The sequence below is a fragment of the Hermetia illucens genome, chromosome 3, assembly GCF_905115235.1.
Source record: "Hermetia illucens chromosome 3, iHerIll2.2.curated.20191125, whole genome shotgun sequence".
Taxonomy (NCBI): domain Eukaryota; kingdom Metazoa; phylum Arthropoda; class Insecta; order Diptera; family Stratiomyidae; genus Hermetia; species Hermetia illucens.
Genome location: NC_051851.1, coordinates 101,103,453 through 101,223,434, shown reverse-complemented (window position 1 = coordinate 101,223,434; position 119,982 = coordinate 101,103,453). Strand labels below are relative to the sequence as shown.

Here is a 119,982-nt window from a genome sequence, read left to right as displayed (position 1 = left end):
ACTGTTGTAGGTTCTTCACATTTGCTAATAATATTAAACTCTCGAGTGTGAAGCCTATGAGGTTGACTATTATCAATACAGTGCTTTACATCAAATTATTAAATTTAAATGGGTTTCTAAAAAATAGAGGTCAATGGAATTTTTAACTATGTATACGTGGAACTGTCATGCACTCATCGCTCTTCACATAGGGAAACACAAAACCTTTTATACCTGAAGCGTCAAGCTTCTGTCTTCCCGACTTGTCTGCTATAAGTGAAGAATTGTAACCTCCTCGAGAAGTTTTGAAGGAAGACGAAACTTGTTGCCAGAAAGGGTAACAATGGCGCATCTGCGTGGTTGTGAACTTTTGCCCCACGTATTGATTCACTAGAATTATATTGATTTCCATAAAATTTGCTAAAGCCAAGGAAATGAAGAGTGAATCCAGTCCAGTCATTTCTTCACAAAACTACCCGAAGAAAGTAGAGAGGGTGATCAATACAGCAAGAGCCGGAATGACAACGAGTGCGCTTTTTGCACATCGTTAGACATAAGCTCATTGGGCTTCTAAGAAAATTCTGATGCATCGAACAAAAGCTCATGCAGCATCTCATCATATGTGTTTCGCAAAATTGTTTCGAGGCAAACGCTGTCAGCACTGATTCTAATTACTTAGGCATATGGTGACTAACAAGAGGGTCGTTTCAAGTAAAATCTCTTCTTCTCAAAATTACCAATTTTATCTCCATGAAAAGTTCCAAAGTTTTCCCCTTTTCGCCTTTGTCGTCATAAGTTAGTAGCTATAACGTATTGAGAACAGTTTACCATCCTTCTGATTGAACGAGATCCGCAAAGATGCAACCACTTGCTCCAACTTTCCAAATCTGTGAAAACGGCTTGATATCGAAGTTGAAGTATAAATTAATTTTTGTTAGCCAATGTTTCCCGTCTTGGTAAAATCTCAAAGGAATTTGAAGTTCAAAGTGGAATCAACAGGGTCTCATTTTGTCATCGATACTTTTTCTTCTCGTAATGGGTGACGCCCTCCATGCTGTCTTGGCGGAAGGACGTGGAGGCGTTCAATAGACGATTTCATTTTTTCTCAAACACCTCGACTTCATGACATTTGCTTGCCCTCTCAGTGATTGACGTATTAACGCTAATAACAATATCTAGCTGAAACGGTTCCGTACTAATGTCCTCCGTGTATTGGATGATGCTAGTTGCACATACAGAATGATCGCCACTGGTACAAGGAAATTCCAAACTCGTAACCACTCATGTCCGCGTTGTGGTGTCTGTCATGAGGGGCGTACAGAGCAGCTACCATGGGCGTGTTGATGGCGTAAGTAGCAGTAAATAGGTCACACATTCACAAAAAAAGCACAACTCCATTGCAAGTTATGCCATGAAGTGGAATCCACCATCCCAAGATGGTCGGCAATTGGATCACTTTAGAACCACAACACGTCTAATAATCTAATCTAATATCAGACAGGAATGCAAGCTTCTGAGTTTTTCGAGGTGACTTTTCATGTGGTGGGTTGGAGCACATTGTTAGAAACGGACAACGATGGCACGTCATAATTTAGTTAGAGCATCTCGTTTCTGCGCCGTAACGATACGTTATGATATTCAGGTACTCATTAACCGCTGAGTCAACTGACGTTCGACATGCAGCTTCGAATCTGAACTCCCTTGCCTCTAGCAAGATTGGCACCGTGTCCTTCCGTCGCGACAGATTAATGCTCTGACCTCTAGCCCATATGGTGTGTAAATTTTTCTGAATTTTTGTATGCATAAGCTCTAATAAGGAGATCTAAGTACATTACGGTGCAATTTTCAATTTTCTTTCCCATTTCTCTACCTCTCCCTCAATATCAAAAGTAATGCTGGTTCCAACAGTTTTACTTGAGGCTCTTTATTTGATATATCATCGGGTGGATGACAAGAAGATTTCTAGAAGCTTAAGCCCGGCATTCAAGTACAGTGGGCCTGTCGATTCCACCGAAAGGGTCCGAGATGCACCCACCCACCAGTTGAACTCATATATCGTAAACGCCTCGCGCAAGTACAGAGACGGGGAGCTTTACGGGTGGCGTCTGCGTACCGCACTGTCTCTGAACCGGCCGTGATGGTGATCGCGGGAGTTATCCCCGTTGCCCTTCTTGCTAGGGAGCGTCAGGCAATATACAAGCGCAAGGGAGGTGATTGCTCGCGAAGAACGGCAACACACTCTGGACGAGTGGTAGCTCTCTTGGCAAAATGAAACTAGAGGCAGATGGACTGCGCGGCTCATCGGCAACTTAGGTGCGTGGCTGAATCGGAAGCATGGTGAGACTGACTATTTCCTTACCCAATTTTTAAGTGGGCATGGAAGTTTTCAGTCTTATCTGCACAAGATTGGAAAGGCGCGTTCTCCGGATTGTGTGTTTTGCATTGGAGTTGTGGACGACGCCCACCACACTTTTTTTTCTTGTGGAAGGTGGGATGGGGTTCGTCAGTAGCTCTATTTAAACACAGGGGATCTCTCTCCAGACAACATTGTCGAAAAGATGCTGAGGACTGCTGACAGGTGGAACCGTGGTGCCCATTACGTTCGGGCCCTTCTCGTTGCTAAGAAGATAGAACTCGACCGGTGGAGGAGCCGGATGGCAGGGGATTCCTTGAACTGACAGTTCCCTTCCTCCTCTGCCTTCCCGTTGGTGAAAGGAATTCCCTGATTTGAAGGCTGCGCAAGGCGGGAGAGTTCGGGGACTAGCCCGAAGTAATGTGACAAACGGTTCCAGGCTAGCTCTCTGACGATGGGGAGGTGTTTAGTTGGTAGTCCGACGACGTACCGAATTGGGAGTTCAACACTATATGCGTAAATGGCATTCACCTACCCTACCCCAAAAAAAAAAAACCAGTTGAACTCAATACACCATCCACGTGTCGGCAAACCGCAATATCATTAGTTCAATTCCAGACGATGAAATTGTTGGGATGCAAATTAAAGATAATTTTGTGCGTGAGCATTTATCGACAAGTCGGGAAACCGGAAGGTGAACGCTTCTGGTTTGTAAGGTTTTGTGTATTGTTTATATAAGCATATTTGAATTGTCATTTGTTCCATTTCTACTTAGCTCGTAAAGTTGGTAATTGTGCGATTTCTACGAAACTCATGATTCTAGGGTAAACTTAAGGGGCATTACCAGGTAATTTCTAAAAAATAGACTTGTAATAAATATGGTCGTATACCATTATTAACTTCATTTAAACAAGTATGGTATTTTCAACCCTAGATACCATGTACATGGGCCACCATATTTTTCCTTCTTTTTCTTCAGCCTTTGTCCCGTTCACAAGCGGGGTCGGCTCGTCGTGATCGGTTTCGCCATTTTGTTTTGCCAAAAGCCAGATCTGGATGCAATCGCGAGGCTTTCAAATCCCCATCTAGCGCATCAAGCCACCGTTGCATCGACCGGCCTTTCGATCGCTTACCATCGACTTCGATGTTCACACTAATCTTGGCGAATGAATTCTTGTTAACGCAAATTACGTGACCATAGCATCGAAGATGCCTCTCCAGAAATTTTTCCACGATCAGTGCAACTCCATATCGATGTGATCAAAGCGTGTCACGGCACTAGTCCAACGTAACATCTTTGCCTCCATTACCGCATGACGCCGTTCATTGTCTTTTATAATCGGCCAACACTCTGAACCATAGAGGGCGACAGGGCAGATGACACTGCGGTAAATTTTAGATTTGAGACGTTCGCAATTCTCCATTGGCTGATAGCATTGATCCAAGATAATTAAATTGCTCAGTTCTGGATAGGTCACTGCTATTGACAGCGGTTGTGCCTGTTTCATGGCGACCGGTCGTCAAAAATTCAGTTTTATTTAGATTCAATCTGAGACCATGTTTCATGAGACGATCATTCCATTTTTGGACAAGTTGCTCCAGATCATTTTTGCTGTGCGACGCCAGAAAAACATCATGTACATAAAGCAGTCTATAGGGCACTGGACGTTGGATGTTTCATGTGACAGTGTCCATAACAAGAACAAAGAGGAGAGGTGAGAGGGCGCTTCCTTGATGAACCTGTTGGTGTTCACGAGGCGATTATGATACACCCGCCACACTTCGAAATTTACTTTTTCGGATCGTAGTAGAGCAGTTGGACCAAGCATAAAAGTTCGTCTGGCGCTAAGGGTTGTGTTGTCGTAGACCATACCAGATGAGCTGATGTGGCACACGGTCAAACACTTTCTCTAGATTTATTTATATATTTGTTAGATGTCTTCCTTCTAATTACTACCTAGAGTTGTGAGTCGTAGAAATGCAATGTAAAGAGGGCGATTCTTCTCACTGTGTTTGTCCATGAGTAACCGCGCAGCGTGTATTTCTTCAGTAGTTCCGCAATTCTTGACAAATATGGCTTCATTAACGGTTATTTCAACGATTTCGCGAATACGGTTGTCAAGAATGCGTTCTCAAATCTTCATAGTATGGGAAAGGATGGGAATTTGAACATTCTGCCGGATTACCTTTTTTTCAATGTGGTACTTTCTTGCCAGTTAGATGGTCTACCTTTTTAAGTAACCTGATTAAAGAATTCACTGAGCCACACTGTTGGGTCCAAGCTTTTCGCTTTCCAGGGCTCGGATGCGATATCGTTAGGTTCTGTTAATTTGGTCAATTTCATTCGTTCTATTGCTTCCTCGACTTCAGTTGTGCTGACAGGTGGAATTGCGATAGAGCGCTTTCTTTGCTTCCCGGTTGGCATTCTTATAAATTAGCTTATTGATCAATGCGTTCCTCGCGCTGTTTCATCGGTGGCTTGATTCGCAAGACGGCAATCAACGGTCGATGTTGAGGTGCAATGGTCTCATAGGGAACGGCTTTGCAATCAGTGACGATGGCAAAATGTCGGGGTCTTAAGAGAATATAGTCGATTTGCGTTTTACTATTCCCACTATAAAATAGAGGAAGATGAGACAATCGTTTAATGAACCACATGGTCATGGGTTACGCGCTCCGAATCCTTTTCCCCATGGCACCTGTTACCGTCTGCCTTTTCACTCACATGACCATTAAGATCGCCGGCAATGATGATATAGCCATCAATAGGCACGTTGCCGGTCTTTGCATCGAGAAGTTTCCACCGTATTGAATTTGTGGGCTATCAAAATAGAGAAGTTTGCTGCGTTCGCATTCTATGTTGCAACTTTTGGCACCAGACCATCGAGTTTCTTTTATAGCGCAGACATCAATGCGACTTTTTCGAAAAGCTCTTGCGAGCTACAAGTATTGTTTTGCTTGGACTAACTTACTTACGTCTTGGCGCCGTCCATGCTCAAGTACACTTACCCTTTTCTCGACAGGACTGGTGCTTGTTCTCTCGCGTCGGCTGAGGTGAACCCCCTAGCACAAATACTAAGTTTAAATTGAACACGGTAATTTTGCTTTTAAAGACATTGGATGTATTTTTTTGGTCGGCCTGTCGTCAGACCTGCCTCCAAAAGAGATCAGGTAGCATTTAGCATAGTGCAATAACTCCAACTATACTTTATTAATCTTTTTCCTGATCTCAGCATTTATTTTTGTTTTACTGAGGATAGTAAGAGGGTACATTGCCTCAAACCCTCCTACATTTTGAGATCCGTTCTTTGATGTAAACGACCCCTTTCCTACCACCGCAATCCTCTCATTTGCAACTACTGTCAAAAACTTATACCGGCTTCGGAAAAGTACTAATCGAAATCTTTGATTTGAAATATATTCGGCGAAAAAGTTTACTCTCTCAGCCTTTTGCCCAATTTCGTATAAATAGAGTTACCGTTTTTCAGATATCAGGTGTTAGATAAACAGACAGACAGTAAACCTATTTTAATAGGGTTTTGTTTTACACAGAACCTTAGTTCATTAGCGATAAAGATGCCCATAAAATCCTGGCTCGTGGCCTATAACAAACATGAAATCGCCGCTCACATCTTAAACAAAACCTGGCCTGGCCTGGCCTGGCCTGGCCTGGCCGGTTGGCTGAATCAGTTTTTCATTCGATCACCGGCCGATGAACAGTCAAAACGGACAGACAAAATACATCCCAACCACGTTGCGCACGATTCAAGCGTAACTGACAGGTAGAACTGTGTGTTGACAGGTGGGCTTTACTCAAAGACAAAGTATTATAGAAGGCAGACGATGGCCTGAAACGCCTCGAAGCAGTTAGAAGCACTCGATTGATGACACAAACCATATCCTGTGAAGTTTTCGAAAAAAAAATGGCGCAATCGTCAAGATGAACCGAGACCGCTACAAACCGGGACAAATGCTAAAAGGAGGAAATGCAGCAAACAAACCTTAAGAGAATCTGTGTGGATATTATGATGGCTTATTTTCTTCTTTAAAAAACCGTAAAAACCTAATCGTTACCAACTCGAATTTATATTTACGACTTGATGCTAGGGTGATTAAAGCATAATGACGGGTCCATAAATACATAAAATTTATTAAACCGTCCAAGGTCTACGTCCGATAAGGCATTTTTCGGCAATTACTTTATTAATTTATTGAGGCTTGTTCATAAAATATGAAATCACGATACTATGAGATTGACGGAAAATTATCACAAACTTTGGTTTATGGCGTGGTCGTGAATCATTGGTTCTGCTAAAATATAGGTCGGACCAGGAAGGATTTCCGCTCAACGATAATTCGATTAACTATTTGAAGAGCACGCTTGACTGCCAATTCTCTCAGGAATATTTGTTGAGATAACAAAGAGCTTCAGTGAAAACTAAAAGTCTCAAAAATACTCGATTTTCGTGAATTTTCGTATTTTTAGTTTTCAGCTCAATAGGTTTTTTGACACTAGATATTCTCTTTCCTGTTTAGTATTTGGGCGACTGCATTACAAATACAGTAAATTTGACGTTAACGTAAAAATTCGCTGTTTGTATATACTAGTTCAACATCTGTTCTGTAGTATCACACTAACGTTTATAGTGATTATAATAATAAACAATTCAATTTGGACCTTGGTTTTGGAGCGTTTTAGAATATTTAGTCCAATATTATTGCAAATTGCTAGGAGACAAGGTGGTCGGCATTGCACTCGTCCACAATTATTACTCTGATTTGACTCAGTCACTAATTTAAATCTTAGACGACTGACATCCGACATGTAGTCACCATATAAACTCCTCTTCAAGCAGGCGGATTTGGATCGCGACGTTCCGTTAGCTTAGTACTAAGCAAAACCTTAAAAATAGCAACTTCAATAAATGATAATAAAAATAAAAGATAACAAATTAATTAAAATATTATACATCCACATTATTATAAATAGTGATACAGTGACTAGTTTACTATTTGCCTAACCTCAAGGGATACAATATACTATAACGAAACCTATCAGGTTATTTTTTATAACCATTCGATAACGGTGAGGGTATATAATCAAATTGGACGAAGAAAATCCCGAAGTTAGCGATGATTTGAAATAACCACCTCATTTCTTGAAAGCAGATGAAAGGAGATCATGTCATTGCTATCTTTCCGAATCCGAATCCGAAGAATAAGAGCAATAGCGGCAGGATTTCATCCAAACTCAGTAAATCCGCGAACTTGTAGGACATTGTCTAAATTAATATTTTTAAAATCGGTTTACTGTCTGTCCGTCACACGCATTTTTCTCGGAGACGGTTACAGCGATTGTCACCAAATTTGGTAGAAAATTGAGAACTGTGAACGCTCATGCATACAGTGAGTAACATCCTTTTGCGACGAATTTAAGGGGGTGTACATTTTTTTTCATCAAATATAGTCATGTGGGGTATCAAATTAAAGGCCTCGATTAGAACTTTTCGAAGCCGGTTTTTTTTCCTCAAAAAAAAGTGAACTCTGGAAAGAAGAAAATTCTGACTCGTGCGACCAATATTTCCCGTTTTTGTCGATCGATCTTTTTTATCTGCCACGAACTGATTCAACTGACCCGAAAAGTTTTGGAATTTTCAACAAGCAGTAAACGCAAATGGAAGTATCGAGTAACATGGGAAAATATAATATCGTTGAAATTGTATCTGCACATAAACAATAGAGACAAAAAGCACTCTATAAAGTTCCTCTTCTAGATTAATGCGTAATTTGAACTCATTTTCGTAAAGCCTCTTCCAATTCGGTTTTCGTTGGTAGTTGGTCCAGTTTGGTCTGAAATTAATTCCTGAGAACGCTCCGCAGATTCGGTCAACTAATGTCCGCGTTGGACTGCAATTACTCATAATACAGTCAGCCACAACACCGTATGAGTTATCGATTTGGAACTGAAACGAACCTTCTGACCTCTTGTATTTCACGTTGAAATATTGTACATTGTCTATGCGGCTTAGTTTTTAGGGCGCTAGGTTTTCGCAAATAAAGGTTGTGCTTCAAATCTCACTGGGGGCTCTTTGCCCTTGTCGTGGGTAATAGCAAATCCGGATGATCATTCTGGTTGTACCTAACCTCAGCGTAGATTACCATATAATACACATAATATTGCGATGAGTACTTCTCAACACATCATGCCACCATGTATTGATCCATTCAAAAATAAAAACTGCCTAAAGCTTCTTCTCGGTCGAAAAAACTTGTGTCATAATCCGTCAGTTGATCAACCAATTGCCCGAGATAAAGAATCCGCCACCCGAAATAAAGCTACCTGTTCCTATCCTCGAACATTGATCGAAAATTCCAACTCTTGAACGCTGCAAGAACAATCCCAAGCTGTATTTGCAGGCAGTTCACAATAATACATACCTTAAGGTTTCCCCGTTGCCTCCCCTGATTTGTTAGGCAGAAATGCATCTAATTGCGTGCTTTCATACAAAGGCGCATAGTATTGTAAAGTTACTTAAAAGAAAAAAGTCGATGTTTTCAAAAGTATATTGTACAATTATTAAATAGAATTTATCTTCGCAGGAAATTTTAAAGTTGATAGGAGCTCGTTTAGATCACACTAACCTAGAATCACATAAAATTCAGCAAGTTTGTACTGCGAAAAATTGAATAAAAATTCAATATACTTGGTTTTAAACTTTCTTTAAAAGATTTGTATAATCAGGTGGTTAAAAATTTCATTTTAGGTGAGGAAAATAATTAAACAAATAAAACAAAAAACAAAAACTGACCTTTTTTACTAAAACTTTCCTCGTTTCTTTAATTTTTATAATAGGAAGAAAATTATATTGATTTAGAAAGCACAGATAATAAGCTGTTAATGATTAATTCATTAGAATTATAATATTTTGAAAAAGTATATTTATTTGTATGTGTTATTATGGGTGGACGGAAAAATGATATTTTCTAAAAAAAAGGCGAATATATTTGGTTTTTTTTTAATATAAAATTAACTGAAATTACAATAGAAATAAAATGCAGAAAGAGAAAATGTTTCTGTTAATAAGAAAACATCATGGTCCTCGAAGGCTACGGTGAACACATAAAAAGGCGCGGTGTTTTGCACATCGCCCGCTGGCTGCCAGGCCGATTGTTTTTTTTATTTGCTCCCTTTCGGGCATAACTGGCACCGCGGAGCCTTCCGAAACTTGGGACGCTATTCCAATGGTATAGGCCTATCCCGAAGTCCTAGAGTATCGCTCATGTAAGCAAGTACGTGACCCTTTCATCGAGCAATCGGATATAATTTTTACAATTTTATAAAATTCGTGCGTTCACTGCAGCCTGATCTAATATCCGGATAGGCCATCTATTTGTCCTGCGATCTACTGTGAGTGCACAGTAAAATAAATGACCTATGCATGGGAGGGCACATCCAAACAATCTGCTCCTCCTGTAGGTTTGTTGTAGTGCTCAACTATGTTTGGTTTTCCATCTATTGAAAAAAAAACACTTCAAAAATACCACACTGGGTGAAATTTACTCAGAAAATGTTAGCTATACATTTCAACGGCTACTGGCAGGCATCTAAAAGACTAATCGATATAATACAATACTTACCTGCCTCGATAGTTGTAGGTACAAACTACTAACGGATGGTAGGGCTACTCCTATTTTCTTTGAATTGTTAATGTGGAATCCGAATGTGAATCAGGAAATTGGAGATGGGAATTGGGAGATGATAAAAAATGCTATGTAGTAGGAAGAAGGGAAATGCTGTGTATAGTCTAATGAATCTCCCTACCAACCCGGCATAAGGAGAAGTTCTACACTGTCTAGTTTTTGGAAGTTGATTGCAAAGAATCTAATAAAGATATGGACACAAATTCTTTTTTTATTGAAAAGCACATCCTTCTACTTTATATATAGTTTATCTGATATAAAAAAAGGATATATTTTTAATAAATGGCGGTCCTGACCATAATCAGCCTAAGGGAATTTTTTTGCAGTTTTTTTACCTTTTGGGACTGTAAAAATTAAAAAAAAAAACAATTTGAAAATGGTGCTCGCCGATCAGGGAAAAATGTTTACTGAGCAACTCGATAAATATTGCTAGTGAAATGCATACAAGCAAGTCCAAAAAAGATAACTTGGGAAATCGGGTTCAACAATAAAAAATAAAGGGTACAAAACTTGATTGGAGAACTTACACATTCATCTGCAATGCCAAGGCCAGGGTAGCTCACCCTCCTCGTCCCGAATTTGCTCCAGGTTGGCCACATTCCCCTTCCTCTGCTCAATCCGGGTCATTTTTACCGCGTCATTGACTCTGCTCTCGGAGCGGTTTTTGTCGAGTCGACCGGCGTACGTTTCAACGTGAGATCCCCATGATTTCCGTGGTTTGTAGAATCAATGAAAATCCTGTAACTCCCAACAATCGTAGCGACGCCAAGCAACGATGTGAAACCTCGTTTTTTTCCAAGAGCCATTGCCGAAACTGTAAAGTCCTCGGCCCGTGAGATGAGTTGAGCTCTTTCTCCTTATTTACAGCTATCCGTAACAGAACGTTGTAAAGGGCACGTGCAGCTGTCCCGACATTTTCAAGGCACGCGTAATAAGTACTAATCGCAATTCGCCCACAAATGTCCATAAACTCCAAACATTTATTTAAATCCTCTTATCAAAGCATTTTTGAGTGTAGAATTATACCATTTGTACATAGCCCGTATGTATATGCATTTAGCATGTCTGATTGCCCACTTTAGTGTGATATTAATATATAGTTGAAGTAAATAAATAAAAAATAATAAATTAATTAAATTTGAGCTACTGTAACTTTGTTACTAATAGTATGATGTTGATCAAACTCGGGGATAATATGCTTCATATACTTTATAATACTACCAATATTAGGGGGTGGGGATAAACCCAAGGGGGGTTTTACTCAATTTCCCCAAAAATATGGAAATATACTATTATTAACTTAATTTGAACAGATATCGATCTGGAGAATATTTTGAGGCCTGGCACCATATAGAGGCAGCTTCATGCTTTTTTTCAGATTTTTCGGTTCGGTAGTTTCTGAGAGTGGGTCCGTTAAGAGACTTTTCATTTGATACCCCACATGACTATATTCGGTGAAAAAAAATTTTACACAATCTCAGCGCTGAAGGATATCACTCACTGCATGTCTGGGCGTTCACAGTTCCCACCTTCCCATCAAATTTTGTGTGAATCGGTATAGCCATTTCTGAGAAAATTGTGTGTGACAGACGGACTGACAGACAGACATTGAACCGATTTTGCAAACAAAACCTTAAAAAGCAGCAGAAATAGTAGTTCTCAACCACCGCCTGTATTTCAACTTTCGTGCCGACGCGTTTGTATACTCCGTACTAATCTCAGCCAAAAAGGGGTTTTATTTGCTCTCTTTTTCGTACGTTCAGGCACGCGACACGAAACTCGTTTCGCCACTGAACTTCCTATTACACAATAGAAAAGCACACACACAGTACAAAAATGTTATAATGTTAAAAGAATCTATATCCGGAGCAGGGACAGCGCGACCGCGTTGCATTTAGCCGCATGAAAAGGCCGAAGATGGGTACTTTCGAGGCCCCAGAAACCTGGGAAGGAATATGTCAAAATCGCCAAATCGTTTTAGTGGCACGGTCGTAGATATATACAAATCATAATGGTGAATCTTATGAAATCTAAGCCTTCAGTTACATCCCATTTCAATATGTAATCAAAGAAAGTTAGGAATAGTTCATAAAGGCGTTTTAGGAATTGACAATGTAGTACAGAAAAGCCATTCTTTATACCACGAAAATAGTAAAAGAGGGCTGTCTATCCAGAGTTTTTTAACATGGTGCCAATGTGTCCATGATATTTGAACCTTCGCATATTTGAAATTAGTAAAGTATGTTTTATCATACTCAGTAGGCATTATGGATATCATTGCTGTCTTTCTAGCCACTTCGTTAATGGAAAACAATTTAGCTCTATAGTTAAGACTGATGGGGCACTGACCTTATTCAGAATGTATTTGTATACGAGTATGTCAGTTGCGCATGATGTAAGGCAAGAAAGCCAAGACTTCTTGTGCGGATCAAAACATCATCATAAAAATGTGATAAGAGTGACTCTTATCAGCAACAAAATATAACTTGTTGCATCACATTACAATGTGTGATTAACTGGGATAAAATATTTTCAAAAATGAGGTCTATCTGCACAAATTGTTCTCCATTCATTGTATTATAGTAGACATTTTCTTGAACAAGAGTAAACAAATAATAATAACCAATTAGTTGAATAACTTACCACTAAGTGTAATATTAAGATGGAACACAATTCGTTACTGGGAAATTTTTAATTATTTTTAATAACTAGGCGAGAAAGTTCGGTCACTCTACACACACTTCAATAATCCTGATGATGTCTGAATGTCAATTGAGGATTTATATAACAAAAGATCAAAGTCCAGCCGGACCTCACGCGTTGCAGGCATGTAATCTCCAAACCCTCCCACTCAAATCTAATGTATTTAAACGTTATTAGCTTGACTTAAAAGGAAGTGTAGAAAGTTATAATTCGGCTCGGTAATACTCTTATCATTAATGCGCTTCGCATACTGATTACTCAATAAATTTATTATTATTAAGTTTACGACCCATTTTAAATGCTGCAACTTAGCAGAACTTTGCTAATATCTTCTGGATTGTGAAATTTCAAATGCGAAAATATTCATTGAAACCGCTGACGAATGGTTTGCGCTTATATTCCAAGGTCAATTGGTGAAAATTGGTTTATCAAAATTAACCATGGAAAAGTTATCGATAAATGACCGCAAGTGGTTCAACTCTGAGCAATCCTTCAACAGTTAATTCACTTATCACACGAATTAATTTTAATCAACTGGTGGGTGGGAAGTTATCGACAAGAACTTTTCTTTGAAAACTTTCCACAAATTTCGACATATTTACATTTCAGGAAAAAGGACTTGAATCACCACAGTTGGAAGCAGTAGGAAGGAGGAACATCACATTGAGAGTGCTTAGTGAACGATGTTGTTACTTTTTGGTAACCCAAGAGAATGTTTCATTAATAGTGGGAAGAAGGATAGAGTCGCTGGCAATGTCTCTTGTTCAAGATATGCAAGGTCCGGTCAAAAATTAACCGAATTTGTCAAGTAGAAGGTCGTTCCTCGGACACCATTTGTTGTGGTGGAATATCCTGTAGTAGTTCACTAGTACAAAAAGAGTGTTTAACACATAAATACAGGCGTGGCCAAGACACGAATTTTGGGGCCGTTATCAGATTCATGTTCCCTGGCGGAGCTCAGGCTAAACTTTACCTGTCTAAATCTTTCCTTCTACCGGGAAAATCGGAAGGATGTACGAAACTGGTATCCATGCGAACTGGACACCGTAAAGTTGGGAAAGCTCTCAGCAGATTCTTCGATCAACGGCAATTTCTCACCATATGATGATGATCAAATTAACTTGCAGTACTCCAAAGCTTGGTCCTTTCTACTGGCAACAAGACTGACATGGGATTCGTTTAACGCTAACTGTGGTGTAGGACCAGTAAACGGGCTTAGGTTCTTCTACCATGAAAGAGCCAGAAGGCAGAGTGTCTGTGCCCTGATATCTGCAGGAGGAAAGTAATGCTTTATGCAAGCTCTTCAAACCGAACAGAGACAGTTGAGCACTGCAAGAGTGATTATTACCAGTGAAAAAGTGAAGCCTGCTATACTATCTTTCAAAGTACGTGGCATGGGTGGCAATTATCCCACGATGCTAAACTAGCATATAGTGAACCAAGACCATTCTGAACGAAATATCTTTCTGGCGAGTCCTGATTTTAGCGCTACGCGCTTACCGCTTGGTGAGGGATAGGGTAGTCTAATTAGTAAAGCCAGACAAATAAGCTTAACATCATTCTCGCTAAAATGAGTGGTGAGCCTTGTTGCGTTATACGCTAATATCGTACCCGCTAAATGAAATCCAACATATCGGCATGGAAAGTCCTATGAATGCTTATTTCCCACAAAAGAGGACACAACTCTGTAATGTGAGTATCGGCGGATGTGTTCATGTACATCCAAAGGCTTTTGTGTCTTTCATAAAAATTTATAATGATGCTGCAGAACGCGGTGTCGATGATACTTTAGTTAAGTGGATCCATGCTGTGTGCTGGAGCAGGTGTGGATTCTAACTGACAACAGGAGCAACGAAAGGTGTCCCCAAAGAAAAGTTCTGTCACCACTTCTATGGAATATGCTGATAGAGATGCTATGTGATCTGCAAGAACTATCAGTATGCACTAAAGTATATGCAGATGATGTAGCTGTTTATCATGACTTTGTATCCGTGAGTAGGAACATACAGCGTTCCGTTAATTTGATTGGCAGTTGGTACCTCTGTCATATGCTTTTCAGTAAGTTCAAATAGAACCACACTTGTATTATTTTAAAAATTAGGAAACTTTGTGAGGCTTGGCTTCCAAAGATAAGAAGAAGTGGAATCCCCGTAATACTGCCTAGGGGAATTCCAGACATCAGGCAACGGATTTTTGGTAGTGATGTATGTATTTCATTTACAGCAAGCTACTCGTACATCCTATAACGAAAAGCAGCTGGCCAATAAACGAATTCGGGGTATTAGATTGGACTCACATCCGAAAAAGAGCTCTCCATTGTCGCGCAAATATTCTTTAGATTTCATCTAATTCTTTGCCATGAATTTCTTTCTCAAGGGGAAACAATCACCCGCCGCTACTACAAAGGTCATTTCCTAAGAGTTTGCGAAAAAATCGTAAGAAGGGGTGAGTAATGTGACGAGACAATTCTTGATTCCTGCATCATGACAAAGCACCCATTAACTAACTATTTATTCCAAATCCTATTGGGGAACCTGAAATCAATGTTCTCTCCCAACTTCATAACTCACCTGGCCTTGCACCTTGTGATTTTTTCCTGTTTTCCAAATTGGACTCTGTCTTCAAAGGATCAAATTTTGATAAAATTCAAGTAAATCCCCGAAGAAGTCTTCCTTCGTGTTACAAAATGAAAATATAGTTGGGATAAGTGTATTTATAGAGGAGGAGATAAAGGCCAATAATTTCTGTTACTTTTTTATAAAGTGTGGCTTCTTCTTGAACAGATCTCGTATATTTCGAAAGTTTTTGGGAAACTAATCCGTAGTGATCATTACGAGCAGAAAACTGCTGTTTTACTGCGTGCAGAAAGAGACATCCCAGTGATTATCCTGTACAGACTGCTATCTGATTTTATGAATTTTTTCGACGTCTCAAATTTTTTTTGTTTTTTTTTGCTTTTAGTTATTTTATTTCAGTTGTGTCATCCTTCTCAAATACCAAAGCACCTATTGCAAAGACGTACATTTTTTATGAGAACTTGAAGCAAGAACAGTCAAATCGATGCAGTTTATCTTATTTTCGCGCTGGGGGAATTTTTGATCAGTGAAAGCTATAGAATTCAGCTTAATTAAGGAATCTTTGAATAGCACTGGCATTATCCTTTTCAACTTTTTCTCGTAATGTGTAAATTGCTGGCTAATTTAATTTCAGTGGTTTAGCAATAACATGGCTGTGCAGCCGTAGAAGTTGTTCGATAAATATTACGCATACAGCCCATGTAAACACGTATAAGCGTTAGACGGAATGTCGCACTTAAGTTTCACTTCAGATATTTTAAAAAAGGTCTTCGCCCCTAAACCGGAAAACCATGCGCCAAATAGGTTCATGTTTATTGTTTTCATTCGATGCGGCCTTGCACTGAATTATCATAGTTCTTTGCTGAGCGCTACTCATAATATTTTCTCTTTATACACTCTTTTCAATAGTACTAATATCTTACTTTCTTTCTTTATAACTAGATATAGGTAGCATTCTAATGATAATTTTACCATTACAACTTGCTGCATGTTGTGTTTGACCCTGGCGGTTCTTAGATGTGAGCGCGTGATTGTAAGTTCCAATTTAAGCATAAGAAAGTCTCCAATTTAGTAATATGGAAAAACTCGAAACTTTACCAATAAGGAAGCACGTTGAATAAAAAACTAAATCCACAATACTGATGCAACGATTTTTCAACACCTTCAAAAACAGAGATCAACGGAGTCTATTGACTAAGGTCTACCGTAGTAAGAAAATATATATGTAAGGATGTGAAAATTATTTAAGATTTGATTTGTTTTTTGAGAAGAAAACAGATTAAATTTGTTTAGAGCGTAGAGCGTTATAGTAATTCTGAATTTCATTATTTAATGAGCATACCCTTATTCTCGATCAATGCTGCAACCCACCTAGGCATCTATTAACTTTTTGCATACATTTTCAATGTCTGTTTTGTGTTTTGTAGCATAACAAAATCTTCTTAAGGTCGGCTTACTGTCTGTCTGCCCGTCTGTCACTCGCACTTTTCTCCAAAACGCTTACATCGATTGAAAGCAAATTTGGTGGACAAATGGGGGCTATGAACTCCCACGCATTCATTGAGTGACATGGATAAGGGGCTTCTTATACATGCGAAGGAGAGATGTTACGTTTGTATCAAATGGAAGATCTCAATTAGTACTTTCTTACGTAGATTTCACTTTCGATGTTCATTGTAAAATTGAGAAGTAAAGAGTCAAAATGTGCATACTTAAAGTGAGATAGCAGTAATTTTCGGAAACTATCCAAACAACAATGATGTCCTCCTCTAGAATCAAGTTTCAAAATACATCACAATCCGATATCGACTCAAATAAAGTTAATAATAGTATATTGTCAATATTCACGAGTATTAAATTTTGCAGCAGCATGTCGGATCAAATCCGGTGAAATTCCTCCTCTTGTGGATGAAATCCTTAGTCACCGTAATATGCGGATACGGACTGTTCCTCCAAACAGAAGCGATATAATTTCGGCCATCAATGCTATCGAACGGATTAAAGCCGGTGGACTGGACGGCTTGCCCACAAAGCTATTTATAGTTGCACCTGTAGTTACTGCAAATCTGCTACTTCCACTCGTACGGAAATCTTGGGAATTCAAGTCCTTTCCCAGAGTGTGGAAGAGGAAAGCAATGATTGTTAAGATCAAAGATCAAAGAAAAGCACCAGTTTTGAGTGTCACAATTGGAGGGGTATCTGCGTTCTTCCTGCTGCCACAAAGATAATCCTGAAACACATTAAGAAATACTTAGAAAACTTGATCGACAGAGAACAGGCTGGGTTTCACTTTGGATCCTCCTGCGTTGACCACATCAACACCCTATAGATCATTTTGAAACAGTGCATGAGGTTTATATCTTCGCTTCACTTGCTCCTCATCGGTTTCGAGAAGGCTTTAAACAGCGTGGACAGGGAGTGTATCTGGCGTGCTTTACGCCCGAAGGGCATTCAGGAGAATCTAATAGCTATTATCATAGCGACGTAAAATCTCAGAGGATTTTGAGGTCCAAAGTGAAGCTTACAAAAATTGTTCCGCTCGAAACGTCTCACCATAGGGTCAAAGCTCTTACTGTTCAAGACAACAATCTTGCCAGTCCTCGATACCATGACCGTCAGGTTGTGGATAAAATCTGGCTCAATAGGTTACGGTGGGCGGGGTACTTAATCCTTATGGATGAGGATGATCCAGCCCGGAAAGTCTATAAGGGCAATATCTATGGTAGAAAAAGAAGACAAGGCACACCCTGCCTGAGATGGACCGATGACGTAGATCAGGACCCCAGACAACTGTTAGGGATATCGAATTGGTGGACATCGGCGCAAAACCGGGATGTCTGAAGTTCCTTATTAAGGCAGGCCTAGACCGGATATCGGTTGTTGCGCCGTTGATGAGGGTGCGTAGTAATTTTTCCAGTCAGTTCGTTCGTTCGTTATTAAAATACAGAGCAATTTATACACCCAACTCCAAAAAAAGGTGTTTTTCTGCTGCCACGCCAGAGGGGACTCCGATCATCTTAAAGAAAAAAAGTAAGCGGCATTTTAACGTGTAATTACAGTCCATAGACTAGGATTATTAAAAAATATTAAAAGCTGGCGCCGTGTTAAACTTTGAATTTTGGTGTTTTTTAAGGCTTCCTTAATGAATAATAAAAAACTACTGAATGAATCGCAATTATACTAGTTTTGCGGACCGTGGAATTATGTTCTGAATAAGTCGTGAAAATTTCGAAGAATTTCGTTGGATAGATTTTGGGCTATGGTCCAGTTTCAAGAAAAACGCATTTAAAAAGTAGAATGCGATTTTTAGCCATTAAACCTTAACTGACCATTAATCTGCTCCACCTAGTCCATAAACCTTAGGTTTTTTCAAGGAACACATGTACAGCCTTGACTTCAATTCTAATTCTTTTAGCGAAGTCATTCGAATGCCATTCGGACCGATAAATGCGCGCTTTTTCCCTGAATTTCCGAACGACTCCGAATATCAAACAAGTCGGAATACCGGAAGCTCGTGCTTCGGGTATAAAGGTTTTGTGTTCATCTTATGTAAGAAATTTCAACCCACATTTTTCTATCCGTGTATAACTACAAATTCAACATAATCTTTCATATTTTTCCAAACTACGAGGCATACGTACATATTACAGCCATAGATATTCCGCTCACCCTAAACAAACAAACTGTCTATTTCCGAATGCTGTACACATATATGCACGTATATAAATGGATTGTACCCATATTTCCGATTTACTTCTTATATCTATTTGAATTAGGCACTACCCCCAAAGTTCATTAGCACGCGTATATTATATACCTACATACACACATGTGTGGTTGACAGATAACTAAAAAACTAAAACAAAATAATTCTCTGCAACCCAATTCATAAGAACTCATTTCGTTGTGGTATTGACGAATTGATATGTGATGACGACGTCATGCAGGTTGTAGAGTGCACGAAATTCACCCCCTATAACTTTGTTAATAATAGTTGGATTTTCTTCAAACTTGACCAAACTGTGCATTATGTTCTTCGTTACACGCACGCCAAATTTTGTACTTCTGGGATGAACATAAGGGGGGTACCGGGTAAATTTCTAAAATTTGGAAATATACTATTATTAACTTGATTTGTGCAGATATCGGAACCGGATATATTTTGAGGCCTAGATTTCGTAGAGATGCACCACTGTGATTTTTTTCAGATTTTTCGGTTGGATATGTTCGGAGAACGAGACCTGTTACACTTTTTGTGGGTCATATTTTGAGCCCTCACTCCCCTATATTTCACCCAATATCAAATATTAAACCAGTTTCGAAAAGTACTAATTAAGACCTTTCATTTGATACCCCACATGGCTACATTCTGTGAAAAAAAAATTTGCACCCTCCATTTACATGTATGGGGAGCCCCCCCTTAAACTTAGCACAAGATGGCGCCACTTACTGCATGTAAAGGGAACACCAGATTACATATTCTCATCAATTTTCGTGACAATCGGTCCAGCCGTTTCTGAATAAATTTTGTGTGATAGACAGACAGACACCGTCTCGATTCTATTATAATAAGGTTTTGTTTCACACAAAACCTTAAAAATCACTTTGCCCATATATTCTACACTATGTCTAGATACAATTGATGCCAAAAAAAATCGTGCTATGCCCATCTTAAAGAAAAAAAGAAACAGCACTTTAACGTGTGAAGTATACCTCGTGTCGCGAACTAGGATTATTAAATAATACGGAAAGGTAAATTGCTGGTCCTTTGTTAAACTTGTTTTGTAAATGTTGGTGTTTTTTCACGGTTTCTTTAATGTATAAAAACCGTCCAGCCAATCGCAATTCTACTAATCGTGAAAATTTCAAAGAATTTCGTTGGATAGATTTTGAGCTATGGTGGCAGCCAATTTTCAACATTCAACAACAAATCTTAATTGACCATTAATCTGATATACTTGGTCCATAAACTTTCGGTTTCTTTAAAAACACATGTAAGGGTTTGGCTTCCATTCTCCCTTTTTTAGCGAAGTCATTCGAGTGTCGTTCAGACCAGCAAATTTGCGATTTATTAAGGCGATCGCTATAAATCTGACAAACGACATACGAAACCGCTTTGTTCAGCTATTCTACACTATATTCAGGTACAAATGATGCAAAAAAAATTAATTCCTCGGATGCAAGACACGGGGTGACCCCCTTAATGAAAGCAAGTATGGTTGCTAAGAAATTTTCCTTTCAAGATCCCACCCCTACTTCCTTACAAAATGTCCAATTTTCGCTTGCTACCCTTAAGTCGATGTGTTACGCAAGAGATGCATTTGTTGTATGGAATCAGCAAACAAACATCTCCTATGTGTAATAGCACTGAGTTCTGTAATCGCTTCTGTAATTGTTTCTCGCTGTTGAATATTTGGATGTAGGTCTTCCAGCTTTTCCGCTGAAAATTCTCATAGAAAAATGGTACACGCGGGAAGACGACTGTGATCTGCTGGTGTGTGAACTCTTTCGACTGTTTCATTCATTTTTTGACCACATTATAATCCAGCATTCTGCTGTTATCATTATTCTGTGGCGGTGATGCCCTGATGATGCCGAGGAATCATTCAATCAAATTGTAGAATTCACGAACTAGTTTCCGGTCCTCCAACCCTCGGATCAATTGGCAAGTCAGTTCTTTTCTTTGAAGTGTCATTCCAACCAGATGGCTACTCCATATGACCTCTCATAGAAAGTTCTATTATTACTTGGATGAAATGATAAACTTTTTAATGGGAGCTCAATTGTTTCAACAAGGGATGATTTGCTCGTCCCACAGTACTTCAGTCCACCGCGAACTACCTAGCATAGCAACATTTGACCCCCTCATAATGGCATACATAATGCTGGAGCCATGCAGCATTGAAGTTGGTCGTACAAAGGTGACGGGAAACTTATGTGTAAGAAAGCATTCCGTTTTCTAATTTCCTTATTTTGTTCGCTATTTATACTCTCACTCCTCAGCTGAAAACTGTTTTCTGTCCAAATCGACTAAATTAAATGTTTGTTGCTGTTCTGTGTTCGGAGAATGATTGCTTGTATAAATTTCAATTAATTCTCAGATGGTTGACGTAGGTATATCTCTAGTTCGCTGGAGCACACAATAAATACTAAATAAAAAACTCGGACAGCAGTATTTTATTGAAGGTCAACTTTGAACAAAAAATGGCGAAGTTACGTACGTCATAGGTAGTATGCATAATTAATTCCATCGTCTTTTTCCAATGGGTTGTGAGATCGTTTTCGATAAGAGGCGATATAGCAAAGATAAACAGCTGAATACATTATATCACCGGAGTTTGAGTTTGACGAATGACACCACACCGCTCCACACTCGCCATTTCAATAAGGAAAAGTGGTCATTGATCTACATACAAATGTATCTACGTAATAGCTGGAGAATGCTGATTGAAGCAAGGTGTTCTGAATGAAGATTAATGCCTGTAAAAATTGCGGAAGTGTGAGCTGATGTTCATATATATTCGCGTCTTCGCAATAAACGATTAGGTGTGCTTGACTTAGCTTTGATTGCTAGGTGATTGTTGGACTGGGTTTAATTTTAGGATCTCAGTATTTATTGGCTGGTTCCGAACGAGGGCAGCCAACGTCTTAATAAATGTCAGGTTTATTTATATCTACAAACCGATAAAATTGTTAATTATTTTCTTAACGTCATTCGGACCGATTAAAATATAACTAAGCAACGTTAACCTTTTCAAAGGAAAACAGCAACAGTGATAAATGGGTTCTTTCTTTCTTTACACAAACTTTAAAAACGCGATCTTCATAAAAAGTCAAATGGCTTCCGTTAATACTTATATTGTTGTCGAAATTTATATAAATATAGGACCTAGGAGCACTATCATGTAAATGCATGATTCGTTTTTCTAGTGTCCTGGGGAATGAGGGATGAATGAATTCCGCTCAAAGTCAGCAACGAAATCTTTGCCTTTTCACAGTGTTTAATCGTTGATCAAATGTGCCTACAAAAATCTGACGTGCAACCAAAGTATTATTTGCTTAAAATTTGTAAACCAGAAACCAAGCTGCAAGTCGGAAGCTCGAGGCCCCAGGTATAAAAGGTTTTGTGTATTTAATATGTGAAAATATGTATCTAACTAGCAGATCATAGTGTACACGAATTTATGTCAGACTATTCACTTGAATGTCAAACTGACATTATATGCTGCTTTAGAATACAGTAAATTGTCACGAAATTGTCAACTTTGGCATACTAAGCCTTAGGAAGTAATAATACGATTCCCTTCGAACTTTCGAGTAGTATATTCCATAATGGGGTTTACATTTGTGGCTTCCATATATGCAAAGGAGGCATGTAATATTTTTTTTCATCGAATATAGTTATCTGGGATATCAAATGAAATGCCTCAGTTAATGATTTCCAAACATACGGGAGTAGGGAACCAAATTGTGCATACTTACAAGTGACATACCATTCATTTTCGGAAACTACCCAACCCAAAAATCTGAAAAAATCAGGTTGATACACTTGTATGAAATCTATACCTAAAAATTTGTTCCATTGCGATATTTGCTCAACTAAACTTACTAATAGTATATTACCAACTTTTTGAGACTCCCTTAAGTTAAATCTAGGAGTACTAAATGTTGAAGCAGCAAAGAAAACAGTATGGCGCATAATGCTGCCATATTTCGTGGAAGTCTGGCTATTAGTATCAAAGCTACAGCAGTTCAAACCTATAAATTTTGAGGGAATTTACAGCATCTTAAGCCATGTAAAATAAGATGCTGACGCCCTAATTAAAAAGAATAATTGACAATCGGGTAAAATATTAAAATTCTATTTAAGAAGAATCTACGTCTCCACAGCCTTTTTGAGCTTTTGCTTCACATAAATCGCACTAGAATCGATTCAATGTCTGTTTACTTGAAGACGGCTAAACCAATTGTCATAAATTTCGTAAATTCGGTAAGAACTTGTGGTATGTGAATCCCTTTACATACAAAATGTGTGTCCTTAAAAAGTGTAACAGGTTTGCTTTCCAGAACCTATCCAACTGAAAAATCTGAAAAAAATCACCATAACAGTGCATCCATGGGTAATCTAGGTCGCAAAATACATTCCATTTCGGTGTCTGCTATAAATTTAATAACAGCCCACTACCATATTTTCGAAATTTACACGAAAAGCCCTCTTAAGTTTATCAATTGTAATTAATGATATAATATAATACATAATTTTGGAACATTTTTAAAAGAATCAACTATTATTGTTATGGAAGATCAAAACTACATTTCACATAAATTTATCGCAAAACGTGTATGACGTCATCATCATATAAAGTGAACTCATATGAAATGCGGAGTTGGAATTTGAAGATACATATATGAAGGGATATTTTGAAATTTTAAGTATGTACGAATAGGAAAATGTGCATAGGATTTCTCACACAAAATGAACTCTAAACCTTTACACCCAAAGCGTCTAGCTTCCGCTTTTCCGACTTGTTTAAATGGCCCGTTAAAAAATAGAGCGCAACTGAATTTTTAGCTATGTACACACGGAATTTTCATGCACTCATAATTCTTCAAATAGGGAAACACAAAACCTCTTAAACCTGAAGGGTTTAGTTTTCGGTTTCCCGACTTCTTTTAATATGTTGTGTTTCTTTAGCCAAAGTTCATGCCTTTTCACGTTTGTGAACAAAATATTGGTAAGGCAGACTATTCAAACCATCACTACGATCTCATTGTCATTACTAGGAATCTTCTACTAGACTGTATGGAGCTGCTGGTGGAAACTAACTATCTGCATATATTGGAAATATGCGGTGACCAGCAAATAGAACTTGAAAGGCAGATCGTCCGACACGAGAACATTAAGAAAATTGTCAATGTTAACCCATATCTTCCAGTGAACTTGGTGTGACGTTTGACAGCAAACTCCAATTTATTCTTCATCATGTTGACGTACTCAGTTGAGTCTTCAGAATGTCCAGCTTTATTTTTCCCTCATCCTTGTATTGTGTATCGTATTGTGATGCTCTTATAATGTTGGTTGCTATGCTATCCCAAGACCTTAAAATGAAATTTCCTTATTTCGGTTATCGTGATCATCTGGTTTTCTTTATCTTGCCTTTTGCACAACATCGAAGATCCTTGGTTGTATATATAATAGTTGGAGTATCATCCGTTTATTGCAGAAGGGCAACGAGAAAATAAATAAATGAATAACTTGTTGAAGCTATCAGGTGACATTTGTGGGTCACTTTCGATGCGCGGCTGTCATATACATATGTAGTAATACAGAGAGAACATTAGTACAGAATAGCCTCAAGTTAGGTTGGTCTTTTAAATTCAAAAAGAAGAAATTGTAGTTTCCAATCTTCAATCAACCAAATGACATTTTCACCAATAAGAAATAAACTAATTTAATTCGGCTCTGTATGAATCTTGTTTTCTGGAAGGAATAAGCAAAAGCAGTTTTGACAACATCTCGATTGTTGAAGGTTTTCTATCGCAATAAATTATCAACTTGTTTGAAAAGGTAATAATCTGTGGGAGAAAGATATTATAGATTCTTTTGCAGAGACATGAAACATTAATCCTATTCCGTTGGACAATATCGGGCATATCCACTGCACTTTTTGATATATAATAGGTGTGTCTGTAGTGATAACCTCGCCTAGATATTTCGTTGTTTTTTTCAGGTCAAATACCAATCCATTGGTTTGTAAGATCCACTTTGCTCGTATATCACAATACGACGGAGAAACTAATCGGGCGAGTAAAATCAGGGTAGGTGCCACTTTAAAACAGCCGGACCCATACAGCTTTCCACATTCTATATCTTGGATCCATTCACTGCCACTTTGGAATTTCTGAACTCAATTTCCAGCTGTAAAAATTTCTCTTAACAACAGTTACCAAACAAGTTGAAAACCAGAAGCTCCATGTTTGAAGTAGGAAAAGTTCGGCGTAATTCATATATGGAAACATTTCGTTACAGTACGATTCCATTTATATGTAGCTAGCAGGTCATAGTATATACGCATTTTAAGTAAGACTATCCACTATATTGTGAAACTAGCCTCTGTGCCGTCTTAAGGTATAGTAAATTCACAGAAAAACCGACAATTTTGATCTACAATAAGTTTGTTAATGTTAGTGGTATCCTTTTTAAAATTTCCAATATTATGCCCTATATTGTGATTTGCGTGTCTGCATAATACTACGATGAATTTAGGAGGGCGCTCGAAAATATATTTGCATACTATTAACAACTCTATTTGACTAGAAATCGGTATTTTGAGGCCAAGATTTTTTATAGAGGCGAGTTTTTTTATTTAGTAATTTGTAAAAACGAATCCTGTCTCACTTCAAACTTGTACTTTGATCCCTCGATCTTCTACTTTGTCATCGATATCGGGTGTATCTGTTTCTACCATCCATTTGACGGCGGAAGTATTCAGAGGAAAACAATCTTACACCCATAAAGTTTGATCTCAATGAGTGTAACTGTTACGGAGAAATCTGTGTGAAATCTCACAAGTCCGATCAATTATGAAACTTCATCGGATTTTTTTTTATATTTTAAAATTAAATACTTTGGGAAGTATACAAACAAAAAACAAAGTTCAGTTTCATCAAAGTTTTTAAACAAACATATAAAAAAATAATATCTAAAAAGTGGTATTCGGTCAGCGTTGTGGAATTTGCCTTAAATTTAGTGTAATAATGCATTAATATTTTGTATGTTCACCTTTTGGTTTTAAAATTGCTTCAATTCGGCATGCTGTGAACTATGTTCTTGTAATCATTTGGATCAATTCTAACCCACTCTATAACAGCACGAGCATAAATTCCATGCGAGGTCAGGATAAAGCACTATTTTGCGTTTTAGTTGTTACTAAAGATGCTCGATCGGATATAAACCCGGCGATCGAGGTGGCCAGCTGAACCATTCAAAGAAATGACTTTGTTACTTGAAACATTTTTTCCCCATTTTCGAAAACCTCCATTCAAACTATTATTTAAAACAGCAAAGCAGCACTGCGCAGTCATCCTTCGTCATACCATCTTACGTTTGATCAACACCAGTTTTTTAACCTTTGCTGGGCTCCGTGAACCATTCTTCACTTAAACTCAACGCACTGTTTCTACATTAATATTAATATAATCGATACTCTCCTCTATACAAGTGATCACAAATTAAGTTCCTGTTGCAGAATCTGGTACATTGTAAAGGTATTATTTCCTTCTCCAGTCCTAATTAATCGCACAATTTCGTGTTGCGTCACTTCAGATAATTTGGGTGACGGCCAATTTCGTGTTTGCGGTATTGCATCCAAGCCTTCTTTTATGATGGTTGCCCGATCTTTACTGCCTTTGCTAATTGGTACACCTAACTGTGCAGAAATTTAATGGTGAGAAAGTTCGTCCTCCAACTTTTTCTTAATTTTCGCGACCAAATCTGAATTTATCGGCTTTATCGTAAATGAAAATGTAGCAACCGCAACAACAACTCTTGTTGAGTCAATGTCAAATGCTTGGCAAATATACAAAGAAAGTTTTGAACCGAAAACGGAAAGAAACTTGCAAAATAAACTCGAAATTTTGACTAATTGACTATTACACATTTGAAACTCACACAACCAATCTAATGTACGGTTTTTATTTTGTCCAGAACTTGTCACTATTTTTATAAACACGATCTATTTCAAATCTACCTCACAAATGGTAATAGCCTAAGCTGAACACCTGCTCGGCGTTAGTTTGGTTTGTTAACCAAACCATTTAAAGAACTTTCTCTGTTAATCTTGGTCCCACTTAAATGTAAATCCTATGGAAAGTTCATGTCCTTTGTCGCGCTGACCTTTACCTCGAATCGAAAACTTTGACCCGCCATTCCAGAGAACTTCTTTCTATATTCGAAATGTCTATTTTTTGTTTGCTTAGCCATTTCGACCAGTACTGAGTATTCTGTACATTCTGGCTAATTTGGCCTATTATAACTTTGTTAATAATGGTTGCTTTATATTATGGCCTACACTATTGGTTTTAGAATGAACTAAAGGTGTACACACCTCCTCCTCAAAATTCGCAAAATACAGTAAAAACAATTACTAACTTTATTGGAACAGATATCGGGATGGATGGTATTGTAAGGCTAGTATGTCATATACAGGCACCAACATGATTTGCGGATTTTCCGGCTGTGGCCACTTACTACCCCGCATTTTCCCGCTTTAAACCTTATGTCAAAACACTTCTCACTAAATGAGATTTTTCATTTTATACTCTACACGACTATATTCGGTAAAAAAATCTTATAAGCCACTCGTCCGTGTTTGGGACCCAGTACCCCTTAAACGCAAAGTGGAACATTACTATCAACTGCACGCGTGGAGGTGTATAGTCCTAATCTTTCCACTGCATTTCCTGTTAATGAGTATAGTCGTTTTTGGTAAAAGCACGTGCGGCAGACATACAAACAGGTTTTCCAAAAAAATTCAAAATGAGTTTGCCCATGAGGTAGTAGTTTTCAGGCGCTTAAAAAAAGATAATAGTTATTAAGTTATCTGAAATTCCCCTTTAACGAAGAACATTCCTGAAACCGTTCCACAAAATAGCGGGAAAGAGACATAAACGCGTCCTAACCTAAGTCTACGAGATTGCCAGACATCTACGGAAGGTTGAACCCGCTCCCCCCAAACACAACGTAAAAATTTTAGCAACGACGGACGCACGGCTTTGATACGGTTGTGATACGATGAATAAACGACGTGGCGTTAGGAAGGTTTTATACCTCCCACCAGAAATCGGGCGCCGTGAACGCGCGAAGCAAGTAAAACCCAAATTTGGCCCAGCCTTGGGTCTCCAGATAAGTGACCAGTCATCAGTCTAGATTTAATTATTACATCTGGAGAGCATTTATACCTAAAGTCAATACAAAAGGACGTCTTGAAACCATCACTTCCTAGGTCAAATTTCTACATTCACCTTATCCCTATATAAATAAATCGATTTTTACCAAATCAATTCAGTAATACGACGTAGGATTATTCACGTTAAGCGTTTTTCTAAAAATAACCTTTAATTCTGGACAATTACTGTATAATCGATAAATGTCGGATGTCAAAGCTGACTGAAGTAAGCAGTTCCATTTATGGAATTTTATGTTTATTCTTTTACTTAGATTTGTCGTCTGGAAAATTGTAAGTTTAATAATAATGAAACTAAAGCATAATCTAGATAAAAATTCAATAGGAAAAAGTTACAATAAGAAGGATACTATACAGATCACCCACATTCTACAATTTCAATTATTTTGCATAATTTTGAAATGCTTTTTGATGAATTTGACGTGTTCAATGCTCACTACTTCAGGGTTCTCATTGCTGAGAGCATAGTGCCTTTTATAATAATAATACTCTTTGGTGCGGAAAGTTAATTGGATCTGCAACTTGAAATGTGTTAGAACACCTTCAAGATCGTAACGGTATAGTGCAGGAATACAGTACCTTGTAGGAGGCAATGTCTCAGGCCCAGATGCTCTTCCACAGCTGAGTCGACAATTTTGACGTATTATAACTTTGTTAGTAATAGTGCGATTTCCACCCAACTTGGTGAGATCATGCTCTATGTTATACCCTATATTGTTCGAAATTTCGTGGTGCTAGCATGAACTTAAGGGAGATTTGCAGTCAATTATTAAAAATTATAGTAACATACTACTATTAACTTTATTTGTACAGATATCAGTATGAAAGGTATTTCGGAGCCCAGGCACCATATTGGGGCAGCTTCCTGATTTTTTTCAGATTGGGTAGTTTCTGAGAACGGTTCCCTTAATGGAGTGATCACTTTCAACCCTCCGCACTCCCCACCTTTCTAACAAATGTCAAAACAATGAGGTGGTTTCGAAAAGTACTAGCCGAGACCTTTAATTTGATACCCCACATGACTATATTTGATGAAAAAAAAATTTACCCCAACCTTTTGCATGTATGTGGACCCCCCTTAAATTCGTCATAAAAGGATGTAGCTCACTGTATGTGTGAGCGTTCACAGTTCCCAGCTTTCTACCAAATTTGGTGTCAATCGCTGTAACCGTCTGCGAGAAAAATGCCAGACAGACAGTCAGACAGTGAACCAATTTTAATAAAGTTTTGTGTTTACACAAAACCTTAAAAAAGAATTGATACATGCAGCGAAAAGTGGATCTTTTTTTGCAATTCACCATCAAAAAACGCCAGTTCAATAACATTGATGAGGTGGTAGACGGGCGTCGATAATTTTTTGTGTTTAGAACAAAGAAATGGTCCCATCTACAATATTTCTAAAAGAAGGATGTTCATTCATAGTTCATAATTTTTGTTCAAAGAAACTTCTTTTGTAGACCGTCGTACCGGCAAATAAAAGTATATAAGAAGATCCCTGTTCTTTCTTGAAAACTTTCGCCATCAATAATAGTCTAAGTTCCATCAAGCATCCTTTTTAACGTGGTAGTTGAAAAATATGTTTTGCAACGGTGACGTAAATGCCAGAGTCACTGTCCTCTACAAATCCACTCAACTATTGACCTATGCTGGTGGTATTAACAATATGGAAAGACCAATTCAAGATATACAATCTGCTTTTACCCAGATCGATCAGACGACGCAACTGGAAACAAAGGAGGGTACAACTTTGAAACTGTTGAAAATTTCTCCTATCTGAGGTCGAAAATCACAGCTGATAACAACTGGGACGATGGAATCCGTGTCTGGTTGTTGGCACTCAACAGGGGCCTATTTTAGCTTACAAAATGTTCTCACCATAAGGTCAAAGTTGATTTAACTGAAAAATTATGCATATTTCCGTAGGACGGCATATTCACCTTTATCTATTTATATTGTTGGTTTTTCATTAAAATCGCCAAATAAGATTTCGGCCTCGTTCGGAGGATTGATTTGTAAATCAATCGCATGTGTCAAAATCAATTAAAAGTTTCATCCCTTCTATTTACTTCGGTATAGGTATAGATACACTAAATTCTTAAGCATACCAGATGAGTTCATTTGGCACACGGTCAAACACTTTCTCTATATCCAGTAATGCAATGTAAAGAGGACGATGCTTTTCACGGTGTTTCTCCGTGAGTAACCATGGCAGGCCTGTATTGCGTCAGTTTTGCAGTTCTTGACAAATCCGGCTTGATTCACGGTTATTTCAACTATTCCGGCAATATGGTTATAAAGAATGCATTAAAAAATCTTCATGGTATAGGAAAGTAACCGGACCGGACCGTAATTTGAACATTCTGCTGGACTACTTTTCTTTTTCCATATTGCAACTGGTACTTTCTTGCCAGGCAGATGGTGTTCTGCCTTCTTGAGTAACCCGATTAAAGAATTCACTGAGCCACATTGTTAGGTCCAAGCCCTTCGCTTTTCAGAGCTTAAATGTGATGTCGTCAAGTCCTGTTGCTTTTCCCGATTTGTGGAGGATGAACAAATTCTTCAGTTGAAATCTGTTGGAGATATTCTAGCCAATTATCTGCCGCAGCTCGCCGGTCGGTAAGCAAAGTATCATTCTTGTAATTAACGCAACAGAAGTTTTCGATATCCTATATGTGTTCATATCAGTTTTTGGCAAGTCGATACAGATCTCTCTTGCCATTCCGTGTGTCCAGTTTATCGTAAAGAACTTCCTAGTGGACCGCTCGCGTGAGAGCGATCGCTTTCTTTGTTTCCCGGTTCGTATTCTTATAAATTTGCCAATTGGTGAACGTTTTATCGTCAAGAAACTTGTGGTAGAGGCTTTTCTTTTTAGGGACCTCCATTTCATTATCGTCATTCCAAAGCCAAGTATCTCGGTTGATATACCACTTATTTAGCTTGGTGTCCCCGAGGGTTGCAGAGGCCACTTTGTCCATCGTGTCTTTAATTCGGTTCCACGATTCTTCCACATTTGTAATAGTTGGTAATCGCGTAAGTGAGATCATTTCTTCCCACGAAACTGCCACAACTTAATGCGCGGCGGACCAGTGCATTCCTCACGCTATTTTATTGGTGCCTTGATTCGCAAGACGGCAATCAACGACGGATGTTGAGGTGCGATGGTCTCATAGGGAATGGCTTTGCAATCACGGTGGTAAAACGTCCGCGTCTGATGAGAAAATAGTCGATTTGCGTTTTACTATTCCCACTATAAATTGTAGGGAGATGAGAATCGTTTAATGAACCATGTATTCATAAGTACAAGGTCATGGGTGTCTGCAAAATCGATTATACGCTTGCCACTCCCATTGCGCGCTCCATAACCTCTTTCCCTCATGGCACCTGTTATCGTCTGTCTTTTCACTCATATGACCATTAAGGTCGCCGTTGATATGATAGTGATGATATAGTCAGCAGCAGGCATCAGGTCGACTGTCTGTGGTGCATACGCGGGGAAGAAGTGAATAGCGCGATCAGCTGATATAATGGTGAGTTTCATCCTCCCGTCATCAAATCGTTCAACTTCTTTAATGGCATCACGGAAATCCTTTGAGAAAGCAATGCCAACACCGTATTGAGTGTGTGGGCTTCCAAAATAGAGAAATTTATAGCCTTTTTACCGCGTTCGGGTTCTGTCAAAGAGAGAGATCAGGTAGGATTTACCATAGCGGAATAACTCCAACTATATTTTATTTATTTCTTTCCCTGATCTCAGCATTTTATTTTTGTTTTACTGAAGATAGTACAAAGTATGTTGCCTCAAACCCTCCTCCTTTATCTAGGTTTGGGACGTAATTTAAACTAAGCTGAAGCAAACACAAAAACGTGTTCATTTCCTTTTTTTTTCGTTACTGATTAATTTTATTTCATTCATTTGCGATGAGGCGAGGATGAATAATGGCTGAAATATGTACTCGCGCTCATCTTACAACGGTAACAATTAGAGCCTTTCTTATTTGCCTTTTAATTCATTGTCTCGAATCTACAGCAGTTTAATTTCGACATATATTCCTTGCTCCGATGGCTGTTACATCTCTTAGATTGGAGGTAAAAATAAGGAAAATCTACAAAGTCATGTAGGCACCTGAATCTTTACAGTCGGAAAACGCTTTTTCTCTAAGATGTTAATGGTATCAATCCCTTATTGTGAACCCTATATAATACTAAAACTGTGCCTTAATCCCTAAACTTGTATACTTGGATCTGAACTGGAAATCGTCATCAATCTTATTGTCATTTTTCTCACATTACTGCCGTTGTGGCAATATAATTCGTAGAGAAATGTAAAAGATATATTCAGCACAAGCAATCGTTTCGAATATCATGCTTAAATCTTCTTGTGTGGGATGTCTTTTAGACTCAGTAGCACTTAATTTCGGTTTCCTACAATTAATTCTCGATTTCGTTATTTCTTTTCAGGAGGTTCCGACAGTAACAAAGGGAAAAGTAAGAAATGGCGAAAAATACTACAATTTCCGCACATATCTCAATGTATACACCTCAAAGACAAAATAGGTTAGTGATAATTTATTTACGCTTTAATAAGTTACTGTAGTTTGGTTCTTCTTAACTTGATATGGCATTAATGACCGCTTTTCTAGTAAGAAATAAATGAAACTGCCGGAACTATGCCGATGTATTTCACGTTCCGAATTGTTTTTTACAGATGTAAGTTATGACTACGTAATAGATCATCAACCGATCGGTCGAATATTGTTCCGGTCATTTTGCGAAAACAAACGTCCAATTTATTACAGGTATATTGAATTTTTGGATCAGGTGCAAAGGTATGAATATGTCTACGATTCACAGATATTGTATATAGAATAAAAGAATCCCCCTCAACTACAGGTACGAAGTTGAATACGATGAAAATCGAATAACAATCGCTAAAGAAATTGGCACACGCTTTCTCGACATAGAATGCTCAAGAACAACAAAAAGTGGAACTGAGAACAACGAGAACCACCAGAAATGCCTTAAGACAACCGGTACGGCGGAGGAAAAGAGCAAAGATGCAGGAGGTGCGGTAGATACTGGAGATGATAAGGGCGGTGGGGGAAGGACGGCTCAAGACGACACTATAGACGGGAACTGCGTGGAAATCAGTCGTGAAAATGAAAGTTCTCAGCAGCAGCAGTCTAGCGCTTTAGATAAGGAAAATTCTTTAGTATTAGACGTCCTAAACGATGATATTATAACAAAAGTTCAAGATAGAATTACCAGTACGTTAATGTTTACTTGTTTCCTGCAGACTTTGTCTAACAAAAGTGCGTATCTTCATTTTAGCTGGCAGCAAGGAATTGTTTGAACCATGTGTAAATGCAGTTAAATCATTTCTAGCTGGAGAACCTTTTAGGGAGTTTGAAACCTCAATGTACTTTCATAGGTAAGAAACACTTTAAATTATTTACAACAAATACGTATTTTCCAATCCTGTGAAATCCCAAATAACCAAAATAGCTCTAGGCTTTTGTTCAGGAATTTTCAGGGTCACAATATTGAAAATTGGAATATCCATCCAAAAAAATCATGTCAATTTTGACTTGGTATTAATTACACAATTGTGATTGCCGTTCACGCGATTTTGCCAACATCTCATCGTATATGCATTGTTAAATACAACTTTCAAACATTTCAATCTTTATAAAAATAGTAGCCCACTGTGTTCAGTCCTAATCAAGATTTAAAATTTTTCTAACCCTAAAAATTAAAAAAATATATTTTTTATTACTTGCGAAACTATTTCAAACATCATTTTCATTTTCAATATATTCCTGATGAATACAGAGTAGCAGATCTCGTTTCCTGTTGTCCGTTTCCGAGGGAAATAATCTCTAGATTCATAGAAAAAAATACCCATAGTCCATGCCCGTAGCAGTAAGATTGCATCCTTGTCTTGCACCGTTAAAAATCACTTGCGATCTTAATCTTGCGTCCTTACCCCAACCGTTTAAAATTAATTTTTAAATGACTTGTTCGGCAAGTTATTTATTGAAATTTGTATTTATTACCATCCTTTTCCGCGATTTATTGAATATTCCGTTGTGTGTGTGTTTATGAGTGGCCCTTAAATGAGCACAGCGCGTATATTGGTCAGTTCGTCGAAATGTGTTCAGTCTATCTTTTGGAAAATAAGTTAAATTTACTTTTGTCTAACCAAAGGATCTTCTCCCAGTCATTCCCTTTCCATTGAATACGACGTTCTAGAAACGATAAACTATTTTCTCACATCACTGTCATAATACGCATCTTGTAATCTTTCTACTAACAAGGTTATTTTGACACCAATCCTTTATTCTAACTAAACAAGCTGTTTGGTTATATACATATATTACAATCATCATCATCATCAACGGCGCAACAACCGGCATCAGAAGAAAGAAACATCAGACAGCTCGGTTTTGCGCTAAAGTCCACCAATTCGATCTCTGGCGTCCGGACCTACGCTTTCCCTCTATCTGAGGATATTGACCTTATAGACTTTCGTGCAACCTGTAGGGCCGGACTTTATCGACAGCAAAACGATCGTGGTATTGCTCAAAGATTTCATCGTTATAGAGGCTGCATAATCGTCCATTCTCATGTAGGAAACCAAAAATTCTTTGAAGTATCTCCGAGCTTTGACCCTATGGTGAGACGTTTCGAGCGAAATAGTTTTTGTAAGCTGAAATAGGCTTTGTTGTCAACCGACAACGGTACGTGGATTTCATCGTCGTAGTTGTTATTGGTTGTAATTTTCGACCCTAGATGTATTCTCCTATCCTTATTCCTCCTGTTTGACCATTGCGGTTTGATGTTGTTGGTTGGTTCGCCTTCGGTGCTGACGTTGCCACCATCTATTTTGTCTTGCCTTCATTGATGTGCAGCCCAAGATCTCGCGCCGCCTGCTTGATCTGGATGAAGGCAGTTTGTACGTCTCGGGTGGTTGTTCCCTTGATGTCGATATCGTCAGCATAGGCCAGTAGTTGGGTGGACTTAAAGAGGATCGTACCTTTTGCATTTACATCAACATCACGGATCACTTTCTCGATGGCCAGGTTAAAGAGGACGCATGATAGCGCATCCCCTTGTCGTAGACCGTTGTTGATATCGAATGGTCTTGAGAGTGATCCTGCTGCTTTTATCTGGCCTCTCACATTGGTCAGGGTCAGCGTAGTCAGCATTATTAATTTCGTCGGGATACCGAATTCGGTCATGGCCGTGTACAGTTTTACCCTGACTATGCTCTCATAAGCGGCTTTAAACTCGATGAATAGATGGTGCAACTGTTGTCCATATTCCAACAGTTGTTCCATCGCTTGTCGCACAGAGAAAATCTGATATGTTGCTGATTTGCCTGGAGTGAAGCCTCTTTGGTATGGGCCAATGATGTTTTGTGCGTATGGGGCTATCCGGCCCAGCAAGATAGCGGAGAATATCTTATAGATGGTACTCAGCAACGTGATACCTCTATAATTGCTGCACTGTGTGATATCTCCCTTTTTATGTATGAGACAGATAATGTCTCGTTGCCAATCGTCAGGCATTGATTCGCTGTCCCATACCTTGAGCACAAGTTGATGAACCACTTGGTGTAACTGGTCGCCTACATATTTAACCAATTCGGCTGTAATTCCATCGGCTCCTGGCGACTTACGATTTCTTAGCCGATGAATTGCACGAACTGTTTCTCCTAAAACTTGGTGGTGGCAGTTTTTGTCCGTCGTCTTCAGTTGGCGGGACCTCCAACTCGCCGATGTTCTGGTTGTTCAGTAGCTCATCAAAGTATTCAACCCATCGCTCCAATACGCCCATTCTGTCGGAAATCAGATTTCCCTCTTTGTCTCGGCAGGATGATCATCGAGGTGTATAAGACTTCATCCTGCTGACTTGTTGGTAAAACTTCCGCGCCTGTTGTGGTTGCTCCCTGTACTTTTCTAGTTCACAGACTTGTTGTTTCTCCCAGGCTTCCTTTCTCCGTCTGTGAAGTCACTTCTCCGCTCGACGGAGTTCGTGATAAGTCTCTGCGCGTGCCTGCGTTCTTTGAGAATGCAACATTACTCGGTATGCGGCATTCTTCCGTTCTATTGCTAGCTTACATTCATCGTCAAACCAGCCGTTCCGACTCCTTTTGCGGCTGGGGCCAAGTATGTTTGTGGCCGTATCCATGATAACGTTCTTCAGGTGGTTGTGAAGTTCATTTGTTGATGCTTCATCTCCAGGTCCTCTGTTGACTGCGGTTATTGCAGCATCCATTTCCCTCTTATAGGTGTCGCGGAGGGCTGTGTTATGGATGGCTTCAGTGTTAACTCTCACCTGATTGTCAGAAGGGATTCTAGGTGGTGTTGTCATTTGAGCTCGGAGCATCATGCCAACGAGATAGTGATCCGAGTCTATATTGGCCCCCCATTATGTTCTGACATTCATGAAGGATGAGAGGTGGCGGCGTTCGATCAACACGTGGTCAATTTGGTTGAAAGTGGTCCTGTCTGAAGAGGCCCACGTATGTTTGTGGATCGCTTTCCGCGCAAACCAGGTACTTCCAACAACCATTTCGTGTGACCCTGCTAATTGAATAACCCGCAGTCCGTTATCATTTGTATTTTCGTGTAAGCTATGGGAGCCTTTATATTTGGATAGAATGTCGGTTAGCTACTGAGCAGCATTCGGACTGTACAAGGAGCGCACGTTCCATAAGAAAATATGCAAATCGTTATTCCGTTTCCACTGCCAAGTTCGTTGATGTAAAATCCATCCTGCTTTCGTGGATTCCCAACGTCGTTTTTCCGGGTACTCCCAACCTGGACTGGACTGGACTTCAGCCAAGGTTTATGCTCCTTCGTAGATGCCAATCCACGTTCCGATCTACTACCCTTTGGCTGCCTCCGTTATCTGCTTGCTTAGTTGCAATGTTACTCAACCTATAACGAATTGTCGTAATTTGATGAATCACTTAATAAATGGCAAGAAAACCAACGATGGAATACTTTAGTATCACGGTAGACTAAAATGAAATCTGTAAGAACAAACAAACACGTCAACCCCTGCAATATACGTGAACGCGACTGAAGCAAAATTGCTTTTGTTTAGGTTTTTATTCTCCATAATCTATCCCATAGTGTCCGGATAGCTGAGTGGTTAGAACACAAGGCTGTCGTATGGAAGGTTGCGGTTCAAATCTTACTGGTGACAGTGGGATTTGTATCGTGATTTGGCATCGGTTACCAGTCGACTCAGCTGTGAATGAGTACCTGAGTCAAATCAGGGTAATAATCTCGGGCAAGCGTAATGCTGACCACATTGCCTCCTATAGGGTACTGTGATCCTATATTGTGCCGTTACGGTCTTGAATGAAGTGCTCTAACACACTTCAAGGACTTGATCCAATATGGATTGTTATGCCAACGATTATTATTATTATAATCTATCCATTGCTTAAAATTGCAATGCAAAACAAGTCGGGAAATCGGAAGCTGGGCGATTCAGATATGAAAGGTTTTGTTTGCTTCTTGTGTGAGTATATTTGAGTGTAGAACTATCCCATTTATACGTAGTCCGTTATGTATATGCATTTAGCATGTCTGACTACCCACTTTAGTGTGATGTTGATATTTAGTTGCAACAAATTTACCCAATAAAGTCAATTTTGACCTACTGTAACTTTGTTGCTAATAGTATGATTTTGATCAATCTTAGGCATAATATGCTTCATATTATATTTTATACTACTACCAACTTTTATAACTCTAAGATAAACTTAAGGGGGCCTTATTCAATTTTCCCAAAAATATGGTGATATACTATTATTAACTTAATTTGAACGGATATCGATATGGAGAGTATTTTGAGGCCTCGGCATCATATAGAGGCAGCTTCATGATTTTTTTCAGATTTTTCAGTTGAATAGTCTCTGAGAATGGTTCCGTTAAAGAAATCATCACTTTCCACCCCTCCCACTCCCCGCCTTTAAAACAAATCCCAAAACTAAGACCGGCTTCGAAAAGTACTAATTAAGACCTAGGTATGGGTCTTAATTAGTACCCCCCCCCCCCCACTCACTGCATGTCTGGAGGTCCAAAGGTCCCAAATTCTCATCAAATTTCGTGTCAATCGGTGCCGTTTCTAAGAAAAGTGCCTGTGACAGACAGACAGACAGACATTGAACCGATTTTAATAAGGTTTTGTTTTGCAAACAAAACCTTAAAAATGAGACTTTATAATAAGTATCTGAAGTAAACCCTTGCATGTTTACTCTTCAATTACACTATAGTATAAATCTTGTAATCATTTAAAGTGAAAAACAGTAGTGCATGTAACAATTTGGCTAGGGACTTTAAATAACATCAAGTTCTATCCTGACAATAATGATTTGTGTAAAACAAAACCTTATTAAAATCGATTCAATGTCTGTCTGTCTCTCCGTCACACGCATTTTTCTCGGAGACTGTAGCAGCGATTGATACCAAATTTGGTGGAAAGGTGGGAACTGTGAATACTCACGCATACAGTGGGTTACATCCTCTTACACCGAATTTAAGGGGAGGTCCCCATATGTGCAAAACAGAGATGTAAATTTTTTTTCACCAAATACAGTCATGTGGAGTATCGAATGGTCTCGATTAGTACTTTCGGAAGCTAGGCTTAGTTTTGACATTTGTTTGAAAGGCGGGGAGTTCGGGGGATCGAAAGTGATCATTTATTTAACGAGGCCAATCTCAGAAACTACCCAACTGAAAAATCTGAAAAAATCAAGAGGCTACCACTATATGGGGGCTAGGCTCCGAAATACATTCCATACTGATATCCCTTCAAATGAAGTTTGCAGCTAAGCAGGCTATAATATAGAGCTTGATTCTACCAAGTTTGGTGGAAATCGCACTATTACTAATAAAGAAGTTCTCATTTCTTTGGAAATTCAAGATTTTGAATATCAATATCACCCGAAAGTGGATATTCTCACATAATATATGCATATATTACGTGTGACGTACTAATGGGACAAATTTACACTCAAATGTCTTTATAAAAGAAATACACAAAACCTTTATACCTCAAGCGTCTAGCTTCCGGTTCCCCGACTTGTTTCTTTTATTTATAAAAATCGTTTCAATGTCGGTTTGGCACATCCGATTTACTCAAAAATGACTGAACCCATTGTCACGAAATTTAGTGAAAAGATATGGTCTGTAAACAACAACATATAGCAAGTGACGTCACTTTATGTTAAGTTAAGATACATGCGAAAGAGTGGTGCAAAGTTTTTTTCACAAAATACGGTCAAGTGGAGTATCACATGAAAGACCACGATTAGTGCTTTTCGAAAATGACCTGAGATTGGCTGAACCATAGAAAAATGACGGCTCAAAATGTGTGTTCCAAAAAGACCGACAACCGACAAATCTACATCTACATTAATAATGGTATATGCCATATTTTAGAAATTTACCCGGAAATACTCCTTAAGTTCATCCTACGAAATTTGGCATCAGCATAGGCGATAATATATGACGTAATTCCGAAAAGGGAACACAACTACTATTAACAAAATTATACAAGGTCAAAGTTTTGCATTTCACGTAAATATATAGCACGCTAAGAGGTGTATGATGTCATCATCATATACACTGACTTAATATGAACGGCGGGGTCCACGGAAACGTTTGTGCATGTGCTAAGGAAGTTTGTGGGTAGAGCTCAATAAGATGGACATGTGTGCGCGTTAGTACTATCGGTATTTCATTCACTTATATATAGTTAAAAAAAGCCCACGGACCCTCTTCGCGCCTAACCGGATCGAGGGGCGACCAACCTAAGGATGGGCTGAAGGCAACATCCAAAGGCCCGCATCACAGCGATGATGCGTTTTAACACAAAGTGTGTGCGACCATGCGAAAATGTCTTGCTACATCCCGATTGTCGCAAACACTTCAGCCAATGACTACACAACAGCGACATGGATCTTGAATCGAAGACAGTGGGGATTAGACTGAAACCCACTAGGTCAGATTGTTACCGGACAGAACTCTTCAGACTATAGCACAGATTGCAAGGATAACCGCTTTTTGCATCTCCACGTATAGTCCAGCCCTAAGATCGAGCGTTTTCAGCGCTTTATATAAGTTCTGCGGGACTAATCCCCGTCGCTGAAATTACCACTGGGACTACTTTGATCTTTTGTAGTCTGCTTCATATCGTCTGCCAAGGGGCCGTAGTTCCGGATTTTTTCGTGCAGTTTTCAACAGTATTCCGGTTCAACGGTACGGCTACATCGATTGTGAAGCACGCTCATTCTTCCTTCAGAAGCAGAACTAGATCGGATCTGTTATGATTAACACTGTGGTCGGTGGCAATAGTGTGATCCCACATTAGTATTGACCCCATCATTTTCCAAGATTCTCTGCGGAGTATACTTATAGTAAGGATGGTAGGTTGCCACTAAGTTATACTTCAACGCAAGGTTTTGTTGGAGAATCTTGCAGACGGAGTTATAACGATTGGAGTACTCGGTACTGCTCAACATCCTGCACGCAGATGTTATGTACTGGATGGTCATCCTCTTCACAGTTGCATAACCTACAACTGGAGTTGGTGATTGAGGAGTCATGAAGAAAGTACCGTTTATAATTTTTTGTTGGGAGCAAGCATCCTGAATTGAAGTTAGGAATGCTTCGGTCTCATAGAAAAGTACACCATTAGTCAACCATTTGTTGGAGGACTTTGATGTCAATGCCTGACAACAACAAATTTTTTATATGCCCTCCGTAAATGGGTTTCGCTTTCCACATATCGATCTTCTGTTGGACTGAAGTAACATTCGGCATGGGATCTCTACTTCTCAAGTTCAAAGGAGATAATTTAGTATCTGCCATGACGGTAGTCTGATGTATTTGGCTAGAGGATTGTTTCTCATAGAAAAACTCACGAAAAGAATGCACTTGATTGTAGTGCATCGTTTTTAAATCAAATACCCCCCTTCCTCCCTGATGACGTGGGATAGTGATCCTCAATTTTTCGGCAGCTCTATTGTGCATGTTGTTGTTTGCAAGAACTACCCTTACCCGTCTATTGACAGATTCTAAATCAGTATTACTCCACTGTATCACATCCGAAAGTATATAGAAGGCCGGGAATGGTGAAGGTGTTGATTGCCATGATTTTATTTTTCCCGTACAATTCAGTTTTAAGGACAAGATCCAGACACCGTTCAAACCCCTCCAGCAACTTAGATTTGATTATTGCGGGTGTTGGTGCTTGCAATATGTCGAGGTATTTGTACACGTCGTCCGAATCCATACCCTCAATTCGGATGTTATTTTGGTTGTATCCTTCGTTGTCGGTGTGTTTTCCCCGAACAATTGTTTTTATGCGACATTTCTCCAAATCCAACTGCATGCCGATATCCCTGCTGAACTGGGTGCTGATGTCCAGCAAGGAGCGAATTTGGTTCTCGTCTTTGGCATACAATTTGATATCGTCAATGTACATCAAATGGCTTAATGTGCCTTCCGACAAAATGCCATGCTTGACTTGGAACCCATATTTGCTTTCATGCAGAAGATAGGATAGTGGATTCAAAGCCAAACAAAACCACAGTGGGCTTAGAGAATCGTCTTGGAAAATGCCACCTCTGATTGGTATCTCTTCTCATGTTTGTGAGGATACCGATAGCTTCGTGTTCCAATTCTTTATCACTGTTCTCAGAAGAAAAACGAGCGTAACACTTTGTAGTAACCACGAGAGTGATATGGAGTTAAAGGCTGATTTATAATCGATGTAGGCTGTCGTGATATTTCGTTTCTGAAGGACAGCCTGCTTTTCAGCGACCGTATCGATTATAAGCTGTTCTTTGCAGCCTCGGGAGCCTTTTGCGTATCCTTTTTGCTCCTCAGCTATCAATTTATGAACATTAAGATGTTTTGAGATGTTCCCGCACAGAACTGAAGTGAAGACCTTGCAGATAGTAGGAAGACAACTAATTGGTCGACATTTTGAAGGGCAAGAAGCACCCTGTTCCTTGGGGATGAGGAAAGTTATCCCCTTGGTGAAAAATTGTGGAACTAAATCAGGATCCGCAATCATCTGATTAAATTGATTTGCCAATATCCTGTGAGTTCTTTTGAACTGCTTCAGCGAGAAGTTGTGAATCTTGTCAACTCCTGGCGCCTTCCAGTTACCTGCCCTGAAACAGCCCTTGTTTCTACGTCGACTTCAGTTACGTCAGGCGTGGTCATTTCGGGGAGGGCTTCGCATGAACGCTGCTTCTAAATTGCAACGGCAGAATTCGCTCCAAACACTTCTCCAGAAGTTTTCTGCCTGATCCAGATCGAGGTTACTTTCCCTACCTAAGTTGGCGAGATTTTTGTAGAATCCCCGTTGGTTCTGGAAGAACCTGTCTGTTCCTCGCTCAAAACTTTTTTGATACCTCCGGGTGTGATTGGGCCATACCGCAAGTTTCTGCTTCAGCACCTCGAGGATTTCTTCTATTGGCATATCATTGGACAGATGGTAGTTTCCAATGATATTCGCAACGCATCTGTGCACTCTTGGTTATGGATTTCCAAGGAGTGCTTGCGTGACACGACCAATCTCCTTTCTCAACTTTTCAACTCTTTTGTTGAGTCGAAGCACTCAGAACGGTAGAGTCCTTCTGCACATACCTCTGTTATTCGCTCTAAGATGTTGATTATGGAGACGAATAACCGTGGCAGCTGCAACGTAGATCAGGCTGTGAACCTCTGTAGCAGTAATCTCGCTAGCCAAACAATCAGTCAAAATTCTGTCAACGGTAGCAATGATGTTAGTAGTTGCCGAAGCAAACTTCAGTTTTGGGATCTTTGGCCTAGCGTCTGGGAGAATCTCAGCATACTCTGTGAATGCGACCTGGAATGCGGTCAAAGCCTCATTATAAATTGGGTCGACATCCCCAGTCACCCAGCTTCTCCTGATTACTGGGTTCATGAAGTGTCTTATAAGTGAAGTATTCGTGTTGCTCCTTTGTTCAGTCCGGTAAGTTGGTGACTCCAGACCGAGCTCAAGTGAAACTTCGTGAAAAATTTGTTCCTTAGTTGGTAGGGCAACTCGATTATTTTTCACTATATCCTGGTATTGATTGACAACTTTCTGCTCCGGAACATGACTTAGTTCCGGGAAGCGGGTTATGAGCGCGTCATGGAGTCGGCGTCTGTACCCTTATGTATTCCGTTCCAAATCCGTTACACGGTAATAGGCGCGGACGATAAATTCGTTAAGTTGGTTCGTCCAAACCATACGACGCCTGGGCCTTCCGTCCCTGGTGGTTGACCGCATAACCGCCAAAACATCCAAGGGCGAAGAGCCGCTCTAGTGTTGTTGAACGACCCTTAACTATGTTGGGTTTGAAATATTATCCCCAATTTTGTTCCCACGAGTGTTGGGGAGGCAGTCAACCCTGCAAAGAGCCCCAATGTTGCAATGCCCCATGGTTATCTCCAAAGGTAGGGAAGGTATTTGGAGAGAAGCCGCTGAAATACAGTGTAACGTCACTGAAATTCATCCGATAGGCGCGTCGATCCCTTCATCTCGGATTACGGATTTGTTAAGGAGGTTTACTCGTGAAAGGGAAGAATCGGTAAGGGAGGATGAACACAAAGGGAAACGTTCTGTTTGTCCGCGGTTACTTATTTACAAGATTGACTTGCGACATTCGTAGCTGACCCGGTGGGTCATGTCATTATCCGCAACCCATGACACACGCCTGGTCGCATGAAGCTCTGCGTTTGCAACTCATGTGAGAATAAACCCGGTACGCTAGGTGGTATATGCTATTGTGCACAGAGTAAAGTGGAAATACGTGAAAGTGTGTTAGATCAACTTACATATTTATGTAAGCATCAGCATACGGTAATAGGCAGTGTTAGATGCACTTGAAAGTTATTAGATTTGAGAAGGTTTTAGGTTCAATTGTGCCGTTGGTCTGCCGCGACGGTATCGTTTCTGTTATTCAAAATTTCACTAATGTCAGATGCACATACCTTTCCAAACTATGTAATTTAACAAGAGACTTTGATTTAATGATCTTAAATTCCAAAATCCTATCCTCTAGATATTTACAGTGGAAGTGGTTAGAAGCGCAACCTATCACTTATAAAACGTTCCGTATGTATCGTGTTCTAGGAAAAGGCGGTTTTGGAGAAGTCTGTGCATGTCAGGTAAGAGTCACACAATTCTTTATGCCAGTTCATGGATCTCACATGGCTACTCTACCAATTATAATAAACGCAGGTACGTGCAACAGGAAAAATGTACGCTTGCAAGAAACTCGAGAAGAAACGCATTAAAAAACGTAAAGGCGAATCGATGGTTCTGATCGAGAAACAAATATTGCAGAAAATCAACTCGCGGTTTGTAGTGAATCTTGCATATGCATATGAAACCAAAGATGCTTTGTGCCTCGTACTGACAATAATGAATGGTATGTACAAAAAGTAGTCAACGTTTTCTCCAATGAGCGCAAACTTGTTAGCAATCCAAAAAGGAAATAAGTGCATACTTCCCCGCATAATATTTGCGATTTTCATAGGTGGCGATTTAAAATTTCATATTTACAACATGGGGGGAGAGCCTGGATTCGATTTGGTACGAGCGCGGTTTTATGCTGCCGAAGTGGTTTGCGGTCTAGAACATCTACATCAACAAGGTATTGTTTATCGTGATTGCAAACCAGAAAACATCCTATTAGATGATCATGGACACGTGCGTATATCCGATTTGGGATTGGCTGTGGAAATTCCGGAAGGTGAAATGGTTAGAGGACGTGTTGGAACCGTTGGTAAGTGTCTGTCGAAAGGAAAAACAAACAATGAGCATCGATTTTATAAAATCTTTTTGCATTTTATAGGATATATGGCACCCGAAGTGATCGATAACGAAAAGTATTCATTCTCTCCTGATTGGTTTAGCTTTGGATGCTTACTCTACGAAATGATTGAAGGGCAGGCGCCTTTTCGCATGCGGAAGGAGAAGGTTAAACGTGAGGAAGTAGACCGTAGAGTAAAAGTATGTGGTAACATTTGTCTCATTTTCATAAACCTGTAAAATTAGTTTCAATGCAATAGTTAGTAACTTTCTTGTGCCATTGTGACATCGTTTGCATATTTTCATTTGATAGCAACATATCGGCGCAACGACGAAGTTCCCATGTTTAACACATTATAAACGTACGTTCCATAGTGCAACAATGCGTATAATTCAGTTCCATGTCTCCCTTTTTTCCCCATTTCCAGATGGCCTTCAACTACACTGAGAGTTAATATAGTAGATATTGTAATTCATAAGGGTAGAATGCCGCTATCAGCTTTTCATTGAGCTTTCTTTGTATGGACACTTGTAGAGTATACGGTCACACTGTGTTATTCAAATTCATCATTTGCACTCCATTATTTATCGGACGCGTAAGTTTTATTGCCTTATTCTCGGGAGGAGTGATTCTGCACGTGCAAGGCAGAATCTAAAGAGAGTTTGACGAACGGTGTCAATTGCGCCGACAAACTCATATTTATTTAAATTATGCATGTCAGGCTTACCTTGCCAAATGTGCAATGTACGTACTATAAATAAATATGTTACAAAACGCAGAACCTTCCAGTTCGTTCGTGACACTATGTAGATTCCAAAAGGAGTGGGAGTTATTCATCATGTCTGTCCAAAGTTTGTGAAGTACACAAGTAAATCAATTTTAGTTTTGCAGAGGCCATAAGGATATTTTTTTAAAAAAAAGAAATGATTCTACTTTTGAACAGAAAAGTAAAGGGTAAAATTCCAAAATAGTTCAAATATCAAACGAGAATACTCATACAAATCCCCAGGAAAAGAAATATGTCAGAAGCGGGTAATGAACTGATTATAATTACTTCAAAACAAACAATATTTCTTATTCGCATTGCAAACAATGCAATCCCATAGTCTGAGAAATTATGGAAGTAAAATTGTATATACGACATGAATATCTCTTCAAAGAAATTAATATTTTTTAATTTACTAAGAAGTTTACAATCTGGATCTATTGTAAAATATGACATGTAGAAATCAGCTCTCGAACTGGAAGTGGCGTCATTGACGTGCATTATGGCGCAGACTCGATATGACTAAAATGACCATTCACCAAGGATTTCACACATTTGGTCATAATGATCAAGAACTTAAACATGGAGGAGTCGCCTTCTACTTTGATAGCGAATCGAATGCGAGAATCATTTCATGTTTCTGTCGTCAATAGGTTATTCATTATTTCCCCCTTGTTCGGGAATCGTCCCCAAGCCTTCGGCGAGTACCTGATAACAATGGTATCTCCGAGCTTATCCGCAAATTCTTGTCTGAATTTCGACACCCTCTCTTCATCAATGAGATATCGTCACCTCGCCTAAGACAAAAAAAAACAAAAAAACGGCTACTGTTTATTATCCTTTTTTCGGATAAGATCGCAACTTTCAACTCCCATACACAACAGCAAAAAATTCAACCTGCACTTTCGCATGCTTTCGTCAATTTGACATCGTAACACGCATAGATAAAATTTCATAGAATTGCGATACTAAATGCACGAAAAAAAGGTTAATAATGATTTTTGCTTTCAAAAATATATATACCATAATTGTATAATTATTCAATAGGATTTTAAGGCTATGAAGTTTTGGGTAAAAATTTCCAAGAAAAATTAATTTGAAATGCTCAGTATTATAGAATGGAGAAGGGATGCAAAAAATTGGAAGTGGGGCTCCGAGCTAGAATTGATTAGTTCGGGATTGCATGTTGCAATCCTTCTCTTGTGTCTTTGCTGCTTGCAGGAGATGCATCTGAACCTCCGCCCTGGGAATAGCAAGCTGAAAGCAGACTTCCAATCCCGCAACTTGCAAGGAGTTCAGTCGTCGTGCTTTATCCAAACAGGATGAGATAATCAAAGTTGAATAGATGAACAAGAAGAATTGGTAACATCTTGTTTATCCGCGCCTTCAATGGACATGTAAATAAGTTTTGAAAGTGATGATGAGTGTTCATCATTTTTGTAGTGTATTTATAAAATACGAACCCCAACGTTAATTACAAATGGCGCTCAACGTGAGACGAAACATTCGTTAGGTTTCCAGACGGCATCCGAAAGCAATACATAAACCTTCATTCAACGTTTTTCCTGGCTAAGCTACACATGCCCTTGACTTCATTTCTCTTCCGTTTTTGGTTATCTGCTTTATGTGACAAAGTGTCCCCTCATTCCGCATTGTGTTTCCTTACCGTTCCTTCGTTAGTAGATCTTAAGAGTTTGTCACTTGTTTGTGTTTCCCTGGAATCCACGCTTCTAAGGAGTACACTCTTACCTGTGTGGTTAGTGAAAATCTTTTTATTCAATTAATTTGAAAAATGTTTAATATATTTTTTGGTTTTGTAGGGATGAAGATGCAGGTGAGATGAAATTTAGATGCAATTCGCAGATAGTTGGCTTTTGCGGTGTCTTATCCTATGTTCATGTTTCATCTTCACTTTGCTCTCCGATTCCAAGCGAGAACATTGGATTCTGGTGGCTCATTTTGGCTTGATTTGGTTATCTTATACTTTACGATGGGGACCGGGTCGTCTGTTGTTCTTCTCTTGATATTGTACTGAGTGTGGAAAATTTCGGGTTGAGATTACACTTTGCCATCCATGAGTTCTACGGGTTGAGTCGTGAGGAGTTGACAATTTTGGGAGGAAGAGTTCTTCGTAAACATCATTTCGCTTTTCTTATTTGACGTTTATTAATTTTCGTTATCCTTAGTATGTATTTGCTGGTGTTTTTCGAATTAGCAAAATGACAACGAGCATTGAATTTTAATTTAAGAGTGCGGAAGTTCCTAGATTTCATTTCCGATTCTTTCCATATTGAACAGTTTTTCTACTCCACGTGCATGGTCGAGCTGGTATTCTGAGAACTGCTCGCAATTTATTGTTCCAGGTTCTGGTATGATACAAGGGATAAGACAGACTAAAATGCTCCAAGCAACATTAGAATCTATTTTGCTATCTAGAATAGCTAGGGAATAAGTATACAAGATGGCAGAATAATTGGGAAAGGCTTCAGACTTCTCAGGAACTCAGCCATTGGGTAGGTGCAGAACGTCCCTTCTATAAACCAAATGCATCAGTGACTCCGAGATACTCTTTATGTGTGATTCTAAAAAAAATGCAATTCGAGTCTACTCATTGCCTATTTCAAGGCAGCGAAACGGATAACCGATTAGAACTAGTTAGATTGATGTCAACATGTTACGATCGCATTGTTGACTAACCTGAGTTAATATTTTTTTCGCCTTCATTTCAGCTAATAGATGATATGGTAATGTTTTTGATTTCCTCATATTCTTATATTTGTATTCATAGGAAGATGCAGAAAAGTATTCCCTGAAATTCAGTGATGACGCGAAGTCTCTATGCCAGCAACTTTTAGCGAAATCCGTAAAAAATCGCCTCGGATGTCGAAATGGCCGATATGGGGCGCGAGAAGTGAAGTTGCATCCTAACTTCAACTGCTTGAATTGGAAGCGGTTAGAAGCAGGCATGGTTGCACCCCCTTTCGTGCCCGATGTAAGTTTCTACTCACATTCCTACTCCATACCATCATTTAATTCTTTCGTCCTTCCAAACAGCCACACGCTGTATACGCCAAAGATGTACTCGATATCGAACAATTCTCAACGGTCAAGGGTGTAAACATTGACGAATCTGACTCAAATTTCTATTCAAAGTTCAATACTGGTTCGGTTTCGATATCGTGGCAAAACGAAATGATCGAAACGGATTGCTTTCGCGAATTGAATGTGTTTGGGCCAAATGAATGCCCAACGCCCGACTTACTCATAGACGCACAACCAGTGGACGAAGCACCAGGATGCTTTCCGTTTCGGCGAAAGGTAAAGTCCTTCTCCCACTCTAATGTAATTTGCATGTGAATGTTTTGTACTTTGCAGAAGAAACAGTCCGCACGCACACGTCCTATTCCCATTCCTGAACATTTGCTTACTAGTCACAGTGTTTCTTCGATGCCTTCGGAAAGCTGATAAATGAATACTACCGCGAGCTTTTATACTATAACCTTGCAGAGAGGAACGTAGCCGACTCGGATAAACGAGGAAAGAAATAAAGACTTAATCGTGGATTAACTTTAAGCTATTTATCACAACCATTGAACATTATTCTTTTATAAATAGACATTTTCAGTGAATAAACAAACACGCACGTTGATATCATCCCATAATTAGATATTACAGCAAATTTAGCTCGAATATAACTATAGGCAAATAGTAATACCCACAGACACTGTGAGAACTTGAACTGAACTTAAAAGCATAAAAGCCAGCTCGATTATATTATATACACGTACTTTTGGTAAGTCCTTTGTGGGCGTTCACTTTTTGCAACATGACAAAAGAAAGGATTTTTGTCAGATTAAACTATTTTTGTGAAATGTGCGCATCAGAACTCAACACGAGAAATTTTTACAGTCCCGAACTCAAAGAAGTATCATTTTAAGTCGACAATCCATGAGCAGAAATTTACACATGAAGGATTTCCTGCAAGCATTCTTAATACGCACATATTATATTTCATTCGACTACCGACATTATTTTCAATTCTGTGAAAGGAAAATGAAATTATACATTTAGTTACAAGAAATACATGTATGTATATGCTAAGTAAATTATTTGGAAATATTTTATCGGCTCCTAGCTCTGTAAGTTAGTTTAATTTTTAATTTGATATGTGTTTATAATACACCAGAATCTGTCTATTATTGCAGTGATGTAATTTAAAATGAGAATCTCTCGAATAGAACTAGAACGTACACTCGATGTTTCAACTTATTCAAATATAAGTCAAGAATGAAAAGGTGTAACAGAGAATAGCAATAATGGTATTGATATTGCAGACTCGTGAATCCAATAAATACATTCAGTTGTAGGAATTACAAAAATTGTGTGTTAATTGTGTAGTAGCCGCGTCTGGGTTGGTCCTCAGCTGTCTGCGGTATCCTCAGTTTCATGACATATACATCATTTTGTTTCTCCATTTGCATGCGCCCAGTTGCTGAAGATATTCATTTAATCGTTCTCAGCGTTCTTCCCTTTCCTATTACATTCCTTCATCCCCTTTTTAATTTCCTCAATCCCATCCTGAGCAACCATAAATAAAAAACTAACGAAATTTAAATCTTAACTTTAAACGACCATTTTGACTTTTCATTTAATATTTCACGTTAAAATTTTCTGGAGTGCTAAACCCTATTTAGCCATTATACAATCATACAGTGCGTTTTAAAAGGATTGAACAAGCTGTATGCCAGACTATTCCTCCTGCAACTCTAAGCAAAAAATGTTTGTCTTTGGAAAGCTATTGTTGCCACCCAGCATACTTTATTTTTACAGGTAAACTTTTACGTTTTAAGGCGAGGTCTTAGCTACGATTCAATATTGTGTTTCAACGCTCCAGCTATCATAGTTTATAAATTGTTATGATTTTGATATTTGGTATATGAATTTTTGCCAAGTGATCGGTGGGGGTGAAGGAGAAGCGTTGGTGTTGTGAACGCTTGCTGATGATTCTTGGTCCATTGTTTGAGGCAGGGAAAGGCAGGTTTCTCTTGTTTCTTTGTCTCGCACGACCTGGTAACAACCTTGAGTGGTGAAGAACGGAACCAGCAGCAGAAAAATGAAATCGGAGGCTTGACAAAGTGATTGTTGAAGGTGGACTGCCTTCTTTTCCTTTCTGGCGACCCAAAAGTAAAAAAGTTTGAATGTGAAGTGTTGAAAAAGTGCCTGTGAATTCCATGTCGGATTGTTACTGATGGCTACCACAAGGCGCGCTCTCTTGACTTGAACATGAACAATTAGACGCAGTGCCCTAAAGATGACATGGTGACCGTGATGGGTGATCGGAATGCCAAGGGGGGCTCTGACATTTTGTTTGAACATGTGATGGGAAAACACGGTCCTGGCAACCATAGTGAGAGTGGTGGAAGGTTTGTGGATTTCTGAAGCTTCCACCGGCTTGCAAATAGGCCAGTTGTGTTTCAACTGGCCGACTGGCTACTTTGCGACCAGGAATAAATTTAGCAGTTGCCTTCTGAATGTGCGTAATCAGAGATGTACGCACGTCTACCACCGTTTGCGACCGCTTATATGATCCAACCGTCGTTTAACAGTTTGATAACTATCTTGCTATTCAAACGGCAGATACCCTGAGCAATCCGCCCAAGAAAATCGATGAGCATTGGGCCACCGTCAAAAATGTTCTTCTTTCGGTTGCTGCGCAAGTCGTCGGCCACGTCCCAAATCGGCACTACGAGATCTCACTGGCCTCGGAATCATGGAAGGGAGTCAATGAGCGGAAGGGATTGAAGGGATTATTTACGACTGCAAGTGTTGCTGAGTGTGACGTGCGCGAGCTCCAATATCGTGACCATTCCCGGAAAGTTGGACGCAGTGTGCGCCGTGAAAAAAAAGGAATTTATTATTGTGCTGGCGAGAGCAGCATAACGCAATGATTCCAGAAGTATATACCGCATTAGGCAAGAACTTGCATGTGGTAAAAATTTTCCCATGGTCCTGTGAACTGTGACGAACAACTGTAGAGGTGGAAAGAACTCTTCACCACGGCCTCTTAAACATATCACATCCGGTTAAGTTCCGCCTCTAGTGTATGAAATGCCAATGAAAAGTCACTGTAACATGCGGATTGAAACGGTTCCTTCAAATAGAAGAAAAATTATCTCGGCCATCCATGCACTCAAACGAAGTAAAACTTGACGGTCTCCCCGCAGAATTATTCATCGCTCCAATTACAGTGTCCGCAGTGCTACTGTTTCCAATCGTTCGGAAATTCTGGGAATTCGAGACTTTTCCCAGAAAGTGGACGAAGGATATCCGTATTGAGTGTGACAATTGGAGGGGTATGCGTGGGTTTCCTGCCGTCACAAATATAACCCTGGAACACACCAACCCTCTACGGATCGCCTCGACTACACTGATGACATTCGTTTGCTCTCTCATCGGGTCTTGAGAGAGACCAGTAGAGTTTGACTGGAGATAAACATAAACAAAACTAAGGTTCTCAGTCTGACGAGTCATCACACTCTCCCTATCTACTTTAATGGGCAGAGTATCGAAAGCGTCGATCAATTTTTATATCTAGGAAGCGTGATTTTTGCCGACGGTCGCACCGAACTGGTTGTCGCGTGAGATTGACGTAGACTGTGGACGTTTTGTTGTCAGCCACTGCCCTTCATCATTTAATAATTTGTTCTTGCTGTTGCCACTTTTAGTAGTCAATAATATTCTATAGAGAAAACGTCTACAAGACAGGGCTTGTTTGCAAAACATCAAAGAATGTGACGAACATCCATCGTACTTTTCACACTTTGTTATAGAATGTGTGTAAGCATAGATTTTTAACCTTTGAACAAATTTTCTTTTATTTTAGGCGAATTCGGCAACAGCCATCTATACGAGAAGGCATTGTACATTTTTTTGCTACCCTCATTTTCTATACTATTTTTCTAGTCGCGCCATCACTAAGTTACTGCCTGTGTCTCACACGCACTTTTTTCCAAAATAGTTACATTGATTCAAGCAAAATTTTTGGTTGGGAATGAGAAAACCGCACGCATGTGGAGTTTAAAGTAGGCTTCCAGTACATGCTAAAGAGGTGTGTATACTTTTTTCTCCAAATGTACCTGTGTCGGGGATCAAATCAAAGATTTCAATTAATTGTACGGGAAGATCTTATTTTCAATTTTCACATGAGGTGGGACAAGACTCATTTTGGGAAACTAATACGCCTATATGAAATCTACGCCTAAAAATTCCCATTCAGATATCTACTAAAATAAACTTAATAATTTTTTTATGTATTTTTGAAATTGACTCTAACACATAATCATAGTAATGGGATTACTTCACCATGTTCAAGAAGAATCATTGTGGCTCGTTAATGGTTATAGCGCACCTATTAACGTTAGTATTTTGAAGAAGCCAGGACCGACAGAGATTATAAAATGAGTGCAACTTCTAGGTGTTTCATCGTAATATCTGGTATTAAGTATTCTTGCAGGTGCATTAGCTTACTTTGCACAAGCGCCGGACATCGTACCAGAATTTGAATAAGAGGTTTCATCTCTCTCGTCACAGAATCTGCAATTTGCCCCCACATCTCATTGTGCGAGCCAAGCGTATTCAATTTATTATGGGGATCCGGGGGTATCAAATTAAAGGTCGCGCTTACTGAGATGTTTTTCAGTCAATTTCTAAAAGTTGATAATATAGTATTTGTAAGTTTATTTGAGCAGATATCGAAATGGCACATAAACTCTTCCAGGTATTTCGGAACATGTCACAAGTGAAGTGAAACTATCTACTTCTGAACAATTCAAAATTTGGTAACTGCGACAAGTTTAGAACATCATTCTAACTAAGAACGACAAGAAACTTTCAATCCCCAAGAGAAACCCACAATCCCAGGTGAGATCGCTAACTTGCTTTTGCCGGTCGCTTTCCTCAAGTTCCTCCTTGCAATCTTCAACAATTACATCAAGAATTGATACTTTCCTGTTATTTAGAAAGTCACAAAAATTGTACCAGTCAGTAGCCAGTAAGAAGGGTAAATCCAAGCAGCCTTCCAATTTTAGGCCAATCGTTCTTCTATCTAACCTAGAAAAAGTTCAATATAATGAAATCAAGGTGATATCTCCAACCGCCGTTTCGAGTTCCACTATAAATACGAGAACAACATGATCTCAACTAATTTCAAGATAAAATGACCTCCAGACTTAACGCTGTTGTATGCCCTTGACCTAGAGAAGCCCTTCGACTTCGGATTGACAAACGGACTTATCTATAAAATGATCCTTCATGAATTCTCAGTCCCTATAATTAAACGCGAACTAAGTTTTTTCGAGGAGAGATCCTTCTGTGTCAGTGTAGGAGAGAAAATTTCAGATTTGTGGCCTTTAACATCATGAGCTTCGCAGAGCTCTATCTCTGGATCTACATTGTACAATATTTTTACGGCTGACATTCTCAATAATCATTCTGATTTGGAACTCATCCAATTTGCCGATTTTCATCTTGTCTCAATCTGATTAAAGCAGAAAAAGGTATCGAGCAACATCCCAACAACTGCTACGCAAGGTGGGTGATTAAAATCATAGCAGTGTATTTAGAAGGAAAGTCAAATACTTGGGATCTAAATCGATCCATAAAATATAAAGAGAGGAGGCTTGAGCGTGATACGTTTATTAGTGTAAAAATCGAGAAGAAGTTGCAAAAGAGATGCTTGCTAACGCAATTAATGGCCTTACATTCATCAAACGCATTATTACTGGTGGTGGGACCTGAGCTTATGAATATGACGTCAAAAATGACCAACAATCAAGTGAATGAGGCGCCAAAAATGAGCTGAAGCGATAAGATTTAAAATAGTCTTCAGATAGAAAAATAAATGCATACAGATAAAAAAGGCAGGCCTTTAAGTGTAAACGCTACTATAATTATTAAGTATAGTCTAAAGTCTATTAAAAAAATCAAAGTATTCATTGCAGCTCTTCTCGGGGAGCCCAGTAAAAAAATAGCCACCATCTTTTAAAAAATACTCTTTTCTCGGGCGTTAGTTAGGTCGTCGTTCACGTCATGGGGAGTCCCCGCGGCGTCATAAAATCTGTTTGCCTGCTGAATTGTAGTAGCGGATCCCTTCTAATGATCGAATGTGAATTCCATCGTAGGAATTCACCGAATAGCAGAGCTCCTTGATTTCACTGCCAGGCTGTTGACATTGTCTTGATTTTAGGAAATCCACCTCAGTCCGAAGCATTCGATAACATTCAAAGATTTTGATTTCGTGAGGAACGATAGACGAAATTGTGATGGGGAGGAATACTTATGGGTCGCCATGATCGTTGCAGGCATATTAATAGGCCAGAATTTGAAACCTTTGAATCTATGGAAGTCTCTTGTATTTTGTTTTCACTGCCTAGAGAAGGGAATTTATACATTCTGTCAGTCTATGAAGTGGGAAACAATCGAACCAAGTTCAAGGATTCCATTCTCTGTTTACGATGCTCAAACTGAACAGGCTGCATAATTATTATATTATAACCGGTGATTTGAATACTAAACATACTTGGTGCCTATATGCCACAAACAATCCCAGAGGAGTATTCCTCAAATCTTGGATAGAGCAATACAAGATAGAGTATAAATGGGAATTATAGTCCAACCTAGCCCAGGGCAAATTTCTATCTGGATTTGTGCATTGCTGACGCCCGCCTGAACTTTAATTTTAGGAGCTCTCAACGGAAACTGCAGGCTCTTCCTTACGATCGCGACCATAGCGCTATTCTTAGTGAGGTCCAAGAGTTCGCCTTCTGCCGATGGACAGTGGGGTCCACAGGTTGAACTTTAAAAAACAGATTGGAAGAAATTCCAATAGAGGTTTATACAGGGATATTGAGAGGCAGCCCACCTCGACAGTACAATTGCGTCAGGTGACAGAAACTTAAGCAACGGGCTGGACAACTTGACGCTGCATAACAAGTCGTCCCTAAAATTAAACCTCGCAATCATATGGAAGAATATGAAACTGCAGTCATAAAACGGTTCAAAAAAGTGAAAAGCCTTTCACTCTCTCGCTTCAACAAATTCTATTGGAGATATGGGGACTATCATGATCCCATATTGGTTGAGTTCAAATCACTCCTTAAGATCGCGCTATCTTATCTGCCAATATTACATAAATGAAGTGAACCCTCAATGGCTGGAGAAATTAAAGGGCATTTTACCAAGTACAAAGATATATGTATATGTTATTCCGGAAGAAGTCACGAGTAACTGTGTCGAGTATCAAAGTCGGTGGTAGCGAGACACAACACCTTATTGACGGTATATACACGAATAGTGTAACTGCTGATGCGCAAGGCAATTACATCGTGATGGATGATGCTCTGAAACTCGAACTTATAGGGGAGCACTTTGAATTGGTGCATTGGCCCAGAACGCACCGGAACGCGACTTTCGGAAATTGTCGAATGAGATGTCCACAATTTCAATTATAGCCTGAACGGCACCACAGTTCTCCAGTTTAGCTCTACGTTGCAGGCTGATCTCATACCGAGTGATAATCTAACATACTTGATGACTTTGTCTCATGTGTGGAGTTGACTTCCATATTTAGAAGGGTAAACAATAAGAGATCATCCGATATGGATGACATTCCCAATGTGGTCCTCAAGCATTTACCAGGCATTGCTATTCATAATTATTGTATCTTATTCAATAATCTATTGAACAATCCCTTCTTTCCAGGACAATGGAAGAAGCCCGAGTGTTTCCCGATCTTAAAGAGAGGGAAGGATTCATTCAGCCCTAAGATCTACCGCCCAATGAGTTTTCTGCCTAACATCAGCAAGGTGTTTGAGGTTTTGGTATTGGAAGCCTTGAACGGGCATACCAAGAGGAAGGAATTATTGTCGAATGCGCAATTCGAATTTTGATCTGGACATTCCACAATACATGCAATAACGAAGGTAACATCTGATATTTACTGGCGGATTAACAATGGTGAGTGCGTAGGTGCTTGCCTTATAGACATGAATGAGGCCTTTGATACCGTCTGGTTGGATGGGCTGACTTTCAGGCTCCTGGAGATCGCGTTTTCTTCTTGTATGCAAGTGGCTTGTGGGATGACAAGGACGAAATTCTCACTACTAGTAGGGAGGTCCTAAATGGATTACAGCAAGGAACAGGGGCTGCGTCTACATTTTCGCAGTATTTGCCGGCGAATTACTCAACATGTTCGAGTTTAATAAATCTCCTAAAAGGTCGTTGATTACCTTTGCTAACAATCTTATAGCCTATACGGTACACAAGAACGTAACTGAGGTACAAGTTGAATTTCAGAAGATGTTCAATGACATTACGTTCTTCACGCACAGCTGGTGGATGAAAATCAATGTGGAAAAGCGTGAAATAATTTTGTTTCGAAATTGCTTAGCATACGCCAGTAGGAGCTAGAAAAGGAATTGGAGAGATTTCCACATTGTCGCGAATAAGGATAGCTCTGAGCGCAGTCCTCATAAGAAGTGCGTTAAATAGCTGGGTGTGCGTCTTGATGAGCGTCCCCAATTTAATGAGCGCGTTAAAGTCACGCTAGAAGGCGCTCACAAGGCACTCATGTCTCTTCGAAGACTCTTTTATGCTCCACATTTTAGCCGGAAGGTTAAAATTATTTGCTATTTTACTTTAGTTAGGCCGGGGTGTCCTATCTGGTTTAATTTGAGCGCTAGCCAAATGGAGAAAATAAGGATCTTTGAAGGGAAATGTCTGCGTGCTTGCGTCAAACTATGAACATTATATAACTAAAGAGATGATGTATGCTGCTGTGCCGAGAATCGACACAGTTATCGTCAGCTTGTTTCAGAATCATATAGTGCGATCTGTTTCGCATGGTGAGAGCCCTTGGGTTTCGTAGCTGTTCTACCCAAATGATGGGTATTTCGAGAAAACTCTCACGACAGGTTTCATTCCTCCCGAAGCGTTCGTGGTCTAATTCAACTGACAGGAATGGTCTAATTCTTGATTCTGCCGGTGATCCGGTTATGTATCATATTCATAAGGGGCCACCGGCAAAACGATAGAATATCCCCTGAACTTGATAGTCGAAAGTCGACTGGAGATACTCCAGAGCGAGAGCAATTGATATTAAGCGGGATGAAAAGGAGAAATCCTGGTATCGGTGGCTGCAGAATGCCGATTAGCGGCCGCGTTCAGTTCTGTCATTTGTGGCATGATGGGACTTTATGATACATATTGAACGGGTGTTGCTTTTGCCTTCAGTTGTAACATATTCATACATATGTTATTATTCTTTGTTTATATTATAACTGTTATTATTACTTTTTCTTCCTATGGACATTATTATTGTTAAAAACAAAAATAAAAAAATATATAAAGCGAAAAGTAAATAGTTTTAATTAATTTTTTATTAAGGTTTTGTGTAAACACAAAACCTTATTAAAATCGGTTTACTGTCTGTCAGTCCGTCACACGCATTTTTCACGGAGACGGCTGCAGCGATTGACAGCTCACGCATGTAGTGAGTTACATCTTTTCACGTCGAATTCAAGGGGGTGTCCCCATACATGCAAAAGGGAGGTGTATATTTTTTTTAACGAACCCATTCTCAGGAACTACCAAACCGAAAAATCTGAAAAAAATCAAGGGGCTGCCACTATATGGTGCCTAGGCTCCGAAATACCCTCCATATCGATACCTGTTCAAATAAAGTTAATAATAGTATATTACTATAATTTTTAGTAGTAATTTAGTAGCAATGTAGGCCATAGTATAGAGCATGATCCTGCCAAATTTGGTGAAAATCGCACTATTACTAACAAAGTTATACTAGGTCAAAACTGTCGCTCCTCTGCAAATTCAAGACTATGAATCTCAATATCACTTGAAAGTGGGTATTTTCAGATAATATATGCATATTTCACGTGCTACATGCTAATGGGACAAATGCACACTCAAATCTCTTTATAAAAGAAATACACAAAACCTTTCATACCTTAAGCGTCTAGCTTCCGGTTTCCTGACTTGTTATTAATAAATTAATAATTATTATGATTAAACATTTATTATTGCTTTCATATTTTTTAATTTTCCACTAAGGCCAAGAGAATTCTGTTGGGTTTTTTACCATTTCCCAACAACTTGGTGTAAAATAAGATTTTTGTTTCGTACTATTTCTCTTCTCTGTCTGTAAACCGTTATCAAAAAATTTTGAGAGTCCACAAAACAGGCGAGCGTGATGCGCTAGAACTCCGATACCGCGTGAAGTTCCGAGAAGTTAATCGTGTTGTGCGCCGTGATAAATAGGAATTTGTTATTGCACTGGCCAAGAAAGCGGAAGTTGCCGCAGACGGCAATTATTTCAAAAGTGTATACGGCATCACGGGTGAATTTGCATGTGGTCGTAAATCTTTCGATGCTCTTGTGAAGGACGTTAACGGCCAACACTTCAACCCTTCAACCCTTCAATCCCCTGCTCGATGACGAGCAGTTGAAGAGCGGGAAGGAATACTTCACCATGTTTCTTAATCGTATCAGTTCCTCCTCTAGTGGATGAAATGCATGCGAATACGGACTATTCTTCCAAATAGAAGAGAAATTATCTCGGTCATCAATGCACTCACATGATATAAAGCCGCTAGGCTCGACGATGGCCCCGAAGAGTTATCCATTGCTGCTCTTGCAGTTTCTGCTACTGCTACTTCCACTCGTATGGAAATCTGGGGAATTCTAGACCTTCCCCAAAGAGTGGAAGAAAGAGATGATCGTTAAGACCCCGAAAAAGGGCAACTACTTTGACTGCGACAATTGGAGGGATATTTTCGCGCTTCCTGCCAAACAAAACTCGAAAGTTTATATATTCCATTGGTGGTTTAGAACTACGCAATTTATTTCAGATATGTACAACGGTAAATTAATGAATATTTATAAACAAATGAAGAGCGTATTGTTATGCATGTATGACTCGAAAAGCGGATTGCAATTCTTTGTTAGTTGTGTTTTGAAATTTGTTTCAAAAACATCTTTGCGAATTGTAGTACGTTTAATTTAACGGTCTGAAAGTGTTTATTTTGCTAAAGAAGTCTGGCAGAAGCAAGTATCGATGTTGCTGTTTAAATTCAAATATCTTACTTTCGGCGCTAAAATCCTGTAGTTTCAACTGATTTGGATACGTCTATAAAAGTTTATGGTTTTTTTTTAAAAGATCGTTTCATCAAAAATTCCGATTTATTGGAAATTTGAATATCCATGGACAAGAAAAAAACTATTGGCCATTACCTCAAAATTAAAGGATATTCTAAAAATAACAGACGAGTGTCCTGTTATAGTGGAAGAAGATGTTGCTAGCATGTCCAACAATTATTGCGTAGCCTTGGGCAAAAAATGGAAAGATTGCTTCCGGTGCTAAAAATACCTTGTCCAACATCATTCTGAGTGGTTTGATGAATATATTTATGTTTCAGAAGAAGTTTTGAGCCTAAGGCTCAGCAAACCCCAACCAACCTGTAGTTGTGGCAGGCATCATTAAGAACTAAATGACAGTTCAAGACTTAGTGTCTTCTAGATGCCTAGAAGAAATTTTATTTGCCACCGAAATATTACAAGCGACTTAGACCTAGGTGAAAGAAAGTATACAATTCTTCGTTTATTTTTAAACTCAATTCATGAAAACTGCTTCTCTCCTGTAAAGGTCTTAAGACGAATGGAAAGTACGTTTCTATCTTCGATAAATGTGACTGAAACAACTGCAGAAGCATCCTTGCTTCTTCAATTGAAAGACGTAAATAACCGAGGCCTCGTCCATCATCAACTTTTTTTTGCCAGCCAATAAAACTTATTTACATGGAGGAAGTGCATCATTAATAAGAGAACATAAACGTAACATAAATGATCAATTAAAAAAATCTTTATCCGTGTGTAACCAATTTAAGGGGTGAAACTGTGCAAATAAACTTTCAACTTAATTTTACAATGGCACCATTTTTCCGAACACAAACTCTTCATCAAAATGTTATACATTTGCGGGATAATCCCAATGGAAATGAAGTTGAAAAGATTTAAGAGTCCAAATACTGACCATTATCGTTTTGGTTTATCCACCTTACAATGCTGGATAAAATTCTTTGAATGTTTGCTTCCTATTTTGTATAGGCTGCCATTGAAGAAGTGGCAAGTACGTGGTGAAGAAAACAAGATAGTATTTGCAGACAGTAAAAATAACAAGTCGGGAAACCGGAAGCTAGCCGCTTCAGGTATGAAAGGTTTTGTGTATTTCTTTTATAAAGAGATTTGTGCATTTGTCCCATTAGTATGTAGCACCTAATATATGCATTTATTATGTGAGAATATCCACCTTCAAGTGATGTTGACATTCAAAGTCTGGAATTTGCGCAGAAGTGACAGCTTTGACCTATTATAACTTTGTTACTAATAGTGCGATTTCCACCAAAGTTGGCAGGATCATGCTATATGCTATAGCCTACATTACATTACTTCGTGATTCTAGGAAGAACTTAAGGGGAGTTTTCCTGTCAATTACTAAAAATTATAGTAATGTACTATTATTACCTTTATTTGAACAGGTATCAGTATGTAGGGTATTTTGAGGCACCATACACTGGCAGCCTCTTGATTCTTTTCAGATTTTTTGGTTAAATAGTTTCTGAGAATGAGTCCGTTAGAGAAATGGTCACTGTCACCCCACATTCCCCACCTTTCCAACAAAAGTCAAAAGTAAGATCAGCTTCGAAAAGTAACCGAGACCTTTAATTTTAATATTCGATGAAAAAAAAATTTACACCCTCCTTAAACTCGGCGTGAAAGGATGTAACTCACTATATGCGTGAGCGTCAATCGCTACAACCGTCTCCGAGAAAAATTCGTGTCACAGACAGACAGACAGATAGTAAACTGATTTTAATAAGGTTTTGTGTTTACACTTTGATTTAAGAAAATAAACTTTTCCATTCAATTTTTTGTGATAATAATTATAAGTTAAGCCTAAAATAACAATGTTTGGAGGTTTTCCTTTATATATTTATAAATAAATAAAATCCTAGTGTTTAACAACCAATTTCGATTTTTGCCCTAAGGCGCCATTGATCGACCGCCCTGTGCGTCGCAAAGAAAATAGCTAAAGTAATCCTGAAACACTTCCAATAATAATCGTTGACGCGACAATCCAAGGCCTTGAAGCGTATTGGAATACGGCATTCAAGACCGTAACGGTACACTCCACTTTGTTTCCGATATCGGGTCACCATACAAATCCTCCTGGCACCATTGAGTTTTGGGCCGCGACCTTTCGCTACGAAAGTCTAGCGCTCTAATCGCTGAGGCTTCTGAACACCGAACATATCCAAGAATATTTCGAAGGCTTGATCGGCAGGGAGAAGGTTAGTTTCTGCTTTGAATCCTCCTACACTGACTACATCAACACCCTATGAATCATTTTGGAATGGTCCGCGGAATTCAGATCTCCGTTTCACCGGTTCTTTATCAATTTCCAGAAGGTTTGGATAGCGTGAACAGGGAATGTATCTGGCGTGCTCTACACGACATACGATGGCGCGAAATGTCACCTGCTGCATCAATGGGCAGGGCGTCGAAAGCCTTTGTTAATTTATATATCTAGGAAACGTAGTGTGCAGTTGCACTAGTCTGCTCCCTATCTTGGCTACGTCCAAGTCCAAGCTTCTCTGCGCAACAGAAATCAGGGGTGCAGAGATTTTTGTTTTTATTTGGTGTATTTCGTGTTGATGCTGATTCTATCGTGTGGGTAATAGATTAGTCCGCTTAACGATTTCCGAGTGTAACTCCATTTTATTTGGAAGGAAAAACACGATGACACCAGAGCACGGAGTAATCACAAATTGCAAATGACGTCGTTATGAATTAGAACTTTTATTCAAACAATCGAAAATAATTCAAGAAAGGAAAGAATAACGGAAACACTTTTTGTGCTATTGGTAGCATATGGAGAGTAACTAATAATGTTGCTCAAAAGCTCCAAGCCTTCGCCAACACTTGTCTGTGACGTGTCGTAGAGATACGCTGACCCGATAATATGTGGAACGAACAGCTTGGTCAGTACACAGGTCAGTTACTCGTGGACGCGTTGATTAGAAAACGGAAATAGCGGTGGATAGGTCACACATTAAGCAAGAGCGACAGCTCCATTACTGGCTACGCCATGCAGCGGAATTCACTATCCTAAGTGGATCGCCCAGTGGGTCGCCCCAAGAGTGCATGGCGGAAAACAATAGAAGAAGGGTTAAAGCGTGTCGGCGAGTCTTCGTGAAGGCAAAGGCGTAGCTGACGCGTTATAACCCATTAAAGGCTGAATGGCCACCATTTATTTAAATTCTTAATGTTATTCAGATTTAGTGTAATGAGCCAGAAAAAGACTAGAATTATCTGAGTTAAACATTTTTTGGAATAAATCAAATGAAATGTCGTTTTTGACGAGTGGAGCTGTAAAGTAGGTGGTAAAAAGTATACAGTGAATCCGCTAAGGGACTTAAAGTATCAAAGATATTAGGGCCAGTCTGAAGTATAATTTACTGAGACGCAAAGGAAAGCAAGCAAGCAAAATTTTAGAGATCAGTTAACCCCCTTGCATCCTTTTTAGGAACCTACTTTTTCTCGGTTATTAAGCAGTTTGGTGCAACTGCTGATATAACTATCAGAAATAGCATAAAATGCGAGTTTTAGCCTAAAGGAGATAACATCCAAAAGAACTGACGGAATACAAATTATAACACATATGCCCACCTGAAAAAAACTACCTAGAGCTGCCAGTTTCCGCTCACCCACTTGCTTATTGGGCAAAAATAGTACATCCATTAGGGTGCACTGCTGGGTGCATACTCGTTGTACATGTAGAGTCGTATCTCTGCACCAGAATGGTGACGCAGAGAATATGACCGCGAAGCAGTTATATCTGCAGAGGGACTAGTTACTCCAAATACTTGTACAGCAGCACGCAGCGCAAAGAAACTTCACCTGGGAGACTATGGGCTCCTGTATTACCTGCGGCTTTTCAAATTCCGTAATACCATATGAAGCTCGCAAACGGAGGTTTTATTTAATCCAAGTTTAAGTTTGTATAATTAATCAAATTGTTGGGAAACTTACATACAAATAAACTTACGGGCATCTGCTTAACGCATAGGTTTGCGAGCCTAGTTTCAATCTTCCCTTCTGTGAAATCACATTCAAGTGCATTGCGGCTGCGGTCATGAATATAGTACTTTAGTACACACATAATACTGATCACGGATCATTACAACCCAATGCGGAAACAAGGTCAAGTTGACGATTGAAGTCCAATATGAACTCGATCTAATGGTGTGGACATCTGTTTGCTATGTGTACATGTGCGTTAACGATTAACTATATATGTACATATGTATTAATTATCCAGTAAAGAAAATTCATTTGCAGTGCTTAATTTACTCCTTTGGAGCATTCAGGGCTAATGTACACCAGAACTTACATCGGAATGTAACCTTAAAGCTAGATCGCAGTTTATGTGTGCCACATCTCTTTCAGCCCCCACATCTTTAAAGAAAAGTAATTTGGGGTTTGAAGGCGCCACGTTGGGTCAACGGGGATGCATGAACTGGAACCCAGCTCTTGCTGGATCGATACTGTTTGGCCTTCCCTAACCACAGTCGTATAAGTCGAACTGAAATCTTAGATTTTGAATTTGCCATATTGCAATAATGGAAAAATATGAGTTATAAATCGACTTACGTAAGAGAATATTTTGGAGCCACAGCGAAGTAGAAACAGATGGCGGCTTCGAGAGCTTTGAAGAAAGATTTTCTTCTCTTCGCTAGCAACAATATGTGGAGCGGGCTTATTTGCATTAGACCCTTGTAACATGGCACGCAAATCGGCAGTCTGAAACCATTATTGATGAGCATGTGTGCAACCTCAGTGGGAGCGCGCTAATTTTCCAACACTAGACGTGATCCATGACATGGACACCACATTGTGGTCTAATGTTGATAATTTCAAGACCGCAGTGACAAGCTAGATCGGCTGGGTAAGATGATGTTGATGGTGGTGATGATGTCAAGACACGCCTCGAAATTTCCTTATCAGATCAGTGATTCTTTTCCGATCGAATCGATCCGCATATGTGGAAAATACTGAGTCTGCAAACAATAAATCTACAGCAGTCGGTGCTCGGCGATTATGTGGGTTAAAACCGCGTAACTTGACGGTTTTGCGAGTATTTTGAAACAGAATCTTTTGGTGACCGGTTCACATCCCTGTAATATGTTCTGCTAAGAAGTGGAAAACTGCTGCCAGTGAAAACCCTCGAAGGACTGTTGTTTAGAGTGTAAAAAGTGCTATACTACCTCGCCGCAATGAGAACCGTTGTGAACTTTATACTTTTGCTTGCTTGCTTTCAACATTCGACTGCTACTCACAGGACATTACAGGATGCCAGAAATGAGCGGTCAAAGCTGATGAACAAGTATATTAAGACACTGAAGAAGGAAGAGGGTGCAATAAAGCTGGTGGGAGGACGACATGACTATGAAGGTGAGTATTGTATTGTATGTTACATGAACCATGAAGAATATTTATATATGATCACGTAAGACGGCATATGGTCGCTTTGGAATACATTGGAAAAACTACTTCCAGATGTGTACGTGAAGGTACTAGGAAGGAAGAACTACTTCCAGATGTGTAACTCTATAAATATCAACTGACTATTTCTTCATCCTATACATATTTCCTCGATTGAGTGATCATTGAAAACATACAGATAGGCATGCGTATCCAAAAGGCCATAATATGCGTAATTTTTGACTCATCCAAACTATACTATTCCCATTTTTGTTCAGGTGCCTATTAAATTTGTAGTTCGAGACAGCACCGATAAAGACTTGTTCCGGTATCTATATTTAGGTGCCAAGATTATTACCGTATATAGGACTGGAATAATATATGGAAATTTTCCTTAAATATTGACACATTTTACGTCACTTCAGAAATGGTCGTTATAGACATGAGTAGGAAAGGTCTTCGTAGTTCAACTGACATCTAATTTATCTTTTCATTAAGAAAAATCTATTTGGGCCTCATGCTACGAAGACAAATTTATAATTAAAGATTGAATGAATGATTGATTCTGTTTTAATTAGGGACAAATCTAGTATATTTGATGGCATATATCGATGTTTCGGGAGCCAATTTTCTTTTCAAATAGTTCTGGGGGCAGTCAGGGAAAACAGGTAAAAGTAAAAGGTATTTCTGCTCTTTTCAGCATTACAAAAAAACATTATCCGAAGTTCTGTAACTGTGTTACAACCAAACTATATATATTCGAAACTTTAAATGGAACAAGTCGGATCGGAAATCGGAAGTTCGGCGCTCCAGGTACCAAAGGTTTTGTTGATCTTTTATGTAATAATATTTGGGTACGCCATGGTTTCAATTATCCACAGCTCGTAGTGTATATCCATTTAACATACCCGATATTCAATTGGAGGTGGTAATGACATTTTATCTCTTATGGAGTAACAATTTGACGCAAAAGAAGCAACTTTAACCTACCTCAACTTTGTTAATAATAGTAGGATTTCCACCATTTTATTTGATACTTCACATCACTTCACTGAGGGAAAAAAATGTACGCCCCCCTTTCGCATATATGGGGACCTCCGCCCCTCCCGAATTCAACGTAAAATGATATAACTCACTGTCAATAGGTATAACCAATTCTTAGAAAAGTGCGTGTGCCAGTCAAACAGACAAGAAGACAGTAAACCAATTTTAATAAGGTTTTGTTATCAACAAAACCTTAAAAATGGGTGCAATTTAACTAAATCAATTGCAACTGCAAATGACGCACATATACCGATTTCCGGACTTAGGCCGTCAACATTATTTATAACGTATTTTTTTTATAACGTATTTTTGTTTGTTTTTCCAGCCAAGATTAAAAACAAATTACAAAAATAATAACAAATTTTAGGAACGAAAATAAGTACCTATTTTTAAAAAATTCATTTTATTAACTTCATTCGTTTAAATATCCGATCCGGCACTCGGGTCAACTGGTAGTAACATTTTGGTTGTTTCAGTGCAAAATCAAAATCAAAATCAAATTTGAGAGTAAAAACACATCCACCTCCTCCTTCTTCCTTCCTCATGGAACCACCGTAAAGTATTAATTCGACCAGGCCTTCCGCTCTTCGTGCTGCTTTCCCAAGTTCCGCCTGAATATTTTTGATTGCGGATTTTACAGCGCACCGGTTCGCTCACGAATTCAGCATTTCCTCGACGGTTATCTGAGGCCTTGTGTTGATTTTCATACCGTCTCCCATGCTCCTCTGCTCTGTGGAAAATCTTGCACAAAAGAAACCTGAATCGGTACAGGTACTTACTGTAATCAAGGTGTAGTGTAGTAATGTGTGTGTAGTTAATCTCGCCGTGTCATTGTTGAATTCACCCCTCAATATGGAGAATCAGTATCCAACAACCCTTCTGTGAATCATCCCACCGTTGCTGCCACTTTTCCAGCGATGCCGCTTTTCAGTATTCTGTACCCTTTTCAAGTAGATTCATTCTCCTTTTCTTGAACACGTATCGTGTCTCACTTGCCAGAATTTACATCGGGAGCAGACACTACCTGGCCTCAGATTGTCCTGAAGATACTGCACACCCTTAGTGTCACTAAGCGGTAAGTCCTTACCCTCTTCCTATTACTCTCACACTCTACGGTTTTCTCCCAGATCAGTAATGTAATGTGAACTACTCTAGCCACAACTAATCTGCGGCTGTGTCTTGAGCTTCCAATGTTACGCACCATCCATACTAATGATAGACTAGTACTTGCCGCTTTCTCGCAGACATAATCTAGGTATCCTTTGGAATTGATCTTCGATTCAATCATCACCCTCGATAACCAGTTTTAAAGTGATGATGTAGCCACCAACAAGAATACTAGTCGTATTTCTTTTCCTATGATTTTTCATCAAGATTTATTCCACAAGGTCAAATTGAACCATATCCAAGGGTACTTTTATGATGCTGACAATTCGCAAAGATAACCGCGGGTGAATCATCCGCGGAACCGATTATTTTGATCTCCTTTGGCACAAGACGGATAAGGACTCCATTGCACATCACGTTCCCCAAGAGAGAACTCAACACTGTACCATGCGGTACTCCTCTTGTGACGATATTCTGCTTAGGTCGCTCATACATATCGCACGAAGGTGACCTTTTGGAGAGGTAAATTTTGAGTAGCTTAGTCAAGTAATTAGGAGCACCCGTTTTAACCAATGAGCTTTTTAAATCATTTCAAGCCGGCTGAATTGGAAGCATTTTTGCCGTTCAGTGTTACCAGAGCATAGCATTTAGGGGCGTACATCGCATCTCGAGCCAGTTTCAAAACCACGGCTACTGTGTCCATCGTTGAATGAGCTTGATAAAAACACCACTGTGGTCCAATGACCGCATAACAGGAAGAAGTGTATTGTAGATGCCCCGTTCTCTCTTTCCTACCGTGTTTATCAAGCAAATGGGGCGGTATGATTATGGATATCCCGATTGTTCATTGGACTTCGGTAGCAAAACTATTGTAGTTTTTGCATTTTCCATCGAGCGAGCAAAACTTCTACTATGCATGTCTCAAATACGCTGTTTGCCCCCTAATCTTTTTCATAATAACCCTGTTCCCCAAAGGTTTAGTCTGCCTCCGTGCAAAACTCCTTAAAGCATTCTCGCTAGCTGGTACATACAGTTTGCTTAAGGTTATCGCGAAGGTTCGCATAAACTTCCCGTTTCTCGCCGAAGTATACTTTTCCTTTAGGTCGTTGGCAGGTCCTTCTTTCTCGGAAGCATGTAACCAGCAACTAGGGGATTTTTGCCGGACCAAATTCAAAGAATCTAAAACAGCGTTTGAAGCCTGCTCTCAGAGTCGGCAAACGACTCAGCCTATTTTCACTTAACCAACTGATAGTAACTTGACCGCTGCTACAGCCGATCAGGTGATAGTTGCCTTAAAAATAAAACTCGTTCCTTAAGGTAAGTGAACAATTTTCTTATATATATTTTCTTTCAGTGGGGATTTCTTACCCTGCAGTTTCATACTTAGAGTTGCATAATTATTGTATCCTAATTTAATTTAAAAAGCTTCCCAGAAATTAGTTGGAAGAGTTGCAAATGGGCGTTTCCCAAATCAGTGTTTAGCCAAATCTCTGCAGTTTGGTTGTCTATAAACCGAATTTCACAGGGGTCAAGCGCGGCATACTTACCTTCTTTTAGTAATTCCACATGGTACATTATATGACCTTATTTTATCATATGTTTCGCTACATGTAACCTGATGTGTTGTCTAGCACGACGCTTAACTAATTCTGCCTCCTTTAGATGCCCTCTTACTCGGGCCTGAACCAACCTTTTCTGTTCGTTTATGTATGCTTTGGGGTAACTGTTAGACCTCATACGGTATATCCCACTCTTTTCATTGTGTGTGTGTGTCCTCAATTTTTAATTGGTATGTTACCTACTGAGAATCTAAGAAAATTGCGCTTTATTACGATTGAAACAAAAGTTGATTATCTACAACTTTTCCATCTGCAGCTACCCCCGGGCAAATCGTAACTCATTATGTAAGCTAGTATATGCAGTATATAATACGAAAAAACATAGTATGGTTAAAGGAGGCAATAGTATAACAAAATGTTTCATGAATTTGAAAGCAATGTAAAATTTCCTCACAAAATGGTCAATTTTTAAAATTCCAGGATTAGTATTAAACAAGCCGTAATAATGGAAGCTGAACGTTTCGGGTATAAAGGTTTTGTGTGTTTTGTAAACAGCTGAAAATTCAAAATATTTGTTGATATGTCTCCAAACTCCAACTCCGTCGAGTTCAGTTTATATGATGATGAGGTCATGTGGTCGGCGACCACATATTATCACCAAATTTCGTGACGATAGCTCCAGCCTCCAGATCTCGTGTGGCAGACGCGCAGACAGATTAAACCGACCTGTCATGAAATATCGATTCTTACCTCAAATATCCAAAATCATCAGAATCACTTTAAAACATCAGGTAAATAACGCACAATTTCACTTTGGTGTAATATAGGGTGATTCACTTAGACCTTTTTTTAATGACATGAAACCTTACTTTATGGTCAAAATGTTATTACGATTGGTAAGAACCGTCTATAACATTTACTTTTTAAAATCTATCTCGTTTAAATTTTGACCACGAATACGCTACGTTTAAACAAAGTGATATGTCACGAATAATGCGAGTAATGCTTATTTTCAAAGCGTTAATTGAGCTGAATTTTCAATGGTCCGAAGGAGTAATTTTGCACGATTTAGGCGGCCAATTTACTAAACCAAAACGTGAAATCAAACACCCACCAAAAAGATTTTTCAATAGGTTCATCGTTTCTTACTCTGCATGACAAGTAGGGCCCTAGCGTTAAAACCTTACTAGTATTCCGGGTGCCAATTTCAATTGAGTTGGTTCGTTATTGGGCTCAATTGACAGTTGCGTTCTGTCGGGGCTGATTTTTAAACAAGTCGGAATACCGGAAGCTCGCGCTTCAGCTATAAAGGTTTTGTGTTCGTCTTGTGTAAGAAACTTCAACGCACATTTTTCTATCCGTACATAGCTACAAATCCGACATATTCCTTCATATTTTTCCAAACTACAAGACGTACGTACATATTACAGCCATAGATATTATGCTCACCCTAAAGAAACACATCTCTGTTTGGAGTAATTGGTATTCATATACAAGTGACTAAAAAACTAAAACAAAATAATTATTTGCGACCCCATTCATAAGAACTCATTTCGATCTGGTATTGATGAATTGATATGTGATGATGACGTCATACAGGTTCCAGAGTGTACGAAATTCACAAAAAATGGCAAAGTTTCACACCCTATAACTTTGTTAGTAATAGTTGGATTTTCTTCAAACCTGACCTGACCAACTTGAGCATTATGTTCTTTGTTACACCCATATCAAATTTGAAAATTCTGGGATTAACATAAGGGGGGTTGCCGGGTAAATTTCTAAAATGTGGAAATATACTATTATTAACTTTATTTGTGCAGATATCGGAACCGGATATATTTTGAGGCCTAGATTTCGTAGAGATGCACCACTGTGATTTTTTTCAGATTTTTTGGTTGGATAGGTTGTGAGAACGAGACCTGTTTCACTTGTTGGGGATCACATTTTGAACCCTCACTCCCCTATGTTTCACCTAATATCAAATATGGAACCAGTTTCGAAAAGTACTAATTGAGCCCTTTAGTTTGATACCCCACATGCCCACATTTTATGAAAAAAAATTTTGCACCCTTCATTCACAGTGAAGGAGCGTATAAAAGGAGCAACCCTGTCGGGGCTTATAGGGAGCAGAGTCCCGATCCGGAGGAATTACCCTTCACCCAGCTTGGGGCAAAAATAGTTGAGCTGTCCGAGTTTATCAAGGACAAGCATAACGTGCACCAAGCCATAAAAAATATGGTTAGGGCTATTAGAGTCCTCTATAATAGATCGCAGATGGAGGAAAGGAATAATAAAGATACGCCGAACCCCGCTGTGCCAACAGTATCACAAGCGACCCAAGTGACACCTAACCGTACTGTTATCGAACCACAGCGAAATAAAAGAGTACGTGAAAAAGAGAGGGATCCTATAAATAATCAGCAGGCGCCTAAGAGAAAAAAAGGTGGACAGGACATTCTAAAAACCAGCACCAATAGCTCAGAAGGAGAAAAGCGTACAGCGAATGAAGGAAAGTCGACCAGCGTTGCGAAGCCCAAGAAGAACGAAAACGAAGGATGGACTAAAGTTACCAACAAAAAAGCGAAACGAAAAGCAAAAGTCCGAACTCGCCCAGATGCAATTGTTATCTCCAGTAAGGGCAATCTGTCCTACGCGGAGATACTCAAAAAGGTCAAAGCTGATCCCGACCTAAAAGATCTGAGCGGAAATGTGAACAGAATCCGAAGAACCCAGAAAGGAGATCTCATGTTCGAGCTGAAAAGATCCAGCGGTGGCAAAACTGATGACTTTCGCACTCAAGTGAAAAACTCACTTGGGGAGAATGCTGCAGTGCGTGCCCAAAAACATGAGATCTATATACAATGTAAGGATATCGATGAAGTTACATCGAAAGGAGAAATTTGTACTGCTCTGAAGGAGCAATTCAAGTTGCAAGACCTTACAGAGGAGTCTGTTGTGGGCCTACGAAAAGCCTATGGTGGCACTCAAACGGCCACAATACGAGTACCAGCGGAGGCAGCGCAGATGTTGTTAGCTGCCGGAAAGGTTCGGATTGGATGGGTTGTCTGCCGTTTAAGAGAACAAACCTCACTAACGAGGTGCTTTAAATGCCTCATGTTTGGGCATTCGCGAAGACATGCACCAGCAGTATTGATCGGTCCCATCGATGCAGAAGGCGTGGGGAGAAAGGCCCTATTGCCAGAGAGTGCAATAGGGACCCCAAATGCCTATTATGCGAAGCAAAAGAGGGACAGGATAACCGGCACATTGCCGGAAGTGGCAAATGTCCCGAATTTAGGAAGGCGCTCACTGCAATGAGAAAATGAGGTTTATTCAAATAAACCTCAATCATTGCAGGTTCGCTCAGGATTTACTTGATCAGACCACGTTCGAATCTGAGATGGAAGTTGCCATCATAAGAGAACCGTATAGAAACCGTCACGGTCGCATATGGGTCACAGATTCGACGGTGGAGCGGCGATATGGGCTTGCGGTCGACAGGCCATACAATGTACTGCAAGTCAGGCAGCCAGTGGCTTTGTGTGGGCTACGCCCCACCAAGTTTGACACTGCCTGAATTCGAGCAAATGCTTGATAATCTTGTTCTCGACGCAACGGGACGAAGTCCAAAGGTGATTGCTGGTGATTTCAATGCTTGGGCCCTAGAGTGGGGTAGCAGAGAATCAAATGCTAGGCGGCGCAGTTTATTAGAAACTTTTGCGCAGATGGACCTGGTCTTGGCTAATGAAGGTGCTGTAAATACCTTTCAGAAAGGGGGGTCAGGCTCGGTTGTAGGCCTGACCTTGGTCAGCCCTGCGCTGGCACATGGTATATCCTGGTGCGTCAGCGAACGTTACACCCACAGCGATCACCAGGCAACCTTCTTTGAGACATGTGTCGAGTCACAGGGCAAAGAGCTATCATGCCCGAAACCGAAAAATATTTCAGGCTGGTCTGCAAAATCTTTGGATGAGCAGACTTTCATGGAGGTGTGGTTAGATCAACCTGATAAGGCAGGCGCCTCTACGGAAAGAGCCGTCCATCTAGCTCAATGCATCGCCAAAGCATGTGACATGTCCATTCCTAAGAGGTGCTCATTCGCCAGTAGAAGACCAAACTACTGGTGGAATGATGAACTGACCGGCCTTCGATCAGCCTGCCACCGAGCCAGAAGAGCGGCTCATAGAGCGGTAGGTAGAGTCGATCAGGGGCAAAAAGAGGGCGCTTATAAAGCAGCCCGCAAAACCCTCAAGCCAGATCCAGCGAAGCAAGAGAAAATGCTTTAAGGAGCTCTGCTCAGAAGCGGACATAAACCCGTGGGGGAGTGCTTATAGAATCATGATGGGACGATTCAGAGGCCGTTTCTCTCCGCAGATCACGTGCCCCACCCTCTTGCTGAAAATCATCCAGGGGTTATTCCCCCAGCAAGAGCAGAGCACCGACATATTCCAACCACCTCCGAATGTGGCGGCAATTCCTCCAGTCACCAGAGACGAACTGCTGGAGATTTGCGGAAGAATAGGAGACAATAAAGCACCGGGTCTGGACGGAGTACCGAGTAAGACCCTTAAGCTTGCCGTGAAATCCAGGCCGGACATGTTCGCTGAGTTGTTCGAAGCGTGCATGTCCGAGGGAATATTTCCAGCGGTATGGAAGCGGCAGAAGTTGGTGGTATCTCGCCGCAATTGTGGATAGTTATTTAACTGAAAGGAGACTTTGGTACGACAATGATGACGGACTGCAGGAGTACGTCGTTTCCGCGGGTGTCCCGCAGGGCTCTGTATTGGGCCCACTACTGTGGAACATCATGTACAACGATGTACTTAATCTTCCCCTTCCGGAGGAAGCCACTGTGTTGGGTTACGCTGACGACATTGCACTGGTTGTTGTCGCAAAGCATCTCGAAGATGCTGAGTTATACTCAAGGGAAGCAATCAGCGCTGTTAAAAGTTGGCTAAAGAGCTCAGGTCTGACACTGGCGGAGGAAAAAAACAGAAGCGGTCCTCATCACGAAGCGTCGGAAGAGAAACTATGCCTGTATAAGAATCGGGAATCATATCATCACTTCCAAGCCGACCATCAAATACTTGGGGGTGGTGATAGACAGGAAGCTCAGTTATAAGCAACACGTGCAGTATGTTTGCGATAGATCGTCTACTGCTAGTATGGCCCTGGCAAGGATGATGCCGAATGTGGGAAGGCCACGGCATACCTCTAGGTTGCTTATAGCCAGGGTGGTGACCTCAATCACGCTCTATGCGACCCCAGTGTGGAGGGAGGCACTGCAGATGTCAGTTAACACTAACAAACTAACTGCAGTATACAAGTAGGACAGCCTTGAGGGTATGCTCTGCCTTCAGGACTGTCTCAGATGATGCAGCATTCATCATCTCTGGAATGATGCCGATTGACATCTTGGCAGATGAGATGGCGAATATATACAATGCGAAGCCAACCTCTCCCTTATTGAGAGGGAGAGATCCATAAATAGATGGCAAGAGCGGTGGGAACGCTCGGGAAAGGGTCGGTGGACTCACAGGCTCATTCCTGCCATCAAGGAGTGGTTGGAGAGACGACACGGTGAGATTAATTATAATCTCACCCAGTTTCTCACGGGACATGGAGGATATCTCCAATACCTTCACAGGTTTAAATTGGAGACCTCACCCGACTGTCCAAGTTGCGATGGAGTCCCAGAGGACCCAGAGCATGTATTCTTCCACTGCCCGAGATTTGTGGAAGAAAGGAGGAATCTAGAGGAGACTCTAGGAGAGGTGCTTGTACCAGAAAATCTGGTGCTGAAAATGCTAGCACATCAAGAGAATTGGGATGCGGTCAACTCCATGATCGCATCTATTCAACATAAATTGCGAAAGGCAGAGGAAAGGAGAAAAGCGCGGTCACGTGCGCCGCGTGTGGAAGAAAGGTGACAAAGCTAGAGTGAGCTGACTCCGCCCCGTGATGTAATACCTTATGGTGGTTCCGCGGAGCAGGGAGGGAGTCGGGGGTGGTTTTAGTGGGTAAAAATCCCACACGCTGGTGTGTCCAGACCAGTGTCTTTTGAAGATTTCCACTTCCTCAAAGAAAAAAAAAGACAGACAGACATACAGACGGACAGACAGGCATCGAATCGATTCTAATAAGGTTTTGTTTCACACAAAACCTTAAAAAGAATAAAATACAACCACTTCGTTCTGATAAAAATACTGCCGAAACCCGGGATTGAACCGGGGACCTTTAGATCTTCAGTCTAACGCTCTCCCAACTGAGCTATTTCGGCGGTAGACCCCACCTTCCGTAGTCTACACCGGCAGTTTTTACTCGAGCCTTATCTATAATAATAATCGCCAATAATAACGTTAATAAAATCGCAAATAAACTGTTATCTGCAGCAACCAACTTTTGAAACTGCTATCTAAAGTTAAAATTATTGCTCATTCATTATGACTTGTTCAAAGAAAGGCTTAATAAAATAAATTCAATGCTTGCTTACTTGTCTGCTATGAATTTTGCTAGGAGTGATTCGTACTTAATTAGGGGACAAGATAGGATTGTTGTGTTTCAATTTAAATCATAATCATAATACAGGAAAATAGGTAAAAGTGCAGAAAACAAGAGCAGAAAAAAAGGCAGAATGCTCAGTGGTTCAGGCACACTATATCTAATAGATGTACATTAGATACCGATAATATAAGATGTATATGTGTAAATTAAACGCAATTATAAAAAAAACAACGGGTTTTCCAGCAAAAAAGTCAAAACAAGCGGGCCACAGAACAGTGGGTACGACTAATTAGGAGAAGAAGAAGCTTGCTTGCGAAGAAACTCGGAGAAACCTTAAACCAGTTATACAGCGCAGCACCCAGCTCTGCTCCAGATAACTCTGTATAGAAGCGAATATTATCTCCAAGGAGGCACCTATAGGGTAGTAAAAGGAAAATTCAAAGGTCAAGCACTTCCGAAGTTGCAGTTTCTGATCTCTTCCTAAAGGGGGTCAGGCTTGCAACAGCCTTCAGGGGCCCTTTGAAATGTTAGTATGATAATATCCGTAGAATACCTTAAAATCCTAAACTGACTGATAAGTCTAGACCGGACCTATTTATGCAGTTATTTGGGGCAAATTTGATGGATCGCATTTCTCCTGATCTATCCTATACTGCCGAAATCATGAAAACCTCCTGGCGAACCATCACCCCACAGACCTTTATGTCTATTCCTATTACTTTTGTAGAAAATTGAGGATGACATCAAACTAGTTGTCGACCTTCCTGAATATGCAATACATGGGAAACGTTTTACGAACTAGTATTCTACTGTGATTACCTCTCATGTGCACAATACATTCTGCTCGGTCAATTAGAATCTCCAGTTACTTGCTCATCGACGGACTTCGAATCGATTCACGACTTTGAGAAATCAGGTCGTGGCCGAGGCACGGATTGGAGGCCTCAGCATATTCATGTTCATGTGTGGTATGTGAAAAAAGATCCCTGCTGCCCGGACACCATGAGCCTGGGAACGCACAGCAAAAGAAGGCGAAGATTCTTGGGAATGAGGACATGGGTGTTGCTATACGACTAAGTGTGGTGATATCCAGAGAAATCATCACAAACATAAAGGTTAGTCAAATTAACCTGCAACATGTCAAAACTTTTTCCCATCTACTGGCAGCAAGGCTGGCAAAGTTACAAGTAAGAGAGCCATGGGTTCGCTTTAACAAAATCTGTGGTATTATATCGGTAAAAGTGGCTGGGATCTTTTTCAATGAGGGATACTCAAGACCGAAAGCCTGCGTTCCGATGTTAAAATTGTTAGAGAGATATGCTGAGATATTTCTGCTCCCGGGAACTAGTTGCGGTCAGCTTACACTACCAGGTTGATGGTAAGAGAATAAACGTCATAGTTGCCTCTGGTTACTTACACTATGATTCTTTATGTCCTCCGCCGAAGCAAGAACTAAGGGACCTAGAAGTGTATGCAGAATCAAGTGATATTGAACTCTTATTTAGAATTTAGTCTGACTATTGCAAGCAAATCGTCCGTAATATAAAAACGGAATCGTAGGAAAACAGATTGGACAAAGTTCAATGAATTTCTTAACAACAGAGTGGAGTTTTGTAGTTGACTAGGGACTTTTTTGGCGATAGAAGGGCTTTGAAGGGTCTTGTCCTGTTTCGCGAGGCCAATGCGGTAAAGTGGTTCCATGGTGGAACCGAGAACTTCTGAGCAATAAGAGTGAAGAGTGGTTAAACTTTCGGGATTCACAGCGCGAATATAAGAGGCACATAATACGTTCGAAGCGAGACTCCTTTAGAGCATATTGTGGGGAACTGCGGCTTCTGGGGAGTATGTTGATCAACTCATTACTATATGAACTGCAAAATCTACCAATACAAGCTCAAACGTATGCTGTTGACGTGGCTGTGCTAGTTGTTGGTCGAGATCTTGGAAAAGTGTGCAGAAATACATAACGCGTCGTTGATGTAATTGACAGTTGGTGCTTCAGGTGTGGACGCTCAAATAAAACCACAATGGTATTATTTACAAAAAGGAGGAAATGAACGATCTTTGCCTTTCTGAAATGAGTAGAACAACCCTTCAACTCTCCGGAGAAGTGAAATATCTGGGAATTATTATAGGCAAGAAGCTTCTTTGGAACAACCATATTGAGGTAAAGATGAAACGAGGTCTCAGAGCTCTCGGCTGTGTAGGCCGACCTTTGCCTCAACATGGGGACTTAGGCCTCAGGTAGTAATGTGTATATAGATCATTAGGCCGATGGTCCCTTATGGATTCGTGGTGTGATGGGTTAAGATAAAGCAAAAGAGTTTTCGCTGTAAATTAGCTATACTGCAAAGAACTGTGTTTCTAATACCAGCGCGATGAGCACGACATCCGGCACTCCAACAATTGGAGTGCCATTAGCATTGGCTAATACTGTTGTTAAAACTTGGGAAGAAGCTTCCAATAATGGCAGGTGGCAGAGCCTTAATGCTGCTGAACACCCAAACTTTTCCTGTTAGAACCAAACAAAAATCTTGCAGTTTATCCTGCCGAAAAGCTGGAAGACTTGTAGGGTTATTGAGGGTATTTTGACTAATTCAATAGCTGGGCATATATTCTGAATAGGAATTCTTCAAGATGGTAAGTGCACTAAGTGTACTAAACTGCAGGTAGAAATTGCTAGTCGTTTAGAAGCTATGATGTGTACATATTAGCTTTCCCAGTTAATTCCCAAGTGTGGCTATTTCCTATTAGATATACTACGGTTTACCTAGTAGGGCCCTCAAGCTGGCTGTAAACTCAAAAACTAGCATATTTTATCTATTGCGTAAAAATACTCCATGGTTTTTAAATGATTCCCGGAAAGTAAACGAATCGAAACATGTGTAGACAAAAACTGAATTGATTTTAATAATGAAATATTTTGGTTTTATTTCACACGAAACCTTAAATATTTTGTGGTTGGAAATGTTTTACTAAAATTATATGGCAAAAACCGGTAAATATTTTGATACCCTTAAGGGGGTCATCCCGTGTGTCGGATCCGAGGAATCGATTTTTTTTTCATATCAATTGTATCTAGATATAGTGTAGAATACTCGGAGTCGTTCGGAAATTATTGTGTTGAACACGTGGTAAGTCAGATGCCAGATTTATGCCGATCGCCGTAATAAAGCTCATATTTATCGGTCCAAATGACGTTCGAATGACTTCGTCAAATGGACAAGAATTGAAGCCAAGGCCGTATATGTATTTCTTCAAGAAACCTAAGGTTTATGGGCTAGGTATAGCAGATTAATGATCAGTTAAGGTTTTATGGCTGAAAATAGCATTTTACTTTTTAAATGCGTTTTTCTCGAAACTGCATGTTGAAAATCGGCTGCCAACATAGCCCAAAATCTATCCAAAGAAATTATTTGAAATTTTCAGGACTTAATCATAACATATTTCTACGGTCCCCAAATTAGGATAAATGGGATTTTTTCAGTAGTTTTTTTTTATTAATTGAAGAGGTCGTAAAAAACACGGAAATTCAAAAAAACAGTATATCAAGGCACCAGAACTTTAGTTTTTAATATTTTTTAATAATCCTAGTTTGCGGACTGTAGTTGAGTCTGTACGTTAAAATGCCGTTTACTTTTTTTTTTCTTTAAGATGATCACAGCGCCCTCTAGCGTGGCAGCAGAAAAACACCTTTTTGTGGAGATGGGTGTATAAATTGCTCTGTATTTCAATAATGAACTTTGCGATCAGGCTGAAAAAATTACTATGCACGCTCAAGATATTAGTAAATCCATGGTATAAAATTTGTATTTGTATCTTTCTCCAGTTATTTATAAAAAAAGCCAAAAAAAACGGCCTTCACACGGGATGACCCCCTTAAGAAAATTTGCTATTAGTGTAGGCGAGTATTTCCTAATCTAACGAAAACATTTCGAAGTTATGCCTGGCAACGGAATTTTGTCAATGAGTCAAAGAAAAGTTTGATTATAGAGAGGTGAGCCAGATTGGAATGATTATGAAAACTATTACTGGTCGTTTGTCTTTCATCTAATGTGGGCTGTATCGGAACAGTAATGATAAAAAGCCTCAACCAGAATCAACTTTTTAATAAGAAAACCAGTCACGAGCTGTGAATTAAAACTGGACAATTAATATTATATTATACTAGTTGAAGCCGGCTGAAAAACTGCGGATTTTCTTTATGTACTGGAGAAAGAAAAGAAATCAGAAGATACACTTGTCTTCGCACTTTGTCCCCACGTACTCGTGGAAGGCAATCAAACTCGAGTCTGAAATGGGACTCATCTGAAGCGGCTCTTGCCACAAAGCTTACCGGGGGTTATCTGATACAGACGGGACCCGGATGGCCGTTTGACCCATATGTTTCAGAAAAATCCTTGGAGTTTGTGCTCTCGGCCGCTTATTTGCGATTACCACCCTTGTGGGAGTTTCAAGGTGATTGTGCCTACATCGTGAGCAGAGTTCCTTGTACCCTACAAGGAAGCACAGTATAAATCGGGTGCCGTATCCCTTAGTTGCGGCAGAGGTATTGGACAAGGCTTTCATGCACTCAGTACATAATAAACCACTAGCGCTGTACCAGACTCGGCGGCATTTTGATTTTGTTCTCTAAATCAATCCGTGTCTGAACAGGATCGTAGGATTATGTCTATACAGCAGGCATTTACCTTAAATTATGCAACTCGGTTTTCCGATATTTCAGCAGTTCTTGAAGTAGAAGCCAGTGTTCAATTTTGTGTGTGCAATTTCCAATAATTTTCAGAATTATTCGTCATGATGACTGGTTACAAGTTGTATAGGCTATTTGCCATTAAAAAGCACATATATAGAATTTGATTTCTCGCAACGTCATCTAGTGGCAAGCAATAACGACGTGGATTGGACCGAAATATTTACCACGGGAAAATACATATATACATACATCTTCATATTCATGGCGATCGGTTGAACGGTTTCGGAGTATATCGATTACAAACGGATATATTCACCACGAACTTGCATTTTTAAGGTTTTGTGTGAAATAAAACCTTCTTAGAATCGACTCAACGTTTGCCTTTCTGTCTGCCTGATACTATCGGTTTAATCGGAAACGGCTGAACCCATTGTCACAAATTTTGATGAGGATGTGTGGTCTGTGAATCCCTTTACACATGGCAAGGGACGCCGTTTTCTGTTGAGTATGGGGGGGGGCTCCCCTATATGCGAAAGAAGGGCGCACAATATTTTTCACTGAATTTGGCCGTATGTAGTATCAAATGGGAAGTTTCAATTAGTACTTTAGTAGAAACTAGTTCAATTTTTGGTTTTGGGCGGAACATAGGGGAGCTCAAAATGTCAGACCCGAAAATTGAAATAGGACTCGTTCTCAGAACCTATCTAACCGAAAAATCTGAAAAAGCCACAATCTGTATGAAATCTAGGCGTCAAAATACATCCCACTCCGATATCTTCTCAAATGAAGTTAATAAACTTCCCTTAGGGAGAACCACATTAGAAGGCCTTTTTCGCGTCCTTTTTTTCACACTATACATTATACTAGTCATATTCCGAACAACTTTTGAGAATTTTGTTGAAAAGTTTTAAATAAAAATTAAAAAGTTACGCCACAATATTCCGCTGAAGATCGTAACTAGAGTACTTCAACTGCGTGACGTGTACTGCCTAAAATTTTTATCTGAAACCAAAAACCTTTTCATTTTACATCACTAGCTTATTTTCTAGGAATATGAACCTCAATGCACCTGAAAATAATTAAAATCAAAAATTTTGCAAGTGTTGAAAAAAATATTTCAATTTTCACCATTTTTAACGTTTTGTGCTGAACAAAACCCTTCACCCCGAGTTTCCTCTAGGTTCCTCCTTTCTTTCACGAACCTAGGACATTGAAAGAATACGTGCGCTGTCTCCTCTGGGACCCTGTCGCAGTTTGGACAATTATATAAAGTGTCCAATTTAAACCTGTACAGGTATTAAATCAACTTGTAAGTCCAGCGACCCTTTTCTGACTAGTCCCATTGCTGTTCCCATCTGCTTATGGATCTCTCCCTTTCGGCTTTTTTTACCTGCGATAAAGGAGTGATGGACCTGGTGTTACAAATGCTCATCATCTCGGTTGGCAGGATGTCAATCGGCATCATTCGCGAGATGATGAACGCTGCATCATCTTGGGGGTACCAAATGAAAACGCTCGAATAGTACTTTGTGAAACTGGTCTTATTTCCGATATTGGGTAAAACATAGGGGAGATAGGGCTTAAAACGCATACCACAAAAGCGAAACAAGTCATTCTCAGAACCTATCCAACCGAACAATCTGAAAAAAATCACTTTGATGCATCTATGTGAAATCTAGACCTCAAAATACATCCCGTTCCGATATCTGCACAAAGAAACTAATAGTATATTACCATGTTTTAGAAATTTACCGGAAAATCCCCTTTAATTCATCTTAGAAATGCAAAATTTTGCACCAGCATAGACTATCACTAGAGGACTTAATTCTGAAAAGTCTGAAGGCAATGCAACTATTATTAACAAATTCAAATTTTTACCTCCTACAAAATTTCGCATTTCAGATAAATTTATTGCATCCTAAGACGTGTATGACGTGATCATTACGCTTTAGTTTTCCTTTTTTTAGTTATTTACATATCAGTGTCAATTACTCTAGGGAGACATGTGCGGGTACTAAAGTGGAAACGCGTGAAGATCCATCAGATCAATTTATCAATGCAGTCATAGACAATGTTGGTTTATTTAGGATGAACACATTTATGTCGTTGATATGTGTATCCTAGAGTTTATAAAAATATTGTCGAATAATTTGTATTCTCAGTTACAAATATACGAATGTAAAACATGCATAGAGAGTTGCTCACCTAAATCCGGGTCCAAACCGGACGCGCTGCTCTGCGCCGAACGAAATGGACGCGCTGCGCAGCGCTGAGCAATAAATTAAGACGACAATCAGCGTAACATTGTGCGATCGCGTGCACTAACGAACACGATCCAGTCGATGTCGGTACATGAAAGAGTTGCGCAGAGCGGCGCCGTGTAGCGCAGCGCGCTCGGTGTGGACCCGGCTTGAGATGAACACAAAACCTTTTATCTGAAGTGTCGAGCTTCCGGTATTCCGACTTTGAAATATGAAATCATCCCAAATGTTGGTCCATATTCTTGGTAATTTTGCAAACCTCCAAATTTCATAATGGTCGATTTATTACTTTTCGAGCTAGAATTACCGCAAATGTGAGAATCGTCATTCTGAAAAAAAAAGCGATTGAAAAAAATTGTTTGAAAAATCCGAAAGGGATATGAAGAAATTTAACACTTTTAACTATAAATAAAATATTGCAACAACAAGTACTACCAGATTTTGTAATATCAAAACCGCTTCCTATCTCTATTGGTGTTCATCAAGGAAGCACCCTCTCACCAATTCTCTTTGTTCTTGTTATGGACACTGTCACACGGAACATCCAATGTCCACCGTCCTATATACTGCTTTATGTAGATGATGTTTTCCTAGCGTCTACTAGAAAAAATGATCTCGAACAACTTGCCCAAAAATAGAATGATCGCCTCATGCATTACAATCTCAGATTCAATCTCAATAAAATTCCGTATGAATGTGGATGATCCAGCCTGGAAAGTCTACAAGGGCGATATTTATGGTAGAAAAGGAAGACGAGGCAGACCTGAGATGGAGCGATGGCATAGGTCAAGACGCCAGACAGTTTTAAGGGCTATCGAATTGGTGGAGCTCGGCGCAAAACCGGGGTGTCTGAAGTTCCTTATTAGAGCCGACCTAGATTGGATACCGGTTGTTGCGTCGTTGATGATGATCCATTTTGTATTCGTGTTCATATACATACATTTGTGTATGGTTCATAAATTTTATATTATAAACAAGTCGGGAAACCGGAAGCTGGGCGCTTCAGGTACGAAAGGTTTTGTGTATTTCTTAGTACGTAGCACGTAATAAATGCATATATTATGTGAGAATATTCACTTTCGGATGATATTGACATTCATAGTCTTGAATTTGCAAGGAAGCGACAACTTTGACGTATTATAACTTTGTTAGTAATAGTGCTATTTCAACCAAACTTGGTGAGATCATGCTCTATGGTATATCCTATATTATTGCGAAATTTCATGGTGCTAACGTGAACTTAAGGGGGGTTTTGCAGCCAATTACTAAAAATTATGGTAATATACTATTATTAACTTTATTTGTACAGATATCAGTATGGAAGGTATTTCGGAGCCCAGGCACCATATAGTGGCAGCCTCCTGATTTTTTTCAGATTTTTCGGTTTGGTAGTTTCTGAGAATGGCCCCCTTAAAGGAATGGTCACTTTCAACCCCCCGCACTCCCCACCTTTCCAACAAATGTCAAAACTAAGACCGGCTTCGAAAAGTACTAACCGAGACCTTTAATTTGATACCCCACATGACTATATTTGATGCAAAAAAAATGTACACCCCCCTTTTGCATGTATGGCGACCCCTCCTTAAATTCGACGTAAAAGGATGTAACTCACTGTATGCGTGAGCGTTCACAGTTCCCATCTTTCTACCAAATTTGGTGTCAATCGCTATAACCGTTTCCGAGAAAAATGCGTGTGACGGACAGACAGACAGACAGACAGACAGACAGACAGACAGACGGACAGACAGACAGACAGACAGACAGACAGACGGTAAACCGATTTTAATAAGGTTTTGTGTTTACACAAAACCTTAAAAAATACCATTTTTTCGATTCACTGTCTATCTGTCTATTTCTTACAAGTACTTTTTTCCAAAACGGCTACACCAATTAAAGCGAAATTGGGGGACATATGGGAATTGTGAAGTCCCACGCATTCAGTAATATAAAGTTAGGTGGAGTTTTTAGGGGAGCTCCCCATACATGTAAAGGAGGGTGTAACCATTTTTTTCACCGTATGTTGTCATCTAAAAGGCCCCGATGAGTACTTTCCGAAACTGATACCAGTTTTGACATAGATTGCAAAGTTCGCGAGTAAGGAACCAACATGTGCACACTCAAAGTGAGACAGGGTCATTTTCCGAAACTACCCAACAAAAAAATCTGAAAAAAAAGGGTAAACGCATCACCCTTATTTTTCTAAATTTTTGGGTTGGGTAGTTTCCGAAAATGAATGAAAATGAAATCAAGGCCTGAAAATATGTCCCATTCCGGTATCTGCCCAAATAAACTTATAATAGTATATTAGCAACTTTTTGAAATCGCTTGGAATACTCCCCTTTTGCTCATTTTAGGAGTACCAAACACACCAGGTACTCATTCAGCCACGATACAAATCCCTTTATCACCAGTGAGATTTGGACCACGATCGTCTGCTACGGAAACCTAGTGCTCTTCCCACTGAGCCATCCGAACTTTAAAAAATATAAAGGTAGATAGGACCCGTGTTTTTGATGAGTATTTTGAGGACCATACCATACCATACCCCACCAACCCTAAGAACTTAGTCTCTTGTTATCAGAGCACTTTGCAAGAAAATGGATACTAAGAATATTCGTTCGGATCTTACCAAGGAGCACACTCAGTTGAAATGTTCGATCGTCAATTTCGTTATAGAGAAGGACAGGGTTCTCTACAAGAAGAGGAGAAGCCTTCACTCCCTATGGAGTACCAATCGGGGCTGTTGCCTTCTCAGGAGCTCAATGTGGTTTTCAAAGTGAAGTATATCCTTCACTAGAAAATCACTCTTTTCACTCTTTACATGAAAAATTTACTGAAAATCGAAAATAAAGCTAACGGTATTTATAAAACCTTGCTTTCTTCGATTAATTGCTTTAATATAATAATTAGGGAACTCGTGGCGATATTCCATAACAATAAATTTCTCTGCAAATACATAACATGCAAAATATAAATATGTTAAAGCGGAAACACAAAACTCGCGACGTCGTTCTCACAAAGAACTGGTAACCCATTTGCAGTGATGGTCGAAAAGCGAAAGTCTTTGCAGAATCATCGCACCTATAATTTCGACTGTTGAACCAATATTTAAAGATTTCATTTCCGTAAAGTTCCAAGAAGTCATCGAGCCAAACAGATATGTGTCTGCACACTAAATATTGGTACTTTCACTGAAAAGAGTGAGGAACCCGCAAGCGTCTTTCGGAAGAGGTGCGTTGATATTTGCGCTCTATAAGGAACTCAATGATCTGGTGGCTGGTGGCCCATGCACGAAATATGGTGTTGCTATTGCCAGCGCTGAGGATATTTCTGGCGCCATTAAAGAAGTCAGTAATAGTGCAATTTCTGCTAAACACTAAAGAATATCTTTCTCTATAATATACCCTATATCACTGCCAAAGGGGGTTCCCAGGCAATTTCTAAACAAGTCGGGAAACCGGAAGCTGGGCGCTTCAGGTATGAAAGGTTTTGTTTGTTTCTTCTGTGAGTATATTTAAGTGTAGAACTATTCCATTTGTACGTAGCCCGTTATGTATTTGCATTTAGCATGTCTGACTACCCACTTTAGTGTGATATTGATATTTAGTTGCAATAAATTTACCCGGTAAAGTCAATTTTGACCTACTGTAACTTTGTTGCTAATAGTATGATTTTGATCAAACTTGGGGATAATATGCTTCATATTATATTTTACGCTACTACCAACTTTTATAACTCTGAGATAAACTTAAGGGGGTTCTACTTAATTTCCCCAAAAATATGATAATATACTATTATATTATTAACTTAATTTGAACAGATATCGATGTGGGGAGTATTTTGAGGCCTGGGCACCATATAGAGGCAGCTTCATGAATTTTTTCAGATTTTTCGGTTGAGTGGTTTCTGAGAATGGGTCCGTTAAAGAAATCATCACTTTCCACCACTCCCCGCCTTTTTAACAAATCTCAAAACTAAGATCGGCTTCGAAAAGTACTAATCGAGACCTTTTATTTGATATCTCACATGACTACATTCGGTGAAAAAAAAATGTACACCCTCCTTTTACATGTATGGGGACCAGAAAAACAGGATTTGATGACATCGTAGCTGAGTTTTGGAAAGCGAGAAGCTGGGAGCTAACACTTTGGGTCAGTGAGTTCTTCAACACCATCTAACTGACGAGAAAATGTGTTCCAATATAGAAAAGGAAAGGCAGTCCAGCAGAATGTTTAAATTACCGGCTAATTCGACTGTTGTTTTATATCATGCGCATTTTTGAATGCATTCTCGATAGATATCTTCTTAACATAGTTCAATTAAATTTGAACCAAGCCTGGTTTATCAGGAGTTACTGAACTACTGACAGAATTCACGTTGCGCGGGAAAATACCGTGAGAAACATTGACCTCTCTGCATTGTATATTTGGATTTAGAAAAGGTGTGTCATTCAAACTCATCTGCTGATCTCGAGCAGTTTGTACAAAAGTGGAACAACCGCTTCACGCCATCGGGTCTCAAACGGATTCTGAAGAAAATAGAATTTCTGACTGCCGATCCCAATACAATAGGCACTAAGTGACAGCGGCCTATCTGGAACTGATCGATTTAAATATCTCGGATTAATGTTATATTCTGAGAATGCGACCCATGACACTTTAAGATGCCGCATTTTGGGTCTTCGCTTCCTTATCTTTCAGCTGATATTGAAAGCTAGATAGGTTCGAGAAACTACTAACTGAACTGTTTCATTTGGTAAGAAAGAAGAAAAGGGTTACACCTTCTTTCACATGTATAGGGAACTCCTCTTAAATTGATGCCATTCATTGCACACAAAACTTTCCAAATCGATTATTACATTTTTTAAAGGAAAAGAAAATTTTCTCAGATTAGTGTGCCTACTTTTCCATAAGTATGTCTAGGTTTTCAGACTTAGGCGCGTACTTTCAGAAGCCTGCTAGACGCTTAAAGCCTTATACAAACATTATCCTTGTGTTTTTATAAGGGTAGTATGTGCTCCTAAGCAGCAAGCTTATTTCAATAACATACTTCACACGCTCCAGTTAGCATAAATCACAGATGCGAACTTGACGTCCCAGAGATGTTCAACAATTATAGCCACCATTATCGCTAAAAATTGCTCCTTGCTAGAGTTTTTTTCCCAGTAGAGCAACTATCGACAAGGGTCATAAACTAATTGTGTTGCACTCATATAACCGTTAACAGCGGATGTATTTCTGTGGAGTGGAAAGTGCTTAACGAGCACATCCTTGATTCTGTAATGACTGCTTTTGCCGTCCATTAGCTATGCAAAGTGAATAATAGGCCATCTCCGCAGATGTATAAAGTCAGTGGAAAATCCTTCACTGAAGGCAGTGGGGAATGTACGAGTACATTAAGAGTTCTATACCAACAAACACTTCTTTGCCAATGGTTAATGGCTGCAAGAAAAACGAACAACAAATATAGGTGAACGGGAATCAGAGTTGAGGATTCTGTTGACTCGAAACATTCTAAAGTAACTCCAAATATGCTGGGGCGTAAAATTTCAGTTTATTTGAAACATTATAGATAATACAGTTTGAAAACTACGGAAAACGCAACTCATCTGAATAACTTTTGCCCCATTCTTCATGACACACTTGCACTAAGAAAGCGATCCACAAGGCTTGGCCACAACCCAATTTACTTTACTTAAGAACAAAAATGGAGATAGTTTTATTAGGTGTTGTCTCTAAAAAACGCCCCATACGCCCAGAACATCATTGGCCCATACCAAAGTGGATTCACTCCAGGCAAATCAGCAACAGATCAGATTTTCTCTCTGCGGCAAGCGATGGAAAAACTGTTGGAATATGGACAACAGTTGCACCATCTGTTCATCGACTTTAAAGCCGCCTATGATAGCATAGCCAGGGTAAGACTGTACACGGCCATGAAAGAATTCAGTATCCCGACGAAATTAATAAGACTGACTAGGCTGACCCTGACCAATGTGCGAGGCCAGATACAAGCAGCAGGATCACTCTCAAGACCATTCGACATCAACAACGGTCTACGACAAGGGGATGCCCTATCATGTGTCCCCTTTAACCTGGCCTTCGAAAAACTGATCCGTGATGCTGAAGTAAATGCAAGAGGTACGATCCTCTTTAAGTCCACCCAACTACTGGCCTATGCTGACGATATCGGCATCATGGGAAGAACCACCCGAGACGTACAAACTGCCTTCATCCAGATCGAGCAGGCGGCCATTGGGGCGAGATCTTGGGCCGCATATCAATGAAGGCAAGACAAAATATATGGTGGCGACGTCAGCACCGAGGACGAATCAACCAACAACATCAAACCACACTGGTCAAACAGGAAGAATAAGGATAGGAAAATACAACTTTGAGACCGTTGACAATTTCTCCTATCTAGGGTCGAAAATCACAACCGATAACAGCTACGATGATGAAATCCGCGCACGATTGTTGTCAGCCAACAGAGCCTACTTCAGCTTACAAAGACTGTTCCGCTCGAAACGTCTCAGCATAGGGTCAAAGCTCTTACTGTACAAGACTATGATCTTGCCAGTCCTCATGTATTCCTCGGAAATTCGTTCAAGAGAAGAATCCTCCGAAGAATTTTTGGCCCCCTACATGAGGACGGACGATTCCGTAGCCTACACAATGACGAAATCTATGAGCGATACCATGACCGTCTGGTTATGGATAAAATCCGGCTCAATAGGTTACGGTGGGCGGGTCACTTAATCCGCATGGATGAGGATGATCCCACCCGGAAAGTCTATAAGGGCAATATCTATGGTAGAAAAAGAAGACGAGGCAGACCCTGCCTGAGATGGAGCGATGGCGTGGGCCAGGACGCCAGACAGCTTTTAGGGATATCGAATTGGTGGACCTCGGCGCAAAACCGGCATGTCTGGAGTTCTTTATTAAGGCAGGCCTAGACCGGATACTGGTTGATGATGATGAAAAGAAATTTATCTCAAGCGCTTACAACCCATCGATAGGTTTGACTGTAAGTAAGTAGCCGATCCATGAAGTCGTCCTAGTAAAGCCTGTCCGCCATGTTTGTCCGTTGAGAACGCACTAACGCACTTGCAAGCATGTGGTCTGCAAAATGAAGCCAAACGTTTGTGAAGGTTTGCAGTTTGAGGCAAGTGCCAACGGTATGGATCCAGCATTAGGTTTTAGATATTCAGCTGCGTCCTCTTTAACGCCACTCTCTGGTCATGGTGAGTTGTGGCACAGATCCTGCATAACATCTTCTTTTCCAAGCACGAGCTGAAATTGTCGCGTCTTTAGATTAAGGAAAGCAACGTTAAGAAGACAATGTTCTCCACTATGTTTGTCAATGGTATGTAGTGCTTTAGTTCTTGACAAAGGTACTTGGTCGATAATGATTTCAACGGTGTAGCGAATGCGTTCCCAATTTTTCATGGTGCGAACTGCCTTTTATCTTCCATAATTGATCGGTCTTGTTGCAAAATTTCCATAGCCATTGTATTCTACTCTACCTTTTCGCTTCTTGCAGAGGTCAGTCGAAATGTCGCCAAGTCCTTTGCTTGATGGCTCCTACAATTTCTGTGATTCTGATTGTTGCTGGGAAAATTTTTATATTGGTATCCGTTCACTGTCACTGACTTTTGCTGCGATACCGTCCTTTTCATTAAAACAACAGAATCTTGATATTTTGCTTGCGTTGGCATTGACTTTAACTGGCCGATGTACTAGAGTTCAGTTATCGTAGGCCACTTTGTGATGGATGGCACGGGTTCCAATAATCATCATCATCGTGACTACCTTTTTCTCAAGGACCTTTTTTTTTGTAACATTGTTGCTTCAGAACCAAATATCATGGTTGATGTAGCACCCGGCGGGATTAGAAACTCGTGGATCATATGCTAGGTTCGATTCTAAATTTGTTGTGTCCAGTGATCCTAGGTTCGATTCTATATTTATTGTGTTCTTTTGCATTGGAATTTGCAGTGATTTTGACTTCTCGAAACAACGTCACTTACTATACATAATACAACATCGCAAATACATTAAATGCTTCTTCTTTACTTTTGCTTGAGGTGTAGTCAGAACAATTTATCACTCAAGTTTCATTCGAATTAATGTTGATTCCCTTTAGGTCAGTTTAGGGTATTGGAGTTTCGAGCGCCATTTTCATTGCGGGTTAAGCTAGTGCCATACGTGCTGCATCCCACTGCCACGTTTGTCGATGAGAAAACCGAGGGTTAGTTTTATTGATTAATTTGCGCGGTTCAAATCTCACTGGTGGCAGTGGGATTTGTATCGTGATCTGACGTCGGATACCAATCGACTGAGCTTTGAATGAGTACTTGAGTCAAATCAGGGTAATAATCTCGGGCGAGCGCAATGCTGACCACATTGCTTCCTATAGGGTTCTGTACCCCTGTAGTGTACCGTTACGGTTTTGAATGAAGTGCTCTAACACACTTATCTTATCGGATGGCCCTGATCCAATATGGATTGTTGCGCCGACGATTATTATATTATTATTAGGTTGTTGCACATGAAATGGCCGATTTGGTACTAAAATTTAAAACGACTGTGAAGCTTACCAAAATTTATTTAATTTATCAAAATAGGTGCCAGTCGATTCAAAACACTTCTCCCAGCGAGATTCAAGGGCATGTAGTTTCGTAGAAGTCCAACTGTCGGGTGTTGATAAACTCGTCAAAGGCAATTTTGATTGCCTCTTCATTACTAAATTGTTTTTCCGCCAAAAAATGATCCAAATGTTTAAAAAAGTGTTAGTCGGTTGGCGAAAGGTCCGGTGAATATGGTAGATGAGGCAGAGTCTCATACTACAATTCGTTCAACTTTTGAACCATTATTCTGGATACGTGAGGTCGTGCATTGTCCTGAAGGAGTATCACAACATCTCTGTTGACTAATCTCGGCCGTTGAATACTCAATTTTTGGGGAATTTCCTGGAGTTGGGCATAGTATTTCCGGGCATTTATCGTTTCTTCAGGGCCAAAAAAGAATAGTGGATAACTCCAGCTGTAGACCACCAAACAGTCACCATTACCTTCTTCGGATGGAGGCTCGGTTTCGGCATATGCTTCGGTGGTTCATCAGCATCTAGCCATTGTGCTGCTAATATCCACTTTTCATCACATATCACTATTCAGTGCAAAAAGGGATCGCTTCTGTTGCGGGAGAGTAAAGAACTGCAAATTTCCATTCGAAGCGCCATGTTCGTTGTCAATCGATGGTCCTGGATGTCCACGTGGCCCATTTTGAAGGTTTACGTCGCCTGAATAGAATTCTGCGAACCACCGCCGTGCGGTTCCTTCGCTTACCGTATCAGCTCCAAATGCGCTGTTAATGTTCTTGGTCACCTCAACTGCTTTATGACCGAGTTTGACTCGTACAGAAAAAGTATACGTTCTTGGCTCTTTTCCATCCTTGTTTTCCTTTCTATTCCCTGTTATCACAACGATGGTCAAAACCGAAATGACTCCTTGATTAAATGTAGGAATATTTATACTTCATCGGCCATTTCATGTGCAACAGCCTAATAATTTGCTAATTTGGTGGTGCCTATGAAATTTATCATAACAGTTCGTTGTATTATGCCAAATGATTTGTCAAAAATAGACATTCGAGCAAAATAACCAAATAGCAGAAGGGCTAATAAAAATATCCCAGCTATCAGAAAAATTGGCGCCGGACTCTGTTCAGTGGAAATTGCTCATAGTGTCAACCCTCCATGTATAATAGTTCGACCTAAATAAACTTGCCAATAACAAACCATGCAGTAAAGCAACATTTTCCGGGCGATTTTTACGGTTTCTCAAACATACTTATCTTCAGCCTCAAGCCTCTGGATGATATGAACTCTAAATTAGTAGCATTAATGAAAGCAGTGTGTCCGGATGGCTCAAGTGGTTAGAACGCTGGGCTGTCGTAGCGGAAGGTTCAAATCTCACTAGTGACAGAGATTTGTTATCGTAACTGGATGTCGGATACCAGTCGACTCACCCCAGCCCACATGAGCCAAATCAGGGTAATTACCTTGGGCGAGCGCAATGCTGACCACACGCACATGCTGACCTACAGTGCACAGCACGGTACCGTTAAGGTCTTGAATGAAGTTGCGCCAACGATTATTATTATTATTAATAAAAACAGAAAGGACTCCTTAAAGGGATTGGGCACATATGACCAATTCACAAAATGTACCTTGCTCATCTGTTGACTGCAAAGATGCCCATCTCTACTCTCCCAGCACTGCAAAGCCATGAGAATTTATTTCGTCAGTCAATACCATAATTGCAAGTGAGTATCGGTCATGGGCTAAGTTGCATATATGTATACTTTTTCATATATGTAAATGCAAACGGATTAGTTTATGTTCGCCAAATTCCTATCATAGACTTTACTTTGAGTGCAAGGATTTTGGAAAGTTGGAGGAATCCCAATCCGAATTGACTTCTGCCCACCAAGATATACACTCAAAATAGTTCCTGATTGCGCTAATAGATGACTGAGAGGGATAGAAATTTGTGGGCCTGCAAATTTGAAAGTTCTATCTTTACTGAAACGTCGACGTCCATTGCCTCGAATAAGGATTGTCCTCACGGCTACGATCTGTGACTTTCGAACACGGTTTACGATTAGTGTCTGAAATGTGCTCACGGAGTTTCCCCAGGACGCTCACTTTCGGGAACTCCCGGCAATATAAGCTAAACATTCCCCGTCTAAGCGAAGTGGGAAGTGGACAATACTTCTTTTCCTCTTACCATGATGTAAGGCACGTTTGAGACCCGGTTTCTGACCAGATCTCTGCGAGATTCTGATCCAAGCTACGCACCAACGGAGATTTCTGATATAGACGTTTTTTAAAAATCACAAGCAGTTCAGGAGAGGCTGATCTTAATCTGGAAGTGGACTTTGATAATACCTTATTCGGGCATTTGATGGTTTTGGTAGCAATCACCGCTTCATCATCGACTTCATTGGTGCACATTGTTCGAACCCATAGTTGTGGCTGATCAGCAACGACCATATCCCTGTCATCAATAAATTTAGGGGTTACCTTTTGAATGTGGTTAACAAAAGAGTTGCTCACATCGGCTTTGAAAGGAACATTCACCTGATTGTCGTTTACCTTCACTTGCGTGGCGCTACTTGTCTGGTCGCAGGGGAATGGAGTATCAGCTCCCCAAATTTAATACGCGCCGCCTTCACGATCCGATAAGATTTGTTTTGCTGTGCAAACCACAGACACTCTAAACACCCATAAAAAGAGTCTTTATCTCCAGCGAGGATAAAGTTGACAATCACATCCCGGAACGACGTTAAAAGGCATGGTTGACTGCGAAAATGGATAGACGGATCGAGGAACGTAAGAAGCTGAGCGCTCTGTTGATGGTTGTGAGCGGGGATGAGTGCGACTCGTTTGGTTGTTACCGAGAAAAAGTATGAGAACTGAGAGTAGCGTACACAGTGACACAGGGAACTCCACCTTGAAGTCAAGAGGGAAGTAGAAGCTGTGGCCAGTAGCAACGAATCATCACGAAAGAGCTTTTAGGTTGTTGTAAGTGTTTGGATGGTTTTATGAAGGATGTTAAGGCTAGGCTTCGTATCCACGACGATAAACACCTGATGAGATGGGAGGAGCACTGCACCACCCTTCTGAATTATATACCATTCGGTTCGGTTCAGGGTATGGGACAACCGGATCCGCACGGTAATTTAAACATTTTGCTGGACTAGCTTTCCTTCCTCAATAAGCCGATTGAAGAATTGACTGAGCCATAGCGTTGGATCCCAGCTCTTCCTTTTCCAGAGCTCATATGTGATATCGTCAAGTCCTGCTGCCCTTCCCAATTTCATTCATTTTATAGCTTCCTTGACTTCAGTTGCGCTAATAAATGGAACGACATTTGGATGTCGACAATGCTTGTCGAAATGAAGAAGGAAAAAATTCTTCAGTTGAAATCTGCTAGAAGTATTCTCGCCATTTAATCGTCGCGGCTCGTCGGTCGGTAAACAAGGCACCGTTCTTGTCATTAACATAACAAGAGTGTTCGATGTCCTGCGTGGGTTTATGGCGGCCTAAAAATCTTTGTAATGGACCGCTCGGGTGTCAGCGATCGCTTTCGTTGCTTCCCGGTTGACATTCTTCTAAATTTGCCAATTGGCCATCGCTTTATCATTGAGAAACTTGTGGTAGAGGCGTTTCTTGTTGTATATTGTATGTATTCATAATTAGAAGGTCATTGCGCGCTGCAAACTCTTTTACCCCATGGCACCTTTTGGCGTCTTCTTTTTCATCAACATGACCATTAAGGTGCCATCTGCAATGATGATATAATCATCAGCAGGCACGTTACAGGTTTTTGCATCGAGAAGTTGCCAGAAAACATCTATGGTGCGTACGCGGTGAAGTAGTGAATAGTGTCAGCAAATCGATTGATTTGTTTCTTGCTGTCACACAAACCCTCTGATAGGGCAATGTCAACATTGTATTGAGTGTGTCGGCTACCAAAATAGAGAAGTTTAAAGCTATTGTTCCCGCGCTCGTGTTCTATGTCGTAACTTTTGGCACCAGACCATTGGGTTTCTGGTAGAGCGTAGATATCAACCCGCCTTTTCCGAAGGGCTCTTACGAGTTCCCCTGTCTTTCCAGTGAGGGTGCTAATATTTAGAGTGTACACACACATTTGATTTGACCCCGTCCTGCCACGTCGACTGAGATGAATAGCCTAGCATTTTTCCGAGGCTTTTGAGTCAACACGATCATTTTGTTTTTAACGACGTTGGATACATTTGCATCGCCGGCATGACGCGGGACCTGTCACCAAGAGAGATCAGGTAATAGCTCCAACTTTACTTTATTTATCTTTCTTTGATCTCAGCATTTTATTTTTGTCATACTCAGGATAGTACAAATTATGTTGCTTCAAACCCTCCTCCTTTATCTGCGCTTGGGACTAGCATGCTCTGTAAATAACATGGCGAAGTTGTCAGCGGAATTATATTATTATATATTCTTATGTAAAGAAAAACATTTAAAAGTAATGGCTAACTCAAAACCAAAACTACCACTTTGAAAAATCCCATCCGATACCTGCTATGACTACGAAATGGGCGCACGGTTGTTGACAGCCAGCAGAGCCTATATCAGTTTATAAAAGCTGTTCGACTCGAAACCTTTCTTACTATAAACGACAATGATTTTGCCAGTTTTAACATATTCTTCGGAGAGGAAAATCCTCAGAATTTTTACATGCAAAAGGGGGTGTACATTTTTTTTGTTTGGGAACCTCCTTAAGTTTATCCTAGAGTCATCAACTGTTGCAGTAATACAAGCTATATAGAGCATGGTACTACTAAGTTTGGTGATTATCGCACTATTATTAGCAGAGTTATAAGTATTAGGTGAAAATTGTCTCTTTTGTGAAAATTTCTTGCATTCTACGATGTTGAACTAGCATAAATGCATAAACATTACGAGGTAAATACAAATGGGACAATGATCACTCAAATATGCTTTTATAAGCAAAACAAAAACCTTTCATAACTAAAGCGTTCAGCATCCAGTTTCCCGCATCTAGGTTTTCCTCTTTCTGATGACAAACCTAAATTTAGAAATTTGATGAAGAGCCGGCCGCAAAGACTGAAGCTCCATCAAAGCGCTCGGTACACACATTCTTGCACGCCTTTGTGCTAGCCAGGCTCGGGAATGTGGGAGAAGGGGGGTTCTTTGAGCGATTTGATCCGTCACGTGTCATTAGTACAAAATTAACGTGTGTATGCCGATGAATGGGTTCGCACCAGATCTAAACAAGTCGGGAAACCGGAAGCTCGACGCTTCAGGCACGAAAGGTTTTGTGTATTTCTTAGTACGTAGCACGTAATATATGCATATGTCCACTTTCGGGTGATATTGACATTGATAGTCTTTAATTTTCAAAGAAGCAACAACTTCGACGTATTATAAATTTGTTAGTAATAGTGCGATTTCCATCAAACCTGGTATGATCATGCTCTACTTTATAGCCTATATCACCGCAGAATTTCGTGCCGCTAGGATGAATTTAAGGGGGGTTTCCAGCCAATTACAAAAAATTATAGAAATATACTATTATTAACTTTCTATGAACAGATATCGGTATGAAAGGTATTTCCCTCCTCCTGATTTTTTTCAGATTTTTCGGTTTGGTAGTTTCTGAGAATGGCCCCCTTAAAGGAATGATCACTTTCAGCCCCCCGCACTCCCCACGTTTCCAAGAAATATCAAAACTAAGACCGGCTTTGAAAAGTACTAATCTAGACCTTTAATTTGATACCCCACATGACTATATTTGATGAAAACAAATTTTACACCCCCCTTTTGCATGTATGGGGACCCCCTTAAATTCAACCTAAAAGGATGTAACTCACTGTATGCGTGAGCGTTCACAGTTCCCACCATTCTACCAAATTTGGTGTCAATCGCTATAACCGTCTCCGAGAAAATTGCGTGTGACGGACAGACAGACAGACAGACAGACAGACGGTAAACCGATTTTAATAAGGTTTTGTGTTTACACAAAACCTTAAAAAAGACAATAAACAAAGGAAGTCGGGACGGTCTAACGAAAAAACCAGAACGCGAGCTAAACTTGGAAATTAAAAACAAATCGGGAAACCGGAAGCTAAACGCTTCAGGTACGAAAGGTTTTGTGTATTTCTTTGTACGTAGCACGTAATATATCCATATATGATATTATGTGAGAGTATCCACTTTCAGGTGATATTGACATTCATAGTCTGCAATTTTCAAAGAAGCAACAAATTTGAGGTATTATAACTTTGTTAGTAATAGTGCGATTTCCACCAAACTTGGTAAGATCATGCTCTATATTATAGCCTATATCACTGCAAAATTTCATGGTACTAGGATGAACTTAAGGGGGGTTTCTAGCCAATTAGAAAAAATGGTAGTAATATACTATTATTAACTTTATTTAAACAGATATCGGCATGGAAGGTATTTCGGAGCCCACGCACCATATAGTGGCAGCCTCTTGATTTTTTTTCGGATTTTTCGGTTTGGTAGTTTCTGAGAATGGCCCCCTTAAAGAAGTGATCACTTTCAACCCCCCGCGCTCCCCACCCTTCTAACGAATGTCAAAACTAAGATCGGCTTTGAAAAGTACTAATCGAGACCTTTCATTTTATACCCCACATGACTATATTTGATAAAAAAAAATTTTACACCCCCCTTTTGCATGTATGGGGACCCCCCCCTTAAATTCGATGTAAAGGGATGTAATTCACTGCATGCGTGAGCGTTCACAGTTCCCACCTTTCTACCAAATTCGGTGTCAATCGCTATAACCGTCTCCGAGAAAAATGCGTGTGACGGACAGACAGACAGACAGACAGACAGACGGACAGACAGACAGACAGACAGACGGTAAACCGATTTTAATAAGGTTTTGTGTTTACACAAGGGTTCGAGTGTCGCGATTGAGAGGGAAGATCCACGCCGGATCACAGTCCCGATCATTGCTTCTTCTGCCTCAGATAGTTGTTGAGGCGCCGCGTCTGACGTTCTCTCCCATCCTTAACGTCATCAGGTCATTGTTTAGAGGATGTCCCTATGCAGGGTCAAAGAGGAAGAGAGAGGGAGGAAGTCAAATCAAAAAAAAAAAAAAAAAATTAGCTCAAATTCATGGGAAATGAAATCAAATAAAAATATAAAAGAAAACTGAAATCAAAGCAAGAAACTTACATGTTGTTTACACTCTGAGCTCGGCGTGGCGTCTATCTGTTGTTGTTTTGTTTTTTCTCTGTTTAATACGGAAATTGTTTGACTCAAAAAAGAGGAAGAGAAAATATGTATACGAAAATACTAATGAATTTAATGCAAAAAATATATAAGTCTTTTGTGATTCTGTTCCTAGTTTTCTTTCCAGTGGTCCTCCACAAATGTGATCTTTTATGGATGTTGTACACTCAATGGGGAAGGTCTCCCTCAATTCGCAACTGAAACTTCAGCACAAAATCACTACACCATTGTTCCCGCGAGAAACTGAGAAAATTCACATTAGCGGCAGCAAAGCAAGCTCCTCTTTGATACTATGCACCGCTATCTCATCAAATCAATTCTGTGACTTTCCGACTGCGCCTCCACAACATCCATTCCTTTTTTGGCCAACTTCCTTTCCGAATCCCAGCGTTATTCCATTCTCGTCTTAAATAAAAAAATCCACTGGGATCCACCTATTATGAGGATGGAATGCGTTACTCAAAGCATATTACTTAATGCCAACTTCCAAAATTTATCAAAGGTAATCTGTCAATTAAAAGAACTTATTTTACCTCAACATATTTTCAAAGAAGGGGAAAAATAATTTGAGAATATGCTGCTACATGTTTTTCGTCATATGCTTTCGTTCCTGCATCCCTTTTACGTTTACGTGTTTCGTTTTCTAGTGACGCCATAGAGAAGTTGATTCTTCTGATGAGATCATTCTTCCCGCTCATAAAAGTATGTTCACTGATCACAGGATTTTAAATCATAATGAATAATTTGAAACCACACTTCACTTACCTTTATATCACTTTTAATAAAATGTTGATTTTATCCTTTTCCAATTAGTTCCGCAATTAATTTTCAAAGTGACTTCCGCCACTTTCAAAATAAATATATTCGTCACACTGTTCACTAGTAAAACTTTCCTGGAAGAAAATCTTAATAAGAGGGGCATCTTCGAGAGGATTTTTTGAGTCCCCTTTGGTTTTGCATGGCACTGAATCCCTTTTCCTATGTGAAGCTGACGAAGAATGGCTCTCCTGACTGAGTGATAGCTTCCTTCAAAGTGACATATCCCCACGACTTCGATGCTATCGTCAAATCTTCCTTTTGGCCACAGGGGGTCTTCGTCAAGCCTTATCAGAGGTCTCAGCCTCGTGAAAATTTCCGGCCCGCCCGCCTGCTTCGCCGAACTTGAATGATTCCAATAACTATACGCTATTTTATCAAAATGTAAGGGGTCTAAGGACCAAGTTGTCGGATTTCAAACTGTCAGTCTTAGCTTTCCAACATCATGTCATCTGCATTTCTGAAACCTGGCTGGATGACAGGATTTTAGATTCTGAGCTCCTCGAAGGTTACTCTGTCTTTCGTTGTGACAGAGACTGCGTTGCGCTTGGCAAGCAACTGGTGGAGGTACCCTAATAGCTGTTAAGTCCCCCTCTCCGCGCCGAAATCATCTTTTCCTCCTCCTCCTCCTACGATTCTGTTACCATATGTGCCCCTTTATCATATCGTGTGGATATTTTCCCTGCCTAAGCCCGCCTTCGCTGTACGAGGATTTCTTCGACAGATTATCAGAGGCCCTAATCGTTTTGTTTCCCTCGCTCCCTTTCATCCTCTGTGGCGACTTTAATTTTCCTATGCTCTCCTGGCCCATTACTCCTGGCCTTCCTTCCCTCCCTAATAACTCGACCCACCCTTCCCTTCCTGTACACCTGTGGCGCCCTCCAGTTTAACTTTTCTAGAAACCACTTAGATCGCACTCTTGACCTTGTCCTCTCTAACCATCCTGTGCGTTGCCTTTCCCAATCCCTTCATACTCCGTCTTACGTTGCCCCTGGCGCCCATCATCCTGCTATCGACTCCACTCTCCTGTCGCTCGCAAGCCTACCAAGTTCAACTTTCGTAAGGCGAAATTCGAACGTCTGAACTCAGCCCTGGCGTCAATCAACTGGGTCCCCATACTCTCTCCCTTTACGTGTGACCAAGCATTCAACACTTTCTATACCATTTTATCTGATCTTCTTACTTGTTACGTTCCCTTCTCTGCTAAGTGCTAAACGTTGGTCCACTGCTTCCAACCTGCTTGACTTTACCAACTTTGTCGCCAAATGTCTAAATTCACGGCAAGAAGTGCATACCATTTACACTGACTTCGCGAAAGCCTTCGACACTGTAAATCACAAGATACTTCTATCCAAGCTCTCGTCCTAAACGTTCCCATACCACTTGTTTTATGGCTTGCCTCTTACCTTTCCAACCGATCCTGCCGCGTCTCTTTTGACGGCTGTACTTCCCCTCTCCTCCTCCCCCTCTTCTGGCGTCCCACAGGGATCTATTCTGGGTCCTTTGTTATTTTTATTTTTTATTAACGACCTTCCCCCCTCCTTACTTGTCCCTGTTTGCTCTATGCGGACGGCCTTAAGCTGTTTTCCGCTATATCGTCGCCTGGACCTGGACACTCTGGTTCGTTGGTGCTCGACTAATGGTTTAGCGCTAAACGTCAGAAAGTGTCACTCTATGTGTTACTCCCTAAAAGCCTCACCCACTTCTTTCTCCTGCTCTCTTAACGGACATTCTCTATCCTGCTTAAATTCCACTCAAGACCTCGGAGTCACTTTCGACAATAAACGCCGCGTTGACACCCATTGCCTCGATGTCATCAATCGAGCAGCAAAATTGTCAGGCTTTATACTTCGCTCCTCCTCTGATTTTGACTCCATCCAACCCTCCTTAACTCTCTTCAATTCCCTCGTGAGGAATACACTCGAGTATTGCTCCGTGATCTGGTCACCCTCCCGTAACTGCGATTGTCTTGCCCTTGAAAATGTGCAACGTAAATTCACCCGTTCCCTCTTCTTTAAAAAAAAGCTTCCCTCGTGTGGACTACTCGCTACGCTTTCTGAACCTTCCCTTCCTACAACAGCGTAGATCCTATATGGATCTGTGTACATTCTTTAAACTTTCCTCGGGTCTGATAGACTGCTCCGCCGCTGACGAGATCACCTGCCGTCCTGCGTCTTATAACACACGTAGCGCAGATATTTTCAACGTGCCCTTCGCAGAGCTCGAAGTTCACTCTCATTTCCCGATTCCTAGGCTTTGCCGAAATTATAATGCAGAACAGCTTGGTCCTTTTAACTTTCCTATTTTAAGTAGTTTTAAATGTAGGATAAGTTTTTTGCTTTCTCCTCCTCCTGAGGACAGTAATTAATTGCAACTTACTCTGTTTGTTGTCCGTTAAATTAAATAAATAAATAAATAAATTTCATGGCTCTTGAATGATGCTAGAGAGCATGGGCATGGGTGACAAACTGATACACTTGATGCACTTAGATGACATCTACTTACGACCACCATAGAAGTCTGTTCTGAATAGTAGAGTTTGGATTAGACAAGTGTCGTGACATCGGAGGTAGGGGCGTGGTTGACGTGGCGGCACAACAAAGAACAGGCGGGTCCCTTGCATGCGGCTGTCTGTAAGGCAGACTGTCGACTCACTCCATTTACTCACTTAGCTGGAACGATCGATCATTTAATCCTCTGAGTGGGCTGAAGTCGGACCCTAACCGGATCGATGAATGGAAGTCGAAGGCAATGCAATGGTAAACACGTGAATTGTTTTTGGCAACCATTTGTCGATTTCCATTTGTCGAACAGATGACTGTGTGCTGGGGAGATCTTTGCTGAGACGGAGGGATTCATGTGTGCCATTCAGGACGGCGTGGTCGCCACCCAAGCTAGCATATTGAAAGAGCGGGTGGAGAACAACCAGTGCAGAATGTGTGGTTCGGCGTTAGAGACGTTGGACCATCTCATTTCTGGCTGTACTGTTATGGCACGGGTGTAATATATCACCAGATATAATGCTGTATGTAAGGGGCACAACTTTGCATACAAGCATGGGCTGATCACGGGAACATGTCCGGTTCACCGATATGAGCCGCAAGCAGTACTTGATAGTTCTGCTTATAGCATGTATTGGGGCGACAAGTTCTAACTGATCGGCACATTCCACACAATAAGTTCACGTATATTATTGATGTTGCTATCCCCCATAATAGCAACATTGAACGAAAATACGTGGAAAAGAAGGTTAACTATGAGCCACTGGCTCAAAGAAATTTGACGTCTCGAGCGGTTGGTTGTAGTTCCCATAATATTGTCAGCCACAGGTGTTGTATTAGAATGTTGAAGGTCCTATAAAGTTGTCAACTACAGGTATTGTATCTAAATCCCTCACAGCTTCCCTTGATGTCCTGAAACTCTCACACAGTCTGGTTCAAACCATGCAAAAGTACACCACTCTGCATGCGTGCTCGATGTTGCGGGGCGTTATCGACGACCATCGGCCACCACCACCTTTTACTACCTTTTAAGTAGGTAGGATCATCCGAGCCTAAATGCTTGGCACTTAGTGCTAGTATTAGCAAAAATTCGGCATCTGTCGAGATTGTGACAACTCGGAGAATATCAACAATATATTGAATACGACTTTTTTTAATGAAAAGATACCGTTAAATTCTATGCAATTTTATCATTGGCTTGATTTTTTTGAACAAATCACTCATGTCACTTTCAAAATAAACGGCTCAATTATATTTTTAGAAAGAATTCTTCGTCATGTTTTATGAATTTGCTAAGTACTGGCTTGAGTAGATACGGTATAGCTCTAAATAAATGAAAATCTAAAGTCTGTTCCTTTCGTCTGCTTTGTAGCAAAAAATGGGTTGCTTAGATATAGACATTTTTTACGGACAATATATCCCATCTACGATTTCTTACAATACTCGTACTCAAGCCCATCGGACGAGAAGAAACTTGCTGCAGTTAACTCCTGCAGTCACTACCCCATGCTAGGAGCAGGAATTATGTCAGACACATGTTCTTTAATCGGTACAAGCCATAAGTAATTCACCTTGGACTGATGACTGTACATCTGCCTGAAAATGTTCATCGCACTGAATGACGTAGAAAGGGAGGCTATAGGCGAAGATATGGCAGATTTTGAAACTTCCAACAGTTTTATCTTAAATCCCATTCCGTAGATCGAAAAGTCTACACTCCTATATTGCGGGGAGATGAACACCTTTTCCAACGTTTGTCCCGTATGTGAATCTCATCTTTGTTGTTAAATATGTGCGTGGTACTTAAATATTATATTATATTTTCCGACCTTATTCTCTTCTTGTCATTCTTACATACCATATGTCTCCTCGCTTGCTAACTGTCGCTCATAATTTCGTTGATTAAATATTCCTTATTTTACACAACTTCAGGTAATGTTGAGGTTTTACACAATGGGAAATGGGGGGCGATTTGCGACGATGAATGGGACAAGGCTGAAGGCGAAGTGATATGCAGACAATTGGGGTTTCCTGGTTTCAAAAAGGTCACACATAGTGCAGCATTCGGACTAGCAAAAAGTGAGTTGATATGTTTTGAAAATTCGATTTTCGCTGATAGTATATTTTGAATGTGCTTTTCATTTTTGCTGCAGGGAAATTCTGGATGGACAACCTTTTCTGCACGGGTAAGGAAGCTGAGATAACTGACTGCCACTTCGATGGATGGGGTCAGAGTGACTGTGAATCAACTGAGGCAGCCGGGGTTATTTGTAAAAGTCCTACTCCACATCATGAACCCAAACCAATAAGAGTGAAAGTACCGAAGCGCAAAATTCATCACAAGCAAAAAATGGAACTCAGATTGGTTGGTGGACGTATACATACTGAAGGACGCGTGGAAGTGAGTTGACCAGACAAAAATTCTAAGGAACTTTTGGCCTGAACATGTCTCTTTGCAGGTTCGGTTTGGCGGGAGTGGAAGATGGGGAACAATATGTGCTGATGGATGGTCCTTGCTGGAAGCAAATGTTGCTTGCCGCGAACTCGGGTTTGGATATGCGAATGACGCCATTCAGACCGATTACTTCGGAGGAGCAAATAAGTCGAAAATTATTCTAAGCGGCACCGAATGCTACGGCAATGAAACAACCCTATTCGAGTGTGTACATCACGATCCGGATAAGCATGTCCATTGCCATGGACCCAAGAATCACGTCGCAGCTGTAACCTGCACAAAGAACTTACCTGATTTAATGTTCGATCATATTGAACTGGAACAATCCACTCATCTCGAAGATAAAGCTATGTTTTATTTGCAATGCGCAATGGAAGAGAACTGCGTGGCGAATGAGGCCTACGAAATCCAGAAGGAGAATGATGCATGGCATTTGGAAACAAGGCGACTTTTGAAGTTTACAGTCCGCGTTATGAATGTTGGAAATACTGACTTCAGACCATCCATCCCAAAACATTTGTGGGAATGGCACATGTGTCATATGTAAGCTGTTGACATTAAACCGCTCCTAAATCAGGATACAAATGTTGGCGACTCTGAATAGAGGGCTCCGAGCGAATCAATCTACCTGTATCTAGTTGACATTTATGTGTATTCTGGATTCCATATCAGTCGGGATACAAAGCTCCAGAGATACAAAGAACCAATTCACTCATTATAGTGTTATCACGATGCAAAATATTAGGTTGGGGAGAAAGTAAAGTCGTATTTTGTCAATAGATGGCGATACTTAAACATATCTGGGCTATAGGTGCCTCTTTGACAGTTTTATGATCGTACGTTTCAGTCTCAAGTAATAGCGCGTCAAAGATGGAGTCCATCAAGGAAGAAATTCGTCATATTTTACATTTTTACTACCTGAGAGGTAAAAATGCAACGAACGCGGCCAAAAAAAATTGTGATGTTTGTGGGTCTGATACTGTAACGATTCGCACAGCACAGCGTTGGTTCGATCGATTTCGTTCTGGTGTAGTGGATGTCGAAGATACACCCCATACTGGTAGGCCAATCGTCGTGGAAACCGATAAAATCGTCGAAATCAACCAAGTAGACCGGTATGTGAGCATTCGCTCGATTGGTCAGGAACTGGGTAAGGACCCTAAAACCGTTTGGAACCATTTGCAGAAAATTGGATTCCAAAAAAAGCTGGATGTTTGGGTGCCATACGAATTGACGGAAAAAAATCTTTTGGACCGAATCAACGCCTGCGATGCACGAATTCGACCCATTTTTGAAGCGGATGATGGCTGGTGTTGAAAAGTGGATCACGTGCGAAAATCTCAAGCGAAAAGATCGTGGTCGAAGCGCGGCGAGCCGGCCCAAACCATCGCCAAGCCCGGATTGACGGCCAGGAAGGTTTTGCTGTGTGTTTGGTGGGATTGGAAGGGAGTCATCCACTATGAGCTCCTCAACTGTGGCAAGACCCTCAATTCGGCCTTCTACTGTGAGCAACTCGACCGTTTGAAACAGGCGATTGATCAGAGCGGCCAGGATTCTGTTCACCAGGACGACGCTCGGCCTCACATATCTTTGATGACTCGCCAGAAGCTACGGGAGCTCGGATGGCATGTCCTATTGCACCCACCGTATAGTCCGGACCTAGCACGTGATTACCTTCTCTTCCGGTCCATGGAAAACGGTCTTGATGCTACTAAGTTCACCTCAAAAGAGGCTTGCGAAAACTGGCTGTCCGAGTTTTTTGCAAATAAGGAGGGGGGTTTTATAAGAGGGGGATAATGGAGTTGCCTTCTAAATGGTAACAAGTTTGCGAACAAAACGGCGCATATTTGACTTAAATCGGATAATTCTAAGTATGTTAAATTAGCGTTAAAATTCGATCACAAATACGATATTACTTTTTCCCCAACCCAATACAACAACAATTTGCTAATTGCCACAGTTATCACTACTTTTGTCCTGATTTAGATGCAATTTTAGACGTAAATACTTATTGGGGAAATTTTCATAGGCATTACCACAGCATGGAAGTATTTGCAACGTATGACATATTCGATGCCAACAATGTAAAGGTGGCTCAAGGGCACAAGGCATCCTTCTGTTTGGAAGACAATCAATGCTTGCCAGGAATTGAACCTAGGTATGCATGTGCGAATTACGGTGATCAAGGTAAGTGTCAAATCAAAATTGATTACATATATATCTGAAAATTAATTAAGTAGAATCAAATAAACAGAATGAGAAGAATGGATGCGTCAGACAGCCATCCGACATCCGAAGAAATCTAGAAAATTTACTAGCCCTGCAGTTTATATATCGACATCATAACTGCCTAAACGTTAAAGGTTATGGAGGGGAAGGGAATGAATTATCAGCCCTATCCAAGGAGGAAGTGGATGGGGAGGCTATCTAAAAAGGAAAGGAATGCAGTCTTCTCCAGGCGCGCTTAACATTTGCGGAGGTCATCCACTTTCTTAAAAAGTTATGTCGTGGCAAAATGGGGCTATTTTTAAATCGGCTTTCAAACGGTAGAGTTTAATTTTGAACTCCGCCTCCAGCCTTTTTAGTTAGTGGCAAGAGGAATTGCTCAAAATGTCGGCAGTGCTTGCAGAAGTGGTGAATGAGCAAACTAATTAATTTAAATTCTTCTTTGCCTTTAGTGTTTGACACGTTGTTAAATGGGGTCGGCTCGTCGTGATCGGTTGTGCCATTTTTTGAGGTATTGTGTAAAATAAAACCTTATTAAAATCGGTTTACTGTCTGTCCGTCTGTTTGTCCATCATATGCATTTTTCTTTCTACAGCGAGTTACATCCTTTTACATCGAATTTAAAGGGGGTCCCCATACATGCAAAAGGGGGGTGTAAATTTTTTTTTCACCGTCTGGGGTATGAAGTGAAAGTTCTCGGTTAGTACTTTCAGAAGCCGGTCTTAGTTTTGTCTAGTGGGGAGTGAGGCACATTCTCAAAAACTACCCAACTGAAAAATCTGAAAAAAGAGGCTGCCACTGTATGGTGCCTTGGCTCTGAAATACCCTAAATACCGACATCCTTTCAAATAAACCCCCGTTAAGCTCATCCTAGCACCACGAATATAGCAGCAATATAGGCTATAACATAGAGCACGATTACTAACAAAGTTATAATAGGTCAAAGTTGTCACTTCTTTGCAAATTCAAGACTATGAATGTCAATATCACCCGAAAGTGGATACGCTCAGATATTATAATATATGCATATACTACGTGCTACGTACTAATGGGGCAAATGCACACTCAAATGGCTTAATAAAAGAAATACACAAAACCTTTCAATACTTGAAGCGTCCAGCTTCCGGTTTTCTGACTTGTTTATCAAAGGCTTCACTTAAATCTAGTCGTAAGGTCTTCAAATCACCATCCAGCGTATCAAACCACCATTGTTTTAATTGGCCTTTTCGTCGCTTACCATGTTCGGACCAATCCTGACAAGTGAATTCTCGTTAGAGGAAATTACTTGACTATACCATCGAAGACGCCTCTCTCGCAGTTTTTCCATGACCGGTACAACCCCATATTCTTCGCGGATATCCTCATTTCGGATGTGATCAAGGCGTGTCCATTACGACAAGACGCCGTTCATTGTCCTTTATAATCGGCCAATACTCGGAACCATAACCATAACCATTCGTTAACGTATCCCAGGATTTGCGTTAGTGGATGTGATGCTACCCGTCGCAACTGGAGAACATCGGCACCAAAGATCTGACTTTTGCATTTAGGTTCTACCACCTGTCATTGTGGGAAGCTTGGTTCTAGTTTTTGAAGGCAGACTTAGTCAATACTACTGATGCTCCAATTGCTGGTTCCACTTCCGGCATAGGGGAGATTGACCCCTTTTTCGCTAAAGCATCCGAGATTTCATTCCGCTCTACGCCACAGTGTCCAGGTAACCACGTAGGTATCACGTTGCTGAGTATCATCTATAAGATATTCTCCGCTAGATTGGATCGCCCCATACGTCCAGAACATCATTGGCCCATACCAAACAGGCTTCATTCCAGGCAAATGAGCAACACATCAGATTTTCGCTCTGCGACAAGCGATGATAAAACTGTTGGAATACGGGCATCAGTTGCACCATGTTTTCATCGAGTTTAAGGCCGCTTATGATAGCATAGCCGGGATAGAATTTTACACGGCCATGATAGAATTCGGCATCCCGACGAAATTAATTAGACTGACTAAGCTAACCTTGGCCAATGTGCTAGGCCAGATAAAAGCAGCAGGATCACTCTCGAGATCTTTCGACATAAATAACGGTCTACGACAAGGAGATGTCCTCTGATGCTGAGGTAAATGCTGGGGGCACGATCCTCTTTTAGTGCACCCAATTACAGGCATCCGCTGACGATGTCGACATCATGGGAAGAACCAACTGCCTTCATCCAGATCGAGCAGGTGGCACCAGATCTTGGGCTGCATATCAATGAAGGCAGACAGAATATATGGTGGCAACGTCAGCACCAAAAACCAACCAACCAACAACATCAAACCGCACTGTTCAAACGGGAAGAAGAAAGATAGGAGACTACTACTATCTAGGGTCGAAAATCACAACCGATAACAGCTACGATGATGAAATCCGCGCACGGTTGTAAGCCTATTTCAACTTACAAAAATTATTCCGCTCGAAACGTCTCACCATAGGGTCAAAGCTCTTACTGTACAAGACAATGATCTTGCCAGTCCTCATGTATTCCTCGGAAACTTGGGTTCTTAGCAAAAAAAAAATGCAAACTCTTGGTCGCGTTCGAGAGAAGAATCCTCTTAAGAATTTTTGGCCCCCTACATGAGAATGGACGATTTCGTAACCTACATATCGACGTAATCTATGGGCTCAACAGGTTGCGGTGGGCGAGTCACTTAATCCGTATGGATGAGGATGATCCAGCCCGGAAAGTCTATAAGGGCAATATCTATGGTAGAAAAAGAAGGCCAGGACGCCAAACAGCTTTTAGAAATATAGAATTGGTGGACCTCGGCGCAAAATCGGAAGGTCTGGTACCGGTTTTTGCGCCGTTGATGATGATGATGATCTTGATCTGCTCGAAATATTCGCGACATCTATTGATCGCGGTTCGTCGGTCGGTAAGCAAAGTACCGTTCTTGTCATTAACGGAAGAGAAATGTTCGTTATCCTGTGTGCGCTCGTGTCGGTTTTTGACAAGTCGATACAGATGTCCAATTTATTGTAAACATTTTTGTAATGGTTCACCCGGGCGACAGCGATCACTTTCTTTGTTTTTCGGTTGGCATTTTCATAAACTTACGAATTTCCGAGCGTTTTATAGTTGAGAAACTTGTGGTAGAGACGTTTCTTTTCACCGACCTTTATTTCAACGTCGTCATTCCAAAGCCAAATAAATAAATCCATTTAATATACGACGGGCCAGTGCATTCCTTACGCTGTTTTATTGGTGGTTTGATTCGCAAAACGGCAATGAAGGCTCGGTGTCGGTCGGTGATCGAAATCGATGTCGATTTGTGATTCACTGCTCACATTTTAAAATGTAGGAAGATGAGACAATCGATTGATGAAGCGTGTATTCAAAAGTCACCACCGTCATTGTGTATTCCAAACCCTTTCCCCAATGTCACCTTCTGCCGTCTGCCTTTCAACACAAATGATTATTTAGGTGCCGCCTGCAATGATGACATAGTTATCGGCGGGCACGTTATAGGTTTTTGAATTGAAAAGTTGCTGGAAGGCATCCTTCTCGGCATCAGATTAAGAAGTGAATAGTGTGATCAGCTGATATAATGGCGAGCTACATCAACCGGCCATCAAATCGTTCGACGTCTTTAATAGCGTCACGGAAACTCTCTGAGATGGCAATGTCAACATCATGTTGAGTGTGTGGGGCTCCCACAATAAAGAAGTTTGTTGCGATTTTTACCGCGTTCGCGTTCTATGTTGCATCTGTCCGTCTTGGCTCGTCAGTCGGTACAGTACCGTTCTTATCATTAAGAATGCAGAAGCGTTCAATACTGTATGACAAGTCGATACAAGACGGTTTCAACATACAGAGTATGCTTTTAGTTTTTCGGTTGGCATTCTTATAAATTGGCCAATTGTTCACCGTTTTATCGACGAGAATAGGGAGCATCATTTAGACGTTTTCATTCCAGGCCGTTGTTTTTGTTTGATTTCATGTTTGTTCGACGTTTGTAATGGTTGGCAGTTGCGACAGTGAGTTGATTTATTCTCTCGAAATAATCCACTTTAATTCGCGGGGAGTAAGTGCGTTGCTTACCTTGGTTTAAGGGTGAGTTGATGCAGCATTAATATAAGTGCCAATATAGAACATCATATTGGAATGTTTAGTGGAAATCTTATTATTATTAACAAAGTTATAGTAGGTCAAAGTTGCCTGTTTTGTGAAATTTTACTGCACTCTAACACATCATATGTACATAGAATGTCAGCAAATTGTGTACACTTCGTACTTTGTACAAAAGGGACCATTTAGCACCCAAATATTCTTACAACTTGGAATAAACTAAAATGAAGACCTGTGGTAAAACTCCAGAAATTCCTTCAAGTCTAGTTCCCTGCAAACAGCAGATTACCCATTAGTATTTTTATTTTGAAAACGGTTCACTGGTGGCAGTGGGATGAAAGGGGGTTCGGTACCACTCAAAACCAAAGAACCCCCTTGGAAGATGCCTCTGCGTAGACCGATGGGCTCTGAGGTACTGCTAGGCTCAGATGAATGCACGGATAAGATGGTGTGCCACTCTCGGATGACTGTCGTCCAAAACATTATTAGTTTCGGATCAATGCGATACAGATGCAGGACATCGATTAGTCAGGTGTGCGGGACGCTGTCGAAAGCCTTGGCATAATCAATACAACGATTTATAGAGATTTGTTTTACTTCTAATTGCCCATCCAAAAACTACCGAGTCGATAATCAGCCCTTCCCGCAATGAGGAAGGAGGAAAATTTCCCCGGCCGACCAATTACCGTGTATGCTTGTGAACTTTTTGTACCAGAAACCCTCCACTCCATTTAGACCCGAACCCCTTCAGTTCTTCGAGGTGTTTATGACTCGTCGAACCTCCTCTTGGTGGGCGTGCAAACATTCAAAGTCAAAGTCTTAAACTGCAAGGAATTTACACAAAAGTGGCAACATTGAACTATTATAACTTTGTAAGTAATAGTGCGATTTTCACCAAATTTGGAACTATCGTGCTCTATAGTATCGCCTTTATTAATGCAACTTGATCATTCTAGGGTAAACTTAAGGGGGGTTCCCAGTCAATTTCTAAAAAACATGCTTATGATGAATATGGTAATATACTATTATTAACTTTATTTAACTTCATTTGAATTGGTGTCGGTATGGAGAGTATTTTCAAGCTTAGATACCATACGCATGGGCTACCATATTTTTTTCAGATATTTGGGTTGGGTAGCTTTTGAAGTTACTGACCCTATCGGCTTCGGAAAGTACGTATAGTTGGCGAAAAAAGTTTTGCTTTGTAAAAAACTATTTTACAGAAAAAGACACCAAGTACTATTTCGACTGGTGAAAATGGCTGGCGGAAATGTATAGACTTATGTACATGGAGGTTACATAGAGAAATAAAATAAATCCGAAGGTTTTCAAGTTAAGTAGAATTCCGTTATATTGAAGGCAGCAGATGTTCAGCTCATTTAGTGCGAAGAGTGTCCACTTTAGAGTAAAATGGGGAATTCACACTGAACCGACGCGAGTATGAGGGTGTGATTGCTATAAAAAGAGCCAACTTGCAGAACACAAATTGGCGAAAAAGTTGAATAAAATGGTGGCAAGTTAAATAGAATTGAATTAGGAGGAACAGCAAAGCAAAAGCAGAAATATTTTGGTAGCATCAAAACAAGTCCTGTCTAATCAAAGTGGGCGGCCAAAGGAGCAAAAGAAGCAGATGGGACTTTAGTGTTCAGCAAGGAAGGTATCTGTTTGGTGGCTATGGATTATTAGCACCTTTTTGTAAAGAAAACGATATTGATTTGAATAGATTCCTGTTCCTTTGTTCAACTTGTTCAACAAGGTTAACATCAAAATATAATTAATCAGTAACTCAACTTTGGTGCAATTTCTGTTGCGAAGTTAGTATCTAGTGGTAAAAGTGCTGAGGGATGACAATGAGAAGAGTACACTAGTACAAGTATTTGCTCAGTAAGTTACAGGACAACTGAGGGGAGTTAGTGATGGTGCCAGCAAATTCAATGGGCATAGGGAGACGCTGGTGCGGGACCGAATTGCATCAGAATGGCTGGGATCTGGCTACTTTAACAATTCCCCAATGCTGACTTAATACTCCCTGTAGAACTTCTTCATTAGGGATCTAACAGAGAATTTCAAAAGTTTAAAGTGTATGTTGAGATGCGATTGCAAAGCCTAGTTAAAGCTTTCATGGTTGAGTTTTTGCAAACTGAAAGTGCGTTCGCGGATATTGCTATTCATAAGATGTCGTCCAAGGAAATAAAGGTAAACATATGTATTATATAGTATGTATCTTGATCGCAGAGCGATTTAAGTAATTCGAAATTACCAATGTTGAATTGTATTGCGAAATTTATTACGCATCAGCGCAACTCGGATGAAATGTCATTATACAACTGGCTATCCTTTTGAATAGCGCTTCAACAAATGCCTTAAACCCTTAAATAATTTTACTTTCGGATCAGTCCACTATGATCACATCAAACAAGTCGGGAAACCGGAAGCTGGACGCTTCAGGTACGAAAGGTTTTGTGTATTTCTTAGTACGTAGCACGTAATATATGCATATATTATGTGAGAATATCCACTTTCGGATGATATGGACATTCATAGTCTTGAATTTGCAAAGAAGCGACAACTTTGACGTATTATAACTTTGTTAGCAATAGTACGATTTCCACCACACTTGGTAAGATCATGTTCTATGTTATATCCTATACTGTTGCGAAATTTCGTAGTCCTAGCATGAACTTAAGGGGGGTCTTGCAGCGAATTACTAAAAATTATAGTAATATACTATTATTAACTTTATTTGTGCAGATATCAGTGTGGAAGGTATTTCGGAGCCCAGACACCATATAGTCGCAGCCTCTTGATTTTTTTTCAGATTTTTGGGTTGGGTAGTTTCTGAGAATGGCCCCCGTAAAGGAATGGTCACTTTCAACCCCCCGCCCTCCCCACCTTTTCCACAAATGTCAAAACTAGGACCGTCTTCGAAAAGTACTAACCGAGATCTTTAATTTGATACCCCACATGACTATATTTGATGAAAAAAAAATTTACACCCCCCTTTTGCATGTATGGGGACCCCCCCCCCCCCCCCCTTAAATTCATCATTAAAGGATGTAATTCACTGTATGCCTGAGCGTTCACAGTTCCCAGCTTTCCACCAAATTTGGTGTCAATCGCTGCAACCGTCTCCGAGAAAAATGCGTGTGACGGACAGACAGACAGACAGACAGACAGTGAACCGATTTTAATAAGGTTTTGTGTTTATACAAAACCTTGAAAATGAGGATATCCGCGATTAATAATAATAATAATCGTTGGCGCAACAATCCATATTGGATCAGGGCCTTGAAGTGCGTTAGAGCACTTCATTCAAGACTGTAACCGTACACTACACTATATTACACTATAAGAGGCAATGTGGTTAGCATTGCGCTCGACCAAGATTATTACCCTGATTTGATTTAGGTACTCATTTACAGCTGAGTCGACTAGTATTCGACGTCAAATCACGATACAAATCCTACTGCCACCAGTGAGATTTGAACCGCGACCTTTCGTATGACAGCCCTGTGCTCTAACCACTCAGCGATCTGGACTGTTATAATCGCGATTGATCGCGTAAAAATTAGGAGACGTGTCGTCGATGCTATGGTCATGTAGTTCGCGCTAACTAGAACTCACTAGCTAAGATTGGCTTGAATGCCGAAGTCGATGGGAAACGAAACTGAAGCAACGACAATTTGATGCGCTAGACGGTGATTTGACGGCCTGCCGACTCCACCCAGATAAGAATGTATATGTCAGCCTTAGTATAGAATGCTGATCTCAGAAACGAAGTATCTTACGAGGCGGGGTTAGTGGGAAACGAGTAACGGCAAAACAAAACATACGCTGCCACGAAAGAAATCTTGGTTCAGTATTGGTTGTAAGAGAGGGGTGCGATCATCCTCATCAACCGCACAATAACCGGTATCCGGTCTAGGCCTGCCTTAATAAGGAACTCCAGACATCCCGGTTTTGCGCCGTGGTCCAGCAATTCGATATCCCTAAAAGCTCTCTGGCATCCTGACCTACGCCATCACTCTATCTTAGGCAGGGTCTGCCTCGTCTTCTTTTTCTATCATAGATATTGCCCTTATAGACTTTCCGGGCTGGACCATCCTCATCCATACTGATAAAGTGACCCGCTCACCATAACCTATTGAGCCGGATTTTATCCACAACCGGACGGTTATGGTATCGCTCATAGATTTCGTCATTGTGTAGGCTACGGATTCGTCCATCCTCATGTAGGGTGCCAAAAATTCTTCGGAGGATTCTTCTCTCGAACGCGGCCAAGAGTTCGCAATTTTTCTTGCTAAGAACCCAAGTCTCCGAGGAATGCATGAGGACTGGCAAGATCATAGTCTTGTACAGTAAGAGCTTTGACCCTATGGTGAGACGTTTCGAGGGCCAGGTTAAAAAGGACGCATGATAAGGCATCCCCTTGTCATAGACCGTTGTTGATGTCGAAAGGTCTTGAGAGTGATCCTGGTGCTTTTATCTGGCCTCGCACATTGGTCAGGGTCAGCCTAGTCAGTCTTATTAATTTCGTCGGGATACCGAATTCTCTCATGGCCGTGTACAATTTTACCCTGGCTATGCTATCATAGGCGGCTTTAAAGTCGATGAATCCAACAATTCCAACAGTTTTTCCGTCGCTTGCCGCACAGAGAAAATCTGATCTGTTGCTGATTTGCCTGGAGTGAAGCCTCTTTGGTATGGGCCAATGATACTCTAAGCGTATGGGGCTATCCGGCCTATCAAGATAGCGGAGAATATCTTATAGATGGTACTCAGCAACGTGATACCTCTATAATTGCTGCACTCTGTGATATCTCCCTTTTTAAGTATGAGACAGATAATGCCTCGTTGCCAATCGTCAGGCATTGATTCGCTGTCCCATACCTTGAGCACAAGTTGATGAACCACTTGGTGTAACTGGTCGCCTCCATATTTAACCAATTCGGCTGTAATTCCATCAGCTCCTGGCGACTTATAATTTTTTAGCCGATGAATTGCACGAACTGTTTCTCCTAAACTTGGTGGTGGCAGTATTTATCCGCCGTCTTCAGTTGGCGGGATCTCCAACTCGCCGATGTTCTGGTTGTTCAGTAGCTCATCAAAGTACTCAACCCATCGCTCTAATATGCCCATTCTGTTGGAAATCAGATTTCCCCTTTGTCTCGACAGGATGAGCATCGAGGTGTATAAGGCTTCATCCTGCTGACTTATTGGTAAAACTTCCGCGCCTGGTGGGGTTGCTCCCTCTACTTTTCTAGTTCACAGACTTATTGGTTCTCCCAGGCTTCCTTTTTCCGTCTGTGAAGTCGCTTCTCCGCTCGACGGAGTTCGTGATAAGTCTCTGCGCGTGCCCGCGTTCTTTGAGAATGCAACATTACTCGGTATGCGGCATTCTTCCGTTCCGTTGCTAGCTTACATTCATCGTCAAACTAGCCGTTCCGACTTCTTTTGCGGCTGGGGCCAAGTATGTTTGTGGCCGTATCCATGATAACGTTCTTCAGGTGATTGTGAAGATCATTTGTTGATGCTTCATTTCCAGGTCCTCTGTTGACTGCGGTTATTGCAGCATCCCACTCTTATAGGTGTCGCGGAGGACTGTGTTGTGGATGGCTTCAGTGTTAACTCTCACCTGATTGTCAGAGGGGATTCTAGGTGGTATTGTTATTCGAGCTCGGAGCACCATGCCAACGAGATAGTGATCCGAGTCTATATTGGCCCCCCCCTATATATTCTGACATTCATCAAGGCTGAGAGGTGGCGGAGTTCGATCAACACGTGGTCAATTTGGTTGAAAGTGGTCCTGTCTGGAGAGGCCCACGTATGTTTGTGGACCGCTTTCCGCGCAAACCAGGTACTTCCAACAACCATTTCCTGCTAATTGAATAATCCGCAGTCCGTTATCATTTGTATTTTCGTGTAAGGTATGGGAGCCTACGTATCACCTGAATACGGGCTCCTTCCCTACTTCGCTGTTAAAATCCCCAAGTGTGATTTTAATATCATATCTGGGACAGGCTTCGACGGTTCGTTCTACTGCCTCATAGAAGGTATCCTTCTCCGACTCTGCAGTCTCCTCTGTAGGGGCGTGAACGTTAATGAGGCTTATATTTCTAAACATGCCTCGCAAGCGCAGAGTGCATAGCCGTTCGCTTATGTTTTGAAAGCCGATAACAGCAGGTTTAATTTTTTGGCTGACTAAGAAACCTACTCCGAGCACATGGTTTACTGGATGACCGCTATAATATATGGTGTAGTGGCTCTTCTCCAGGAAGCCGGCCCCTGTCCATCGCATCTCTTGTAACGCTGTTATATCAGCCCTATATTGGGACAGGGTGTCGGCTAGCTGCTCATCAGCTTTATTTCTGTACAGGGAGTGCACGTTCCATGAGAAAATGCGCAAATCGTTAATCCGTTGCCGTTGCCGGGTTCGTTGTTGTGAGATTCGTCCTGTCCGAGGCTCCGTGGATTCGTAACATCGGTTTTCCGTGTAGGGTTGTCAGCCCTACCCAACCCCAACCTGGAGGACCAGTTGGTACAATTTGTCCCGTTTTTAGGCGCGGGAGACTCGCCTTCATCCTTCTTCGTCTGCAGCTTTTCGTTATGAAAGTCACCACGTGGAGGTGGAGATAGGGTTTGGTAGTAGAGCTGTTGGTGTTGGTTCAGCTGGCATTTCCCAGGTTTTGTGTTCCATCGTCGATACCAATCCACGTTTCGCCCTGGTACCTATACTACCTTCTGACCAATTCGACCGGTCCACCATCATGTAAATGTGGACTTAGGCTCCCGGATATCCTAAACAACGACCCAGCTTTAGTCTAGCTAAACTTAAAACAACTGGTGGTTTAGTCCAATATAATTCGCAACATTGTCGTCGTGTCGCGATGATATAAGGGAGCGTTTTTCCACCTGTTGGCACTTTGGGTCATGCTGCGCCCAGGGCAGAGGTGAGGCAGCGTCTGAAGAGTTGCCTCTGCCCGGGACGAAACCGTCAGTCATTTTTTGTTTTGAATACTAAAGTTAATTTTTATGACTTATTTTGCTTTCATATTTTTCAGCTTTTATACTAACTCAATGTATTTTTTTTAATTTCAGGAATTTCGGTAAATTGTTCGGACATTTACAGATATAACATAGATTGCCAATGGGTGGATATAACTGAAATGGATTTCGGAGATTATACTCTGAAAATTGCGGTGAATCCTGAGTTCAAAGTAGCTGAGATGAGTTTCGATAATAACGCAGCTATCTGCAAGCTAACTTACACTCAACAATATGCAAGAGTATTCGATTGTAAAATGGGGAGACCATGATCCTCATATGCATTTCATAGATTATGTACATTTTAACCATTGCAAACTGCTGTCCTAATCAATAATTTTTAATAAATATCAATTGTATGGAACTGAATAACAATATTTGCATCACCCTCTTTTGAATATGCAAAGAGAATTGGTTGGTGTGAGTTTACAGCAGTGTTTTGCTGCTCCCACAATTTTGAGATTGTAATTAGTTACGCCAGTCAATTAGTAACCAATGTTATAGGGGATTTGGAAAGCATGTAACATAAGATAGTTCAGGGTGTTCACAGTGAAAACTCAGGCGCCCATAGCAAAGGACTTATTGTGGATTGAAAATCGGTTATCGTCCCTCGGAATCGGATTTATATTTCGGCTACGACCATTTGCTTTCGTCGTTGGTTTATGGTTGGATTTTGGAATACGCCTCCGCTTCTAGACAACGCGAAGAAAATGTCAGCAATACAGGTTGGATATTCTGGGGTTAAGCGAGATAAGATGGTATGGTTTTTGAAAGCACTCCCTCCCGCCAGTGACGCTGTGCTGCAGTATTCTGGTAGACCTGCCAGAAGTAGGAGTAAATCCGGTGTTGGATTTATGCTTGCTGCATCTGCTAGGCGTCTTGGCAACTAGTATCAGACAGAAAATTAATTGTTAGATTCTTAGATTAAATCTTCGATGAGGTACATCTCAATAGTGTAGGGTTACGAGGACTTTCGATGCAGAGCGAAAAAAGGTGTTTTATGAGCAACTCGATGCAGTCCAGGAGAGACTTTCTAAAGTATATATTGTTTTTTTATGATATGGTGATGCGGGATCTGAATGCCAAACTGGGTTTTAATAACACCTTGCTCGAATTTGTGCGAAATACGCCATTAGGGATCGTTACGATAATGGTAAAGATTTGCGGTTTTCTGCAGCTTCCACCGCATCGACAATGGAGGCACATTGCCATGAGGCATATTGGCACGCGTCCTTGTTTTTATGTTAGCCAGGCTCGGGTCTGTGGGGGGTCCTTTGAACTCAGTCCCTCCCATTTTACCGATTTTCAATTTCCAAAACACCAATACACTTGGCTATATGCCATACACTCCACACGAGCCGTCCTCTCTCCTCTCAGAAAAAAATCCAAACGTTTTAGTTTCTCAAAATTTTAACAGACTTCATAAAATCCCAATTAAATCGAATGCCGTGTTATTCCAGTAATAACTTTTAATAAACTTCTCGAGTCCAGTTAATCACCGGTCCAACTTCCGCCTCCCTCCCTACAATTTCAAATTCAGCGTTGGCTGGGACAATACCAAAAATTGCCATGAATTTTTGAATGTATGCCTCGAATTGGTCTCAAAATAAAAACAAATTCCCAGCACAATTTGCCTCTGTCTTTGCAATGTTGCATAGGTCACAAACTGGGGATACTACAATTGGGATAAGGTTGTTGGCCACATATCGAAGAGGTACTATAAGATCTGGTAGATTGCCGGGACATGGAGGCAGATTGAGAAGCGTAAGAAATTGAAGCCTATCATTGCTGTCGTGACAAAAGGGAATATGTTATTGCGCCTGTCAGAGAAGCAGAATCTGTCGCAAATAACTACGACCTCGCTACCGTACATGCCATCTTGAAGAAATATTGTGGATCAAATGGCTAGCCATCTTAACATGCCGATAAGGACCCCTCTCTGCAAAGTTGCTTCTTCCACTCATCCGTACGTTTGGGGAATTTGAGCAAGCGAGTGGAAGAAGGGGTTGAACACTAAAATTCCGAAAAAGGAAACCCATCTTGACTGTGACAATTGGATGGTCAATTGCGTCCTTCCTGCCTTCGCAAAGATGAAAACTAAAATTATCCCGAAACGCATTAAAGAATATCTCGAAAGCTTGATCGAGTTTATCAAGGACAAACACAACGTGCACCAAGCTATTAAGAACATGGTGAGAGTAATTAGGGTGCTCTATAATAAATCATAGAAGGAGGAAGGAGAAGCCAAGCAAAAGGTGATATCGGCAATCCAAACAATGTCGCACGCGACCCAAGTGACACCAAATAAAAGAAT

The 119,982-nt window shown here is 40.4% G+C and overlaps 2 protein-coding genes and 1 non-coding gene across 3 annotated transcripts; 2 read left to right on the top strand and 1 right to left on the bottom strand.

The window, feature by feature from the left end:
• Window positions 1–22,384: 22,384 nt before the first annotated feature.
• On the top strand, window positions 22,385–50,148 carry LOC119652076 (G protein-coupled receptor kinase 2; the record flags this gene model as incomplete). Its single annotated transcript, XM_038056014.1, has 12 exons — window positions 22,385–22,424; window positions 32,736–32,831; window positions 32,983–33,103; window positions 33,168–33,541; window positions 33,606–33,705; window positions 44,380–44,485; window positions 44,559–44,748; window positions 44,857–45,105; window positions 45,175–45,332; window positions 48,687–48,890; window positions 48,953–49,216; window positions 49,274–50,148. Coding segments are annotated over 12 exons (1,992 nt in total), but the record flags the coding sequence as incomplete, so codon positions are not given.
• Window positions 50,149–64,962: 14,814 nt separating this feature from the next.
• On the top strand, window positions 64,963–118,043 carry LOC119652743 (lysyl oxidase homolog 3B). Its single transcript, XM_038057042.1, has 6 exons — window positions 64,963–65,482; window positions 103,764–103,910; window positions 103,985–104,232; window positions 104,291–104,829; window positions 106,316–106,473; window positions 117,723–118,043. The coding sequence occupies exons 1-6, from the start codon at window positions 65,305–65,307 to the stop codon at window positions 117,938–117,940; spliced, it is 1,488 nt and encodes a 495-aa protein (XP_037912970.1). The 5' UTR covers window positions 64,963–65,304; the 3' UTR covers window positions 117,941–118,043.
• On the bottom strand, window positions 75,430–75,502 carry Trnaf-gaa. Its single transcript has one exon. It is a non-coding gene; the product is annotated as a tRNA-Phe (tRNA).
• Window positions 118,044–119,982: the final 1,939 nt, after the last annotated feature.

Coding starts and splice junctions, on each gene's coding strand:
- LOC119652743 (XM_038057042.1), top strand. CDS start 65,305: ATGAGAACCGTTGTGAACTTTATACTTTTGCTTGCTTGCTTTCAACAT. Junction 104,233..104,290: donor ATACTGAAGGACGCGTGGAA/GTGAGTTGACCA, acceptor GTCTCTTTGCAG/GTTCGGTTTGGCGGGAGTGG. Junction 104,830..106,315: donor GAATGGCACATGTGTCATAT/GTAAGCTGTTGA, acceptor AAATTTTCATAG/GCATTACCACAGCATGGAAG.